The 144,179-nt window shown below is 43.9% G+C and overlaps 2 protein-coding genes and 1 pseudogene across 3 annotated transcripts; 1 reads left to right on the top strand and 2 right to left on the bottom strand.

The window, feature by feature from the left end:
* Positions 1-1,794: 1,794 nt before the first annotated feature.
* LOC126424890 (uncharacterized) lies at positions 1,795-29,490 on the bottom strand. The gene is made up of 6 exons (XM_050087722.1): positions 29,408-29,490; positions 16,241-16,364; positions 12,530-12,752; positions 10,092-10,177; positions 7,302-7,455; positions 1,795-2,027 (listed from the first exon to the last, which is right to left on the bottom strand). The coding sequence occupies exons 2-6, from the start codon at positions 16,316-16,318 to the stop codon at positions 1,933-1,935; spliced, it is 636 nt and encodes a 211-aa protein (XP_049943679.1). The 5' UTR covers positions 16,319-16,364; positions 29,408-29,490; the 3' UTR covers positions 1,795-1,932.
* A 13,652-nt stretch (positions 29,491-43,142) lies between these two features.
* LOC126424938 (uncharacterized) lies at positions 43,143-89,885 on the bottom strand. Of its 2 annotated transcripts, none has more exons than XM_050087790.1 (6): positions 89,762-89,885; positions 67,325-67,421; positions 55,952-56,078; positions 52,240-52,325; positions 49,984-50,137; positions 43,143-47,083 (listed from the first exon to the last, which is right to left on the bottom strand). In XM_050087790.1, the coding sequence occupies exons 2-6, from the start codon at positions 67,400-67,402 to the stop codon at positions 46,878-46,880; spliced, it is 651 nt and encodes a 216-aa protein (XP_049943747.1). In that variant the 5' UTR covers positions 67,403-67,421; positions 89,762-89,885; the 3' UTR covers positions 43,143-46,877. The 2 variants fall into 2 exon arrangements, with proteins under 2 accessions (XP_049943747.1, XP_049943746.1); XM_050087789.1 differs by having other exon boundaries at positions 89,758-89,871.
* A 13,776-nt stretch (positions 89,886-103,661) lies between these two features.
* Positions 103,662-103,779, top strand: LOC126425619 (5S ribosomal RNA; annotated as a pseudogene).
* The last annotated feature ends 40,400 nt before the right edge of the window (positions 103,780-144,179 follow it).

Here is a 144,179-nt window from a genome sequence, read left to right on the forward strand (position 1 = left end):
ATATTTTATGGTAACATATTTCTGTTTTTCATAAATTTTTCGTGCTGTTGGCAGTCGGTGGCTTATAGCCTCCCTACTTCTGCTATCATCAGTTATTTTTCTACTCAAACTGCTCAAATAGAAAAACTCGTCAACTACTTTTACTACCTCCTTTCCTCATCTGATGTTTTCTTCATTACCAGATTCAATTCGACTACAATCAGTTTCCCTTGTTTATCTGTACAGATGTTCACCTTGAAACTCTGTTTTGTATGGAATTAAAATAATACGTTAAAAATGAGTATAGTTGTGGAGTGCGGCCCCACGCGACCTCAAACCGATCGTAGAGAGAACCGTGTCGTCGTATGGTATCGTGTGGGACAGAAGGTGAGGTATCTATAGTTTGTGCTATGGGAAGGTGGCAGTGACAATAATCCTTCATAGTCAATACTATCTTTCCTTGCATGCAGGAATACAATTGTGCAAGAAACAACGATGATCGAGTGTACTTAATGATTTATTAATAAAGAGAGCGGAGGGGGAGAAAAGGGTGGATAGTGGGAACATAGAGAAAGAGAGAGGGGGGGTGGGACGTGCCACAGGAACCTTAGTTATCATCTCTGTTTGTAAATTATTCCTACATTTACCTGGTAGCATTTGAAACTCCATCGTAAGTTTTAACATAAAAATTAACTGCATTTTTTTGTATTTCAGGTAAGTTCGCTTCTGACTTTGGAGTTTTCGCTGTCTTTTCGTGTTGGTGAGTACCAGTGGTAGATTTCGTGTGAATTCGCAGTATATTTCACTGTCTTTAGAATTTTATGCTGAAACGGCAGATTCTTCACACGTAGACTGCTACCATGTGTTTAGTAAGAACGTAAACATTGCATGATTTGAACCTAGTGTATAACAGGGTCACGTGCCAACGATAAAAAAGTGCACTATTTGCATGTAGGAAGGGAGAAACACCGACAGAAACCTTCAAAGGCTACAGCAGTTTCCCACAACCAAATGAAAGATAATGAATTATAAATTTTTCGTCCTCAGATCTACGAAAAACTAATCTGAGTTCATGTAACAACCTCCAAACAATTTGAAAACTAATATTTTAAAAGTATTAAAACAATAAAAATACTAAAAAGCTACCATTTCTACACTGTAATTCGTATCTAAAAACTGTGTTAACCACTATAGCAGTTTTACTAACCGTTGATTGTCAGTATCATATGGCTGGTTAGACCACCATTTTTGGCGTATAAATTAAGATTTTAAAGTAGTAACACCTGACCGTTGTGCAGCCAGGCGTATAATTATAGGGTAAGCAGGGAAGGAGTTTTACTATTTTTAATGTTTCAATACTTTTTATAAAATTTTTTTTTTAATTTTAAGGGGATTTTACATAAATGCAAGGGCATTTTTGTTTCCATAAATAAGACGAGGACTACTAGTCTACCGAAACATGTTATAATGTAATTGTTGTTAATTACATTGCCATTAAAAGCATTAAAATTTGTAATAAATGACGCAAAGCATTGTGTCTCCTTGTCTGACGATGTCTGGACTTTCAAATAAAAAATTGGATACAGGAACATCCCAGCAATGATGATGGCACAGGTAAGCTGAAACTAATTTGGGAAAAGGGGTGAAATTGTGCTTTCAGCAGAAACATATAGGTTACATTCCTTTCGTTTATAGGTGACTGACTATTAATTTCCCTGCACAGACACTTTCAAAATAGTGTTTTAGATTTGCCAAGAATGAATTACAGGGGTCATCAGGCATCATTGAAATAATATCAAATGTAACACTCTCCTGTTGACTAGAATCATCTTCAGTACTTTTATTAAAAGTTTATATATACAGAGTTTGCACTTGCACAAAGATGAATGTCTTCTCATGAGACTCCTGACAACTGTGGAGCCCAGTGTGTGATGGGTCCACGGGAGCTGCTGGTCAGTCCTCCTGCTGGGAGATCCTTCTGGCTATAGCTGTGCCCACCAGCTGGCGGTGGTAGCTGAACACCACCAGCAAGCTGTAGGCGCTGCCCACTGCAACACACACAACACACACTGTGTTACTCTAGGCGGCAAATGTGTAACTGAACAGTGATAGAGTACATAGTATATGCGAAATAAGTTGGGTGATGTCCAAATGTCCATTAATTATGTGAGATTTGTTTTTTTTCTAAATTTGGGTACCCCTCTCCCCTTGGTGAGATTTGGTAAAATGTGGTGGGATCCTCTTCCACCCCTCTGTAGTCAGGTAAAAATGCCTTAAAAGAAAGCTTTTTATTGGTTTTAAATAATGATTGCCAACATAATTAAATTTTCCCCGAGACTATCAGGTGCCACACTTGCTCTGCAATCGCTGTCCCTCACTGCAAGACCATAGCTTAGTGCCTCACCTGTTATATGTATAAAGTAGTGTGTATGTGTGTATATCTGGACCTCCTCCAAAATCTGTGGATCAATTTCAATCTAATTTCAACAGAAAGTGCATCAAAAGTGTGAACACTGATAGGTTTAAAGCCTCCTAACTCCAATATGAGCAAAGACAGGGGGCAAAAATGTGGCTTTTATAGCCTCTGGCGTGTAGGCTACCCTGCATGATATGCACGTTGTGTGGGAACAGTATTGGCTTGCCAAACCGATCTGCTTTGCAGGATGGACTGCACATAAGGTTTTCCAGGCCCCAACATTCAGGCTGCTATGCAGTGACAGATGTGTTTTGCTGTAGTATCAGCCTGCTTTATCAATCTGCTTCACATGACAACCTATACAACTGGCACAAATAAATCATTTTCAAGCCCACATGTGTCACTTACCCTGCATGACAAGTATGTCGTGGGACTAGCATTGGCCTATCTTATTGAACTGTATTACAGGGTCTACACATGCCGATGAGCATGGCTGGGGTCAGGTTTAGATGGATGGAGAGGTCAAGTGGGAGGAGGGGGATGGACAGGGAGAGGAGATTAGGAGGAGATGCATGAGGCAGGTGGAAGGTGTAGAGAAGTGATTGGCAGGTGGAAAACGACGAGGGAAAGGCAGTCTAGTGAATACACGATATGAACTTAGACTACACCAAGAAACATGAAAGTAGTAATGAAGAATAGAAATGAAATCGGAAATAAACTTAGCATCAGAATTGTGAGCCCGGCAGTAGATGATGACTACTAGGATCGAACATGTGCCTGAGGTATAAACTTCTGACAATCAAATGAAACCTTACTGTTATTAGTAACCATTGATTTATTTCCACTGGGCATTTCGGAGTTTTCAGTCCTTACTATCAGGTGCATTAATATGATATGTATGTATTGTGACACGAATTGTGAGTAACCTATGGCAGAGTCTTGTAGAGAAAAAAACATTTCAGCACATGATTCATAGTTTTATGGAGAGGTCTGAGTGCAATTCTGAACGAAAATATAAATGTCAAAGTAAAATAAAAGTAAATACACTACTGGCCATTAAAATTTGCCACACCACGAAGATGACGTGCTACAGACGCGAAATTTAACCGACAGGAAAGTGATGCTGTGATATGCAAATGATTAGCTTTTCAGAGAATTCACACAATGTTGGCGCCGGTGGCGACACCTACAACGTGCTGAAATGAGGAAAGCTTCCAACCGATTTCTCATATACAAACAGCATTTGACCGGCGTTGCCTGGTGAAACGTTGTTGTGATGCCTCATGTAAGGAGGAGAAATGCGTACCATCACGTTTCCGACTTTGATAAAGGTCGGATTGTAGCCTGTCGCGATTGCGGTTTATCGTATCGCGACATTGCTGCTCGCGTTGGTCAAGATCCCATGACTGTTAGCAGAATATGGAATCGGTGGGTTCAGGAGGGTAATACTGAACGCCGTGCTGGATCCCAACGGCCTCGTATCACTAGCAGTCGAGATGACAGGCATCTTGTCCGCATAGCTGTAACGGATCGTGCAGCCACGTCTCGATCCCTGAGTCAACAGATGGGTACGTTTGCAAGACAACAACCATCTGCACGAACAGTTCGACGACGTTTTCAGCAGCATGGACTATCAGCTCGGAGACCATGGCTGCGGTTACCCTTGACGCTGCATCACAGACAGGAGCGCCTGCGATGGTGTACTCAACGACGAACCTGGGTGCACGAACGGCAAAACGTCATTTTTTCGGGTGAATCCAGGTTCTATTTACAGCATCATGATGTTACACGTCTCGGTCTCTTGTTGTTCGCATTGACGGCACTTTGAACAGTTTCTTCTTGGTGTAGCAATTTTAATGGCCACTAGTATATAAATGTACCTCGAGTGATCACAGGCTACTTTCCCTGTCGTGTTGCATCACATGCACCACCACAATTTATTAACACTGAACGAAGCAAACATGGCATCTTGAATCTATTAAGTGCAAATAATGTATAGCTCAAGAAACCACTGCTTCAGAGGAAATCTCAAAAGAGATTTTTGGTTGTGTAGATGGACAGAAACGTATGTGTAAATATCTCCTGATGACACAGATACTTTTTTCACAACTTTACATTCTTAATATGTTGTTCACATTTAAGTAATCTGGATCACATGTTAGACACAAAAAGTATAATCATTATGTTGAGAAAAGTGACAAAAATTATATACAAATAGTGCTTTACTTTCCATTCAAAGACCGTAGAGTCCAAAACTGGTACGTGAATCAGGCAAAATCGCCGTGATCATTGAGGCAGTCATCCCACCGATGCAGCAGGTTGAATATAAAGCACTCCGTCTTCAGGCCACAAGTGGCCCAGCGGGACCATCCGACCGCCGTGTCATCCTCAGTTGAGGATGCGGATAGGAGGGGCGTGTGGTCAGCACACTGCTCTCCCAGTCATTATGATGGTTTTCTTTGACCGGAGCCGCTACTATTCGCTCGAGTATCTCCTCAGTTGGCATCATGAGGCTGAGTGCACCCCGAAAAATGGCAACAGCGCATGGCGGCCCAGATGTTCACCCATCCAAGAGCCGACCACGCCCGACAGCGCTTAACTTCGGTGATCTGTCAGGAACCGGCGTATCCATTGCGGCAAGGCCATTGCTAAGTTGAATATACCCGTTTTCTTAAAACGGAGTATCCTATTGTGTGAAGTAATCTGTAAGTACCTGCTGCAAATTCTCGTCCAACAGTAATCATCGACCCTTAAAGGCCTTTTTTAAGAAACTGAAAGGGTGATAATCACATGAATACTCAGGGAACACATACGCTGAAAGCACCGATGATGGATGTTAATCAATTGAAATAGATTTGTAAAAGTAAATAAAGAAAACATGATTTTGCGACTGGTTGCTGCTTATTTGGTAATTTTATGGTTTACGGCCACTGCACAACTTGGTAACCATATGGAGCCCACCATTCAGACATGAATAGATATCAGGATCATAGGGCGGGTGCTCAGAAGAGTCTCACTTGGCTGTGCGTAACTTCTGCATTACGGCATTTGCAATATGGTGACGTGCGCTATCACGAAGCACCAGCACTCACTGTCGCACGATTCCTAAACAGTGGTTTTCGAAAGATATCCTGTCCCATCCACATTCTTCGCTCCCTGATGGACGTCTACCAGTGTTTGTCCTTCAGCAACCAAGAAAGGGAAAGCAGCACATTGGTCTTGTATGGACCCATTTGGCAAAACGTCGACATAGTTCACGTTTCTGCATTTACGACACGTGTGTCGGAAGGACACAGTTCTATGATAGTGCCTTGCCTACATGACGGTGCTTATATACCCGCATTGGAGTCGCGCTACGTTTGATATATACTGCAGCAACGCCCTCAAATATAAACATTTTGATCGCGTCTTACACTAGTATATTGCATTTGTAGCATGTGCTCGTATGAGTGTGTGTGTGTTGGGGGGGGGGGGGGGGGTAGGGATTTTAATTTAGGAATTTAGAAAGTGAGGATGAAAGGAGTGACATAAGGAGAGCATAGTATTTGGTTGTGACACAGCTGTGGGTTGTTAAGATCACTTCTGTTACATGCTATGTTCAAGTAAAGGTTAAAGTAAATGATTTATTATGATATGAAATAATTTATGTGGATAGGTACATTATTGGTAATGTAAACAGATATATATTCTTTCAAACTGACGGGGGTTAAAAGCTGTTGGTGTGTGGGTGGATCTGTTGGGTTTCGAGAGTCAGGGCAGTTGGTTGTTCATTTAGAATCCATTGCCAGTAACTGAATGCCATTCTTGGGAAGTACGAATGTGAGGATGAGAGCAATTTGTGTGTGTGTGTGTGTGTTATGAGTGTGTATTAGAGAGAGAGAGAGAGAGAGAGAGAGAGAGAGAGAGAGATCATATTGTTGTAAATGTTGTCATTTAGAATGGACTCGCTTTGTTTTCTTTGGTGTTTGTATAATTGGAGTGCCTTATTGACCCACACATACCGCTTGATGTGGAAGTTTAAACCTCTGAAACGCGTTGTGCAAATAAATAAATAACGACAGGTTACAGTAAACGTGTTGGCAGCGGCCTTGCCACAGTGGATACACCGGTTCCCGTCAAATCACCGAAGTTAAGCGCTGTCGTGCGTGGCCGGCAGCTGGATGGGTGACCATCCGAGCCACCATGCGCTGTTGCCATTTTTCGGGGTGCACTCAGCCTCGTGATGCCAATTAAGGAGCTCGTCGATCGAATAGTAGCGGCTCCGGTCACAGAAAACGATCATAACGACTTGGAGAGTGGTGTGCTGACCACACGCCCCTCCTATCCGCATCCTCATCTGAGGGTGACACTGCGGTCGGATGGTCCCGATGGGCCACTTGTGGCCTGAGACGTCGTGCCACAGTATACTTGTTGCTTCATTCGATATTATTAACAGTCACAGTAAAGTCTTAACAAAAGCGTTGAGATTTAAATTTCTGAAAATGTACACTTTGGAGACCAACATTGCATTAAAGTGAGCTATGGGCTGGAAACTATACAAGAAGGTAGAGCATTTCATTAAGACAATCGAAGTTTTTGAGGTTTGATGCTATAGATGGATGAAAAATAAGATCACTGGCAAGTAATTAGAGGTTTCCCATAACATGGGGGAGGAAAGGAATATATAGAAATGACTAAAAAGAAGTGGGGATGGGATGGTCGTGCGTTAAGATGTAAGGGACTGTGGTACTAGACGGAGCTGTAGAGGGCAAAAGCTGTAGGGGAAGACGGAGATGGCAACATGTTGAACAAATAGTTGAGGACTTCGGTGTAAGTGGTACTCTCAGATAAAGAGTTTTGGACAGGGGAGGAAGTCGTGGCGGGTGACAGAAGATCAGTCAGAAGACTGATGACCGAAAAAAAATACCTGTTAAAATTGTGACGACGCCCAAGACGAAGACGGCCAGCGATATGGGTTTGGCGTAGAAGATGACTCCGTTGAGGATGAGCAGCATCAGCGTGCGGCAGCAGCAGACTGCACAGAAACCCAGCAGCCACAGGCGAACGTGGCGGGCGGAGTTCTGTGGACAAGCCGACACACACGCACAAACTCTGAAACGACGGTAAGTACCTCTGTAGTGGGAGGGAATTAAATTGTGTGAGGGCTAAAAGAAAAGGATTCAATAATTACGTAAGCCTAGGGTCAATAAAGAAAAGACTGAGACCTCATTTAGTATAGCACAAATACTGTACTCCACGTAGCCTGCTTGTGGATTTCTTCAACGTTATGCGATGAATCTGTTGGCTGCAGTCCAGATTTCTGGGTCGGCCGAAGTGGCCGTGCGGTTAAAGGCGCTGCAGTCTGGAACCGCAAGACCGCTACGGTCGCAGGTTCGAATCCTGCTCCGGGCATGGATGTTTGTGATGTCCTTAGGTTAGTTAGGTTTAACTAGTTCTAAGTTCTAGGGGACTAATGACCTCAGCAGTTGAGTCCCATAGTGCTCAGAGCGATTTGATTTGAACCAGATTTCTGGTCCCAAAGCTCGCTCATGCAGTCAGGTTTTTCAGCTGTGTGCAATATAAACAGTGGAAATGGAAATGCCATGTGGTTAGGACATCCCGTCAGTTAGCAGTTCGTCTGGTGCAAGTCATTCGAGTTGACGCTAATTTAGCGACTTTCGTGTCGGTTAGACAGTTCGTCTGGTGCAAGTCATTCTAGTTGACGCTACTTCAGCGACTTTCGTCTCGGTTAGACAGTTCGTCTGGTGCAAGTCATTCGAGTTGACGCTACTTCAGCGACTTTCGTGTCGGTTATACAGTTCGTCTGGTGCAAGTCATTCGAGTTGACGCTACTTCAGCGACTTTCGTGTCGGTTAGACAGTTCGTCTGGTGCAAGTCATTCGAGCTGACGCCACTTCAGCGACTTTCGTGTAGGTTAGACAGTTCGTCTGGTGCAAGTCATTCTAGTTGACGCTACTTCAGCGACTTTCGTGTCAGTTAGACAGTTCGTCTGGTCCAAGTCATTCGAGTTGACGCCACTTCGGCGACTTGCGTGTCGAAATATAAACAGTGATAAATCAAAACATGTCCTCTTAGCTCAGTATGTATGTTGTCAACAACTCAACAACGTGTCGGTTAGACAGTTCGTCTGGTGCAAGTCATTCTAGTTGACGCTACTTCAGCGACTTTCGTCTCGGTTAGGCAGTTCGTCTGGTGCAAGTCATTCGAGTTGACGCTACTTCAGCGACTTTCGTGTCGGTTAGACAGTTCGTCTGGTGCAAGTCATTCTAGTTGACGCTACTTCAGCGACTTTCGTGTCGATTAGACAGTTCGTCTGGTGCAAGTCATTCGAGCTGACGCCACTTCAGCGACTTTCGTGTAGGTTACACAGTTCGTCTGGTGCAAGTCATTCTAGTTGACGCTACTTCAGCGACTTTCGTGTCGGTTAGACATTTCGTCTGGTCCAAGTCATTCGAGTTGACGCCACTTCGGCGACTTGCGTGTCGAAATATAAACAGTGATAAATCAAAACATGTCCTCTTAGCTCAGTATGTATGTTGTCAACAACTCACAGAAGTCGTTCATGACTGACATCTGATGTGTCTGTGCACTGTTTCCAACCTGCATTCGGTTGACCTTTAAAAAAAGTTGGTCGCACTGCAGGTGTATGTGACCAATGAGATGAGTTCACTCTCAAGTTACTCGTGGTGTCTGCAGAAAATGTTTTAAAATTAATCCCTCTTCCCACCAGTTGCAGGGATATAATATTGCAAACAGATGTATTAAAATGTATTTAATAATTGAAATAAGCTTCCGGAAGGCTTGTTCTGTTTTCAATTATATTAGTATTAACTTAAAAGAGGTTTTCTGATACGTGTTAAATTAGTTTAAATATACATTAATTTGGGGGCAACCATAGATGAGTTCACTGTTATAGCCTCAAAAGCCTCTCATCTTAACAATATAAAGTAAGTGAAAGTTTTACAAAATTTAAAATTACTTATAATTTGTGTTTCATCGTAAAGGAATTTTTGCGCTGATCTGAAACAGCTCCCAGAATTTGCAAGTCTGTAATATTTCTAAATTATGTATGATTTAATATTCATACTTATATTTCAGTAATATTAATAATATATTACAGTTTTTTGTGTAAATCGTGAACTTTTTCCCTCCAGCGTCTGCGGAAGAAACGTTACTTTCCAAATAGGAATTTCTTTGAATTTAAAATCACGAAACAGCTTCCTTTGTTCATATGTGACACAATTTTGGAATTATTCAAATGTGTTGATCGATATGGAACTTACTACCCTATTATGGTCTTCATTTGCTATAGACTCTCAATTCATGGTTGCAAAACATGGGATGATGAATCGAACAGGTTTCAACATTAGAAATATGGAGTTTCTACTGGAACAGCAAAACAAAATTTTCGAAGTATTGTATGGTATCAACGGAATCACCGAATAATACTGTAATGTTGTCACAAATACGTCCAAAGTGTGAGAAAAAAGTAAAATTCACATGATAGAAATTTTTTGTTAGGTTCAAGTTTGTTGCTATGTGTCACGGTCTACTTCGCTTCGATAATTGCTTACGACGTTGTATCACACTGTCCATAAAATGGAACTCCATAAGGGATAGTCAGTAACTGGCTCTCTGTGAGGCTACGCGTCGAATCGGAATGAGCTGTGCTGGCAGATACGTGCGGGCGCCCTACCTTGTCTGCGGCGAACATGAGCAGCACGCTTAGCAGGAAATCCAGCGCCTCGGCCAGCGTGATGAGCACGGTCAGGCACTTCCAGACTGGAACAAGACCAGCAGAGGTTCCGCTTACTGTGTGTGCACTGCCGCAAGCGAGCCAGCTGACGCGTGATCCCGAGGCAGCGAGGTGGGTTGTAGACGTTAAGCAGATACAGGGTGTTTCAAAAATGACCGGTATATTTGAAACGGCAATAAAAACTAAACGAGCAGCGATAGAAATACACCGTTTGTTGCAATATGCTTGGGACAACAGTACATTTTCAGACGGACAAACTTTCGAAATTACAGTAGTTACAATTTTCAACAACAGATGGCGCTGCGAGTGATGTGAACGATATAGAAGACAACGCAGTCTGTGGGTGCGCCATTCTGTACGTCGTCTTTCTGCTGTAAGCGTGTGCTGTTCACAACGTGCAAGTGTGCTGTAGACAACATGGTTTATTCCTTAGAACAGAGGATTTTTCTGGTGTTGGAATTCCACCGCCTAGAACACAGTGTTGTTGCAACAAGACGAAGTTTTCAACGGAGGTTTAATGTAACCAAAGGACCGAAAAGCGATACAATAAAGGATCTGTTTGAAAAATTTCAACGGACTGGGAACGTGACGGATGAACGTGCTGGAAAGGTAGGGCGACCGCGTACGGCAACCACAGAGGGCAACGCGCAGCTAGTGCAGCAGGTGATCCGACAGCGGCCTCGGGTTTCCGTTCGCCGTGTTGCAGCTGCGGTCCAAATGACGCCAACGTCCACGTATCGTCTCATGCGCCAGAGTTTACACCTCTATCCATACAAAATTCAAACGCGGCAACCCCTCAGCGCCGCTACCATTGCTGCACGAGAGACATTCGCTAACGATATAGTGCACAGGATTGATGACGGCGATATGCATGTGGGCAGCATTTGGTTTACTGACGAAGCTTATTTTTACCTGGATGGCTTCGTCAATAAACAGAACTGGCGCATATGGGGAACCGAAAAGCCCCATGTTGCAGTCCCATCGTCCCTGCATCCTCAAAAAGTACTGGTCTGGGCCGCCATTTCTTCCAAAGGAATCATTGGCCCATTTTTCAGATCCGAAACGATTACTGCATCACGCTATCTGGACATTCTTCGTGAATTTGTGGCGGTACAAACTGCCTTAGACGCCACTGCGAACACCTTGTGGTTTATGCAAAATGGTGCCCGGCCACATCGCATGGCCGACGTCTTTAATTTCCTGAATGAATATTTCGATGATCGTGTTATTGCTTTGGGCTATCCGAAACATACAGGAGGTGGCGTGGATTGGCCTCCCTATTCGCCAGACATGAACCCTTGTGACTTCTTTCTGTGGGGACACTTGAAAGACCAGGTGTACCGCCAGAATCCAGAAACAATTGAACAGCTGAAGCAGTACATCTCATCTGCATGTGAAGCCATTCCGCCAGACACGTTGTCAAAGGTTTCGGGTAATTTCATTCAGAGACTACGCCATATTTGTTGTGTCTAGACAAGACAGCCTAGACACAATGAGAGGAAGCCAAAAGGCACGTGCTGAGCTAAAGCAGGATGGCGTGAGGTCTGAAACAGGATGCGTAATGAATGCTATAAAGAAAAGTACGTAGCTTCTGGAATACTTAACTTTAATCCATCCTTGGTACATCGCTATTGACGATATAAGTGAGACTCCATAGATACATGCAATGTTACTAATGGCGCCTTGCTAGGTGGTAGCCATTGACTTAGCTGAAGGATATTCTAACTATCTGCTCTGCAAATGAGCGAGGCTTCGTCAGTGTGCATCGCTAGCTACGTAGTCCGTACAACTGGGGCGAGTGCTAGTTCGTATCTCGAGACCTGCCTTGTGGTGGCGCTCGGTCTGCGATCACACAGTGGCGACACGCGGGTCCGACATGTACTAATGGACCGCGGCCGATTTAAAACTACCACCTAGCAAGTGTGGTGTCTGGCGGTGACACCACAATATTATTGCTACACATGGTGGATATGTGGAAAATATCGTACTATAGAGTTTCCCAGACCGCAGCGCCATCTGTTGTTGAAAATTGTAACTACTGTAATTTCAAAAGTTTGTCTGCCTGAAAATGTACTGTTGTCCCAAGCATATTGCAACAAACGGTGTATTTCTATCGCTGCTCGTTTAGATTTTATTGCCGTTTCAAATATACCGGTCATTTTGAAACACCCTGTATCAAGGCAGTTGAACAAGACAGACTAGCGTAAAGACCCGTATCAAACCAATCGTAGCGCTGAAGACCACACCAAAAACATGACCAAAAGACAGACGAGTGTGTGTATCACACACAGTGGTATTACAAGCTGGTAGTTGCTGATATCTGAACTGTAGAGAATCCATAGTAGCACAGACATGTTAGTGCCCCAAAATGAACTTACACATCAGGACGGTGATCCTGGAGGCCAGTGACAGTTTCTGCGCCTCACTGTAGTCGTCGACGTCATCTGCAGGGAGTATAGTAGTGGTGGTGGTGGTGGTGGTGACCTGGTGCTCCAGAGCCTCCCTGTCCCTCTCGCGTTGTTCCTGCACCAGCTGGGAGTGCTGCTCTGAGCTGACCACTGCACCCAGTGAGAACATCACCACCAACAGCGCGGACACGATCTGCACCAAAAACACAAAGCAGCTCCTACAGGGGGTTCGTCCACTGGCACGAATAATATTCTACATGTGCTTGTGTTAACCTCCACTTAGTTTTTATTTTATAAAACGTGTTTTGAACCGTTTGGGTGGTATACTTTCACCTCTGGTACAGAATGTGTCTATGGACATTTTGGAAGGAAAGTGCTTAATACTGTGTTTCTATGCATGATGGTGTTGCAGAAGTAAGCTCGCCAAACATTATATTAGTCACATACACAAAAGAGCACAGTGGTCGCTTTGGAGCGATGTTGATGGTTTATAGAAGGTGCAGATGGTCATATGACCACTCACGTCTATTTAAGCTATGTCAGTGAAATTCTGTGTGTGAGTGTGTGTGTGTGTGTGTGTGTGTGTGTGTGTGTGTGTGTGTGCCAGTCGGTTGTATGGAATCAGTGCAGTAACAGAGGTCAACGTGGAGATTTTGCAGAAAGGCAGAGAGGAGCTATCGTGTTTAGAAGTGACCATGAACGCACTGCAGATGAAATTTACAGATTTGATGGTATATCAAAACGGACTGCCCAATGCATTAACAAGAAATAATGTAATATTCGCAGCCATGTAACATGGCGTAAGAACAACGGCTATAAAGAGATCCTAATTGATAACCGTTAGTGACTATTGGACTCAAACCAGACAGGAGTTTTTCATCATCTTTCGGTGATGCATGTGCGATGTGAATCGCTGTTGTCAGTCAATTGAGGTCCATTTCAACTAATTTCCGAGTGAATATTGCAAAGGGAACTGCATGCAATGGACATTTGGATTCGGATTCTTCGCAAAATCCCACTACTAATAGTGGCATACATAGAAGGCCAAAAGAAACTGAAACCGGACAATAGTGACCTGAAGGTGCGCAATAAGTCACGATTTTGTGTGTTCTAGAACGATCCAAATTGTCATGTGCACTGATACCTCAATGATGCATTTAACCATCAGTGGGTGGAGGGTGCAGTTCACACCAGGGATAGCTCTATGATCCAGGATGGTTCTGGAACCATGACACGACCCACTCAATCAAGTGACTACAAACTTGAACCTGGATGTGACTTCATAATGACTGTGCTACAGACACTTCCCTCTTCCAAGAAGGCAACAGCCATGTACACAGGGCTGCACACATAGTTCCTGCTTTGGTGAACAATCTGGCACCCTATCTCCACTCAACTGGCCCATTTAACCATTCAATCCTGTCCCCTCAGTAAATGTCTAGGACTGTTAGTTTCAGCAGGTGAAATCTATTAATAAACATGGTCGCAGATTAATAGCTCTACAGGAGCTGAATATCAATGAGAGGCTCCATCGTGGTATGACATATTTGAAGGAACTTGTGGCTGCTCCTTCACGCCAAACTGAGGCCATCACCAAAGCTGCAGATGGTGTACACAGTATTCATGCGTGTCTGCTGGGTTTGTACTTACTGTGCTGCCATAAGCTGTCACCAGCACACTGGTCAGCAAAGATGAAGGGAAGATTGATGAGTAAGCATTGGTTCAAGTGCACCTATCACGAGAGAGGTCAGAGACACACCGACAAGCAACATGCCGCCAACGTCCTCTCGACAGAAGGTATTTAGACCGCCGCCGCTGACCAGAGGGCCTCACTGACTCACTCTTCAAGTTTGGCTTCTGTCAGTCCATTCACAGAGCGGGCTCAATTCACGTCACAGGCTATGAGAAAGGTCAGAGACACACCGACAAGCAACATGCCGCCAACGCCCTCTCAGCAGGAGGTATTTAGACCGCCGCCGCTGACTAGAGGGCCACACTGACTCACTCTTCCAGTTTGGCATCAGTCAGTCCATTCACAGAGCGGGTTCAGTTCACATCACAAGCTATGACAGTTCATAGGGAACAGATTAGTGACTATAATGAGACTAAAGTTTGTCATAGCAGCATTACCGATATTGTCTGCAAGAGGACCATAACTGAGGAGCTTGTACCACAGAACATGGACTCTATTCCAGTTGAGTAATCTTTCATATAAATAAAGAACCTTATTAATGCATTCATGCATTTGTGTCGTAGAAAGAGGATTCCGGCCACCCTCAACAACATCCTCTCCCTTGCAGTAGAAGACTCTACATTTACACCATCGAGTCAGCAGAATCTGGACAGCCCTACGTAATTTGGAGGTGATGATCAGATGTTACGAGAGGCAGACCCACAATTATAAAACGAGCCAGGGGCACATTGTTGTCAGCAGAGAAGAAGTAATAGCAGAAAGTGTCGATCAGAAGAGATCATTGACTTCGAAGGTAGACTAGTCATTAGATGTCACCTGAGTAACAAATCCATCAACGACATTTCAATCCATTTAAAACTGTCCATGTCGACTGTGAGGTGGGGACGAGAAGGAGCAACCACAGCTAAACAGAAACTGAGCAGACCTCATGCATTGATAGGCAGGAAATGTCGAGCATTGTGGAGGTTTCTTGCAATAAATCGCATGAAATCAGTAGAACTAAGAGTTCGTGACTTCCAAAGTACTACCAACAGTGCATCTAGCACAATGACTGTGCATAAGGAGTGAACAAGAGTGGTGTGCAGTGATCGATCAGCTTCTCTAAGCCACACTGTTTCTTTAGTCAGTGCTAAGTGACGCTTCAGGTGGTTCCAAGAGTGACCCCACTGGACAGTGGATGACTGGAAACGAATGATTTGGAGACTGAATGATGACATCGCAATCCGATGGAGGGTTGGGGCTTTACGAATGCCTAGAGAATGTTACCTCCCATTATGCGAAGAGCCACAGTGAAACACAAAGATGGTGGTGTTACGATATATAGTTGTTTTTCGTGGTTAGAGTGTCATCACCTTATAGTGCTTAATAAAACGCTAGAACACCTGTGCAGCAATGGTTGTTATGGGTTGGTCGGCCGGTCTGCCTGAAGTCACGACCTGAGCCCAATGCGACACCTTTGGGATGAGCTAGGACTTCGACTTCGTTCCAGATTCCAGCATCCAACATGACCATCTTCTCGGCTTCGGCTCTTAAGGGAGAACGGGCAGCTAGTACTCCACAGACGTTCAGGGACACATCACTGGAAGTGCCCTGAGCCTAGTCTGAGTCTCACAAAGGTGCAGGATGAACACAGCTCATATGAATTTTCACTGATAGGTGTCTGAATACTTTTGATCGGATAGTTTATATTGGCAAGTGACCAATAAGAGCATTCATCTCCTCAGTATAGCTTTAGTTGCCTACTGTGGCGTCTCAGAGAATAGATACACACTCGTGTTCTGAAACTAACAGCAGGAATATTCTCGGCTGGACTATCAGAAGAGAGACCAATGATGAGCTGAAAGCGTTCCTAGAAATTGATACAATATAAAATACGATATGTCCCTGAGTCACATGTATCATGCTGTGAACTGCACTGCAGAGCCACAACGCTACCTCCATTTTGGTCTCTTCTTTTGTGATGAGCCACATCAGCTGCCGGTACTCACCGCGAACACCACGGCGATGATGAGGGCGCCAGTCCGAGGTGTGCAGCCGCAGCAGCATTGCTTGAGCATCACCACCATGGTGGCCACCACTGCACCACTACCAGCGCGGCACTGGCACCTGCACCTGCACAAGCATACCCTTCTGTACCAATGCACTGGCTATCACATTTACAGACAGCAAAAGGTCATTATTCACAATGTTGAGAATGACTGGGGTCTGAGTGGGGTATAGTCAAGTGGGGGGTGCCCCAGGGATCCGTGTTGGGGCCACTTCTGTTTCTTATTTATATAAATGATGTGCCCTCTAGTATTACAGATAACTCTAAAATATTTCTGTTTTGACGATGACACTAGCTTGGAAATAAAGGATGTTGTGTCCAACATTGGCTCGGTTTCAAATAGTGCAGTACATGACCTCAATTCATGGCTTGTAGAAAATGAACTAATGTTATATCAGAGTAAGACTCAGTTTTTACAGTTTCTAACACACAATTCAACAAAACCTGACGTTTTAATTTCACAGAATGGGCATATGATTAGTGAAACTGAACAGTTAAATTTCTAGGTCAGATAGATAGTAAACTGTCATGGAAAACCCACGTTCAGGATCTTCTTGAGAGACTTAATGTTGCCAATTTTACTATTTGAACGGTATCGGAAGTAAGTGATCATTCGACACGAAAATTAGTCTACTTTGCTTATTTTCATTCGCTTATGTCGTATGGTATTATATTTTGGGGTAACTCTTCCCATTCTGAAAGAAGCAGCTTTCACTCAGTTAATACTCGGCAGAAATCAAACCTGCATTTGCATCGGACTTTCTTAACTCTTTGTGCAGAAAGCTGTGCATTATACTGCTCCACTCGAATTCAAAAATCTTAGCAGTAATCCACTCGCTTTAAAATCGAAACTGAAGAGTTTCCTCTTGGGTTACTCCTTCTATTATGTCGAGGAAGTCCTTGATAAATTTAGCTGATTCTTGTTGTATTGCTGACTGCGTTTATTTAAACTTACGGACTGACGTTTTTCGGGCTCATAAACATTTATTTTTATCTGTTATTACTTTTATGTTGTAATTTCATGTACTGACACGTTCCATGACCTTGGAGATTTGCTCTTTAATTTGGTCCTATAGAACTTGATGTGTAAATAAAATAAAATAAATACACCATTTCTACACCTATAATTTGCAAACCAGTATCAATTGTAGAGCAGTGGGGAATTTTTAGTTGAAACATGCACACTACACGATGTTTTCACTCTGTTACGTTTTTTCAATCTATTAAATCGATTCAGTCCATTCAATCTCTTTAGCTATTCAATGTATCCAGTCTATTCAATCTATACAGTCTATTCAATGTATATAATCTATTCCATCTATATAATCTATTCAGTCTATTTAGTCTATTCAATCTATTTAGTCTATTCAGTTGAGTTGGTCCACTCCATCTATTTGTTCAGTCTATTAAGTCTTTTCAGTCTCTGTAGTGCATTCAAGCTGTTTAGTCTATCCACTGCATTCAGTCTGGTGTATTCAGTCTATACCAGGGAGCTCAACCTTTCTAAGCTTGAGGAACAGTCGTCATTTTAAAGATCCACTGACTTAAAACTGCATAATGGTTTGAGGATCATTTGTCACTGGCCAACCTTAGTCTGAAAGATGAGGCTCAGTTAGTTTATTTCTACAGTTATGTTTCCACTATTTTTATCGTTGGAAACAATGCCGCACATGGATAAGTAGATCCAAAAAACGATAAAACATACGATGCCACTTTTACAATGTTAGGGTAGGTTTTTACAGTCACTAATTTCTAAATGTTGATCTTCGTTGAATTGTGACTTTAAGGAGATGTCGTTTTACTCTCAAATTATTTCTTCGAGTTTAAGCCCACGATAAGGTAAGGGAGTACTAAGTGTACCTGAATTGTGTTCCATATCCACTTTTTGGAAAGGCTGAGCCATGAAAGCCAGAACAGATTACATTCCCATGAAATCTGAGAATTGACTTCCAGACTCAGACTTCAGCGCTGTGAGATTGGCTACATACTTCTTTGCAGCTTGTAGGTCCAATTATGTTTGCCGATCCGACAGGTCTGGCTGTATTTGAGGGAAGTGTTTCACACTTAATTTCTGTAACTATGCTAGCTGAAGCTCAAGTTTTTGCACGAAAGATTTTATAGATGGTCGATAGTTCGCTTTTTTCGTGAATTCTTTTGTTTACCTTATTTAGCTTGTGTCATATCAGTGGCAAATGCCAGCTGTAACAACCAGCTCAAATCATACAGTTGTGAGGAATCTTCCTCTCTTGTCCATACGAACAGCACTCTGAGTATCTAACTGATCATTACTGGCGTCATGCAGATTGTTGCTTTGTGTCGCCAGTTGGAGGCGAGGCTTGTTCACCCCGCTCATCGTAACGCCCAGTCATAACCAGTCGCCAAGTTGCAGTTGTTTGTAACACCATCATCGTGGCGGAGGAAAGACTGTTACTGGCAAGAGCGTTAAAGGCGATGAAACGCACATGGAGACAAAACAACTGGGACAGTGTTCTCAGATTTGCTGTACCAGCCACAAATACCGCACGAAGTAGTCAATGTAAAAAAAAAAAAACAAAAAACAAAAAAAACGCTATTTTCCAAAGACGTATTTCGGACACCGGTTTCGAAAGATCGATTCATAAAGTGATCTACTGATCGATCGCGATCGACGGGTTGAGCACCCCTGGCTTACACAATGTGTACAGTTACAGTTGCAGCAACCGGTAGGATAGCAAATAGAAAAAATTTGCTTATTGCGCGAAAAACTGAACACTGAAGCGCCAAAGAAACTGGTATAGCCATGCGTATTCAAATACAGATGTATGTAAACAGGTAGAATACGGAAGTGCGGTCGGCAACGCCTATACAACAAGATCCTGGTGCAATTGTTAGATCTGTTACTGCTGTTACAATGGCAGGTTATCAAGATTTGAGTGAGTGTGAATGTGGTGTTATATTCCACGCCCGAGCGATGGGACACAGCATCTCCGAGCTGACGGTGAAGAGGGGATTTTCCCATACGACCATTTCGCGACTGTACCGTGAATATCAGGTATCCGGTAAAACATCAGATCTCTGACATGCTGCAGCCGAAGAAAGATTCTTCAAGAACGAGACCTGCGACGACTGAAGTGCAACTCTACCGCAAATTGCTGCAGATTTCACTGCTGGGCCATCAACAGCATGCGAACCATTCAACGTAACACTAACGATTTGGGCTTTCGGTGCCAAAGGTCCACCAATGAACGCTTGATGACTGCACGACACAAAGCTTTACGCCTCGCCTGGATCCTTCAACACCGACATTGGTATGTCGATGACTGCAAACGTGTTGCCTGGTCGGACGAGTCTCGTTTGAAATTATATCGAGCGCATGGACGTGTACGGGTATGGAGACAACCGCATGAATCCATGGACCCTGTCATGTCATCAGGGGACTGTTCAAGCTGGTGGAGGCTCTGTAGTGGCGTAGGGCGTCTGCAGTTGTAGTGATATAGGACCTCTGACACGTCTAGATACGACTCTGACAGGTGACACGTACGTAATCATCCTGTCTGATCACGTGCATTCATTCATGTCCATCGTGCGTTCTGACGGACTTGAGCAGTTTGAGCAGGGCAGTGCGACGCCCCACACCTTCAGAATTGCTACAGAGTGGCTCCAGGAACACTGTTTTGAGTTTAAACACTTCCCCTGCCACCAGACTTACCAGACATGGACATTATTGAGCATATGGTTCAGATGGCTCTGAGCACTATGGGACTTAACTGCTGAGGTCATCAGTCCCCTAGAACTTAGAACTACTTAAACCTAACTAACCTACCCATGCCCGAGGCAGGATTCGAACCTGCGTCCATAGCGGTCGCGCGGCTCCAGACTGTAGCGCCTAGAACAGCTCGGCTACTCCGGCCTGCTATAGAGCATATGTGGCATGCCTTGCAACGTGCTATTCGGAAGAGACCTCCATCCCCATGCCCTCTTACGGATTTATGGACAGTCCCGCAGGATTCATGGTGTCAGTTCCCTCCAGTACTACTTCAGACATTAGTCGAATCCATGCCATGTCGTGTTGCGGCATTTCTGCGTGCTCGCGGCGTCCCTCCACGATATTAGGCCAGTGTACCCGTTTCTTTGGCTCTTCAGTGTAATAGGAAGAATATGTAACTAAATTTGCAGGCGATTAGTGCTTGCACAGGTACAGTATTTAGTACAAGGATATGCCACCTCTTACGGTTCCAAGCCAGCTGAGCATCGAGTCGAACTGAGTTTGGATCACAGACATGGGCACGTCATTGCATGCCACTTCCGCTCAGCATCAGAGCCCCCCCCTTTGTAATGACTGGTGAGTGAGGATGTGCCATTTTTTAGGATGTTCATTCGTTGGCTAATGATTAAGCCAACGTAGTGTCAGAGTGTCGGGGAATGAAGCTAACGATGCTGCTGCCAAGGCTGCAGACCGACTACCTACACCTTTTAGCTGTTCTCTTCCCTCAGCAGATGATCTCTGTGTTGCCGCACGCAGTAATACTGTGTTCCTCTGGCGTGAGCACTGGTCTCTTTTTCTTTGTTATCAGTCTTCAAGAGTGGTTTGATGCGGCCCGCCACGAATTCATCTCCTGTGCCAACCTCTTCATCTCAGAGTAGCACTTGCAACCTACGTCCTCAATTATTTGTTTGACGTATTCCTGTCTTCCTCTACAATTCTTTCCCTCTACAGCACCCTCTAGTACCATGTAGGTCATTCCCTCATGTCTTAACAGATGTCCTATCATCCTGTCCCTTCTCCTTGTCAGTGTTTTCCACATATTCCTTTCCTCTCCGATTCTGTGCACAACTTCCTCATTTCTTACCTTATCATCCACATGATTGTCAACATTCGTCTGTAGCACCACATCTCAAATGCTTCGATTCTCTTCTGTTCCAGTTTCCCTACAGTCCATGTTTCACTACCGTACAACTGGCTAGGTAGTAGAATTCCTTAAATTGATTTAGTTCGTGACCGTCAATCCCGATGTTAAGTTTATGATACTTCTCGTTAGTTTCGTCTTTCTTCGATTAACTGTCTGTCCATATACTGTACTCATTAGGCTGTTCATTCCATTCAGCATATCATGTAATTCTTCTTCATTTTCACTGAGGATAGCAAATGTCATCAGAGAATCTTATCATTGATAGCCCATAAGCTTGAACTTTAATTCCAATCCCGAACCTTTCTTTTATATCCGTCATTGCTTATTCGGTATACAGATTGAACAGTAGGGGCGAAAGACTACATCCCTGTGTGACACCCTTTTTCATCCGAGCACTTCGTTCTTGGTCGTGCACTTTTATTATTCCCTCTTGGCTGTTGTACATATTATACATTACACGTCTCTGCATATGGCTTACCCCACTTTTCTCAGTGTTTCGAATATCTTGCATCATTTTACACTGTCGAACGTTTTTTCGAGATCGACAAAGCCTATGAACGTGTCTTGAGTTTTCGTTAGCCTTGCTTCCATTATCAACGGCAACGTCAGAATTGCCTCTCTGGTGCCCTTACCTTTCCTAAAGCCAAACTGATCGTTATCGAACACGTCCTCAATTTTCTTTCCCATTCTTCTGTATATTATTCTTGGAAGTAACTTTCTTGCATGAGCCATTAAGCTGATTGTGCGATAATTCTCGCGCTTGTCAGCTCTTGCCATCTTCGAAATTGTGTGGATAATATTTTTTCGAAAGTGAGATTGTATGTCGCCAGACTCATGCATTCTACACACCAATTTGAATAGTAGTTTTGTTGCCATCCCCCCCGCCCCCCCCCCCCCAATGATTTTAGAAACTCTGATGGGATGTTATCTATCGCTTCTGCCTTATTTAATCTTATGTCCTAATACTGGACCTCTCTCTCTTTTCAGTTGACTCCTGTTTCTTCTTCTATCAGATCAGACAAATCCTTCCTCACATAGAGGCCTTCAGTGACCTTTTCCACCGATCGACTCTCTCTTCTACATTTAACAGTGGAATTAATGTTACCACCTTTGCTTTTAAATTCACCGAAGCTTGTTTTGACTTCCTTATGTGCTGAGTTAGTCTTTCCGACAATTTTTTTTTTTTCGATTTCTTCGCATTTTTCATGTAGCCATTTCATTCCTCAGTGACTTATGTTTCTGTACTCCTGAATTTCCCTCAATGTTTTTGTATTTTATTCTTTCATCCACCAGGTGAAATTTTTCTTCTCTTACCCATGGCCGGCCGGTGTGGCCGAGAGGTTCTAGGCGCTTCAGTTTGGAACCGCGTGACCGCTACGGTCGCAGGTTCGAATCCTGCCTGAGGCATGGATGTGTGTGACGTCCTTAGGTTCGTTAGGTTTAAGTACTTCTAAGGGACTGATGACCTCAGAAGTTAAGTCTCATAGTGCTCAGAGCCATTTGAACCATTTTTTGTTACCCATGGTTTCTTCGTAGTTACCTTCTTTGTACCTACGTTTTTCTTTCCAACTTTTCTGACTGCCCCTTTTATAGATGTCCGTTCCTCTTCAACTGTACTGCCTATTGAGCTATTCTTTACTGCTGTACCTATAACCGTAGGGAACTTTAAGCGTATCTCGTCATTCCTTGGTACTTCCGTATTCCCCTTCTTTGCCTAATCTTCATCACTACTACATTGTGATCCAAGCCTATATCTGCTCCTTGGTACGCCTTACAGTGCAGTATCTGATTTCGGAATCTCTGACTATGATGTAATCTAACTGAAATCTTCCCGTATCACCATGCCTTTTCCAAGTATACCTCCTGTTATTGTGATTCTTGAACAGAATATTCGCTATTATTAGCTGAAATTTATTACAGAACTCAATTAGTCTTTTCCCTCTCTCGTTCCTTGTCCCAAGTTCATAGCCTCCTGTCAACTTTTGTTCTACTCCTTCCCCTCCAACGGCGTTCCAGTCTCTCATGGCTATTAGCTTTTTCCATATGGGAACAAATTCTGGGAAATTAACCACCTCCCAAAGGCTCGGACGGCTTCCCCTCGTCCCTCTCGTCTCCAGGAGGTACTTTCAGCTAGACTGCGTGTTGAGCACCGTCGGTTCAGCTACCAACATTTGATAAGCGGAGACCCTTCCCCACTCTGTGCTTACTGCAACCAACCATTGACAGTGGACCATTTTCTGACCCAATGCCGATTTTATAACCGTTTAAGTTTTAATCTCTGTTTGACATTTCAATTATCACATATTTTAGCAGCTAGAGCACGAACTGTAGATCGCGTTTTACTTTCTATTCGTCGTAGTGATACAGTGAAGGAAATTTAATTTTCAACCATTTGAACAACCTCCTCAAAAGGCAAGTGAGGGATTTTAATTATCACCCTACTCCAGTCGGACAAGGTTCCTAGTATTATCAACTTCAAATTAATTCGGTAAGTGACCTTTTATGTTATGACACGGGCACGTATGGCCTCAGCTGTTTTGTGTCATAAAGTAACAACAAAGAAACAATTTGAAACTTTTTTAATCTTTTTAATGTCACCTTCATGGTGTTGCCATTTTAATGACCTGCACTATGATATGCTACAGCCATTTCAGACCAATTTCCCTCTTCTATTAAATTTGCTGCCAATCCACTAGTTGCCTTAACTTGTTACAAATATGATACAAGAACTCATCAACTCTTTCAAAGACACACAGTGATAATTTTTTTTGCTTCCATTTCCATACATTTGTTATTCTGTCTTCTTTTTCTGCTTATTAAAATTTATTTCCCATCAGATTTGTAAAGACACTCTCTAAAGTTATTGCAATAACTCCAATTCCAAAGGAAGCAGGTGCTGACACTTGTGAATATTACCGAACTATCGGTTTTATAAGTCACTGTTGTAAAATACCGCCGGCCAGTGTGGCCGAGCGGTTCTAGGCGCTTCAGTCTGGAACCGCGCGACCGCTACGGTCGCAGGTTCGAATCCTGCCCCGGGCATGGATGTGTGTAATGTCCTTAGGTTAGTTAAGTTTAAGTAGTTCTAAGTTCTAGGGGACTGATGACCTCAGATGTTAAGTCCCATAGTACTCAGAGCCATTTGAACCATTGTTTTTTTTTTTTTTTTTTTTGGTAAAATACCAACAAGAACTCTTTACAGAAGAATGGAAAAACTGGCAGAAGTCAACTTCGGGAAAGAACAGTTTTTGGGTTCCAGAGAAATATTTGAACACACGAGGCAATACTCACTCCACGATTTCTCTTAGAAGATAGGTTAAGGGAAGGCAAAACTATGTTTATAGCATTTATAGACTTAGAGAAAGCTTTTGACAATATTGACTGGAATACTCTCTTCGAAATTCTGAAGCCAGCAGGGGTACAATACAGGGAAAGAAAAGCTATTTACAACTTGTACAGAAACCAAACTGCAAATACATTAAGCGACGTGCTTGAAAGGAAAACAGTGGTTGAGAATCGAATGAGACAGGGTTTTAGTGTCTCCCCGATGTTATTCGATCCGTATGTTGAACAAGCGGTAAAAGAATCCAGGGAAAAATGTGGAGTAGCAATTAACGTTCATGGAGAATAAATAAAAACTGAGGTTTGACGATGACATCGGAATTCTGTCAGAGAGAGGAAAGGACTTGGGAGAGAAGCTGAATTGAATCGACATTGACTTGAAAGGGCGACATAAGAGGAATATAAAGAAAACAAGGATAATGGCATGTAGTCTACTTACGTCAGACGATGTTGAGGGAATTAGATCTGGGCAGCAAAATAACTGAGGATGGTCAAAGTAGAGGGAATATAAAATGTAGACTGCCAAGGGCAACGAAAGCCTATCTGAAGAACAGAAATTTGTTAATATCGAATTTAGATTTAAGTCTTAGGAAGTATTTCTCAAGATATTTATCTGGAGTGTAGCCGTTTATGGAATTGAAACCTGGAAGATAAACTGTTTAGACGAGAACAGAATAGGACCTTTTCAAATGTCGTGCTGCAGAAGAATGCTAAATGGATAGATCGCTTAACTAATGAGGAAGTACTGAATAGAAGTGGTGAGAAAAGAAATTGGGGCACAACGTGACTAGAAGAGGGGGTCAGTTGGTAGGACACATTCTGAGACATTAAGGGATTACAAATTTAGTACTGGAGGGATGGAGGGATGGAGGGAAGTAGGGGGTGGGGGTGGAAATCGTAGAGGGAGACGAAACGACGAATATGGTATGCAGATTCAGAAGGATGTAGATTGCAGCAGTTATTCTGAGATAATGCCGCTTGCACACCATAGAAACCAGTCTTCAGGCTCAAGGTTACAATAACAACAGCAAAAATGTAGGTCTACCTCCACTAGGGGCAAACATCGCAGTGACATTAGGAAGTGAAATGTGGTTCTGGCGTGTTCTGTTAACGTGTGTTCCGTCTTGGTTTTCCCAGTTCAGATGCAAGAAAACTTATGGTCCGATTTCTCTTTCAGTTCTAAAATTCTTGCTGTCTTGATGGGGTGTTAATGGAAGTACTGGCGGATGTGGTCTCAGACATTGCTTGAATTAATGCCTGCTTTTCGATGAGGTATTAATAAGAGATTCCATCGAAAGTGCTCTGTTCCCCAGAAGTTACGGAGCACGCTCACGCCTGGGAGAACGTCAAGCTACGTAGCAGTCATGTGCAACTGAGATAAGGCTAGGCCTCAGTTGTACCTGTGACGAGGCTGTGAAGTTGCTGCAACAAGCTGCCTCGGTGAGAGCAGCTACTTTCGGTGGCAGGGGGTTCTCTTCCTGCCACATTTATGCCTTTGACACGAAGAGTGTTTGGTGAATGCAATAGAAACAGTCACAAGCGTTGTCCAAATATACGAATGGCAATTTATACTTACCGTTCCGTGCTATAATTTGGCTTCATCTGGTTGTATTTTATAGAGTTCAAAGAATGTCCAGGGGAAAATCATTTGCTAGAAGTTAAATTAATACCAAATGTCATTTCGAGGTTTGGATCCTTAGAGAAAAGCTTTGAAGAGAATATTTTTCCTGTATAGATCGTACTCAAACATAATTTCCCTTCCAATTAGCCAGCTTTGATTTAATTGAGTATTATGAAGCACAGATTTGCGTTTGTTTGGCAGTATACGTGCATGATAATCATCAGTGGAAGGGCGTCCACGCGGTAGTTTTAAAGACTAGGTGGATGTGGGGGCATGGCGCATTTTTAATATTTTGGGAGTAGCCAGAAAAAAGTTACAATTCCGACTCGTTGAAAACCTGCACAGTACCAGTTTTTAAATTAATTTTTTGAAACAAGAAAACCTAACTGCAGTATACTTTTTTCTTTCCCTCAGGGATAAGAGCGTGGCGAGGGCGGCCGCCCTTGGTATGGTCGGGCTTGCATCAGTGGGTTCGAAATCAACTGTACATGTAATTACGATTAAATATTCAGGGAATATACGAGGTGTGGCTAGAAAAAAACCGGACTAGTACTGGTGAAACAATAAAACGAATGCAATAAGGCTGAAAGTCGCGTGGCCTGTCACGTGACTCTCACTCCGCCTACTGCTCGAGTTTCATCTGCCTCCTGCACTCAGTCTGCCCGTGGCGTCTGTTTTAAGTAGTTGACGTTTTGTCTGTGCGTCGGAAAAGTTGAGTGTACAGAAAGAGCAGCGTGTTAACATCAAATTTTGTTTCAAACTAGGAAAATCTGCAAGTGAAACGTTTGTAATGTTACAACAAGTGTACGGCGATGATTGTTTATCGCGAACACAAGTGTTTGAGTGGTTTAAACGATTTAAAGATGGCCGCGAAGACACCAGTGATGACACTCGCACTGGCAGACCATTGTCAGCAAAAACTGATGCAAACATTGAAAAAATCGGTAAACTTGTTCGACAAGATCGCCGTTTAACAGTCAGAGCAGTGTCTGAGTTAACAGGAGTTGACAAGGAAAGTGTTAGGCAGATTCTTCATGAAAGTTTCAACATGAACAAAGTGTGTTCAAAAATGGTTCCAAAGTGTCTCACAATTGAACAGAAGGAACGCCGAAGAATGATTTGTTCTGATATCCTGGAAAACATTGAAAGTGATCCCACCTTCTTACAAAATGTTATTACTTGCGATGAATCGTGGTTTTTTACTTACGATCCCGAAACTAAACGCCAATCGATGCATTGGAAAACTCCTGGTTCTCCACGACAAAAAAAGCACGAATGTCAAAATCGAAATTCGAGGCACTGATGATTGTTTTTTCTTTTTTTTTTTTTTGACATCAAAGAGATTGTGCACATTGATTGGGTACCAGAGGGACAAACAGTGAATCAGCATTACTACATTAGCGTCCTGGCTACCCTACGTGAGCGAGTACGGAGAAAACGGAACGATTTGTGGAGAAAAAAGTCATGGATCCTTCACCAAGACAATGCCCCAGCTCACAATGCGTTGTCAGTGAAGACGTTTTTGGCAAAACACAACATTCCCATCTTAGATCATCCACCCTACTCACCTGATTTGGCCCCCTGTGACTTTTTTCTTTTCCCTAAAGTCAAGTCAGCTTTGAAAGGAACTAGATTTGAGACTGTTGAAGCAGTAAAAGAAAAAGCGACGGAAGTAATGTATGGACTTACCGAAAATGATCTGCAGCATTGCTATGAACAGTGGAAAATTCGTATGGAGCGGTGTAGAGACCGAGGAGGAGAGTACATTGTAGGAGATAATATGAAATTGTAAATAATTGTAAATAAATGTTTTTTCCATCATCAGTCCGGTTTTTTTCTAGCCGCACCTCGTATTACGAGCTGCCTCCACCTCAAGCACTTGCACAGTGGTGCGAGATCAGTCAACAATCGCGGTATTCCGGTTACGTAGGTGAAATAGGAACTGGGGAGGTTCCTGAAAGAATCGACGAACAAGACAAGAAATGGAAACCACTGGCAAGAAGAAGGGACATCCCTGTTGATCCATTGTGGATGTAGGCACCGGGACAGCAGCCAGTCAAATCTTTACCAAGGAAATTACCAAACGGCCGTATGTTTTGAGGAATTGTTTCATTTAGACAACCAGTTTCGGCATCTCATTACTGACATCTTCAAATACCTAGGGACTCCATGTACAGATGATCAGATATGTCTGTAGTCGCATAACTGGAGCCATCAATATCAGGATTCCGTGAATTCGTTCTTGGGGTGTTTACCTGGAACACTTGACAAGAACTCGCAAAAAATGCTGTCCAATCTTCGGACCAAATACTCACCACTCCGTCTACAGGCCATAAGTGGCCCATCGGGATCATCCGACCGCCGTGTCATCCTCAGTGGACGATGCGGATTGGAGGGGCGTGTGGTCAGCACACTGCTCTCCCGGTCGTTATGATGGTTTTCTTGACCCAAGCCGCTACTATTCGGTCGAGTAGCTTCTCAATGGCATCACGAGGCTGAGTGCACCCCGATAAATGGCAGCAGCGCATGACGGCATGGTCACCCATCCAAGTGCCGACCACGCCCAACAGCGCTTAACTTCGGTGATCTCACGGCAACCGGTGTAGCCACTGCGGCAAGGTCGAACTAAATACTCCAAACACGAATTCACGGAATCCACTTACTGATGCCACCAGTTATGTATCGATATATCTGATTGTCTATATACGGAGTGCATTGGGGCCTGAAGATGGCATTAATGAGGTGCCGGAACTGGTTGTCTAAACTAAATAACTTTTCAAAACATACGGCTGTTCGGCGATTTTGCTTGGTAAATAAGAAGCGAGAGGATGATGGGCCGTGTGTTAAGACATCAGGCATTAACTTCCATTCTATTGAAGCTAGAAGCTGTAGGAGAAGGTAGAGAGCGCACTACATCCAACAAATAACTGAAGTCGTTGGCTGCAAGTGTTTTTCTGATATGAAGAGGTAAGCACAGGAGAGGAATTGGTTCAAAAATGGTTCAAATGGCTCTGAGCACTATGGGACTTAACATCTGAGGTCATCAGTCCCCTAGAAATTAGAACTGCTTAAACCTAAATAACTTGCCTGAGGCAGGATTCGAAACTGCGACCGTAGCGGTCTCGCGGTTCCAGACTGAAGGGCCTAGAACCGCTCGGCCACTCCGGCGGGCGAGGAATAGGTGGACGACAGTATAGCACCAGTTGAAAGACTGATGATCTAGAAAGAGAAGTAGAAAATGTAGACTGGCACTTACCAGGTGAGGGGAGGAGATAGTGTTCTATGTGGTGCTTGTTGAGGCCCTAGCGCTGCCCCAGAGGTCAGAAGGCGACTGTCTGGTCCCGCTCCTAGCACTGTCTCCTGCACCGTGAGGTGGGGGGCGCTGGTTAGGGGGAGGGGAGAGCTAAATTGAGGGGGTGGAGGGGGAAGAGATGATAACCCGCACGTGGCGGACGAGCCGTGTGATCAGCTGACAGAGCACGTCAGACCGCCTGTCTCTCTGCTACTGTGCCTGTACCGCCGCAGCTACTACCCTCGCTCTCTTTCTACATCTACATTTATACTCCGCAAGCCACCCAACAGTGTGTGGCGGAGGGCACTTTACGTGCCACTGTCATTACCTCCCTTTTCTGTTCCAGTCGCGTATGGTTCGCGGGAAGAACGACTGCTGGAAAGCCTCAGTGCGCGCTCTAATCTCTCTAATTTTACATTCGTGATCTCCTCGGGAGGTATAAGTAGGGGGAAGCAATATATTCGATACCTCATCCAGGAACGCACCCTCTCGAAACCTGGACAGCAAGCTACACCGCGATGCAGAGCGCCTCTCTTGCAGAGACTGCCACTTGAGTTTGCTAAACATCTCCGTAACGCTATCACGCTTACCAAATAACCTTGTGACGAAACGCGCCGCTCTTCTTTGGATCTTCTCTATCTCTCCTGACAACCCGACCTGGTACGGATCCCACACTGATGAGCAATAAGTATAGGTCGAACGAGTGTTTTGAAAGCCACCTCCTTTGTCGATGGACTACATTTTCTAAGGGCTCTCCCAATGAATCTGAACCTGTCATCCGCCTTACCAACAATTAATTTTATATGAGCATTCCACTTCAAATCGTTCGGCATGCATGCTCCGAGATATTTTACAGAAGTAATTGCTACCAGTGTTTGTTCCGCTATCATATAATCATGCAATAAAGGATCCTTCTTCCTATGTACTCGCAATACATTACATTTGTCTATGTTAAGGGTCAGTTGCCTCTCCCTGCACCAAGTGCCTATACGCTGCAAATCTTCCTGCATTTCGCTGCAATTTTCTAATGCTGCAACTTCTCTGTATACTACAGCATCATCCACAAAAAGCCGCATGGAACTTCCGACACTATCTACTAGGTCATTTATACATATTGTGAAAAGCTATGGTCCCGTAACACTCCCCTGTGGCACGCCAGAGGTTACTTTAACGTCTGTAGACGCCTCTCCATTGACAACAACATGCTGTGTTCTGTTTGCTAAAAACTCTTCAATCCAGCCACACAGCTGGTCTGATATTCCGTTGGCTCTTACTTTGTTTATCAGATGACAGTGCGGGACTGTATCGAACGCCTTCCGGAAGTCAAAGAAAATAGCATCTACCTGGGAGCCTATAATATTTTCTGGGTCTCATGAACAAATAAAGCGAGTTGGGTCTCACACGACCGCTGTTTCCGGAATCCATGTCGATTCCTACATAGTAGATTCTGGGTTTCCAGAAACGATATGATACTCGAGCAAAAAACATGTTCTAAAATTCTACAACAGATCGACGTCAGAGATACAGGTGTATAGTTTTGCGCATCTACTCGACGACCCTTCTTGAAGACTGGGACTACCTGTGCTCTTTTCCAATCATTTGGAACCTTCCGTTCCTAGAGACTTGCGGTACACGGCTGTTAGAAGGGGGCCAAGTTCTTTCGCGTACTCTGTGTAGAATCGAATTGGTATCCCGTCAGGTTCAGTGGACCTCGCCAGCGAGGCGCAGTCGTAAAGTTTGAATTCTCACCCAGAAAAAAAAATAGATTTTTTTTACAAGCTGAGATGAAGAGTTTGCCAGTACTGGTACAAGTCCCGCCTCAAAACACCGTGAAGCGGGGGGGGGGGGGGGGGCGTGAGGAAAGTCAGCTGATAAAGTGAAATATCATTTGATGTTTTGCTTTATGTATTCAATGGTAAACAACGCGTTGGTGGACACCGTAGCATTCCATTACATATGGTTAGATAGTGCAGACGCCTATTTTTGGTCAAACAATTTTGAAAGAGCAGGAACGAAGTGGTGGACCCTCTCTCCCTGTGAAGAACTGGGACTCGAAAGTGGAGGATCAGGTGCCCGAAGACTGGCGAAACACTAGACGATAGTGGGGAATTTATGAATCACTCGTGGATCGGCTTTCGACCTCTTGGACGACATTTTGAAAGAAAGGTCGCCGCCCCGTGGACAATGCGATGCTCACAGCTACTTAAAAAGCCTGCCGAACACGAGACATCAGTGGAGGTGCGGCATCTACGTCTACATCCATACTCCGCAAGCCACCTGACGGTGTGTGGCGGAGGGTACTTTGAGTACCTCTATCGGTTCTCCCTTCTATTCCAGTCTCGTGTTGTTCGTGGAAAGAAAGATTGTCGGTATGCCTCTGTGTGGCCTCTAATCTCTCTGATTTTACCCTCCATAGTCTCTTCGCGAGATATGCGTAGGAGGAAGCAATACACTGCTTGACTCCTCGGTGAAGATATGTTCTCGAAACTTCAACAAAAGCCTGTATCGAGCTACTGAGCGTCTCTCCTGCAGAGTCTTCCACTGGAGTTTATCTATCAGCTCCGTAACGCTTTCGCGATTACTAAATGATCCTGTAACGAAGCGCGCTGCTCTCCGTTGGATCTTCTCTATCTCTTCTATCAACCCTATCTGGTACGGATCCCACACCGGTGAGCAGTATTCAAGCAGTGGGCGAACAAATGTACTGTAACCTACTTCCTTTGTTTCGGATTGCATTTCCTTAGGATTCTTCCAATGAATCTCAGTCTGTGCTTTACCGACGATCAACTTTATATGATCATTCCATTTTAAATCACTCCTAATGCCTACTCCCAGATAATTTATGCAATTAACCGCTTCCGGTTGCTGACCTGCTATATTGTAGCTAAATGATAAGGGATCTTTCTTTCTATGTATTCGCAGCACATTACACTTGTCTACATTGAGATACAATTGCCATTCCGTGCACCATGCGTCAATTCGTTGCAGATCCTCCTGCATTTCAGCACAATTTTCCATTGTTACAACCTCTCGATATACTACAGCATCATCCGCAAAAAGCCTCAGTGAACTCCCGATGTTATCCACAAGGTCATTTATGTATATTGTGAATAGCAACGGTCCTACGACACTCCCCTGTGGCACACCTGAAATCACTCTTACTTCGGAAGACTTCTCTCCATTGAGAATGACATGCTGCGTCCTGTCATCTAGGAACTCTTCAATCCAATCACAAACTTGGTCTGATAGTCGATATGCTCTTACTTTGTTCATTAAACGACTGTGGGGAACTGTATCAAACGCCTTGCCGAAGTCAAGAAACACGGCATCTACCTGCGATCTATGGCCCTCTGAGTCTCGTGGACGAACAGCGCGATCTGCGTTTCACACGATCGTCTTTCTCGAAACCCATGCTGATTCCTACAGAGTAGGAGTTGGGTGTATGCAGATGACTTCTTCGGTCGCTTACTCACCATTAAAGGGCTTTGGCTGCATTACTTTGATCCCCAGAAAACAGAGCAGAGCGTCGCTGGACATACGTTGTCCAGTCACATTAATGCGATCAACTGTCGAGAGCCTGAATAAGAAACTTTTGAAGTGCGAGGCGTGCAGGAAGAGTGTCATTGAGGTCCTCGAAGCTACCGACAGAGATGTGGAACCGTGCCGACTCCAGTGCCTTGGGTCAGCTACGCTAGGTTTCTCGGTTGAGGATCCACCGCGCGAACAGCCCGACCGAGTGTGGTCACACATACTAAGTATTAATTCGCTATTCTGCCGTCTACAGGACGACAAAGTTAACTCAGCTACATTCCTGACGATCCAACAGACCTCTCCATTCATACAGATCCTACCATTAACGGGAAACGTGAATCAGACCCACCAAAGACCAAACATAGGCAGAATCATCCTAGAAAACTATTCACATCTATGTTTTATAATTGTAATTACAGTGAGTCGAGGGACATGAAAGGGAAGCAGTGGTTGGGAAGGGAGTGAGACAGGGTTGTAGCCTCCCCCCATGTTGTTCATCTGTATACTGAGCAAGCAGGAAAGGAAACAAAAGAAAAATTCGGAGTAGGTATTAAAATCCATGGAGAAGAAATAAAAACTTTAAGGTTCGCTGATGACATTGTAATTCTGTCAGAGACAGCAAAGGACTTGGAAGCGCAGTTGAACGGAATGGACAGTGTCTTGAAAGGACATCATCAAAAACATCAACAAAAGCAAAACGAGGATAATGGAATTACGTCGGGTGATGCTGAGGGAATTAGATTAGGAATTGAGATACAGTAGTAAAGGAGTTTTGCTATTTCGGGAGCAAAATAACTGATGATGGTCGAAGTAGAGAGGATATAAAATGTAGACTGGCAATGGCAAGGAAAGCGTTTCTGAAGAAGAGAAATTTGTTAATATCGAGTGGCAGGAAGTCCTTTCTGAAAGTATTTGTATGGAGCGTAGCCATCCATGTATGGAAGTGAAACATGGACGATAAATAGTTTAGACAAGAAGAGAATAGAAGCTTTCGAAATGTGGTGCTACAGAAGAATGCTGAAGATTGGATGGGTAGATCACATAACTAATGAGGAGGTATTAAATAGAATTGGGGAGAATGTGGCACAACTTGACTAGAAGAAGGGATCGGTTGGTAGGGCATATTCTGAGGCATCAAGGGCTCACCAATTTAGTATTGGAGGGCAACGTGGAGGGTAAAAATCGTAGAGGGAGTCGAAGAGGTGAATACACTATGCAGATTCAGAAGGATGTAGGCTGCAGTAGGTACTGGGAGATGAAGAAGCTTGTACAGGATAGAGTAGCATGGAGAGCTGCATCAAACCAGTCTAAGAACTGAAGACTTCAACAACAACAACAACAACAACAATTACAATTAAATGTCACGATCGCAGTCTCAATTGAACGACATTCGACAATGAGCGAAGTATCGGAAATACGCCCTGCTGACAGATATGTCTCTGGAAATAGAAATATATGTATCATTCTTATAACTTGACATACTCCTCCCTCTGCTCTCACAATATTTCACAGTCGTCTCTTTGCACATGTCGGAACAAAAATAAGCCTGTTGCTCAAGGTGAACCTATCACGCATACCCTACCACTACTACGTATAATACCTGACCAATAAATGATTCCACACGATACAAAATAATACTGAGAGAAAATCAGCGATGGGTGGACACGTCTTATAAGTTTTTCTTGCGTGTGTTACCACTGTGTCTTAGAAAGAGAGGCGTAATCGGCGAAATGTTAAAAAACCCGTTCGCAACAACTACTGTATGTTACTGTCACAAGCGGTCTTGTTTCTACAGGTGTACAGAAGTATTCATGTTGAAAGCTATACTGGCTTTATAAATCGAGATATGGCATTACCTATGAATCACGTGGTTTTTCCGGAAAATAGCGAGATGGTGATCGTAGGAGCGTATGTTATCAGACCAGTAGTCAGGTTACACGTAACCCATGATGCAAAGTCGTCATGAAATCGCTCGATTTTGAAAGTGTTTCAGCTAAGAAACGTGGTATGAAACCACTATATGCAACTCCCTCACGCCACTAGATATTTTTCCTGTGTGTGTAACGTATTCCGTTTCGATACCATGTCAGAGGTTCTGCGCTATATCCACTGAGTTATAGGCGATGATTGGTTGAGAAGTATCACAAACAGTCGTAGATGGGGATCGTAAGAAATGTACACTAACTTTTCAGGTCTCTACTGTTACACTGTCTGCTAGAAATGATGTCTATGATTTGGAATAAAGTCTCTCCATTCAACCACATACCTGTGTTTTATCCTATGGAGAAGTCCTCTAATGATTACAGTCACTAGTGAATCTAATTTCTGGCACTCTCATATCTTGAAGCGAGACACCTTTCTCAAACCTGTCTGCTACAGCAAAATTGTCTGTCGCTACGCATCCTGCAACTGCCCCCATTTCTGCAACTTTGCGCGTGTGATCGTTCCAATTTAAGTCGGAACTGAGCAGAGGTCAGAGAAAGCCATATCCAGCACCTTCTGCAGAAGCAGAACGACCTGAGTTAGTGCAACAGGACTGTGTTTTGACCATTCGGTGAAAATACACGCATTGTGGTGCTTCTCCAAACTACATACATGTACTGCAATCCGAAGCAGATCCACGCCCATTCACATCTATCTCCCCAGCATGCTATCATCGTTATTCTGCACCATCCAACAGAGAAAAATTACGAACTGTGAAAGCTCCACTAACTTCATCCGATATACACTCCTGGAAATGGAAAAAAGAACACATTGACACCGGTGTGTCAGACCCACCATACTTGCTCCGGACACTGCGAGAGGGCTGTAAAAGCAATGATCACACGCACGGCACAGCATACACACCAGGAACCGCGGTGTTGGCCGTCGAATGGCGCTAGCTGCGCAGCATTTGTGCACCGCCGCCGTCAGTGTCAGCCAGTTTGCCGTGGCATACGGAGCTCCATCACAGTCTTTAACACTGGTAGCGTGCCGCGACAGCGTGGACGTGAACCGTATATGCAGTTGACGGACTTTGAGCGAGGGCGTATAGTGGGCATGCGGGAGGCCGGGTGGATGTACCGCCGAATTGCTCAACACGTGGGGCGTGAGGTCTCCACAGTACATCGATGTTGTCGCCAGTGGTCGGCGGAAGGTGCACGTGCCCGTCGACCCGGGACCGGACCGCAGCGACGCACGGATGCACGCCAAGACCGTAGGATCCTACGTAGTGCCGTAGGGGACCGCACCGCCACTTCCCAGCAAATTAGGGACACTGTTGCTCCTGGGGTATCGGCGAGGACCATTCGCAACCGTCTCCATGAAGCTGGGCTACGGTCCCGCACACCGTTAGGCCGTCTTCCGCTCACGCCCCAACATCGTGCAGCCCGCCTCCAGTGGTGTCGCGACAGGCGTGAATGGAGGGACGACTGGAGACGTGGTGCCAATGATGGTCGTATGCGTGTTTCGCGCCGTGCAGGTGAGCGCCACAATCAGGACTGCATACGACCGAGGCACACAGGGCCAACACCCGGCATCATGGTGTGGGGAGCGATCTCCTACACTGGCCGTACACCACTGGTGATCGTCGAGGGGACACTGAATAGTGCACGGTACATCCAAACCGTCATCGAACCCATCGTTCTACCATTCCTAGACCGGCAAGGGAACTTGCTGTTCCAACAGGACAATGCACGTCCGCATGTATCCCGTGCCACCCAACGTGCTCTAGAAGGTGTAAGTCAACTACCCTGGCCAGCAAGATCTCCGGATCTGTCCCCCATTGAGCATGTTTGGGACTGGATGAAGCGTCGTCTCACGCGGTCTGCACGTCCAGCACGAACGCTGGTCCAACTGAGGCGCCAGGTGGAAATGGCATGGCAAGCCGTTCCACAGGACTACATCCAGCATCTCTACGATCGTCTCCATGGGAGAATAGCAGCCTGCATTGCTGCGAAGGGTGGATATACACTGTACTTGTGCCGACATTGTGCATGCTCTGTTGCCTGTGTCTATGTGCCTGTGGTTCTGTCAGTGTGATCATGTGATGTATCTGACCCCAGGAATGTGTCAATAAAGTTTCCCCTTCCTGGGACAATGAATTCACGGTGTTCTTATTTCAATTTCCAGGAGTGCAGGTGCCGTTGCTGGCGCATTGCATAGCTATGATGTGGGTCTGGCACGGAGAGAGAGTTGTTGCGAAGGGTCCCAGAATAGCATTCATAATGGGACACACCATCTGTCATCGAATTTACCTGTCAAACTGCTACCGCTGCCGATGCGGAACAGTCCTATTAAACATACAGCTTTTGATCTATTGCAGAGGGTAGTTTAAGGTTTCATCACCCGTACTGTAGGAGGATGACCATATCCCACAGACTATACTGCAAGTCGCTAGAGATGCTCCCTCTGACCCTGTGTCGTTATTTGAAGCATTGTTTTCTAACATGCTTTGTACACAGCCATACATTTTGTTTTCCTGCCATGACTTTGAGGTATGTGTCAGGTCCTAAACTGACATTAAGATGCTCTGATCCACGGCCTCTCGCAGAAAAGTAGACATCGCACAATGTAAATCATATTGTTACTGTGGCCACCATGACATCCCACAAACACTGGATGAATTTAAATAAAAGAGAGCTGCGGGCCTATGGGGTATCGTCTCAGTTGTGCGACTGGATTCGTGATTTCCTGTCAGGAAGGTCGAAGTTCGTAGTAATAGGCGGCAAATCATCGAGTAAAACTGAAGCGATATCAGGTGTTCCCCAGGGAAGCGTCCTGGGACCTCTGCTGTTCCTGATCTATATAAATGACCTGGGTGACAATCTGAGCAGTTCTCTTAGGTTGTTCGCAGATGATGCTGTAATTTACCGTCTACTAAGGTCATCCGAAGAGCAGTATCAGTTGCAAAGCGATTTAGAAAAGATTACTGTATGGTGTGGCAGGTGGCAGTTGACGCTAAATAACGAAAAGTGTGAGGTGATCCACATGAGTTCCAAAAGAAATCCGTTGGAATTCGATTACTCGATAAATAGTACAATTCTCAAGGCTGTCAATTCAACTAAGTACCTGGGTCTTAAAATTACGAACAACTTCAGTGGGAAAGACCACATAGATAATATTGTGGGGAAGGCGAGCCAAAGGTTGCATTTCATTGGCAGGACACTTAGAAGATGCAACAAGTCCACTAAAGAGACAGCTTACACTACACTCGTTCGTCCTCTGTTAGAATATTGCTGCGCGGTGTGGGATCCTTACCAGGTGGGATTGACGGAGGATATTGAAAGGGTGCAAAAAGGGGCAGCTCGTTTTGTGTTATCACGTAATAGGGGAGAGAGTGTGGCAGATACGATACGCGAGTTGGGATGGAAGTCATTAAAGCAAAGACGTTTTTCGTCGCGGCGAGATCTATTTACGAAATTTCAGTCACCAACTTTCTCTTCCGAATGCGAAAATATTTTGTTGAGCCCAACCTACATAGGTAGGAATGATCATCAAAATAAAATAAGAGAAATCAGAGCTCGAGCAGAAAGGTTTAGGTGTTCGTTTTTCCCGCGCGCTGTTCGGGAGTGGAATGGTAGAGAGATAGTATGATTGTGGTTCGATGAACCCTCTGCCAAGCACTTCAATGTGAATTGCAGAGTAATCATGTAGATGTAGATGTAAAACATAAGCAAACTGGGAGCGTTTTGCGGAGTTGTGGATGATTTCCAAACTACAGTCCAAAAGTGATTCATGAGCTCTACATTTAAACTCATCTGTCATAGTCATGAAACTGCTGCTGACTCTACGTTTCATTTTGACTGATTCATCATATTGCAGCCATGTACGCGATCACTGTTTCGGTGCTATCCACCCCAGAAGGTGTTGCCCCTCCACCAAAACTCTTTCTCCAACTCAAACAAGCGATGTCAGTCAATCATTATGTGGTAACCAACAGCGAACAGAGTGCCAGCGGACAGATGGGGTGGAAAAGACACCATCGATATACTCTAATAATAAGCATCACAGTTGATAGTGTGTACAATTTTAGCAATTTTAGAGTAATTTCAACACTGACCAATGATGCGACAGCATGTTCCCCAATTTCAGTATCATAGGTAAACTACCCTTCACCTCTTTGTATCATTGCGAATGTGGATAGAAGACTGTGCAGTACATTCATTGTTAATTCTCAAACACATCCATCATCAAAGTATATCAGACAGCGCTCTACATATTTGTAACACCTCGAGCATAGTGCTTAGTTTACGATCTATCTCTCTGCATATGGGAGTCACAGAGTATCCTCGCTGTCTTACGGTAAAATTAGAGAGTGAAAGACCCTCCTGACATTGTTATTGACCAACCCGCCCTCCAGCACCGCTACCGACTTAATCTGCAACCGACCACAAGTAGGCCGCTACACTCCAAGTCTCGTGAATGAATGGAGCTTGCCGCGTCCTTACCCATCCAAGTGCACAAGATTTCTCGAGATGTGCCCACGTCCAGGAGGTTAGCACTCCTTATCGATGTATAGTAACAGATGTCAAGCACAAGTCAAGACCTCTCCACGCCATTTCCTAGGACAAGGTAGTGGTCGGGTAGCCCAAGTGCCCTTTCTTTCCCACCATTTTCTTAGGTTAGTAGAGACACACAAATTGACCTATCTTCTGGCCAAAATTCTAACTACCCGCCAGTTCATAGGAGGAGGTGGCGAAATGGTTCAAATGGCTCTGAGCACTGTGGGACTTAACATCTGACTTCATCACTCCCCTAGAACTTAGAACTACTTAAACCTAACTAACCTAAGGACATCACAAACATCCATGCCCGAGGCAGGATTCGAACCTTCGACCGTAGCGGTCGCGCGCTTCCAGACTGAAGCGCCTAGAACCGCTCGGCCACACCGGCTGGCGAGGAGGTGGCAGCCGGGTGACTTAGGTTAGTGGAGGTAGTCCAAGTGACCTACCTTCCCGCCATTTTCTTCGGTTAGTTGAGGTAACCATGGTGTGATGCAGTATTCTGATGGAATTTGAGTTTTCTGCTATTTTCTGAGGGAGTGGAGGCGAGGGGGTGGGGGGGGGGTTAGGTTAGTGGAGGTAGCCCAATTGACCTAGCTTCCCACCAAAATTCAAACATTCCGCCAAAATCCACCATATAGGATGACCTCATCAGATGATCAAGGCCGCCATCTTGGATGACTCCATCACCGCCATCTTGGATTACGTCATCGCCGCCGTCTTGGATAACGGTACTTCGGTGTGGGACCGCCCTAGCCCCAATACTTCCAAACATACCTGAGACTGTATTGAAGAATTCCTGGCGAACAGAACTTGGTACCGAAACTTCCTTGCTGATGGAAACTGTGTATCGGAGCAGGATTCGAAGCTGGCGTCTTTCCATTCAGGGGCAGTGCTTTCATACAGTTGACCTACTCATGCACGATGACTACCCACCTGGCCCAGCACACAGTCTTACATTAATGAGTAGAAACATGACGACCACTATCCGATGGGGATGACGGTTATCACTGAAAACCGGATTTCTAGTTATATAGTTTTATTTATTTATTTATTTATTTCTCAATACCAGTTCACCTGGAGCGCCAAAGAAGCTGATAGGACATGCGCATTCAATTACTGAGATATGTCAACAGAGAGAACAAAGCGGTGCAGTCGGCAAAGCCTATATAAGACAAGTGTCTGGCGGAGTTGTTAGATCAGTTACTGCTGCTACAATGGCAGGTGATCAAGATTTAGGTAAGTTTGTAGTGGCGTTATAGTCGGCGCACGAGCGACGGTACACAGCATCTCCGAGGTAGCGATGAAGTGGGGATTTTCCGCGAACGACCATTTCATGAGAGTACTGTGAATATCAGGAATCAGGTAAAACATCAGATCTGTTAGCACTGTAGCCGGAAAAAGATCCTGCAGGAAAGGGACCAACGACGATTGAAGAGAATCGTTCAACGTGATAGAAGTGCAACTCTTAGGCAGATTGCTGCATATTTCAATGCTGGGCCATCAACAAGTATCAGCGTGTGAACCATTCAACAAAGCATCATTGATATGGGCTTTCGGAGCCGAGGGCCCACTCGTGTATCCTTGATGACTGCACGACACAAAGCTATACACCTAACCTGGGCTCGTCAACACCAATGACTGGAAACATGTGTCTGGTTTGAACGAATCTCATTTCAAATTGTATCGAACGGATGGACGTGTACGGGTATGGAGACAACCTCATGAATCCATGGATCCTCCAATCGGAAGGGGACTGTTCTAGCTGTTGGAGGCTCTGTAATGGCATACGGCATACGATTTGGGACTCCTGTTACGACTAGATACCACTCTGACAGGTGACACGTACGGATGCGTCCTGTAGGATCACCTGCATCCATTCATGTCCATTGTTCTTTTCGACGGAATTGGGTAATTCCAGCAGGACAATGCGACACCCCACACGTCCAGAATTGCTACAGAGTGCCTCCAGGAATACTCCTCTCAACTTAAACGCTTCCACTGGCAATCAAACTCTCCAGATAAGGACATTATTGAGTATATCTGGGATGCTTTGCAACATGCTGTTCATAAGAGATCTCCACCCCCTTCGTATTCTTACGAATTTATGGACAGCGCTGCAGGGTTCATGGTGTCAATACCCTCCAGCACTCCAGCACTACTTCAGACATTTGTCGAGTCCATGCAACGTCGTGTTGCGGCACTTCTGCGTGATCGGAGAGACCCTATACGATATTAGGCAGGTGTATCAGTTTCTTTGCCTCTCCATTGTAAAGCCTTCCAGAATAACTGCCTTGTGAAATAACCGGTTTTCGGTTTTTCTTTCCTGTTATTTACTGTAATAAAGATAGAAATCGAACAAAGAATGAAAACATGTGACTCTCTCAGTTTCAAGGTACACAAATAAAAATAGTAAATTAAATAGGCAAACAAAAGAAAACTTAGTGCATTCACCGTACGCTGGTTCTGTCGAAAAATGGTAAGTTGTTGAATACCACAAAAGTTTGCCGATATTCTACACAGTTTCTAAGTTTTTGAAACTCTGCTCAAAAATCGTGTTGTAATAGAGGATGATCCAACTGTTTTGGTACTGGGAACGTTCAGTCCTAAAGGGTGGAAACTGAGGTTGAAGAACTTTGTTTTTTATGTAAATTTGTCCGTTTTCAGGGGCTACATTCAGATGGGGGCATATTGTTCAACATGAAAGCAGAAGTATTCAGAATGTACGTAAACCGTATTGATAAAAAGGCTAGTTAGATATTTCATTTTTGTAATGCTTTCAAGATTTGTTAACAGAACTATATGTAATTTGATGATTTGCATTTATGTTGGATTAATAAAGGTAGATAATGCTTGCTGTTTAAATCTTATTGCTTGTGAATCAATTGTGACTGATGTAACTTAAATTGTCAGACGTTTTTGAAAAGCCAAACTTAACTTGCAATATAATATTTCTAAAAAAACTCAGTATTAGTGATTCACCATAAACTGTACCGCCTCCCTGTCCAGGTCATATATTTTTTAAAGATATTGGATTTTCTTAAATGTTCTCAGTTATCAGCCAAAAGAATTTCATGTGCATTTCAAAGTATTATGGGAAGCATTTCACACTGCTGAGCCTGGCTAGCATATTTATATTTTTGTGAGAGATCAGAATATATTGCGTTCCATCGTTGCTGCATTAGAGGTAAGACAGTGTAATTTACTTATAATGTGCACAGGGACCAAAGTTATCAGTTTTGAACAGGGCCAGATGATTCAGTGCCTAAGGGGCTGAATGTATTTTGCAGTAGCTGTATTTATTTATTGGTATTGGGAGTTGCATTGCCTAATCAATTCGTGCAAGATTTTGACATACACTCAACGTAATCGTAAAGAAATAATCTTTTTATTGGAAAGATACAAGTGGTACTCACTCAGCTTATAATTGTGAAATTGCCAATGAAATGAAGGGAACTTACGTCTATGTGAACTCGAAAGCTGTGACATCTCTTTTGCGTCTGGAATAGAGTGTAAAACCCTATGTCACAGCGTCTCCGGAGAGCCCTTTGTTGGTGTTCTCCGTGGTTGAACCATACAGTTCGTTACCTGTACTAATTACTAAATCTAAAACCATATGTTGTTTGGAATGTGGGTTAGTGGGATGACGTAGTTGCAATAAGCTCAGTTGTACTACAATACTTGGATGACATTTTCACATTATTTTTCAGTTTATTTCATATAAAATTCACTAGCTTCAAAATCTATAAACTACAATCATAGTTTCTTATCTATGAAGTAGTGAAAAATTTTGTACAGATATTCCACTACAACGAGACATTATATGTTGTTCTGACGTATCTTTAAAATTAAATAGTCTTAGCAATGCAGTACGTTAGACAACATAGGAAGGGAAAAGGACTCCACATCTGCCTTCCAGGTTGTAACATCTGTTCCCAAGTTGTCTTCATGGTGGAATGTCAGAAATAAGGATAATATCTGAGGGAGTACGGGTTGGTAGGGATTCACGTGAATCATAGGATAACATTAGGAATCTTCTGCAGACTTTCTGAAATGTGTATCGATTTGGATTTCAGTTCAGGTCGGCGTTCCCCCGCCCTAAATAATAATCGCCGAATTGATGCTGTCCTATTTCAAGATGGCATTTTTACAGTCTCTTCAGACGTCCTATTGTAGGTCCTTGTCGATGAATATCGCACCTGAATATTCTGTCATGCATTTCTTTGCGAATTCCGTAGCCCTGATGCCCCGCTTTTCAGTCAAGATACTAACGAAAATCTGTCCAAAGCGAGCAGAGGATGGGTGCCATTTATTACATTACGACTTACTGTTGTGATAGTTTAAATTTGGGAGCTATCTTGAGAGACTGTTTGATGCAACAGACAACACGAATATAGATTTTAGGCTTTTTCACATTTTTCTCGACATATGTTAGCCTCTATCTACATCATAACCCTGCATAACCTCATAACTGCAACACAGAAACAGTTAACATTCGAAAACAGAGAAAATGGCATTCTATGAATTTTTACCTCTTATCGTATAATAAATGTTGGCGTGGCAGCAGGAAAGGCATTTCACTACAAAAATATTTTTTCCGGCTACAGGTTAGCTTTATTGCTCCCGTTTATATTTCAAGACCTGCTGATGTTGGAAAGAGTTGATACATTCGGGGGTTGGAACTTCTAACTGCGGCAATACCGTCGTAAAGACGCAACGCAAGTGGATTAAATAACATCGCTTACACCACACGCTCTTTACAAACACCTACCTTATCCCAACGCAAATGGACTCCTCCTCTCCACATTACTCGCTTGCACAACAGAGCCATGTGTATCGGACGGTCGAAAGTGTGTCAGAAGGCCATCAGTGTGGAAGTGCAGAACTCATCGATGACTCTGTGTGACAATGCTCGCGCGCATATAGTGTCAGCTGTGGCCGATTTGTTCGATCGTTTGAGCTGGACACTGCTGCACCATCCGCTATACTACCTGAACGAATGTGTCCTACGACTTTCTCATCTCTAAAAAGTAGTCTCTTATACACAACGCTGGTGGCGTTTTTGGAGGACAGTGGAACTTTGAAACATATACATGACGATTCAGCCGCCGCTACTGATCCGTTTTATTCAATCTGGACTACGTCTGTATCACGAACGATATCCAGAAAGGCGACAACCACGTAATCGAAGTAGCTTAAGTTCCCTCTCAGAGCTTTGGACAACTCGAAGCAAACGCAGTCGTACTGTAAAATATATGAATGAGGACTGGCCATTTAGCTCCGCGGTATTTTTGGACCGAAAATATCTTACTTCTGCCATACTTACCCAAGTGTCTCCGATTTTTCTTTGTGTAATTATCTGTGCAATGGTACAAGCTTTGGATGCTTCTGTAAGTTTATTCCGTTTATAGTAGTTAATATTTCGCAAATCGATCAGAAAAGTTGTTTAGCAAGGTGTGTTTTGTCATCGGAAACAAATAACAGGAAATATCAAAATGAGAAGTGTGGAACTACTTTCCGGTGTGTAATCCAATGAAAAGATTAATAAATGACAAGCGATGTTAATATGCGATATGTCTAACGTACAATAGGTCAGAGATGCCTTCGTGCACTTTACCAGTTATTCTGCGACATTTTGACAGTGTGCTTCACGATTCCAAAGCGAACCGGCCAACAGCACCGTTCTGTCATGATGTGGGGCGCATAAAACGACATCGGTAGTAGTAGCTGAATCGCCCTTGTATATTTTACATCACTTGTAAATAAATAGTTAAAGTTCCCAGCTCGTATATGGGTGTGTGAGAGAAGTTAGTTTCTTCAAAAACTGCCGGTCTAGACGCTGTAAATTGCCTCATTAAGAGACAATGCAAAGTGGAAGATGTTTTAGTTCAGAACTTTGACTGATTTGTTTCTACTTTCTTATAACTCCTTATAGTGTTCCTTGAGTATGACCAAAAATTTGTGCAGCACAATTAAACGAACTGTGCAGTAGGCTGCACGTCTTGCGAGCATAGTCTCATCATCAGGCCAAATATAGTTAGAAGCGAAATTCAAAAACGCATAAACAGAGTTGTTGAGAACTGCCTCGTATCATTTGGTGTGATGGTGGAACGACGGTTCTGGAAACATGAAGCTTATAAGTTGCTTTAACCGTGACATCTGCATTTTGTTCACATTAAAAGTTAGCCTTTCACGTACAGTCCTCTTTTGCCGACGCTATACACAGAGGGAAAGATTAGATTACGTATTCGTTCCTAATCTGTACACAAATGATCTCATCTATTTACTGTAACATTCCCACACAATGATTTCTTCAACATGCATTCAGATTTGATCTCTGGAAAGCAGAACATTTTCGTTTGATGAGTCGCCGATGTTGAAGAAGCGTATCGTTACCATGAACGGAATATTTCGACAGGACACGATGCACTGACATTTCGGGCAATTTCAAAACGTGTCATAATTTGTTGCAGTGACAGTTTCGGTACTGTGGCCGAGCTCGTTACCTTATGGGATCTGTGAGAGTGTTATGGGAGAGAGGTTTCAAAGTTTCCTGGGAAATCTTGGCTTTGCTTCGATTAAAGCAGCTTTGTGACTGACGTTTCTCGGGGTGGAATAGTAGTGGTCAGCTGCCAGCCAATTGCATCTGTTTCTCTGGCGGCACATGCTCGCTGTAATGCTTTATGTCTACGGCAGTTGAGCAAGCCCCCAAATCACTCTTTAATTCGTAGAACTTGGGAAATAATTTGTTGGTATCCTTCCAAATGATGTCAGCACTTCAACTCGCAGACAAAGCTATCACTGGCCAGCTGTGTTTACATCAGCAGCATACTTCGCTGTTGGGGTGTATGGATTCCTTGAACAACAACATCGAGGTGGCTTATTTAGCGTGCCCCAGCAACATCTGCCGTACGGGGATGGCAACCACGAAGCTCAAACTTTACCGGGCCAGACATCTCTTTATGGGGAGTAGGTGGGTCCCACGGGGCTCAACATCTGCGCAAGACTAATGAAAACTCTCCAAAACTGTCGAGAAATCCTTTCGAAGCATAACCGGTGAGATGCTCAATGAGGTTTTGAGAAGGACAGGGAGACGCCTAGATCTCTGTGGAAGGCATGATGTAGACATATGGGGACTTCTCAGATGTACTGTTGGCAGATGCATTCACTACAGCTGCCGATCCAGCTGTCACCACCACTATTCCCATCTCCTCCTCAATCCGCATGTCCAGAGTTTTATTTCATCTTCATTGCTCACGCGAGTATTGAATGCTAGAGCACATGGCGTTTATCGGCTTACCATCTGTCAGCCACAAACTTGATTTATTCCAGCTGTGCTGCGTAAGTCCTATGTGAAATGGTGATCGACTAAAAGTAGCAGAAAGTCTGAAACCTGGGACCGTGGCAGAGGTGGATCCGGTCTAGGGATTGCTGGTATAGGGTGGGGGCGAATAAAGTGTTCCCGGTAACGGTCTGTCGGTATCAGACAAAGTACTCGGGCGCGTTGGTGCCGGCTCGTAACTCTTGGTGATGGGTGGACGGCAACTGCCAGATACTGTTCTCAAGTTGGTCCGTTGCAGCTTGAGGTCGAAGCTACGCGCCACTATCCAGAAGTACACCGTCACCACTGCAACAGAAGACAACAGCGTCAGTAGATCGAAAAAGCGCTCTGTTACTTGCGTCGCTCTGACTGTTAACTGTGTTACACAAAACAGCTTCTAATTTTGCCGATTGTTTTATTAAATGATACTGTATCCACACTGTCCAAGTGGAACTGCGAAGCTGAGAAAAAATAGTGTAACACTGCAGTGCACAGTCACACATTCTAGATAACACAGTGTAGAAGAAGTGGTACTGTCTCCCCATTCAGCTGTTGAGATGGGCACTGAGCAGAATAGCAAATGATGGTGGACATTGATCTGACGTCTCAGTTAACATTTAAATGGGCGCTGAATGATTCTGAACAACTCAGCAGATGTGTATGCAGTCTCTCAAGCATCAGTTAGGGTGAACAGTGATTTGTCACACTCACAAAGTGGTTTCAGTCATATCTTACTAATAGAAAACAAAGGATGTCATTACGTAACGCTTCAGCAGTAGGCAATCAGATATCATCTGACGGGGAAGAAATTACATGTGGTGTTCCCCAAGGTTCCATACGAGGTCCACTATTGTTTCTTGTTTATAGTAACGACCTGCCATCCGTTACATAACTGATGCCAAGTTTGTCTTATTTGCAGATGATACAAACATTGCAATAAATACTAAATCAAATATAAATTTAGAAAGGGCAGCTAATTAAATTTTTACTTACTTTAATAAGTGTTTCATAGCCAACTCACTGTCATTAAACTTTAAAAAGACCCACTATATGCAGTTCAGAACTTCCAAGAGATTTCCTTCTGGTGTGTGTATAAAATATGATGACATGGAAATAGGAGAAGTTGAGAGTGTAAAATTCTTAGGATTACAACTTGATAATAAATTGAATTGGGAGCAACATACTAACGAACTGCTAAAGCGCCTAAGCAAGTCTGTGTTTGCAATGTGAATGATGTCAGACATACGAGATATAAATATAAAAAAACTAGCATACTTTGCTTATTTTCACTCCATTATGTCATATGGCATCATATTTTCAGGTAATTCCACAAACAGAGAAAAAAATTTAGAGTACAGAAGCGTATAATAAGAGTAATGAGTAGTGTAAATCCAAGAACATCATGTCGAAACCTTTTGAAAGAATTGGGCATATTAACGGCATCTTCTGAGTATATTTATTCCTTAGTGAAGGTTGTTGTAAATAATACATCTCTTTTTCCAACTATCTGCTTAGTACACAGTATCAATACTAGGAATAGGAACAATATACATAAAGATTTAAAATCACTAACTCTTGCCCAGAAAGGAGTCCAGTATTCAGCAACGCATATTTTCAATAAGTTACCAGTTTCAGACAAGGCACCATTTAAACATAATTTAAAAGAATTTTTGGTGGCCAACTCCTTTTATTCCATCCATGAGTTTCTCAACAAGCGCAGTAGACCATTTTAATGAAAATTTATTATACTTTAATTTTTGACAGTACTTGATTGTAACAGGCAAGTAACAACCTACTGTGTGAATGACGGATGTATGGAAAGCAGATGTAAGTCTTAAGTCTGTAAATAGTGGAAGTTTAATTTTAAATCTTGTACATAATCTGACTGCTCTTAACTGAGGATCACTGAAATGAATAATTTACTTTAATTTTTGACAATACTTGGTTTTAATAGCCAAGAAAAAGTGATTAAACCTGTAAATATTAGAAGTTTAATTTCAATTCATGTACATAATTTTACTGTTTATTGACTGAGGAGCATTAAATATAATGAAACTCAAGTTTTTCTAATTACATTTTTGTAATGTGTTTATCTGACATGTTCCACACCCATGAGGATTCCCTCTTTTATGGGTCTATGGAATGAATAATTAATCTAATTTAATCTAAGCACACAAAATAGCTGAAGCAGGCCTGGTGGCCCAGCCAGCAGTTAGATGTACACAGGTAATGACAATGGAACTGATGCCCCAGCCACCAGTTAAGATGGACACGGAGGGACTCACAGTCACCAATCACACAGACTGAATAACGTGATTCAGCTGACCTGGGTGTGTGTCCTTGGAGCAGTTGAGATGAATCATGCAGCGCAATAGCCACTGAACTGATGTTACAGCTAGCAGTTGATAAGGAGCCTGATGGGTCTTGTTCAGCGTCTTAACAATAAAGTTCAACAGGATTAAGTCTCCCAGGAAGCAGCTGGGATCCACTCTGATAGCTCTTGTTCCTGTAGTATGTATAGCTTCATCTGGTGGCCCAACCACTAGCTGGGCACTGGAGGCTCATGATCACACAGACTGAATAACGTGATGCACTTGTTGATTGGCAACTCCAAGGAGTGCTGTGTGCACAACGACCATATATGTTAAATTAAAAGGAAGGTCAGTGTTGGCCGTAATATTGATGGTTTGTTGATAGCTAAATCGATTTTCAATCACATAGTGATGATCTTCAGTGCAGTGGTGTACAAATTAAACTCATAGGCACTGGTGTCCAGTTATTATCAGTAACCAAAACTGAGAAACGATCACCTCGAACCGATGCTCCAGGCATTAGGTGAGATTAAGCCCTCAGAGTATTGTTCAGAACTGCAACGTACCAATTATAGCCAGCACCTAAAAGACTTATCTTCCAACTTTTCCCACACCTCAGCTGTCATTTGGGAATCACACTCCCTTGATTGGTAGGGCTGTATGTTGGCAGTCTTACTTATCGGCCTTGGAATTGCCACAGGTTCTGAAAGAATTGTGTGCATGACTGCTCGTGATGACACAGTTGCTGACTGTGTGTGGGTTGTGCATTGACCAGGACACTGCGAAGTGTTACTGGCATTACAAATTGAGTCGCATCACAGATGCAGAAGTGGATCGCTTTCCTGATAATTCGTCAGTGGTATAATAAACTCAGACCTATTAGAGATCTCTTACCTGCGGCGATGATGGTTGAGGCCAAAAACATGAAGCCAGATAGGATGAAGCCAGCGGCGAAGTTGTTCACGAGCACAAACCAGAAGTAGACCAGGTAAGCTCCAGACACTACCTCGTGTCCGTGTGTCCAACACTGCACCAGGTCCCGTCGGCGCTGCGTAGATACGAACGATTTATAGATATATGGTAAATATAGTCATACAGTACAGACAGTTTAATTTGTACATACATTGTTATTACAGAGCCAATATATATCGGAAATATCGACAAATTTCCGCTACATACTTCAACTTTCTAAGCAAACATTCACACATTCTTCATCCTACATCTACTACACTGAGATAAGTCATGAGATAATCATACACACACATGTAGATGGCGATAGTATCTCGTACACAAGATATAAAGGGGTAGTGCGTTGGCGGAGCTTTCATTTGCACTCAGGTGAGCCATGTGAAAAGCTATCCAACTGATTAAGGCCACACGACTGGAATCAAAAAACTCTGAACGCGGAATAGTAGTTGGAGCTATGCATAGGACATTCCATTTCGGCAGTCGTTATGGAATTCGATATTCCGAGATCCACAGTCTGAAGATTGTGCCGAGAATACCAGATTTCAGGTGTTACTTATCACCCTGGACAACGCAGTAGCCGACGGCTTTCACTTAACGACCGAGAGCAGCGGCACTTGTCAGTGCTAACAGACAAGCAACACTGCATGAAATAACCGCAGAAGTCAATGTGTGATGTATCCGTTAGGATAGTGAGACGAAATCTGGACTATGGCAGCAGACGACCGACGCTATTTCCTTTGCTAACCGCGCGACATCAACTGCAGCGCCTCTGTTGGGCTCTTGACCATATCAGGTAGACCACTGGAAAACCGTGGCCTGGTCGGATGAGTCACGGTTTCAGTTGGTAGGAACTGCTGGTAGGTTCGAGTGTGGTGCAGACCCCACGAAGCCATAGACACAAGTTGTGAACAAGGCACAATGCGAGCTGGTGGTGGTTTCATAACGGTGTGGGCTGAATTCGCGTGTAATAAGACTGGGCATTCTGCTACAACTGAACTGATCTTGACTCGAAATGGCTATTTTCGGCCACTTGGAGACCATTTGCAGCCACTCATGGGCTTCATGTTCCCAAACAACGATAGAATTTTTATGGGTGACAATGAGCAAACTGTAGGGTAACTGTTTGCCGATGGTTTGAAACATACTGGACAATTCGAGCTACTGATGTAGCCACTCAGATCAGGCAGTATGAGACATAGTCGAGAGGTCAGTTCGTGCACAAAATACTGCACACTTTCGTAACTATGGACGGGTGTAGAGGCAGCATGGCTCAATATTTCTGCAGGGTTCTTCCATGCCACGTCGAGCTACTGAACTAGTCCCGGCAAAAGGAGGTCCGACACGGTATTACGAGGTATCGCATGACTTTTTTCACATCAGAGTACGTACGAGTACTCTGCAACTACTGAAAAGTGAAAGGCAGAGGGTACTTAGCATGATACCACAGCTCTGAGTTTCTTGCCCATTCCTTACGCGGAATGTTGGAAGATTCACTAAGCAAATGCCTCTGTACATACTGCAGTTAGTCTAATCTTGTTACACGGTCCCCAAGGGACGTAATAATGAATCTCGAACTTCGTAAGTGGGCTTTCGTGGTATATTGAGGGATACCGTCTACCAATTCAGGTTTTTCAGCTAGTACCTGGTGCTGTCCCTTAACTTAGACAAGCACGTGATCATTCGTTCTACCTTCTATGCATAAGTTCAGTGCCCCCTGTTTATCATATCCGATATGGGTCACACACACACACACACACACACACACACACACACACACACACACACACAGTATTCTGCCGTAGTATGATACATGCGTTAAATAAGAAGGTGTGTGTGTGTGTGTGTGTGTGTGTGTGTGTGTGTGTGTGTGTGTGTGTGTGTGTGTGTGTGTGTGCACTGGACTCGCTGCGAATAATTACGATGAATTGACAGAGAACGCTGCTAGGAAGTGACATGTTGAGAATTGTTGCGTGTCCGGATGGACAGTCACCACTACTGAGTGATCTACCACCAGAAGGAGGTTCTTACTCATTGGTCTGAAGATGACCACAGTTGTGGTCGAAACCGGTCACTGGAATAAATAACTTGTGATCTAGACTGTTTATGATAGTAAATATTAGTAATAACACTGATCACTGGTTGCTCCCACAATGTATTCAAATGTAATTGACTTTTACTTACTCTAAAAGCTCCAAAGAACAGCACGACGTCTAGGAGAATGGCAGCGATGGACAGCACCAAGATCACCGATGTAATCGCCATACCGACTGCAACAACATAACATACTCTGCACCGACTGGGTCTGCCTTTAATAACAGCGTCTACAGTAGCAAATGCATTTACGAAACAAAGCCTACTGTTGGATCCGATTGCCACCTTAACAAATAAAAGGGCCAAAAAAAACCCTTAAGAAAAAAAAATATGTCGATGTACAGAAAAACAACTGATTAGAATTTCAGAAAAATTGACTGATTTATTTAAGAGCAAGAACTTCACAAATTGAGCAAGGCAATAACGCGATGGTCCACCTCTGGCCCTTATGTAAGCAGTTATTCGGCTTCGCACTGATTGATAGTGTTGTTGGATGTCTCCTGCAGGATATCGTGCCCAATTCTGTACAATTGGCGCCTCCTCAGATCGTCAGAATCCTGAGCTAGCTAGATGGTGCTGCCCACAATGCTCCAAACGTTGTCAACTGGGATGAGCTCCAGAAACTCTGTTGGCCACTGCATGATTTGGCAAGCACGAAGACCTGCAGTAGAAACTCCCGCTGCTTGCGGGCGGTCATTATCTTGCTGAAAAATAAGCCCACGAATGGCAACAAAACGGGGCGTACAATGTCGCCGACGTACCGCTGTGCTGTAAGAGATGCCGCAGTTGACAATCAGAGGGATCCTGCTATGAAAGGAATCCCAGAGCGTGGGTGTGACCAGTCGCGGAAGCCGACGGGTAGATCAGAATATCGTGCAAGTTGCTGAAGACTGATCCGTGACTCATTTTCACTCGTTCTACTCTCGCCTCGATTGTCATGCGCGGGTCTTCGAGCGATTCACAGTTCTTCACAAAGAGCTGGCTTTCCACTTCGTTCGTCATAGTTCAAACTTTTTTGACGACACTGGATTATTGTGATCAGATGGAACTACTTAAATCCGCTTCTTTGATTGCTCGGCGAGGTGGCACATAGGAACTGTAACTCATTAAATATTAGTTCACTTTATTACATTAATGAATGGAAATGGAAATGAAGTCCCATGCTTGTTGACAGAGCGAAGGGGATCGATGCGGGAGACCCGCACCACCGTACTAGGCAAGTTCCTAATGGAGGTGGTTTTCTGTTGCCTTCCTCCATTCTTAATGGGGATGAATGATGATACAACAGAACCCAGTCATTTCGTGGCAGGTAAAAATCCCTGAACCAGCCGGGAATCGAACCCAGAACCCCATGCTCAGAAAGCGATACCTCTGCAGCGAGACCACGAGCTGCGGACAACATTAATGAATAAAAGATTTATTTAACTTTGAATACTTCTTTGCCACAGGGGTACTGCACAATTTACCACAATCAATGGCTAACAGATCATCACTTGATGCAGTAATTAACAAGTTGCTTGAGGTACGATGTTCGACATTTACAGCAGTACATCAGCTATGATGTTGACTCCTCCAGATGAGGTCACCAACTGGACAGAGTGATTCAGTGCTGAGCTCTATATTGACCGCCGGTGTGAGGGCGCTGCTATACTGAGATGTGGTCTTCAGGGGTGCCTCCAACACGTCAATGCCGCTTGCAGTGGGACCGTGCTAACGTCTGTGTTACCGACTTTGGTGTGGCACCGTAGTCTCTCGACAATATCACGCTGGAAGTATCTGTGCCACCTAACTGTTGTGCTATACACTGAAGCACCACAGAAACTGGTATAGTCATGCGTATTCAAACACAGGTTCAAATGGTTCAAATGGCTCTGAGCACTATGGGACTTAACTTCTGTGGTCATCAGTCCCCTAGAACTTAGAACTACTTAAACCTAAGGACATCACACACATCCATGCCCGACGCAGGATTCGAACCTGCGACCGTAGCAGTCGCGCGGTTCCGGACCGCTAGACCACGGCGGCCGGCTTTCAAATACAGGGATATGTAAACAGGCAGAACACGGCGCTGCGGCCGGCAACGCGTATATAAGACAACAAGTGTCTGGCACAGTTGTTAGACAGATTACTGCTGCTACAATGGCAGTTAGAGCGTGCTGCTATAGTCGGCGCACGAGCGATGGGACACAGAAATTCCGAGGTAGCGATGAAGTGGGGATTTTCCCGTATGACCATTTCACGAGTGTACCGAGAATGTCAGGCATCCGGTAAAACATCAAATAGTCGACATCGACGCGGCCGGAAGAGGATATTGCAAGAACGGGACCAACGACGACTGAAGAGAATCGTTCAGTGTGTCAGAAATGCAACCCTTCCGCAAACTGCTGCAGATTTCAATGCTGGGCCAGCAGCAAGAGTCAGCGTGCGAACCATTGAAGAAAAAATCATCGAAATGGGCTTTCGGAGCCGAAGGCTCTCGCGTGTACCCTTGATGGCTGCACGAGACAAAGCTTTACGGCTCACCTGGACGCGTCAACACCAACATTGGGCTGTTGATGACTGGAAACGTGTTTCCTTGTCGAATGAGCGTCGTTTCAAATTGTACCGAGTGGATGGACGTTTAGGGTTATGGAGAAAATGTCATGAATCCATGGACCCTGCATGATAGCACTGGTCGGTTCAAGCTGGTTGAGGTTCTGTAATGGTGTGGGGCGTGTGCAATTGAAGTGATATGCGACCCCTGATAAGTCTATAAACGAATCTGACAGATGACAGGCACGTAAGCATCCTATCTGATCACCTGCATCCATTCACGCCCGCTGTGCATTCCGACGGACTTGGGCAATTCCGGCAGGACAATGCGACACCCCACACGTCCAGAATTGCTACAGAATGGCTCCAGAAACACTCGTCTGAGTTCAAACACATCCACTGGCGACCAAACTCCCAGACATTGACATTATTTAGCATTTCTGGGTTGTCTTGCAATGCGCTGTTCGGAAGAGATCTGCACCCCCTCTTACTTTACAGATTCATGGACAGCCCTTCAGGATTCATGGTGTCAGTTCCCTCCAACATAACTTCATGTACTGTCTGCCATCGGGTTCCCCTAAATGTCAGGCAGCACCGCATAACAACCACGCTATGAGGGAAACAAACCAACAGCCAAACAGGCGAAGACATCAGGTAAACACGCCGAAGATTCCAATCGATTAATAGGAACCTTTCCTTGCAGGGGTCGCCACGACATATCCGGCCACGGATTCCTACCCCGGGTTTCTATTGGCTCCCGCTCACTGTATAGCCCCGGCCGGTCAAAGGCAGACCGTCCGCTGCTAATGGCAACCGCTATAGCAGAGTCTCCCAGAAGATATCACCGAAGCCGCTGTACTGCACCGCCGATCGAAGTACCAGCCGACCGAGAGCCACCACATCTACAGCTAGATCGACGGATGTCTATATCTATTGTACAGCCAGCTATTGTATTGTAGAAGAAGTTACGTTCAATAAACTGTTGGATTGTACAACAGATATTAGTCGAGTCCATGCCACGTCGTGTTGCGGCACTGCACTATATTAGGCAGGTGTACCAATTTCTTTGGCCTTTCTAAGTATGATGGTGTATTTTTTGCACAGAACTGAATAGATTGTGTTCTTCTAAAATTTATGAAGATTTTCAGAGAACCACTTAATAATTGTTTCAAAACATTACTAACCACATCTTCTGTTCCTTTCTTTCTGATGGGATTTATTACAACAATAGTATCGTCTGCAAAAAGCAAAGTAACAATCATGTTCGTACCTCTGAAGCTTCTCACTAGCATCAAGTCCCTCTCCCCCGATCCGCCGTCTTTGAGCAGCTGCTGCAAGACCAGCCCGCTCTTCTTGATGTCCCACGACGTGTAGGAAAGTACCCCAACGTTGCCCATCTGAAACATAAGACTGCAACTCAGCTGATGTTTCTTGTCAGCATTTACGTCATGTGCATACTCCACATACAGTGTGGGGCAACGACACGTAGTGTCATAATATTTTCCAGGAACATGTTCTGCATTCACCATACAGCGTGGCCAGAAAGTCGCTTTACACCTGGTCTAAATGCATGCAATATTATGAGGTTGTAAGGTATGAGCCTCGCATCCCGGTCGCCGAAACGGTGAGTTACAACGTCGCTATCACATGAGCTTGAAAAGCAGCAAACACTCGGCTCATCTCTCTTCATTTATTTGTGATTAGTAATGTATCTGTAGGGGAGTTGAGTAAACCAGGCACTAACATTATAAAGTTCACACGAACTAATGAGATTTCATTCACCGTATGTGCTGATTTCGTTTCCTCCTTTTATAATTCTATAGTCTCTAATATTACCGAACTATCAGTTTAATAAGTCACGGCTGCAAAATACTAACGCGAATTCTTTACAGACGAATGGAAAAACTAGTAGAAGCCGACCTCGGGAAGGATCAGTTTGGATTCCGTAGAAATATCGGAACACGTGACGCAATACTGACCCTACGATTTATCTTAGGAGCTAGATTAAGGAAAGGCAAACTTACGTTTGTAGCATTTGTAGACTTAGAGAAAGCTTTTGACAATGTTGACTGGAGTACTCTCTTTAAAATTCTGAAGGTGACAGGGGTCAAATACAGGGAGCGAAAAGCTATTTACAATTTGTACAGAAACCAGATGGCAGTATCAGAGTCGAGGGGCATGAAAGTGAAACAGCGGTTGGGAAGGGAGTGAGACAGGGTTGTAGCCTCTCCCCGATGTTATTCAATCTGTATATTGAGCAAGCAGTAAAGGAAACAAAAGAAAAATTCGGAGTAGAAATTAAAATCCATGGAGAAGAAATAAAAACTTTGAGGTTGACCGATGACATTGTAATTCTGTCAGAGACAGCAATGGACTTGGAAGGGCAGTTGAACGGAATGGACAGTGTCTTGAAAAGAGGATATAAGATGAACATCAACAAAAGCAAAACGAGCATAATGGAATGTAGTCGAATTACGTCGGGTGATGCTGAGGGAATTAGATTAGAAAATGAGACACTTAAAGTAGTAAAGGAGTTTTGCCATTTGGGGAGCAAAATAACTGATGATTGGTGAGGTAGAGAGGATATAAAATGTAGACTGGCAATGGCAAGGAAAGCGTTTCTGAAGAAGAGAAATTTGGTAACATCGAGTATAGATTTAAGTGTCAGGAAGTCGTTTCTGAAAGTATTTGTATGGAGCGTAGCCATGTATGGAAGTGAAACATGGACGATAAATAGTTTGGACAAGAAGAGAATAGAAGCTTTCGAAATGTGGTGCTACAGAAGAATGCTGAAGATTGGATGGGTAGATCACATAACTAATGATGAGGTATTGAATAGGATTGGGAAGAAGAGAAGTTTGTATCACAACTTGACTAGAAGAAGGGATCGGTTGGTAGGACATGTTCTGAGGCATCAATGGATCACAAATTTAGTATTGGAGGACAGCGTGGAGGGTAAAAATCGTAGCGGGAGACCAAGAGATGAATACACTAAGCAGATTCAGAAGGATGTAGGTTGCAGTAGGTACTGGGAGATGAAGAAGCTTGCACAGGATAGAGTAGCATGGAGAGCTGCATCAAACCAGTCTCAGGACTGAAGACCACAACAACAACAGTCTAATGTCGTGCTGGCTATACTACTTGCTTTTCTGGGTGAGCTTCAAGGGCCCCATAGCGTGGGCGACCGATAGGTTCGTAGACGGCACGTGTGTGGGAAAATTGCGGTGATCGGTCGCTAATCGCTGGTCGCATGAAAATCCCGTGTAGTCTGGTGGATCACATGCCGTTCGTGCACGCAATATGGCTCCCTGGCTTGTTAGCAGCGGCATGTGGCAATATGACAGTGACTCGTCTCTCCATTTATTAAACGTGGTTGTGCAGTTTTGTTTCGTCCCGCTTGCCCGTGTGACTAAGAAATTTACATTCGAATTTATGGTTATCCAGGGACCACGAAATACTCTGAGGAGTTCAATTGGAGCCAGTGTTATCATTTACACGGAGGTGACAAAGAAACAGTGATCACTTATGTGTAACACACAAGAGTACTTTTTGAGCGGTGTGCTACTCAATAAGCAACAAAAGCGACAATGGGAGAAGTAAACGGAATACGAAACGCAGGCCGGCAATAAGGAGAAAAATTTTTCTGAAAAAGAGAACTATGTAGACATCTGATGTAAGGCTAAGTGTTGAAAAGTACTTTATGAAAGTATCTGTCCGGAGTGAAACATGGACAATGACCAGAAGAAAAGTGTCTGAGAAGTGTGCTGTTACAGAAAATTCAGGTGACTAACGAAAAGAGAGAGTATATGCGAGTTAGTCCCAAGCAGAGATAGCAAAACTATTCGGGGTGTTAGATTATCTCTGTCTCATTGTATGTAACGAGCAGAATTTCTTGTGATTTTGCTTTTCTTCTGGACTATGCTACGGCTTTCTGGAGTGTTCAGTTACATAGTATTCATTTAACTAGCAAGCGGTTTTCTGTAAATGCCAGGTGCAGAAGTATGAAACCGGAATTTCCGTATAGATGGTGCTAGCGGTCGGGGTAGGGCCCGTGAGACAGTGTCTGCATTGCCATCTGCTTCCTGTAACGGCTGACGAATGTCAACAAGCAGTAAGCCAAGGTGTTACAAAAAGGTACGGCCAAACTTTCAGGAAACATTCCTCACACACAAGGAAAAGATGTTATGTGGACATGTGTCCGGAAACGCTTAATTTCCATGTTAGAGCTCATTTTAGTTTCGTCAGTATGTACTGTACTTCCTCGATTCACCGCCAGTTGGCCCAATTGAAGGAAGGTAATGTTGACTTCGGTGCTTGTGTTGACATGCGACTCATTGCTCTAGAGTACTAGCATCAAGCACATCAGTACGTAGCATCAACAGGTTAGTGTTCATCAGGAACGTGGTTTTGCAGTCAGTGCAATGTTTACAAATGCGGAGTTGGCAGATGCCCATTTGATGTATGGATTAGCAGGGGCAATAGCCGTGGGGCGGTACGTTGGTATCGAGACAGATTTCCAGAACGAAGGTGTCCAGACAGGAAGACGTTCGAAGCAATTGATCGGCGTCTTAGGGAGCACGGAACATTCCAGCCCATAACTCGCGACTGGGGAAGACCTAGAACGACGAGGAGACCTGCAATGGACGAGGCAATTCTCCGTGCAGTTGACGATAACCTGAATGTCAGCGTCAGAGAAGTTGCTGCTGTACAAGGTAACGTTGACCACGTCACTGTATGGAGAGTTCTACGGGAGAACCAGTTGTTTCCGTACCATGTACAGCGTGTGCAGGCACTATCAGCAGCTGATTGGCCTCCACGGGTACACTTCTGCAAATGGTTCATCCAACAATGTGTCAATCCTTATTTCAGTGCAAATGTTCTGTTGCTGTGTGTTTCCATTCCATGATTAATGTGATTTGAAGAGAAGTAATAAAATGAGCTCTAACATGGAAAGTAAGCGTTTCCGGACACATGTCCACATAACATATTTTCTTTGTTTGAGTGTGAGGAATGCTTCTTGAAAGTTTGGCCGTACCTTTTTGTAACACCATGCATCTGTTTCAAACGCGTAAATATGTCGAGTTTTCTGCCAACGAACTACGATTTGCGGACAGCCTTGGTTTTCTGATATCATTTCAAGAAAACTGGTGCAGAATGGCATCGAATGCTTGTCGAAGCTCAAAATGGCTCTGAGCACTATGGGACTTAATATCTGTGATCATCAGTCCCCTAGAACTTAGAACTACTTAAACCTACCTAACCTAAGGGCATCACACACATCCATGCCCGAGTCTGGATTCGAACCTGCGGCCGTAGCGGTCGCGCGGTTCCAGACTGAAGCGCCTAGAACCGCTCGGCCACTCTGGCCGGCTTACGTCCGGAAATGCTTGGTTTCCATGCTAGAGACCATTGCTATATCTACATATACATGGATACTCTGCAAATCACATTTAAGTGCCTGGCAGAGGGTTCATCTAACCACCTTCACAACTCTATTATTCCACCTCGTATAGCGCGCGGAAAGAATGAACACTTATATCTTTCCGTACGAGCTCTGATTTCCCTTATTTTATCGTGGTGACCGTTCCTCCCTATGTAGGTTGGTGTCAACAAAATATTTTCGCATTCGGAGGAGAAAGCTGGTGATTGGAATTTCGTGAGAAGATTCCATCGCAACGAAAAACGCCTTTCTTTAACGATTTCCAGGCCAAATCCTGTATCACTTCTGTGACACTCTCTCCCATATTTCGCGATGATACAAAACGTGCTGCCTTTCTTTGAACTTTTTCGATGTATTCCGTCAGTCCAACCTGGCAAGGATCCCACACCGCGCAGCAGTAATCTAAAAGAGGGCGGACAAGCGTAGTGTAGGCAGTCTCCTTACTAGATTTGTTACATTTTCTAAGTGTCCTGTCAATAAAACGCAGTCTTTGGTTAGCCTTCCCCACTACATTTTCCGTGTGTTCCTTCCAATTTAAGTTGAACCTAATTGTAATTCCTAGGTATTCAGTTAAATTTACGGCTTTTAGGTTAGACCGATTTATCGTGTAACTGAAGATTAACGAGTTCCTTTTAGCACTCATGTGGATGACCTCACACTTTTCGTTATTTAGGATCAACTGCCACTTTTCGCACCATTCAGATATTTTTTCTAAATCGTTTTGCAGTTTGTTTCGATCTTTTGATTACTTTATTCGTCGATAAACGACAGTGTCATCTGCAAACAACCGAAAACGGCTGCTCAGATTGCCTCCCAAATCGTTTACATAGATGAGGAACAATAGAGGGCCTATAACACTATCTTGGGGAACGCCAGAAATCACTTCCGTTTCACTCGATGACTTCCCGTCAGTTATTACGAACTGTGTCCTGCCCGCATCTCGTGGTCGTGCGGTAGCGTTCTCGCTTCCCACGCCCGGGTTCCCGGGTTCGATTCCCGGCGGTGTCAGGGATTTTCTCTGCCTCGTGATGAGTGGATGTTGTGTGATGTCCTTAGGTTAGTTAGGTTTAAGTAGTTCTAAGTTCTAGGGGACTGATGACCATAGATGTTAGGTCCCATAGTGCTCAGAGCCATTTGAACTGTGACCTCTCTGACAGGTAATCACAAATCCAGTCACATAGCTCAGTCATACATTCTTACAGAAACTGCGGCAAAACGCGCGCTCCGCCTTGCAGCCACAGTTACAGTACGTGCTGAAAATGATTTCCATGTGCCTCATCGCATGCGTGTACGCGCCGTAGCATGTTCTCTCCCACACGTTCGCACCCGAACAGTGCCAAAGGCAGCATGAATCTGCTGCTCCAGTGTCTCCACATCTTGAATAGGCTCTGCATACACGATACTTTTGGGATGGCCCCGTAACCAGAAATTGCACGGGGTGAGATCCGGTAAACGAGCAGGCCATGCAACTGGGTACCCCAGTCCGATCCATCGATCAGGGAACACACGATTGAGATGCGTCCGAACGTTAACGGCGAAGCGGGCTGGAGCACCATCATGTAGCAGCCACATAACCGTCGAATCATCAATGGCACTTCTTCCAGCAAGGGAAGCAAAGTCACCCGCAATAAACGCCAATAGTTCCGGACTGTTAGGTGACGTGAAAGGGACTGGTCCCAAAATACGGTGCCGGCCGGTGTGGCCGTGCGGTTCTAGGCGCTTCAGTTTGGAACCGCGTGACCGCTACGGTCTCAGGTTCGAATCCTGCCTCGGGCATGGATGTGTGTGATGTCCTTAGGTTAGTTAGGTTTAAGTGGTTCTGAGTTGTAGGGGACTAATGACCACAGATGTTAAGTCCCATAGTGCTCAGAGCCATTTGAACCATTTGAACCCAAAATACGGTCTCCAATTATCCTGGCCCACACATGCCAGCTGCACCAGTGCTGATGATTCGCTATCACTATACTATGTGCATCTGCATACCGTCCCACAGATGACAACTACATCTACATCAACATCTACTTGATTACTCTGCTATTCACAATAAACTGCCCGGCAGAGGGTTCAGTGAACCACCTTCATGCTGTCTCTCTACCGTTCCACTCTCGAACGGTACGCGGGAAAAACGAGCACTTAAATTTTTCCGTGCGAGCCCTAATTTCTCTTATTTTATCGTGATGATCATTTCTCCCTATGGAGGTGGGTGCCAACAGAATTTTTTCGCAATCGGAGGAGAAAACTGGTGATTGAAATTTCATAAGAAGATCCCGTCGCAACGAAAAACGCCTTTGTTTTAATGATTGCCGCTCAAATTCACGTATCATATCTGTGACACTATCTCCCCTATTTCGCGATAATACAAAACGAGCTGCCCTTTTTGCACTTTTTCGATGTCATCCGTCAGTCCCACTTGATGCGGATCCCACACCGCTCAGCAGTACTCCAGAATAGGGCGGACAAACGTGGTGTAAGCAGTCTCTTTAGTAGACCTGTTGCACCTTCTAAGTGTTCTGCCAATGAATCGCAGTCCTTGGTTTACTCTATCCACAGTATTATCTATGTGATCGTTCCAATTTAGGTTATTTGTAATTGTAATCCCTAAGTATTTACTTGAATTTACAGCCTTAAGAATTGTGTGACTTATTGCGTAATCGAAATTTAGCTGATTTCTTTTAGTACTCATGTGCCACTCGTGTGCCACTTTTCGCACCATACAAATATCTCATCTAAATCATTTTGCAAGTCGTTTTGATCATCTGATTACTTTACAACACGGTAAACGACAGCATCATCTGCAAACAATCTAAGAGTGCTACTCCGATTGTCTCCTATATCGTTACTATTGATCAGGAACAATAGAGGACCTATAACACTTCCTTTGTGCAAAATGGTTCAAATCGCTCTGAGCACTATGGGACTTAACATCTTAGGTCATCAGTCCCCTAAAACTTAGAATTACTTAAACCTAACTAACCTTAGGACATCACACACATCCATGCCCGAGGCAGGATTCGAACCTGAGACCGTAGCAGTCCCGCGGTTCCGGACTGCAGCGACTAGAACCGCACGGCCACCGCGGCCGGCGACTTCCTTGTGGAACGCCGGATATTGCTTCTGTTTTACTCGATGACTTTCCGTTTATTACTACGATCTGTGACCTTTCTGACAGGAAATCACGAATCCAGTCGCACAACTGAGGCGATACTCCGTAGGCACGCAGTTTGATTAGAAGACGGTTGTGAGGAACGGTGTCGAAAGCCTTCTGGAAATCTAAAAATATGGAATCAATTTGACATCCCCTGTCGATGGCACTTTTTACCTCATGAGTATAAAGAACTAGTTGTGTTACACAAGAACGATATTTTCTGAATCCGTGCTGACTACATGTCAATAAATCGTTTTCTTCGAGGTACTTCATAATGTTCGAATGCAGTGTACATTCTAAAATCCTAATGCAAATCGACATTAGTGAAATAGGCCTCTAATTCAGCGGATTACTCCTGTTACGTAAGTTGAAGACACCACTCCACGTAAAGGTGGCCTCATCTGTGAATAGGATGGATGACACAGATCCCGGAATCGTGGTGCCTGGTGAAGAAACGAGTGACAAAACTGCTCTCGATGTGGAAAGTCTGCCGCTAGTAAGGCCTGCACACGCTGTAAGTGATAAGGGTAGTAACAACTGTCGTGAATGTTCCACACGGTCTTCTGGCTTACCCTGTACTGCCTGGTACTGACACGGCGGTCACCTTCCACAGTGTCAATCACATTTTCCACCAAGTTTGGAGTCTGAACTTTTAGGGTACGTCCATCATGATTTCCTGCTTCCTGAAACGACCCTGTCTCAGACAAAACTGCGAATCACTGTAGCAAACATTGAATGTTGTGGTTGTTGTCGGCTGGGCTAGGTCTCATTATACACTACAGGCCATTAAAATTGCTACACCACGAAGATGACGTTCTACAGACGCGAAATTTAACCGACAGAAAGAAGATGCTGCGATATGCAAGTGATTAGCTTTTCAGAGCATTCACACAACGTTGGCGCCGGTGGCGACACCTACAACGTGCTGACATGAGGAAAATTTCCAACCGATTTCTCATACACGAACAGCAGTTCGCCGGCGTTGCCTGGTGAAACGTTGTTGTGATGCCTCGTGTAAGGAGGAGAAATGCGTACCATCACGTTTCCGACTTTGATAAAGGTCGGATTGTAGCCTATCGAGATTGCGGTTTATCGTATCGCGACATCCAATTACTGTTAGCAGAATATGGAATCGGTGGGTTCAGGAGTGTAATACGGAACGCCCTGTTGGATCCCAACGGCCTCGTATCACTAGCAGTCGAGATGACAGGCATCTTGTCCGCATGGCAGTAACGGATTGTGCAGCCACGTCTCGATCACTGAGTCAACAGATGGGGACGTTTGCAAGACAACAACCATCTGCACGAACAGTTCGACGACGTTTGCAGTAGCATGGACTATCAGCTCGGAGACCATAGCTGCGGTTACCCATGACGCTGCATCACAGACAGGAGCGCCTGCGGTAGTGTACTCGACGACGAACACGGGTGCACGAATGTCAAAACGTAATTTTTTGGGATGAATCCAGGTGGATGATACCTTTGTAATATGGAATCATGAGGAAGAAGACTTGAATGATTTTCTGGTACACTTAAATAGCATCAACCCAAAGATTAAATTTACTATGGAGAAGGAGAAGAATGGACAACTTAACTTCTTGGATGTATCAGTTATCAAACGGGCGGATGGGACCTTAGGCCATAAGGTCTACAGGAAAGGTACACATACCGATCGCTACCTCCATAAGAACTCAAACCACCACCGTAGGCAAAAGAGGGGGGTCATAAAAACACTAGTGGATAGGGCCAATAATATTTGTGAACCAGGCTACTTACAAGAAGAACTAAATCATTTACGAATGGCCTTTGCGAAAAATGGTTATACAAAAAACGAGATTAATCGAGCACTTCACCCAAATAGAAAAATGCCTAAAAATAGGAGACAGCAACAACCATCAGCTGGAAAAGTATTTCTTCCGTTCATCCATAATATCACGGATCGCATTGAAAAAGTACTAGCCAAGTTTCAGGTAGAGACCATTTTTAGACCTACTAAGAAAATTAGTGAATGCCTAAGATCAACAAAAGATGCTCGTCACCCCCTAGCCACCCCAGGGGTATATAAAATTCCGTGTAGTTGCGGCAAGGTTTACATAGGAACTACAAAAAGAAGCATCAATACACGGTTGACGGAGCACAAAAGAAACTGTCGCTTGGGACATATCGACAAATCGGCAGTAGCGGAACATGTTTTTAAGGATGGAGATCACGACATAAAATTTGGTGAAACAAGCGTGCTAGCGAGGACGTCGCACTATTATACACGTATGTATAGAGAGGCAATTGAAATCCACAAACATCAATACAATTTTAATCGTAAAGAAGAAGGATTAAAATTGGATAAGATATGGCGGTCGACGTTGCATCAATCACGTGACAATCGATTGCCTGCAATCGAGAGAACAGACGATAGCCAGAGATAGCTGCACATCGACGCCATGTGACGTGTGGTGGCGCCCCCTACGATCTCTATATAAGCGGCGGCCCCAGCTCCTAGCAGCCAGTCGTCGACTCACCTCGGAAGATGTTCTCCGTAGTTGAGAACGAAACGTCAGGGAGAAGAAGTTCTACAGATCGACCACGGCAACTTAGCCCGGAAGAGTTTACTGATAAATCCAGGTTCTGTTTACAGCATCATGATGGTCGCATGCGTGTTTGGCGACATCACGGTGAACGCACATTGGAAGCGTGTATTCGACATCGCCATACTGGCGTATCACGAGGCGCGTGTTATGGGGTGCCATTGGTTAAACGTGTCGGTCACCTCTTGTTCGCATTGACGGCACTTTCAACAGTGGACGTTACATTTCAGATGTGTTACGACCCGTGGCTCTACCCTTCATTCGATCCCTGCGAAATCCTACATTTCAGCAGGATAATGCACGATCGCATGTTGAAGGTCCTGTACGGGCCTTTCTGGATACAGAAAATGTTCGACTGCTGCCCTGGCCAGCACATTCTCGAGATCTCTCATCAATTGAAAACGTCTGGTCAATGATGGCCAAGCAATTGGCTCGTCACAATACGCCAGTCACTACTTTTGATGAACTGTGGTATCGTGTTGAAGCTGTATGGGCAGCTGTAGCTTTACACGCCATCCAAGCTCTGTTTGACTCAATGCCCAGGCGTATCAAGGTCGTTATTACGGCCAGAGGTTGTTGTTCTGGGTACTGATCTCTGAGGATCTATACACCCAAATTGCGTGAAAATGTAATCACTTGTCACTTCTAGTATAATATATTTGTCCAATGAATACCTGTTTATCATCTGCATTTCTTCTTGGTGTAGCAGTTTTAATGGCCAGTAGTGTAGAACCTTGCTGCCCGCCGTCTGTTGCCATTTGCGTTTCCATAATTAAACACCACGTCGGCAAGCCCTCGATTCGAATACAGAACCATTGTGAACACCGCTTCATCCCATCTACTACAATGTGAGTCAGCAAGAGAAGTGAATCGGACACAACATTACCAGTTACAATGGTAGGTGAAGACGCTAGTGCGTGACGTATGAGGAACAGTACCACCCTCAAGGAGGAAAGCATTTATACTGTTTCTGGCTGCATGGTTCCGCGCGAATTTTAACAACGTATGATTGCGTAAATGGACTCTAGCATGGAAACCATGCATTTCCGGACATAAGTTTTGTTTCGTGTCCTCTCATCGATCAGTGCTACTTTGTACAAGGTGAAAAAAAATGATCCGGTATACCCGCATCGCAGTCGCCCTACCTTGCATGTATGCTGCAGAAACGCCCTTAGACGAAAACCTTTTGATCGCCCCTTTGTCCGCCCCCGCCCCTGGTAGCTGAATGGTCGGCGTGACGCATTGTCAAGCCTCTGGGCCCGGGTTCGATTACAGGCTGAGTCGAGGAATTTTGTCCGCCCGGGGACTGGGTGTTGTGCTGTCCTTATCATCATCCTTTCGTCCTCATCGACTGCAGGTCGCCGAAGTGGCGTCAAATTGAAAGACCTGCACCCGTCCAACAGTCTGCCCAACGGGGGGCCCCAGCCATACGTAAAATAAATGTAAAAAAAATACGAGTCTTTGCTTTGAAACTCACCAAACTGAGGACAGCAATGACGAGCGTGGCGAGCCGCAGATTCGTGATGCAGCAGCAAGTGGATACCCTGCAGCACATCCTGGCTGATGAGTTGTGTCTGTTAATCACCAAGAGCTGAATTAGTACATCATCGAGGAAAAAGAAAAATAATCTGCAAGGCTATAAAATAATAATGTTCTGAAAATGTTCAAAAACTAAAATAAACACAAAACAGTTTCTTAAAAACACCCAACTCTTGTCAAAGTGCCTTAAGGGGACCACACCCTGCCTATCTAACCCATGTTAATTTAGGCAAGTATTTGACCCTTTTCTGAAAAAAGCTATTTGATGCAGGACCTTAATATTTGTACTGTATGTTACATGATGCTAATAGAGTCAACTGTACTAAATAATACTTAATCTATTTTATAGTTTTTAAGAAATACTTCTTTAAATACGAGACCTGTTCAGAAAGTAAGCTCCGATTGACTGCCAAATTGAAACCACAGAGAACATCAGAAATGTTTTACTTGTAACAATTAGCTACAACTTTCAGCTACTTCTCTACGTAGTCGCCGTTCTGACTTAGACTTTTGTCATAGCGTTGTACCAACTTTTCAATAGCCTCATCGTAGAAGGCAGCCGCCAGTGCTTTCCGCCAATTCTCCACGCTGGCCTACACCTCGTTGTCTGTGTCAAAATGTTGTCTTCAAAGACAGCGGTTCATATGACCAGAGATGAAACTCAGGGGGAGACAATTGCGGACTGTATTGTGGGTGATCTAACATTTCCATTTGAAAACGATGCAGGAGCATCTTCATTGCCCCTGCAGAATGCGGCTGAGAATTGTCGTGAAGACGAAACAGCACGACAGTTATGTAATGTTGGCTGCATAGCTTCAGGCGAAATTTCTCACCAGGCCCTCGTACTTGGCGGCAGACACTATTTTCTAGACATCTTTACGCACTCACTGCGAGCTCAGAAATGAGAAGAGCGACGTGATGCTAACTGGGGTTATACTAGAGACACTACCCAACACATCTGTGCAAAGCTTTATCGGATTTTCATAGTCGTTTCCATTTCGCGACCGATCGGAGCTTACTTTCTGAACGCCCCTCGTATATTAACAAAAACTATTAAGTCTTTTCTGCAGAAAATATTTTTTTGGGAACTTCTTAATGGGGCAATATTAATGAATGTAGTACCAGAGGTGGCTTTTTATGTTATGCAGAGTCTCTGAAAATTTCATTCAATTATCTGTGATAGTTTCTGATGAAATGGGACATATGTCCTGAAAATTTTAGTTTAAAGAAAAAACTTTTGAAATTTGTTAAGTTAATTAAAACTGTCCTGCTGCATATGATGGCCCTTCTTTGGCCTCTAACAGGTCTTCCAGCTTCTTTTTCACCTCCCTGGATGTTTGTCTTGCTTTCTTGGCTATATTAGATGCAAACCTGTCTGCATCGCCTATCCTTATTTTATCGCAGTGTTGCAGTCCAGTGATCATGTTTTCACCAGGACTAATTTCCAGCTTTTTCAGTACCCAACACATTCCAGTATTACCACAACTGAATGTAATAACAGCATCATGAACTCATAGCTACATTGTATGCATGCCTACAAATACAGTTTTAGGAAGGCGGTTCCAAATTATGCTGTTGAAACATTCATTTGGGTTCTGTGTCTGCCCATGCAGACATTTCCTTAGAAGGTCAGGATGAGCCAAGTCTCTGAAAATTGATTTAATTGCTGTAATAACAGCAGCTGGAAGAGAACGCTGGTGACAGTAAGATTCTCCAGTTGCCTGGGCCCTATTGTATTTGCACCACGAATTTTCTCCTGAGGGACACAATCCATGACATGGCTTATCAGTAGAGGACTTATGGGAGAATATGGCCCAAACATCTCTCTTCATTGCCTCCAGATTATTTTTTATTTCTCCTAACTGCCGGCCCATAGTGTACCTGCTAGTTTTCTATAACAACTACTCGCTATCACACTTGAACAAAACTAACCGTGTGTTTGAAATCGTGTTGTTTACAAACAGCAGAAACAAAAGAATACCGACCGTTGCATTTCAAGGATAGCCAACATCCCTAACGTGCAATGTAGGGGATATAAAGATCTAAAATATATGCAGAAAAGTGGGTGACAGAAAAGCAGCCGTGGCACATAAACACACGTGGTAGGAAAATGTTCTTCAAATGATCGAAAAAAATTTTTTTCAACGAAATCCTTTTCAGAGTACTTAAATAAAATCTTAATCTATCGAAATATGATGAAAACTGAAAATCGATTTTTTTCGATCTAAATAACGGTGTGGTCCCCTTAAAACAACGCTCACTGCAACTACACTGAACACAATAAAACGGACAACAGCGTAATTTGACCCTCAAAGGAGTGAAGATTTCAATATACGTGTAGATGTATGACCAGAAAACAGGGACGCTTCATTAAACTGAATTTTGATATTTTGTTTAACGAATACGTTATTAACTGGTTTCAGGGACGCAGCTTCGCTCGCATGCTCATATCTCACATACGAGGGTTGAATGAAAAGAAATGCCTCCACCTATGTTAAATGAGTTTGGATGGGAATATTTTAATAAATCAAACGCAGAAATAATATTTAGTATGTGATCTTTAATTACCAGTACTCACTTTTCCGCATAATCATCGGCCAGTTGGATACATTTCTGCCAACGATGAACAAGTTTTCTGAAGCCGTCACGGAAGAACTCGACACAGTGTTTCCGCAACCACAGTCTCACAGTTCTCTCATTGTCTTCATCAGAAGCATGATGATGTCCCCGCAGATCGTCTTTCATTATCGGGAACAGATGGAAGTCAGACGGTGCTAAACCTGGACTGTATGAAGGATGCCGTACGGTGGTGAGATTCAGTCTCTGAAGTTCTGCTATGGTTCCACGTGAAGAGTGTGGTTTGGCACTGTCATGCTGCAGGAAAACATTTCCATTTTCCTTTCGGACCTTTTTTAACCGTCGTTTCAGAGTTCGCAGCGTTGTGATGTAACGCTCTGAATTTATTGATGTTCCACGATCAAGGAAATCAACATGGCCGCTATCGACAGGGGATCTCAAGTTGATTCCGTATTTTACATTTCCGGAAAGCTTTTGACACCGTTCCTCACAAGCGACTTCTAATCAAGGCGGGCCTATGGGGTATCGTCTCAGTTGCGCGACTGGATTCGTGATTTCCTGTCAGGAAGGTCGCAGTTCGTAGTAATAGGCGGCAAATCATCGAGTAAAACTAAAGTGATATCAGGTGTTCCCCAGGGAAGCGTCCTGGGACCTCTGCTGTTCCTGATCTATGTAAATGACCTGGGTGACAATCTGAGCAGTTCTCTTGGGTTGTTCGCAGATGATGCTGTAATTTATCGTCTAGTAAGGTCATCCGAAGACCAGTATCAGTTGCAAAGCGATTTAGAAAAGATTGCTGTATGGTGTGGCAGTTGGCAGTTGACGCTAAATAACGAAAAGTGTGAGGTGATCCACATGAGTTCCAAAAGAAATACGTTGGAATTCGATTACTCGATCAATTCTCAAGGCTGCCAATTCAACTAAGTACCTGGGTGTTAAAATTACGAACAACTTAAGTTGGAAGGACCACATAGACAATATTGTGGGGAAGGCGAGCCAAAGGTTGCGTTTAATTGGCAGGACACTTAGAAGATGCAACAGGTCCACTAAAGAGACAGCTTACACTACACTCGTTCGTCCTCTGTTAGAATATTGCTGCGCGGTGTGGGATTCTTACCAGGTGGGATTGACGGAGGACATCGAAAGGGTGCAAGAAAGGGCAGCTCGTTTTGTATTATCACGTAATAGGGGAGAGAGTGTGGCAGATATGATACGCGAGGTGGGATGGAAGTCATTAAAGCAAAGACGTTTGTCGTCGCGGCGAGATCTATTTACGAAATTTCAGTCACCAACTTTTTCTTCCGAATGCGAAAATATTTTGTTGAGCCCAACCTGCATAGGTAGGAATGATCATCAAAATAAAATAAGAGAAATCAGAGCTCGAACAGAAAGGTTTAGGTGTTCGTTTTTCCCGCGCGCTGTTCGGGAGTGGAATGGTAGAGAGATAGTATGATTATGGTTCGATGAACCCTCTGCCAAGCACTTAAATGTGAATTGCAGAGTAACCATGTAGATGTAGATGTAGATAGATAACACCGTCTGCGTCCAAGAACACTGTGGCCATGAGTTTTGCGGCTGAGAGCTGCGTCTTGAGTCTCTTTTCTAGGGCGAGTCTTTGTGCCGATATTCTATAGACTGACGTTTCGTCTCTGGGTCGTAACGGTGTACCGACGTTTCGTCTCCTGTCACAATTGAATCGAGAAAGGCGTCACCTTCATTCTCGTAACGCGAGAGGAGTTCCTGGCAAATTTCAAGTCTGTTGGCTTTCGTTCTAGGAGTCAGCATGCGGGGTACCCATCGTGCTTCCGATAGCCAAGCAAAGCAATAATGTGACCCACACGTTCTTGTGAAATGCCGATTGTGCTTGCAATTTCTCTCTGAGTGTTACGGCGATCGTCCTGTAGCAATCTGTCAACATTTTGCTTGTGAAATTCGGTGGTTGCTGTCACAGGACGTCCAACTCTTTGTTTGTCACGCTGGTCAGATGTTCCCGCCTCAACATCTTTAGACGTACTCTCCCAACGACGCACACTACTCACATCAACACAGTCACCATAAACTGCTTTCATTCTCTGATGAATCTCCTTTGGGGAGACACTTTCCGTTGTCAAGAATTCAATGACTACACGTTGCTTAAATTGCATTGACCGACCGTATACACAGGGTTCCATACTATACACTGTAACAACACAACCGTTCAATGCCAAGGCTTCCCGCCAACTGGAGCGGTAGAGAAGGGGCTACGGATCAAGCCAGTACCTGCCGCATACCAATGCTGCCAATTGTTGAAGAGTTACGAAAGTGGAGGCATTACTTTTCAGTCAACCCTCGTATATATCCCATTTTCCACACATATTTCTGCACGTATTTTTTGTATTTGTGGCGCATAACGGCCTGCAGTATCTTCTGATTTCAGTGGAATGTGTTCGATGCTCCACTGTTCTACACCATCCGACACCAGAGAGGAGGTTAAATATGTCTCTGGTATCCAGCATAGAGTAAATATCTCTGGAGTGAGGATTCACATGCGCAGAACAGATTATGTGTTGTCAACATACATTGCCGGCCTGGTCACGTGTTCTCGGGACGTCGTGTGTTTGTCCGTATAGCGCCCTGTATATTTCGAATGTCACTACATCCCTAGTACAGACGGATTCTTTTCGTACGTGTCGTGGATTATTTATATATGTTGCCCAGACATTTTAACAGTATGCATTTGATACCGGGAATAAACCAGCTACGTTACTTCCAAGGGCAAGTGATACTGCATTCTGCTTCTTTGCGATAGGTGTCTCAGTTCAGATGCACTCGGTTTTTGGTAGTTTTCGGTATGATACGGCACATTATAGCATTACAGAGCCTGACGTACATTTTTGAAGTGATAGTCTTGCAAAACGACTTGACAGAACGCTAGTACTTTTGCAAGTGTCCTTAAAACACCGAATTTGCCACACATTAGCGATTATATCCCTGCTAATTCGTCCTTTTTTCTGCTATTTCAGCGTATTTATTTTCTCGTTTTTGCGACCTAAAGCACAATTTTTCTTACTGGTGATACTTTGAAGTGTTTATTTAACGCATTTTACGTACTTGCTACCAGTGTATTAAATAAATAGTAGACTGAGTAAGAAGGGGGAAAAAAGGCGGACGGAGAATAAATGTACTATAAAGCAAATATAGTTGGTCATGTAATAGTCAACCCATATAACACCATTTAGGGAAGTGGAAAGTGACACAAATGAAAGAGTTTGGGGACATGTTTACTAATATCTTACGCTTCTTAATAAAATGGTGAAAAAAATAAATTGAAGGCAAAATACACCAAAGAAGATGAATGTGTACTTTGATTAGCTACACTATTGTGTTTTTTACTTGATTTGTGCAGACAATGTATTTAAGCTGAATGCAGAAATTGGTAGTAGGTGCTATGGAAAATTAAAAATAGTTGGTATAGCATCTACCTTCAGCCACACACGTCCAAATTTTTCTCTGTCTAAACATTCCTCTTCAGAGTGTTTTGAACATACTTCGGAATATTTTGGGGGGACAAAATTACTACTCCTTATTTTCTGGAGCCACATCTTTACTCGTTGTCCATCCTTCGGTAAACTAAAATATGAATCACATATAATCATTCTCCATGTCCTAGACACATTTAACATGGTCTCCTACTGTAACTTTGTAGTAAACAAAAAGGTTTTGACACAAATATTATATGAAGACAATTACAGACGCCCCCTCTATTGAATTTATCTGTCTCCCGTCTTCCAAATCTATATTCATAATCGACAAGTCACCGATAAATGCATGGATGATAGTATTTGCTGAAACAACTAACCATTCCCTTTCCTGTTGCACTGCCAAATTTACGAGAGGAAGCGATTGTTTGTAAGCTTTTGTACGAGCCGTAATATCTATTATATAGTCATAAAATCGTAGAAAAATAGGTCTACAGAATCAAGCCTTAATTATAATGCGTCTCGAAATTTTTAAACATAGTACCCATGAAAAGTTAGTATCCCTCCTTTCACATATTTTTCTTTGCATCCGTAGCAACAACAGTAATTCACCATCGCTATTACACTATCAACAAACTGTGAAAACACCAAAAAAATTCTTGATATTATAAACTTCAAACTCTGCGGAAAGCACACACGCACATCGAAGCCCCTAAAACACGTGACAATCCTGGTTTATTGTTGACAACATGCGCAGAACGCAATGCTCACTCCAGAGATATTTACTCTATGGTATCTAGCCATGTGTTATCATCTTTGACCCTGAACCATGCTGATAAAATTGCTGACTCTCTACATTGCTCATTATCGCGACTTGTTGACGAAAAAAACAGCGCGAGTTAGAAATACATTGCGAGTCGTACTTTTAAAGTCTTCAGAGTTAACAAATTACGAGAAGAATATACCAACAGGTCGTTTTCGATAATTTTCATGTTCATCACATCTGACCTCAACCCCAGCGATGGTATTGGTATCTTTCTCCCATATTATTGTTGTCCAAATAATTAATCATGTATACCAGCCTTGCTTCAAATTGCTCCAGGATTCCATGAGTTACGCTTGTATGTCACCACTTAACATCCCCTGCCCCATCCATAGGGTAGCACTAGGTGTGTTACATTCATAGTTCCTCCCGCTAGCAAGTGATATGTGCGACCAGTTTGGTAGAAATTACAACAGACGTTACAGGAATATGCTGTTACTGTGCTGTCTTTGCATCCCCCATCCCGTCCACCCCTGGGGATAAGACGTCGTCAGCACATCAGCACTGAGCCTATAGACCGTAAAAACTATAAATTCGATGTTAATTCGATGCTAATATCAGTCGTTTTCGAATGTTTCACACGTCGCGGCTTCCCAACCTTAATCCTATCCCTAGGGGTAACAGGTGAGTATTACTCCCACACTATTTCTGTATAAATAATAAAAGTACACTAATGGGCATTAAAATTGCTACACCAAGAAGAAATGCAGAAGATAAACGGGTATTCATTGGACAAATATATTATACTAGATCCGACATGTGATTACATTTTCACGCAATTTGGGTGCATAGGTCCCGAGAAATCGGTACCCCAAACAACCACCTCTGGCCGTAATAAAGGCCTTGATATGCCTGCGCATTGAGTCAAACAGAGCTTGGATGGCGTGTACAGCTACAACTGCCCATGCAGCTTCAACACGATACCACAGTTCATCAAGAGTACTGACTGGCGTATTGTGACGAGCCAGTTGCTCGGCCACCATTGACCAGACGTTTCCAATTGGTGAGACATCTGGAGAATGTGCTGGCCAAGGCAGCAGTCGAACATTTTCTGTATCCAGAAAGGCCCGTACAGGACCTGCAACATGCGGTAGTATATTATCCTGCTGAAATGTAGGGTTTCGCAGGGATCGAATGAAGGGTAGAGCCACGGGTCGTAACACATCTGAAATGTAGCGTCCACTGTTCAAAGTGCCGTCAATGCGAACAACGAGGTGGCCGTGTAACCAATGGCACCCCATACCATTACGCCGGGTGGTCCGCCAGTATGGCGATGACGCATACACGCTTCCAATGTGCGTTCACCGCGATGTCGCCAAACACGGATGCGACCATCATGATGCTGTAAACAGGACCCACATTCATCCGAAAAAATTACGTTTTGCCATTCGTGCACCCAGGTTCGCCGTTGAGTACACCATCGCAGGCGCTCCTGTCTGTGATGCAGCGTCAAGGGTAACCGCAGATACGGTCTCCGAACTGATAGTCCATGCTGCTGCAAACGTCGTCGAACTGTTCGTGCAAATGGTTGTTATCTTGCAAACGTCCCCATCTGTTAACTCAGGAATCGAGACGTGGCTGCACGATCCGTTACAGCCATGCTTATAAGATGCCTGTCATCTCGACTGCTAGTGACACGAGGCCGTTGGGATCTCTGACGGCGTTCCGTATTACCCTCCTGAACCCACCGATTACATATTCTGCTAACAGTCATTGGATCTCGACCAACGCGAGCAGCAATGTCGCGATACGATAAACCGCAATCGCGATAAGTTACAATCCGATCCTTATCAAAGTCGGGAACGTGATGGTACGCATTTATCCTCCTTACACGAGGCATCACAACGACGTTCCACGAGGCAACGCCGGTGAACTGCTGTTTGTGTATGAGAAATTGGTTGGAAACTTTCCTCATGTCAGCACGTTGTAGGTGTCGCCACCGGCGCCAACCTTGTGTGAATGCTCTGAAAAGCTAATCATTTGCATATCACAGTTTCTTCAACTTTTGTGGTCCTGTCCTCCTCAGTTGCGCGTAATACCACGGTATGTTGATAAGTTTCACTTATGGACCGTCTGACAGCAACTGAATAAAACACAATTTTAGTGCCATACGCGTTTCGCCTTTATTTTCTGCAAGGCATCATCAGTCGCCTGGAATATGTACATATGTTAGCTATTTTATTTACATTTTTGTCACTGTGCCTATAGGTTATAAACAGTTGTGGTGGTTGGTATTTCCTATTAAGTAGTAATGTTTTGAACTGTACTTACAGGTTGCGTAGACAGTTTCTTACATATTACGCTCCTGTTGCATTTTTGGTGTTGTTCTTCTTCCTATGAGCGCCAATTTGCTGCTTTTCCGCATTCCACAGCAGTATGCACTGAACGCTTGTTTTAATGCAATGTTTTGGTTTCTGTTGCCGACTGTCAAATGTTTCTGCCAAAGATCGAATATTACTGCCAAACTTATGAGTGTAACTATTGTAGTATCTGTGGTCTGTTCGTGTATGCATTTGTGTGTGCGTTTGTGTGTGTGTGTGTGTGTGTGTGTGTGTGTGTGTGTGTGTGTGTTTTGGTGTCGTATTAATTTAATTTTATTGTATTTATTTATTTATTTTTGTTTTTGTCATGTGTGTGTGCGTGTGTGTTTTGGTGTGATATATATTTTTTTGTGCTGTGTGTGTGTGTCTGTCTGTATTTTGGTGTTATGTAATTTTTTTTGTTTTTTTTTTTTGGGAGGGGGGCTGTGTATGTGTGTGTGTGTGTGTGTGTGTGTGTGTGTGTGTGTGTGTGTGTCTGTATTTTGGTGTTATATATATATATTTTTTTACGTTATCATTTCCTTTATTAAGTGTAGTAGGGAGCCTGTGCTGATGTGTGTTTGTTCATTTATCACATGTTTGTTTTCTGCTATGGCTTTCTGGATGTGGAAGTTTTCTTGCATTTGTATAAGATGTTTGTCATTGTTGCTTATTCTCATTATTTTCATTTCTTGTTCCATGTTTGTAGGATGATGGTTGTAGTGTTTTAAATGCTCTGCAAATGTGGAATGGTTTGTTTCATACTTCCAACATCTGATATGTTCTTTGTATCTTGTTTCAAAATTCCTGCATGTCATGCCTATGTATACTGCATCACAACTTTGACATTCAAGTTTATATATTCCTGATTGTTGGAATTTGTCCCTCTTGGTAACTGGCTGGCTTAGGTGTGATTGAAGGGTTTGCCCAGGCTTATATGCTATTTTGTAGCCCTGTCTCTTTAGGATGTTTGCAACTCTGTGTGTTAGTTTATGTGTGTAGGTCATGGTGTACCATCTGGTTCTTTTCTGTGTGGTGTTGTCATTGTGTGTGTTTGTTGAGTGTGTTTGTAAGTTTTCAGCTTGTGAGTTCTTTTGTATTGTGGAAATGTTGTGTTTGTTTTTTATTTGTGTTTTTATTTTTTGATTGAGCCTGTGTACCACATGTGTGTCATACCCATTGTTCCTAGCTATTTGTAAGATCGTGTTCATTTCTTGTTCACTAAAATTGTGTTTTATTCAGTTGCTGTCAGACGGTCCATAAGTGAAAATTATCAATATCACAGTTTCTTCTTCGTGACGGTTAAATTTCGCGTCTGTAGCACTTCAGCTTCGTGGTGTAGCAATTTTAATGGCCAGTAGTGTAATAATATAAATGATGAATCATTAGATACGAAATATGTTTGAAATTGCTCCAGAGTCATGAGTTATCCTACTGTGTCGCCACCTTTTCACTCTCACCCCTATGGGAGATGAAGTGGTTCTTAGCTTACAGTGAGATTCTTTCGAGGTAGAGAGCGAAATCGAACTAGCGGCTTTTGGAGGAGATGTGGAACGCACGTCTGTACATGCAGCAGATACACACATATATACAAAGATATACAGGATGTCCCAGAAGCAATAGTCAAAATTCATGGATATGACAGAAACGACCATTCGAGGCAGAGAATTCCAGTGAATATGGGCTCTAAAACGCATACCTTAACAGCTATGATCATTTCATGATCTTCGATACTGTGACAGAAATCTCTTCTACTACAAGCTCTTTGATTTCCATATTTTGTGAGGAAGTAGCGTGGTCCAAATAAGAAAGAATTATCCACCAAATATGGGCTCTAAAACGCATACCTCAAGATCTATGAGCACTTGTTCCATAGAAGGGATTTGTTTCTACTGCCACATCTTAAGATATGGTAAGCAAAGAGCTTGCATTGGAAGAGATGTGTTTCGCAGTACCAAAGCTCTGAAGATATGCATATTTATAGCCCATGTTTCCTAGGCTTTTTGCTTTGAATGATGACCCCTCTCGTATCGAGCAGTCTTCCAGGTACACCCTATGTATGGAACGTGATAGTAATGTATATTTATGAAGGGTGACTAAATCTTAAGACGAATCAATACATGAAAGAAGTTCAATAGCAACAAGATACCAGAAACCTGGCAAGAATTTCTCAAAACACAGGAACAGACAAGTAAAATTATCCGTAAAGAGAAACTAGACTACGACGAATAGAAAGTAAAAAGAGATAGACACAGACTTCACAAGGAACAACACGGGGACTTTCTACAGGACGTTCAGAGAAAACATGATGAAATACCAAGCACCGTACCTCTGCTTTAGGAGACTGGACGGCACACTAGAGACCAATACCAAGAACAACTGTAACCTCCTAGCGAAATATTTCGAGAAACTCGTAAACGCAGATCACCAACAGATAAACTGGACACAGAGGAACCTCCACCAGACCCAGATAGCGAACCGCCATTGATAGAAGAATTACAAGAAATCATCAAGAACCTCAAGAACAATAGAGAACCAGGAGAGGATGGAGTCATTGCGGAATGCTGGAAGCTACAAGACCTGAATCTCACAAAACACATACACAAAATCATGAAACAGATATGGGAAACAGAAGAGATACCGAAAGAATGGCGAACAGCACAGATACACCCTCCTACACGAGAAGGGGGATCAGTCGAACCCAAACAACTATAGAGGCATCTCACTGTTACCTGTCACATTTAAGATGCTTTGGAAAGCACTGCTGAATAGATTAGCGAAGCAAACAGACCACCTGATTGGCGAATACCAGGCTGGGTTTCGTAAACATACACTCCTGGAAATGGAAAAAGAACACATTGACACCGGTGTGTCAGAGCCACCATACTTGCTCCGGACTCTGAGAGAGGGCTGTACAAGCAATGATCACACGCACGGCACAGCGGACACACCAGGAACCGCGGTGTTGGCCGTCGAATGGCGCTAGCTGCGCAGCATTTGTGCACCGCCGCCGTCAGTGTCAGCCAGTTTGCCGTGGCATACGGAGCTCCATCGCAGTCTTTAACACTGGTAGCATGCCGCGGCAGCGTGGACGTGAACCGTATGTGCAGTTGACTGACTTTGAGCGAGGGCGTATAGTGGGCATGCGGGAGGCCGGGTGGACGTACCGCCGAATTGCTCAACACGTGGGGCGTGAGGTCTCCACAGTACATCGATGTTGTCGCCAGTGGTCGGCGGAAGGTGCACGTGCCCGTCGACCTGGGACCAGACCGCAGCGACGCACGGATGCACGCCAAGACCGTAGGATCCTACGCAGTGCCGTAGGGGACCGCACCGCCACTTCCCAGCAAATTAGGGACACTGTTGCTCCTGGGGTATCGGCGAGGACCATTCGCAACCGTCTCCATGAAGCTGGGCTACGGTCCCGCACACCGTTAGGCCGTCCTCCGCTCACGCCCCAACATCGTGCAGCCCGCCTCCAGTGGTGTCGCGACAGGCGTGAATGGAGGGACCAATGGAGACGTGTCGTCTTCAGCGATGAGAGTCGCTTCTGCCTTGGTGCCAATGATGGTCGTATGCGTGTTTGGCGCCGTGCAGGTGAGCGCCACAATCAGGACTGCATACGACCGAGGCACACAGGGCCAACACCCGGCATCATGGTGTGGGGAGCGATCTCCTACACTGGCCGTACACCACTGGTGATCGTCGAGGGGACACTGAATAGTGCACGGTACATCCAAACCGTCATCGAACCCATCGTTCTACCATTCCTAGACCGGCAAGGGAACTTGCTGTTCCAACAGGACAATGCACGTCCGCATGTATCCCGTGCCACCCAACGTGCTCTAGAAGGTGTAAGTCAACTACCCTGGCCAGCAAGATCTCCGGATCTGTCCCCCATTGAGCATGTTTGGGACTGGATGAAGCGTCGTCTCACGCGGTCTGCACGTCCAGCACGAACGCTGGTCCAACTGAGGCGCCAGGTGGAAATGGCATGGCAAGCCGTTCCACAGGACTACATCCAGCATCTCTACGATCGTCTCCATGGGAGAACAGCAGCCTGCATTGCTGCGAAAGGTGGATATTGTACTAGTGCCGACATTGTGCATGCTCTGTTGTCTGTGTCTATGTGCCTGTGGTTCTGTCAGTGTGATCATGTGATGTATCTGACCCCAGGAATGTGTCAATAAAGTTTCCCCTTCCTGGGACAATGAATTCACGGTGTTCTTATTTCAATTTCCAGGAGTGTATGTCGTGCGTTGAACAGATATGGAACCTTAAGATGATACTGCAACACAAACAGAATATAACCATCACCTTCGTCGACTTCAAGAAGGTGTAAGACTGAATAGACAGAGAAACCCTCTTTAAAATCCTGAAAGAATACAGAGCAAATTGGAAGGAGCTAACCATAATTGAGCAAACACTAACAAACACGACATCTAAAGTGAAGTTCTGTAGAGAGCTCTCAGAACAATTCGAAATCAGAATAGGAGTCAGGCAGGACGACGGCTTCTCGCCTTTGCTGTTCAACGTAGCACTGGACAAAATAGTGAAGGAATGGGAAAAAGACACAGAAAGGAGTCCTTAGGAAAAGTAAGAGTCAAGTGCCTAGCGTTCGCAGACGATTTAGTCATCGTAACGGTGCGAGAAACAGAAACAGTAAGAGCCGTAGAGGAACTACACGAGATCGCAGCCAAGATCGGACTACAGATATCAAACGTGAAAACACAATTCATGAGCACCCAAAAACACCCATCACTACACACAAAATATGGGACAATATACAGAAAATTTGAAGTACCTAGAAGAAACAATAAAGATTACAAGAAGAAATAAGGTACCTAATGAAGAGAGAAGAGCGAAACTAGAGAATGCCTACAAACTGACTTGGAATCACTACAATAAGGAAGCTATCTCACGAAAGGGCAAGCTACGACATTACGAGACAGTGGTGCTACCAGAGGCACTATACGCAGCCGAGACCACAGTAGTACAAGGACAGACACGAATCAAACAGATAGAGAAGACGGAACGAAAAATACTCAGGAAAATATTCGGGGCGACGCAAAAAATTCGGGGTATCGATAAAGAGGCCAGCTGAAGAACTATACGAACACACAGAGAAAATAACAGACCAAATCAGGAGACGAAGACTACAGTTTTACGGACACCTCAGCAGAACGGCACCACATAGGATAACGAGATAGATCTTGCACTGGGTTAGCTCAAGGAAAAACAACAAATGGATGAATGAAGTAAGAAATGACACAAAACAACTCAACATCGCACAGGAAACAATACAAAACAAAACACTCCTTAGGATCCTGATCGCAAGAAACAAACTACAAGAGACACCACACAACAAACGAACACAATGGACCGAACAGAGATGATAAGAACACAGCCAGAGGATAAAGGAACACTGGGCGAACAGGAAAAAAGAGGAGCCGAAGAGAAAACAGGACCTAAAGTGGACCGAAGAACGGAAGCAGAAACACAGCACACGAATCAGGGAAGTTTGGGTAGAACGTAAAGAGAAAACAACAGGGAAATGAGGAAATGGACATAAAGTTTAGTCTAAACGTTTAGACTAGAATTCATGTCCATTTCCCTATTTCCTATTCCCTATACATATATAGAGTTGGTTTCATTTTAAAATTACTAAGTATTGTGTCTACTAGGATACTGCAAAGTAATGTTAGATCATTATTGAAACTGTCTATATTGTGATTTCTTAGTATAATATTTTTGTATTGAGGATTTTGCTATGAGGATTTTCAAGAAGTTTAGAAGTTTTGACCGTAAACTTAAAGGAAGTTCTGAATATGATAAATATGCTCGACTTTTGTACTATCTATATTACCTTATTCTTTGTAAGCCTGTACTTGAGACCACAGACATTGGTCAGAGAGGTTATTTCTTTTAAAGAGACTAACAGTAGTGTGTGCTGGACAGTCTGGCAAAGTACTTGTTTTGAAAAGGATGGAAACTAGCCTGCCATATAGTGGGGCAGCATTATTTACAAAGGATTTGGTAATAATATCTTTTGAGAAAAATTTTGTGTAAATGAGAGGATATGAATGCAAGAATGAGAAAAGCCAATTTTAAGAAAATCCAGTCCGTTTAATATTTTTAACTGTGTAGTTTCTCATTCTTAGAACATTGTGTGTGGTTGAAGTTTGCTGTAGAAATCTTGTAATGCATGATATTGTTTAGTCTTATAGTTGAAGCAAGTTTCATGGAAAGTAATTGTACACAGGATAGTTATTAAGAAATATTTTGCTTGTTCGTCTAAGTATGAAACTTTATGAAGAGGTGTATTATCATGGCCTAATGAGCCATAAATAAACTTGGTATCTTGGTTCTCTTTGATCAGCCATTAAGATTAGTTCCCTTTTTCATTTACTTTCATGACCGTGTTTTTGCATACTCGCGTTGCACACCGTTAGTTGTTTACTGAGAAGCGTTTTTGTAAAAAATTTTGAGGTAACGTCTTTCATTGCACATTGTAAGTACGGCAAACTAAATTTGGTTTTGGACAGTTATTTCAATATTCCTACTAGTTACAGGTTGCAGAGTATACGAGCGTTCCGTGCACAAGATATGCCAATAAATTTAATTACCATCATAGTTCATGTCCATTCTAAGGCACAGTGATTGTCAGAGTGTTATTTGTGAATATATTAGTATCAGTTCTGGCGCTTAATACCAGTAGAAGATTTCACTGAAGTGTTATGTTGTGAATTTACAGTTTTCTCATAAAATCAGATGCGTTAAATTTATCTTCATTTGCTCTTTAATTACAGTAACACCTCTGGTACAGTGATTGTTTGCAAGGCTAAAGATAAAGGTTAGCAATATTCAGGGCCAAGATTTCAATCAGAGTCATTTGTTTTCGTGTCAGGTAGCACATATAATGGATTGCTTTCTCGTCGGCTAGTCTGAATTTCGCGTCGTGTAGCACACAATTCCATTCAAAATTAAATTTTTTACACAGTTCTGTTGCCTTACATTGAAGTTCACACTTTTCAACATCGCAATAAGTTTTATACATTTCTCAGATACCAACCAGACACTAACAAACACGAGTTTAAATGAATATGAACACGTTTTAGCATTTGTTCGAAACTGTTGGCAGCATAAGCTCAAGCCAAATAGTAATAAAAGACACTACTTCCCTGTTGTACGTTATTAGTTGTCAGCATATGCTTCTTTTGTAAATTCTGAGTATTATGTGACCCGTTCTCGTGTGCCCCTCTCCACCAATAGCCAGCCAGACTGCATATGGAAGTATTCACAATAAAAAGATAAATGATATGAAATAGAAATATTACTTAGAAGCGTACATGGTCTCTGTATATGTAATATTACCCAATTCTAGAGGTTGTAGGCGGTACTTAGTTCCGGGACTTTTTTCTGACGATTTTGTTATAAAGTTGAAAGGTATACAGGGTGAAGCGAAATTGGAGCACTCAGTCTTCGCAGCGCGACTCTTCACATGCCAGCGATAAAAAAAAGGTCTGTCATAAAATTTCGTCCAGCGAGTGCATCCGGAAGAGAAAGGAGTTAAAGCGGGGCAATCTCGCAACAGTGTAACCACATGTATGGTAACTACCTTTGTCAGCACATGTTAATTGTGCTGCACAGTTGGTGCATAGGGTAGAGTTTTGGGTTAGGCCATTAAAATAGCTACACCAAGAAGAAATGCAGATGATAAACAGGTATTCATTGGACAAATATATTATACTAGAACTGATATGTGATTACATTTTCACGCAATTTGGGTGCATAGACCCTGAGAAATCAGTAATCAGAACAACCACCTCTGGCCGTAATAACGGCCTTGATACGCCTAGGCATTCAGTCAAACATAGCTTGGATGGTGTGTACAGGTACAGCTGCACATGCAGCTTCAACACGATACCACAGTTCACCAAGAGTAGTGACTGGCGTATTGTGACGAGCCAGTTGCTCGGCCACCATTGACCAGGCATTTTCAATTGGTGAGAGATCTGGAGAATGTGCTGGTCAGAGCAGCATTCGAACATTTTATGTATCCGGAAAGGCCCGTACAGGACCTGCAACATGCGGTCGTGCATTATCCTGCTGAAATGTAGGGTTTCGCAGGGATCGAATGAAGGGTAGAGCCACGGGTCGTAACACATCTGAAATGTAACGTCCACTGTTCAAAGTGCCGTCAATGCGAACAAGAGGTGACCGAGACGTGTAACCACTGGCACCCCACACCATCACGCCGGGTGATACGCCAGTATGGCGATGACAAATACACGCTTCCAATGTGCGTTCAATGTCGCCAATCACGGATGCGACCATCATGGTGCCGAAAAAAATGACGTTTTGCCATTCGTGCACCCAGGTTCGTCGTTGAGTACACCATCGCAGGCGCTCCTGTCTGTGATGCAGCGTCAAGGGTAACAGCAGCCATGGTGTCCCAGCTGATGGTCCATGCTGCTGCAAACGTCGTCGAACTGTTCGTGCAGATGGTTGTTGTCTTGCAAACCTCCCCATCTCTTGACTCAGGGATCGGGACGTGGCAGCACGATCCGTTACAGCTATGCGGATAAGATGCCTGTCATCTGGACTGCTAGTGATACGAGGCCATTGGGATCCAGCACGGCGTTCCGTATTACCCTCCTGAACTCACCGATTCAATATTCTGCTAACAGTCATTGGATCTCGACCGACGCGAGCAGCAATGTCGCGATACGATAAACCACAATCGCGATAAGCTACAAATCCGACTTTTATCAAAGTCGGAAACGTGATGGTACGCATTTCTCCTCCTTACACGAGGCATCACAACAACGTTTCACCAGGCAACGCCGGTCAACTGCTGTTTGTGTATGAGAAATCGTTTGGAAACTTTCCTCATGTCAGCACGTTGTAGGTGTCGCCACCGGCGCCAACCTTGTTTGAATGCTCTGAAAAGCTAATCATTTGCATTTCACAGCATCTTCTTCCTGTCAGTTAAATTTGCAGCACGTCACCTTCGTGGTGTAGCAGTTTTAATGGCCAGTAGTGTAAATGACAGCTCCGCCAATACACTGTTCTTTTATTTGTTGAGTAAGCTATACTACCGCCATCTGTACATGTCGATGTCGCTATCCCGTGACTTTTGTTACCTCAGTCTGTAGCAGGTTACTTAGACGCGGAACAGCCTCCGATTTGGTTTGAGATCGAATTCAACATATATACCTCCCAGTTTGTAAAGAATTTTGTCACACATGCACTCTGACCAGGTAAACACGTGAATTGTCATGCGTCTCGTTTTTGAATGTTTTTTCTCTTTTCTGCTAAACCAAACTGGTAAGGAGCCCATCCATACCAGTTTGTTTTAGTAGAAGAGAGAGAGAAAAGATGAACAGTATTTTGGAACTGTTCGAAAGAGAATTTTGTGATCAACATTCTTCGTACGTAAATTACACTTCTCGAGCTAATATCGGTGCTTCCCCGTGGTTTACCTGTACGATAAAATATCTCCGTTTAACGTTTGCTAGTGTTCGTCTTGTACCCTCTTTTCAAGAAGCTAGTATTCCGTTCAACTGCACTTCGAAGTCATTTGTCGTTTCTGACAGGATTACAATGTGTGGGCAAACCTAACAATTTTAGTATATCCATTATAGATGAGAACTGCGACTGTGATTTAAATTGGCAGTTTATGTCTGCAGTGGCTCGAAAATATGTTCATGTTTTGAATAAATCGTAAAAAAGCGATTGGTTGCATATTTATTAGCAGATAAATCGCCGAACACTTTTAATCTCTTCTTATTGAACTTCCCTTTCCAAATTTGTGCTTGTTCCTTCTTCTTCTGTATGTGTCACTGATCGAGGTGTGAAGGAAACCAACGATGATTTTGGATGGGGAATGAAAGTACACAGATAATAAATGAAAAATTTGAGATTTCCCTGTGTTATGGCGTCAGACACAGTCACAAACTTGGAAGAGCATTTAAACGGCATGGACAGTGCAGTAAAAAGGGGTTATAAGATGAACATGAACCAAACGAAAACAAGGCTAATGGAATGACTTCAGGTAAGACAAAGTAGTCGAATTAAATCAGGTGATGCTGAGAGATTAGGGAATGAGAAACGAAAAGCAGAAGACAAGATTTGCTATGTGCCGCGCAAAATAACTGACTGTAGCGGGAATATAGATGACATAAAATGGAGCCTTTCCGAAAAAGAGATATTTGTTAACATCGAATATAAGTGTTAGTAAGTCTTTTCAGGAAGTGTTTGTCTGGAGTGCAGCCTTGTACAAAAGAGAAACGTGGTCTGTAAGAAGTTTAGACAAAAAGAGAAAAAAACTTTTTAAATGTAGTGATGTAGAAGAATGCTAAAGATTATGTGGAATAGAAATAGGGAGAAAAGATGTACAGGGTGCCCCTAACCATGGATTTTATGCAACCCACATTGTCGTCAAGTACCACATTCAGCATATTCATATTCTCTCGCTCACTACATCAGACTATTAGTCCTACAGAAAAAGTTTTCGCTAGAGATCGTAGTTTTCGAATTAGTCAAGAAAAACGTACAAAACTTACCTTCCAACGAAAACTGTGCCCTCCAGCAATAATTTATGGCAGTATAAAATCCAACTACATTGAATTTCCTACAGAAAGGCCTGTTCCTTCTCTTCTATAGAACTAATAGTTTGCATAGTTTGCACACAATAAATGAGAGAATGTGAAAATCTCACACACGGCTTTTGAAGGCTTTGCGGGTTGCATTAAACGTACCAGTAGGGGTAGCTGTATCACTCTCTGTATGGCGGAACTTGGCTAAAAGAAGGGATCGCTTGGTAGGACACATTCTGAGGCATGAACAAATCGTCAGTATGGTAATGCAACGAACCGTTAGTGGTAAAAAGTGTAGAAGGAGACCATGACATGAATAAAGCATGTAGGTTCAAATCGATGCTCGTTGCGACACTTCCACAGAGATGAGCAGGTCTGCAAAAGGCCGACTAGCGCGGAAATCTGCATCAAAACTTTCTTCGGACAACAGAAACTCTAATATATCCGAATTTAATTGGATGAGTGCAAATTCCTTCACACCATCTGTATCCGATATAGAAGGATGAAAATTTGTGTGTGGCTAGAATATTCATACCTCACTATTGAGTAGTAAATCTATATTGAATACATGTGGTGTCAAGGAATTTGCAATCAGCGAATCAATTTCCAAGTATTTCATACAGCTTTGGGTAGACAGCAGTGCACGTTCTTTCAGATATGCATGTAAATCTAATATATCCTTTATTTTTCATTTCCAGTTGCACAATTTTTGAATTTATCACTGGTTTCTATCTTCGTTGACCACCTTTCTATCTATGTATTTGCGTCAGCAACCCGTCGTCTCTGTGTCAGAACGCGCAACAGACAACTTCACAGATCTGAAAATCGTTCAGGGAGATCGAAACTTATCATGTATTTTTCATAAATGTGAATCTGACACTGAAAAATAAACGATATATTAAAAATGTTTTAAATATCAATATAGTTGTCGTTCTTCCGCAACGAATATGTCGGCTACAGTGAAAAACAACAACAACAGTAGGATATACGGAAGGGTTCCTTGTGATATACCGGTAAGTTGTGTTCTCTTGTGTTTCCCATTATTTAGGTGCTACGCAGACCTATAGAAAATATGAACGTCATAAGAACCAGTAAAGACACACGTCTCCTCCCTATCCAAGAAAATTTCCACATACACATACCATTAACACTAAATTAACAGTGGCTCAATGCTCCAAACTAGTGTGATGGAGAGTGAATTGGAGGAAAAGGCGAGAAGCAAGGAGTGAATTGGGGGAAAACGTGAGGAGCAAGGAGTGAAAAAATCACATGGAAAAGAAAAGAGCCTTCACCATCCTTCACCCTCTTACATCTAAGCACCCTTCCCCCCCCCCCCCCCCCCCTCCGGCCACTTCTTGCTCCTCCCGTCTTCCCCCATCTCACTCACTGTTTCTCACATTTTCCTCATTCTCCATCACACTACTAAGGACATACGTCCACTCATCTATACTTCTCCCTCCTCCACCTATTTAAAAAAAGTGTCAACTCCATAACTATTTATCCATTACAATAAAGTAAAAGAAACTATAGGTGAAAGACAAGCTAGAGACAGTGTTATGTTGGCAACACTACAAAACACAATACACACTTACAAGTACAAAAATAAACAGTAAAAGTTTACGAAAAACTCTGCTCTGTAAAACGTAAGAAATTCATAGTTATACAGTGCAACGGAAAATGAGACTAAACATTTCAGTGTCTAACGAAGAAATGCACCAAAGACGTGCTAGCAAGCGGAATTTCGTGATGCAGGTGAGAAACCAAGCAGAAATGACTATAAGAAGAAAGCAACAAATTATTAATGAACTGTTTTCCGATCTTTTTCCCCCAACTCTTAAACATAAATAAAGCTGTAAATATCTTTAAGTACAGACCACTGATGACGTTTTACCTCAATAAAGCGAAAGGCGTCTGGTGAAAAAAACACACCTTTTCTTGTAGTTGTAAAGACGGAACAAAAATACCCTGAGGAACTGACTACAACTACATCGTTATTCTGCAATTCACACTTAAGTGGCAGAGGGTTCATCGAACCATTTTCGTACTGCTTCTCTACCATTCCACTCTAATGGTATGTGGGAAAAAGGAACACCTAAATCTTTCCGTTCGAGCTCTGATTTATCTTATTTTATTATGATGATCAATTCTCTCTACGTAGGTGGGAGTCAACAAAATATTTTCGCATTCAGAAGAGAATGTTGGCGATTGAAATTTCATAAATAGATCTCGCCGCAAAGAAAACCGCCTTTGTTTCAGTGACTGCCACCCCAACTCGCGTATCATATCAGTGACACTCTCAACCCTATTGCGTGATAATACGAAATGAGATGCCCTTCTTTGCACCGTAAAGCGACTACGGACAAAGTGGTCACACAAATGAATAATTTACAGAAAATGAGCTACAACATGAAAACAAAGCGGTTTCCGACCCGAGTCTGTTTTACGTGGAAGTTAGCCTGAAACTGTGGTTGTACTTTTTTGTGTCCTGTTTATTGCAAGAATCATTTCCCGTTCAGACGATGGTAGAAACGCAAGAACTGTTGTTTCTAAATGAGAGCGTACACCCTTTGTAGACAGAATAAGCAGCACGCCAGAAAACACAGATCACGTACTCACGGTATCAGATGGGGCAGTCTGGCCGGGTCCTCATGTGAGTCGCGTTGCTGCCACGGAGTCCACCGTCACACAGGCGGTCCCTTGTCCTGCTATCGCTTTTTGCAAACCCCCACCTCTCCAGCTGTGTCCACCAACCGCATTGCAGCCGAGCCTACCGTAAGCAGCTGTGATTTCGCAACGTCCTCCAGCAGAAACAGATAACCGGCGCTCCCGGAAGTTCCTGAAGCTGCTGTGTGGGACTGTGCATTGGCTTTATATGCCCGTATGTCTCTGGAGCAAGTGTGACATGCTCGAACATGAGACAAAATGTGTGAATTCCTAAGGGGCCAAGCTGCTCAGGTCATTGGTTCCTAGACTTACACGCTACTTAAACTAACTTACACTAACCTATGCTGAGGACAACACACACACCCATACCCAAGGGAAGGACTGGAACCTTCGGCGGGAGGGGCCGCGCGATCCGTGACATGGCGCCCCTAACCGGTCGGCGAGCCTGAGTCGCGGATACCTTGAAGAAATAGTCGTGCACAGGTTGTGTGGGGATTAGAATAACCAGCAAACAACCCGACTCGTAAAGAAACAAACTTCCATGTATGCATCAGCTTCAGACGTCTGATAACATTATAAATGACATAATGCTTTAAATATTTGACGCTAAGTAAGAAAGCGGTAAAAATTTAGAACACGTTACAAATTATGTTTCAAGATTGTTGACCCTAAATAATGAAAAGTGTGAGATCATCCATATGGGCGCTAAAATCTGTTAAACATCGGTTACACGAAAAATCAATCAAATCTAAAAGCCGTTGTTGTTGTTGTTGTTGTTGTTGTGGGCTTCAGTCCAGAGACTGGTCTGATGCAGCTCTCCATGCTACTGTATCCTGTGCTTCTTCATCTCCCCTACTGCAACCTACATCCTTCTGAATCTGTTTAGTGTATTCATCTCTTGGTCTCCCTCTACAATTTTTACCCTCCACGCTGGTCTCCAATACTAAATTGGTGAGCCGGCCGGTGTGGCCGTGCGGTTCTAGGCGCTTCAGTCTGGAACCGCTCCGGTCGCAGGTTCGAATCCTGCCTCGGGCATGGATGTGTGTGATGTCCTCAGATTACTTAGGTTTAAGTAGTTGTAAGTTCTAGGGGACTGATGACCACAGATGTTAAGTCCCATAGTGCTCAGAGACATTTGATTTGAACTAAATTGGTGATCCTTTGATGCCTCAGAATATGCCCTACCAACCGATCCCTTCTTCTAGTGAAGTTGTGCCACAAATTTCGCTTCTCTCCAATTCTGTTCAATACCTCCTCATTAGTTTTGTGATCTACTCATCTAATCTTCAACATTCTTCTGTAGCACCACATTTCGAAAGCTTCTATTGTCTTCTTGTCTTAACTAGTATCCGTCCACGTTTCACTTCCATACATGGCTACACTCCATACAAATACTTTCAGAAACGACTTCCTGACACTTAAATCTGTACTCAATGTGATGACTAAAAGCCGTATATTCAACTAAATACTAGGAATTACAATTACGAACGACATGAATTGCAAAGAACACACAGAAAATGTTGTGTGGGAAAGCAAGCCAAAGAATGCGATCTGTTGGTAGAACGGTTAGAAGATACAACAGATCTGCTAAGGAGACCGCCTCCACTACGATTGGCCGTCCTCGTTTTGAGTACTGCTGCACATTCTAGGATCCTTAACCGGTAGGATTAACGGAGTACAGCGTGAAAATTCAACGAAGAGCGACACGTTCGGTATTATCGGAAAACAGGGGAGGGAGTGTCACGGATATGACACAGGACATGGAGTGGACAGCAGCAAAAGAAATGCGTTTTTTGTTGCGGCTGATCTTCTCACGAAATTTCAATCATCAACTTTCTTCTCCGAATTCGAAAATATTTTGTTTGCGCCCACCTTCATAGGAAGACAAGATCATCATAATAAAATAAGGGAAATCAGAACTCGCACGTACATTTACAGGTGTTTGTTTTTCCGTGCACTGTTCGAGAGTGGAAAAATAGAGAATTATTGTGAAGGTGGTTCGATGAACCCTCTGCCAGGCACTTTTGATTTGCAGAGTATGCACGTAACTGCAGATGTAGATGAATTCGCTAAGTGGTCTCATTATGGAACACTGTGTGAATACAGGCTGGGTAATTTGCGCATCATTTTAAGCGGACACTAGTTTCTCACGCCTCTGAATGTGTTGTTGTTGTTGTTGTTGTGGTCTTCAGTCCTGAGACTGGTTTGATGCAGCTCTCCGTGCTACTCTATCCTGTGCAAGCTTCTTCATCTCCCAGTACCTACTGCAACCTACATCCTTCTGAATCTGCTTAGCGCAATCATCTCTTGGTCTCCCTCTACAATTTTTACCCTCCACGCTGCCCTTCAATACTAAATTGGTGATCCCTTGATGCCTCAGAGCATGTCCTACCAACCAATCCCTTCTTCTACTCAAGGTGTGCCACAAATTTCTCTTCTCCCTAATTCTGTTCAATACCTCCTCATTAGTTATGTGATCTACCCATCTGAACTTCAGCATTCTTCTGTAGCACCACATTTCGAAAGCTTCTATTCTCTTCTTGTCTAAACTATTTATCGTCCACGTTTCACTTCCATACATGGCTACACTCCATACAAATACTTTCAGAAATGACTTCCTGACACTCAAATGTATACTCGATGTTAACAAATTTCTCTTCTTCAGAAATGCTTTCCTTGCCATTGCCAGTCTACACTTTATATCCTCTCAACTTCGACCATCATCAGTTGTTTTGCTCCCCAAATAGCAAAACTCATTTACTACTTTAAGCGTCTCATTTCCTAATCTAATTCCCGCAGCAATACCCGATTTAATTCGACTACATTCCATTATCCTCGTTTTGCTGTTGCTGATGTCCATCGTATACCCTCCTTTCAAGACACTGCCCATTCCGTTCAACTGCTCTTCCAAGTCCTTTGCTGTCTCTGACAGTATTACAATGTCATCGGCGAACCTCAAAATTTTTATTTCTTCTCCATGGATATTAATTCCTACTTCGAATTTTTCTTTTGTTTCCTTTACTGCTTGCTCAGTATACAGATTGAATAACATCGGGGATAGGCTACAACCATGTCTCACTCCCTTCCCAACCACTGCTTCCCTTTCATGCCCCTCGACTCTTATAACTGCCATATGGTTTCTGTGCAAGTTGTAAATAGCCTTTCGCTCCCTGTATTTTACCCCTGCCACCTTCAGAATTTGAAACAGACTATTCCAATCAACATTGTCAAAAGTTTTCTCTAAGTTTACAAATGCTAGAAACATAAATTTGCCTTTCCTTAATCTATTCTCTAAGATAAGTCGCAGAGTCAGTATTGCCTCAAGTGTTCCAACATTTCTACGGAATCCAAACTGATCTTCCCCAAGGTCGACTTCTACCAGTTTTTCCATTCGTCTGTAAAGCATTCGTGTTAGTATTTTGCAGCCATGGCTTATTAAACTGATTGTTCGGTAATTTTCACGTGTCAGCACCTGCTTTCTTTGGGATTGGAATTATTATATTCTTCTTGAAGGCTGAGTATATTTCGCCTGTGTATTACATCTTGCTCACTAGATGGTAGAGTTTTGTCAGGGCTAGCTCTCCCAAGGCTATCAGTAGTTATAATGGAATGTTGTCTACTCCCGGGGCATTGTTTCGACATAGGTCTTTCAGTGCTCTGTCAAACTCTTCACGCAGTATCATATCTCCCATTTCATCTTCTTCTACCTCCTCTTCCATTTCCATAATATTGTCCTCAAGAACATCCCCTTGTATAGACCCTTCTACATACTCCTTCCACCTTTCTGCCTTTCCTTCTTTGCTTAGAACTGGGTTTCCACCTGAGCTCTCGATATTCATGCAAGTGGTTCTTTTTATATCCAAAGGTCTGTTTAATTTTCCTGTGGGTAGGATCTATCCTACCCCTGGCGATACATGCTTCTACATCCTTACATTTGTCCGCTAGCCAACCCTGCTTATCCATTTTGCACTTCCTGTCGATCTCATTTTTGAGACGTTTGTATTCCTTTTTGCCAGCGTCATTTACTGCATTTTAGTATTTTCTCCTTTCATCAATTAAATTCAATATCTCTTCTGTAACCCAAGGATTTCTATTAGCCCTCGTCTTTTTACCTACTTGATCCTCTGATGCTTCCACTATTCCATCTCTTAAAGCTACCCATTCTTCTTCTACTGTATTTCTTTCCCCCATTCTTGTCAATCGATCCCTAATGCTCTCCCTGAAACTCTCTACAACCTCTGGTTCTTTCAATTTATCCGGGTCTCATCTCCTTAAATTCCCACCTTTGAGCAGTTTCTTCAGTTTTTATCTACAGTTCATAAACAATAGATTGTGGTCAGACTCCACATCTGCCCCTGGAAATGACTTACAATATAAAACCTATTTCCTAAATCTCTGCTTTACCATTATATAATCTGTCTGACACCTTCCAGTATCTCCAGGCTTTAAGTGTATATCCGTATATAATTAAGATAGCCGCCACGCCATATTAAGCTGCCCCTAACTGTCAATAATATTGCAGTATAATATTAATTTTTTTTTAATTCTTTCCTGTTGCCGCTGCCTGTATTTTCGGAGTAATAAATCATACGATTCACTCACTTCTGGCCGGCCGGTGTGGCCGTGCGGTTAAAGGCGCTTCAGTCTGGAACCGCGTGACCGCTACGGTCGCAGGTTCGAATCCTGCCTCGGGCATGGGTGTGTGTGGTGTCCTTAGGTTAGTTAGGTTTAATTAGTTCTAAGTGCTAGGCGACTGATGACCTCAGAAGTTAAGTCGCATAGTGCTCAGAGCCATTTGAACCAACTCACTTCTGTTTTCGTACTCATCTGGCCTAACATCCCACAATGTGGTCAATGATTTATATATTTTGATGCACTTCAGTAATAATGTCGTTCCGTCCTGTTTTGAACTAAGTTTCCCCACAACGGCAACAACAAACTCAACCTAACCTAACTTCCTTGGCCTGCGTAGCACGCGAGAGACGCTGAAGAATATTGTCCGTAGTGTAGACAGACGACATTTCCGGGCAGCGGAATATGCACTGGTGGAAAAAGAATCGCAACACCAACTAAAATGGAGATGTGTGACGCAAACGGGCCGACCGGTGTGTTCGAGCGTGAGGCAATACTGACCCTACGACTTACATTAGAAAATATATTGAACAGGCAGTAAAGCAAACAAAGGAAAAATTCGGAGTAGGAATTAAAATCTATGGAGAAGAATTAAAAAATTTGAGGTTCGCCCATGACATTGTAATTCTGTTAGAGACAGCAAAGGACCTGGAAGAGCAGCTGAACGGAATGGACAGTGTCTTGAAAGGAGGATATAAGGTGAACATCAACAACAGCAAAACGAGGATAATGGATAGGCAAAGGCAAAGGCAAAGGCAAAGGTCCCGAGTTCGAGTCTCGGTCGGGCACACAGTTTTAATCTGCCAGGAAGTTTCATATCAGCGCACACTCCGCTGCAGAGTGAAAATCTCATTCTGATAATGGAATGTAGTCGAATTAAATCGGGTGATGCTGAAAGTATTAAAGTAGGAAATGAGACAAAGTTGTAAATGAGTTTTGCTATTTGGGGAGCAAAATAACTGATGATGGTCGAAGTAGAGAGGATATAAAATGTAGACTGGCAATGGCAAGGAAAGCGTTTCTGAAGAAGTGAAATTTGTTAACATCGAGTATAGGTTTAAGTGTAAGGAAGTCATTTCTGAATGTATTTGTATGGAGTGTAGCCATGTATGGAAGTGAAACGTGGACGATAAATAGTTTAGACAAGAAGAGAATAGAAGCTTTCAAAATGTGGTGCAACAGAAGAATGCTGAAGTTCAGATGGGTAGATCACATAACTAACGAGGAGGTATTGAACAGAATTAGGGAGAAGAGAAATTTGTGGCACACCTTGAGTAGAAGAAGGGATTGGTTGGTAGGACATGCTCTGAGACATCAAGGGATCACCAGTTTAGTATTGGAGGGCAGCGTGGAGGGTAAAAATCGTAGAGGGAGACCAAGAGATGAATGCACTAAACAGATTCAGAAGGATGTAGATTTCAGTAGGTACTGGGAGATGAAGAAGCTTGCACAGGATAGAGTAGCATGGAGAGCTGCATCAAACCAGCCTCAGGACTCAAGACCACATCAATAACAACAACAATAACATCATATACTTAAATAATTGACGGCTCTGTGCAACAAATTAGCTTCAATCAAACCGCTTTCCTGAAAGATACTGAGGAATATATATACACTATTGGCCATTAAAATTGCTACACCACGAAGATGACGTGCTACAGACGCGAAATTTAACCGACAGGAAGCAGATGCTATGATATGCAAATGATTAGATTTTCTGAGCAATCACACAAGGTTGGTGCCGGTGGCGACACCTACAACGTGCTGACATGAGGAAAGTTTCGAAGCGATTTCTCACACACAAACAGCAGTTGAACGGCGTTTCCTGGTGAAACGTTGTTGTGATGCCTCGTGTAAGCAGGAGGAATGCGTACCATCACGTTTCCGACTTTGATGAAGGTCTGATTGTAGCCTATCGCGATTGCGGTTTATCGTATCGCGACATTGCTGCTCGCGTTGGTCGATATCCAATGACTGTTAGCAGAATATTGAATCGGTGGTTTCAGGAGAGTAATGTGGAACGCCGTGCTGGATACCAACGGCCTCGTATCACTAGCAGTCGAGATGACAGGCATCTTATCCGCATGGCTGTAACGGATCGTGCAGCCACGTCTCGATCCCTGAGTCAACAGATGCGGACGTTTACAAGACAACAACCATCTGCACGAACAGTTCGACGACGTTTGCAGCAGCATGGACTATCAGCTCGGAGACCATGGCTGCGGTTAGCCTTGACGCTGCATCACAGACATGAGCTCCTGCGATGGTGCACTCAACGACAAACCTGGGTGCACGAATGGCAAAACGTCATTTTTTCGGATGAATCCAGGTTCTGTTTACAGCATCATGATGGTCGTACCCGTGTTTGGCGACATCGAGGTGAACGCACATTGGAAGCGTGTATTCGTCATCGCCACACTGGCGTATCACCCCGCGTGATGGTCAGGGGTGCCATTGATTACACGTCTCGGTCACCTCTTGTTCGCACTGACGGGACTTTGAACAGTGGACGTTACATTTCAGATGTGTTACGACCCGTGGCTCTACCCTTCATTCGATTCCTGCGAAACCCTACATTTTAGCAGGATAATGCACGACTGCATGTTGCAGGTCCTGCACGGGCCTTTCTGGATACAGAAAATGTCCGACTGCCGCCCTAGCCAGCACATTCTCCAGATCTCTCACCAACTGGAAACGTCTGTTCAATGGTGGCCGATTAACTGGCTCGTCACAATACGCCAGTCACTACTCTTGATGAAATGTGGTATCGTGTTGAGGCTGCATGGGCAGCTATACCTGTACACACCATCCAAGCTCTGTTTGACTCAATGCCCAGGCGTATCAAGGCCGTTATTACGGCCGGAGGTGGTTGTTGTGGGTACTGATTCCTCAGGTTCTATGCACCCAAATTGCGTGAAAATGTAATCACATGTCAGTTCTAGTACAGTAGTGTGCGTATATATATATATATATATATATATATATATATATATATATATATGTATGTATGTATATATATATATATATATATATATATATATATATGAGGGTAATACCAAAAGTAAAGTCTCCTATTCTTTTAAAAGTACATAGTCCTGTTTATTTCTACAATGGTTTGCATCAGTTTGCAGCTTGAACTTTTAGCTATTTTTCCACATCATCACCCCTTCTGTCGATGCATTTTTATAGATGCTGTGACAGTTTTTGAATGCTCATGTCATACCAGCTCGTCGCCATGCTAGTCAGAAAGTTACGAACTTCTTCTTTCACCTCGTCGGCGAAGCTAAATCGTTGGGACCACAATTGACGCTGACAGGTACTCTGAGACTCTGAAAAAACTCAAACGGGCAATTCAGGACCGGAGAAGAGGGATGTTGAGCAAGGGCGTACACATTCTCGATGACATCGCTCGCTCACACATCACTCGGCAAACCGTTGAACTCCTGCAAAAATTTCAGTGGAACATAATCACCCACCCACCCTACAGTCCTCACTTGGCGCCCAGTGACTATCACCTGTTCCCTAGGTTAAGAGAACATTTGGCCGGAAAGCGATTCAGCTCCGACGGCGAGGTGAAAGAAGAGATTCATAACTTTCTGAACAGCATGGCGGCGAGCTGGTAGGACATGGGCATACAGAAATTGCCACAGCGTCTACAAAAATGCATCGACAGAAATGGTGATTATGTCAAAAAATAGCCAAATGTTCAAGCTGTAAACTGATGTAAACCATTGTAGAAATAAACAGGTCTATGTACTTATAAAAAAATGGGAGACCTTACTTTTTGGGTTACCCTCGTATTTATATATATCTCCAGATGAAAGAAATATTTTCAATTTATTGCCTATTATCGCACACAGCCGCGTATCGCTACACTGTTAATAACACTGCAGCAACGCAATCGTTTATTAAAAAGGAAAGACACACAAAATAAATAGATGTGCTGTGCTAAGTATTGTTTATTAACAAATCATTCCTCTCTGTAATGCAGTAAAAAAAATCCGCACTATTCCGTCATTTATAGTTCAAACATCACCTTCTCTCCGTTCATAAATTGTTTGCAGAGCCTCAGCAACCATAATCATTCGGTACAACACGTTCTTTGCTCCATCTTTGTACACCTTTTTTCTGACTATTAGCTCTCGAATCGTCCATATCCTCAGTTTCATACATCCGATGTGCAGATGAACTGACGCCATTTACCGCTCAACTCACTGTCCCCTGATTTTACACAGAAATTAATCTCTCTAAGCATAGCAGCCCGTACAACAGAGAATAAACACGTACGACACTCACATATACATATATTTAAATATTTTAGGCAGCATAGATAATATTAACACTTCGGGACATGAATTTTTTCTGTAGGAAAAGAAAACTTTTATTAATGTACTAATGCTCTTAGACGATTTCTTAGTTATTTTAGATGCATAATTTATACAAAATTATGCAACCATTTTCAAAACGTGCTTTGTTCACTTGGCTTTATTTTATGGACTAAAAGAACTAATTACGAAATGTTATCTATTGTAATAAACAGCAAAATGATCGTTCAGTAATTACCATGCAAAATAGCAATAACAGTATTCAGCTATACAGTGGAATATATAGCGAACCAACCACATCGAGGTATTCTGATGGTCACAAGCTGCTGCCCACGTACACATTGACTTGCTGATGTTTTGTTACTTATACCCGACAGTACATGCGCATGATGAAAATATTCAACATGTTTACCTCAGGTTTCCATTGGGAAAAAATATTTCTGTTGCAGCTAAGACACAGTAAAAGTTAATGTCCATAATTGAAGCCAGAGAGTCTGAAAGGGTGGATTAAACTAAAAGAAAGATAAAAGGCCAGGAAAAATCTTTCAGAAAGTCTGGGACAGCGCTTTCCGATGAGGCATTAATTAACAAGTGAAGAGTAGTGGCCTTAACAAACATCCCTGGGACTAACAGATATCATTTGTGCAGAGCATGATGTGCTGTGGTCCTCAGTGTATAGCTGACCTGACTAGATATACCACATTACCCCATACTTTTGAGGAAATATCGGTGTCGCACTGAATCAAAGCTTTTCGGAAATTTAAAAGCTCCGAGCGGTCGCTTGCCCCTCTAGAAAATTCTTAGTTATGTGCTGCACCGACAGAGGCAGACGAACAGTCCCACGTTATAACTAATACCTTTGCGAATATTTTCGTCGACTTTTGACTGCATTGTAGTCACATACTTTTGCAAGCCAGACCACGTATTACCTATGATCGATGTTAACTGGTGCTTTCTGTTTTGTGTTTCAGGTAAGTCCCGCCCTGTAGTCGAGAGACGAACAGTGTACTGATATTATCGGTGAGTAACTCAGCACCGTGTTTCTACTGCACGGTACAGCCCAAAACGTGTAGAGCAGAGGTTCCCAACAAAATTTTCTCGAGGACCCCCTCATCGAGCATGATTGGTACCTTGTCATATCACAGTATCAAGTACCTAAAAAAAGCCAAATTAAGAGTCTTGTTATACGTTTTCTATTTTTGGTACTTAGAAAAAACATTGACATATTCATTATTGAAAAAATATTGATCTTAAAACTTTTCCAATTTAGTCATCATTGCTTTTGTTAAATTTCTGATTATTGCTCAAAATCTTTGTCTTCAAATCTGGGTGTTCAGTATAACAAACTCCTTAAAAAAATAAAAATTGAGTATGAACTGAAAAGTCAGCTAAAAATTAAAACTAAGTGTATTGGTCTTTCAAGTGTGCTACACTTGCATTGAGTAGACATGTGTGAAAAATAAGAAAACACTAATTTCATACAAAGTATTATTTATTTGAAAAAATACAGTTACAACAGAGTACTCCATCAGAATACAGTTAGTTTTTATTTTCAGTTCTTAATGAGATGAGTTCAATCTTACCTTTGAGTCCATTATTTCTGAAATATTAGGTTCCAAACTTGAAACTTTCACTCTGAAATCCGACCGCATGTCGAGCCGATTCCTATATTTGTTTTTCATGAAACACATGGAAGAAAATGTTTGCTCACACCGATATGTGGCTACACATGGAAGGATATTTTTTATTGTCTTATCTCCAAGTTTCTTGTAGTCCTTGCGTGCCGATGAAAATGTTTATCGTCGTACCACAGATGGACAGATCCACAAGTTGATCTTGCTCATCTTCAGTGAGGTCTTGGATTTTGTCTATTTCTTCACAGCTGAAGGGATTTCGAATCCATCTGTCGTCAGGGTCAGGTTCAGGGAAATACTCTCCAAATGTGCTGGCTAGGCTGCGTAGATGCTCGGCTACATTGATCTTGATCTGGTCAGGCAAACTCTCCTCTGATGACTCCAAGAATTATCTTAAAGTAGAAAAGTTAGTTAGGGACTCATTTTCTATCCTTGACGCCCAGATCTGACACTTTTTGACCATAGCAATAATCTTATCCTCAAATTTGTAAACTCAAGTTTAACACATTCAAGTGTTCAAACACATCAGCTAAGAACGCAACCGAGCAAAGCTAAGAGAAGTTAGTGAGAAAATCCGCGTACTTTGTGTCAAGAAGGAAGACACGAACCTCGTCTCTAAGTTCAAAAAATCTTGGCAAGGCCCTACCTCGAGAAAGCCATCTTACTTCCGTATGAATAAGAAGTTGCTCATGCTCACTGCCGAGCTCTTTACACTCTAGGAAGAAGCTAGACGCAGAAGTTAGCGTTCGCTAAAGCTCTGCTCATGCAGGAAGCGGCCAAAACGAAAAATCTGTTATCATACGAAAAATATTTAACATATTTTTTATTCTAATAGCATCTTGCGGACCCCTCTGGCATAGCTCGCTGACCCGTGGGGGTGCGCGGACCACCTGTTGGGGAACCACTGAGGTAGAGGCATCAGATAAACCTGCATTATTCGGGAATCGGATCCTGATCGCCGTTTCCTCCTGCGACGCATTACCGAACAACTATGACTGTTGACTAATGAAGTCTTAACGTCCCGGCTGGACAGCGTGAATACTTATGTTCCAACTTCTCACACTCATCTTCCACCTCCTCACGAGCCTCGGCTCCTTATACTTCCGCCCTATATCCTTTTACTCTCATTCCACATCTTGCTACTAAAATTTGAACATTACTCGTTAAAATACGTCTCTTGCCTCGCCTTCCATCCACCCCCAGTAACTGATTGGTCTGCGCAACAGAATGTCAATCCTAAGGGCCTGGGTTCGATTTCCGGCTTGTTCGGAGATTTTCTCAGCTCGGAGACTTGGTGTTGTCCTAATCATCATCACATAATCCCCATCGACGCGCAAGTCGCCAAGTGGCGTCAAATCGAAAGACTTGCACCCGGCGAACGGTTTACCCGAAGGGAGGCCCTAGCCACACGGCATTTATTTACCTCGCCTTCTTTTCCACGCATTACACCTTTTCTGTTGCACATTATACCTTCACTTCCTACCTCTTTGCATTTTACTCTCCCACGTTTTCATGCTTACATTTTAAAACTCCATTTCTCTACTTCTCCTATTCTTCCAGTTCCTGACTAAATACACTCCTGGAAATGGAAAAAAGAACACATTGACACCGGTGTCTCAGACCCACCATACTTGCTCCGGACACTGCGAGAGGGCTGTACAAGCAATGATCACACGCACGGCACAGCGGACACACCAGGAACCGCGATGTTGGCCGTCGAATGGCGCTAGCTGCGCAGCATTTGTGCACCGCCGCCGTCAGTGTCAGCCAGTTTGCCGTGGCATACGGGGCTCCATCGCAGTCTTTAACTCTGGTAGTATGCCGCGACAGCGTGGACGTGAACCGTATGTGCAGTTGACGGACTTTGAGCGAGGGCGTATAGTGGGCATGCGGGAGGCCGGGTGGACGTACCGCCGAATTGCTCAACACGTGGGGCGTGAGGTCTCCACAGTACATCGATGTTGTCGCCAGTGGTCGGTGGAAGTTGCACGTGCCCGTCGACCTGGGACCGGACCGCAGCGACGCACGGATGCACGCCAAGACCGTAGGATCCTACGCAGTGCCGTAGGGGACCGCACCGCCACTTCCCAGCAAATTAGAGACACTGTTGCTCCTGGGGTATCGGCGAGGACCATTCGCAACCGTCTCCATGAAGCTGGGCTACGTTCCCGCACACCGTTAGGCCGTCTTCCGCTCACGCCCCAACATCGTGCAGCCCGCCTCCAGTGGTGTCGCGACAGGCGTAAATGGAGGGACGAATGGAGACGTGTCGTCTTCAGCGATGAGAGTCGCTTGTGCCTTGGTGCCAATGATGGTCGTATGCGTGTTTGGCGCCGTGCAGGTGAGCGCCACAATCAGGACTGCATACGACCGAGGCACACAGGGCCAACACCCGGCATCATGGTGTGGGGAGCGATCTCCTACACTGGCCGTACACCACTGGTGATCGTCGAGGGGACACTGAATAGTGCACGGTACATCCAAACCGTCATCGAACCCATCGTTCTACCATTCCTAGACCGGCAAGGGAACTTGCTGTTCCAACAGGACAATGCACGTCCGCATGTATCCCATGCCACCCAACGTGCTCTAGAAGGTGTAAGTCAACTACCCTGGCCAGCAAGATCTCCGGATCTGTCCCCCATTGAGCATGTTTGGGACTGGATGAAGCGTCGTCTCACGCGGTCTGCACGTCCAGCACGAACGCTGGTCCAACTGAGGCGCCAGGTGGAAATGGCATGGCAAGCCGTTCCACAGGACTACATCCAGCATCTCTACGATCGTCTCCATGGGAGAATAGCAGCCTGCATTGCTGCGAAAGGTGGATATACACTGTACTAGTGCCGACATTGTGCATGCTCTGTTGCCTGTGTCTATGTGCCCGTGGTTCTGTCAGTGTGATCATGTGATGTATCTGACCCCAGGAATGTGTCAATAAAGTTTCCCCTTCCTGGGACAATGAATTCACGGTGTTCTTATTTCAATTTCCAGGAGTGTAGATTACGAAATGAACAGAATGAAAGAAGCGATATTTCGATTTTTCGCACTATATTTTTTTGAAGTATCGAAAATGTATTCGGAAAGCTTCTACTAATAGAAGCGTGTTAACGAATAATGCAGTTTTTAGGAAATCGACAGAAAAATTCCGGAGAATTATTGCAAAATGATAATGTGAGAGGGGATATGTATAATTTGTGCATAGAGACTGTTGAAAATACTTGGCTTTACTGTTTCAAAATTGCGCCAAGCATTGTCTTTTTAAGCAACGGCCTTGCCGCAGTGGATACACCGGTTCCCGTCAGAACACCGAAGTTAAGCGCTGTCGGGCGTGGCCGGCACTTGGATGGGTGACCAGCCGGGCCGCCATGCGCTGTTGCCATTTTTCGAGGCGCACTCAGCCTCGTGATGCCAATTGAGAGCTGCTCGACCGAATAGTAGCGGCTCCGGTCAAAGAAAACCATTATAACGACCGGGAGAGCAGTGTGCTGACCACATGCCCCTCCTATTCGCATCCTCAGCTGAAGATGACACGGCGGTCGGATGGTCCCGATGGGCCACTTGTGGCCTGAAGCCGGAGTGCACATAGTCTTTTAAAAAAATAAGTAAGTATTAAAGTTGAAAAATGTTGTAAACAGCATTATTCCAGATCACTCTGTACTCCGCTATAGTGATAAGGTTGCCTAGAATCCAAAAGTTGTAAGTAAGAAAATTATAACGAGATACAAATTAATATTGATTGCAAAGTGATTACTTTGGTCTTAAACAGGTAATAGAACATGAGTTTCCTGTAAAGTTGAGACACAAATCTGGTACATTAAACTCAGTTGTCACACTGCAGGTTTTCGTAAAAAGATTGTATTTTGCCTCCATATATTTATTCATGTTCAATAGATCGCTTTTCTTCTCTTTATGAAGTTTGAGTGTCCCATTGTAGAGCAACCGAAAACCAGAAGGCAAAACAATTTTTTTTTATTTCGTGTTCACAACCATATTTCACAATATAATGTCGTTCCCATGGATGAAGCACGCTGTAATTACGACACACGGTTTGGCCTCGAGGATCGTCCCTATATAGCTTCAACCAGAGAACACCAGTAATTTTCATAGCAGGTGGCGGTGTGAAAACCAACTCAACGTATCCTATGTCCATGAAGCCTTCCATCTCCTGAATGGTCAGTTTCGAAGGCTCGACAAAGGCCTGAGCAATGACATTTTTCCACTGCAAAGGAACCATAACTTTTTACATTTTCTTTCTTTTCTCGATCATTGCGAAGCTCCTGTCACAAGGTAGGAAACTATGCCTCGAATATAAAAGCTTTTGATGGGATTTCTGTAAAGTACTTTCACCTGACGAGACAGAAATAAAGCGCTAAAACTCTCCAGTTTTGTTCTGCCTGACGGTATCAGACAATACAGTCAGTTTGCATTCCATAACTTCTTCGAGCGTCACAGATTTCAGAAGACAGCAAACTTTTTTGGCTGAACCTTTCTTTGCGATGGATTCATCCCAGAAATTTACTGTGTTGTTTTCAGTACCAACGTCAAGAACCGTGAAATTATACGACGACAACTGTCTCTGGTACAATACCGTGGAATGCATCAATGTAGGACAAAGTAAAACCCGTTGCAGATCAACACATATAACAAGTAATTTGTTGTCCGTTTTAGCCATTTCTATACCCTTTTTAGCACTTTGTGCGCTTGCTCTGCTTCTGCATTTTCTGTGTCGTACATTTCTATTTCGTCTGAAGCTGCGATCATAAACACTCGATACACTCTGCAGAGGTTGAGGTCGGGTTACAGACGTTCTTTGGAAGATTTATTCCTGCTGTAATGGCTCATCTGCTTCGGTAAACTCGAAATGTGTTCCAGAGTCAGAGCCCTGTCGTCATTTGATATGTCATGTGGCCTACTGAAATGTTTTCCTCGGCCGCCTCTAGGAGTGGTCATCCCACTTTCGAATTTACGTTGACGAGTCTGTATTCGATGCTGGGCGATGCAGAATTTGTCAAGCAATGTTTTTCGATGCACTTCTTTTTACTGGACTCCGAATTTGAAAGTAGTTCGTTTCCGTGAAGTATCCTCTGTCCTAATTTCCTTTGTCCTGGCTAGCACGCCAATTTCCATGGAGTTTATCAAGTAAACAGACTGCCCATTGTGCGTCAAGGCATGATATTCCTCGTACAGCTTTAACTCAATTTCCAGGTTTACGTCCTTTCATCCTTTTTTAAACACACTTCTGCATTGCGTACATGATCCTGAATCGTGCAGTCCGTATTACTACCTAATATTCAACTGAATTGTCATACTTCAGGTTCTCTTTTAATAATATAGCAGCGCTCAGAGTACGTATTATATTTTTTCGTCGATGATCAACGACAGAACTGTAGTTAATTTTATTCATGTTACATATTTTTACTGTAATGTTTCCAGAAGATGCACATAACATACGTCGTTAGAGCCATGTACTCTCCAGGTCACATACGCCGCTGTTCGAGACACATATGCTACTCAATAGACGTACACCTTTGTACAAAACCGATACAGCGTTAGTCCACTCACCTGCATTGGAGGCTGTTTCGCAAGAACTACCTTTCCTTTTCCAATCCAGCACCACAGAGTTCAAAAATGGCTCTGAGCATTATGGAACTTAACAGCTATGGTCATCAGTTCCCTAGAACTTAGAACTACTGAAACCTAACTAACCTAAGGACATCACACAACACCCAGTCATCACGAGGCAGAGAAAATCCTTGACCCCGCCGGGAATCGAACCCGGGAACCCAGGCGCGGGAAGCGAGACCACGGAGTCCTTACCTCTTAATATCCTGCCAAATACCGAAGTTAATTTTCCTTTTCCGCGCATTATTTGCACGTTTCAAACCACTTGTGGTAAGCGTCATCTTGCTACAGATCGGCATTTGGGGATAATATACAGTACAGTCCGCGCATAGGCGCGCAATCTGCGTCTCCCATCTTTCTGTCTAGTGCTGCCCTCGGACGGTACATAGGTCGACTATTACAGCAAGCGATGCCGACTGGCAATTACAACATTACTCCACGCGATTCTACAAACTGTCAAAATGTGCCATAGAGCTATAATCATGCGCAAGAGTTTCTTTTCTATTGTGCTCTGATAAGTTGATGAACACCCACTGATTTTCAGTCTTGTATATTATAGCGTGGGTGTACCTCAACTGATCATAGCGCGGGAGAAAAGAAACTTTTTTATAGGGCTTGTTCCCGACAATACTTATTTTACTATTGCTGATGCTGTGGATTTCTTCATGTCATACATGTGTAAAGAACAGAGGAAGCCAACACGATAAAGACAGAAAAATACTGTGGAGTGCGTACTATAAGACCTTCGGTACACACACCATCAGATTATTTGACTTGTCGCTCTAACGATGTAGGCGAATGTCAGCAATATCTCTCGTGGTCTTATTGTGGCGTGTTTATCTTCTGCCGTTAGGTCAGACGATAGAAATGCCACTTGCACGCTTAGAGTAGCAGATTGACGGTGACCAACTTTAAACAGAACTTGATTAATTTTCACACACATTTATTAAAATAATAAAAAGCATAGACATTACGTAACTTGATTCTGGATGCTGTTTATAATTGACAATCTGAAGTTCCTTTGGTCTTGGTATGTTAATCTTATTCTCACATATCTCTGATACTTGACAAAGTGTCTATTCATTTATCTTCATGGCTATGTACAGGAATATGGTAATCTTATTAGGCGCAGACTGAAACTTGCCTATAGACTGGCACAGCCAAATGTAGACGGGTACAGACTGGTGCAGACAAATGCAGACTGACTAATCGGAGGTCTGTACACTCGTTATAATACCTCGCGCGTTCAGGTATCACTGTGCGAGTGTGATCCGCGAGGAGAAAAGGTTCTACGTTAGCAGCAATCTCATTGGCTGCGTTACATATTAATACGCGGATCGGCGGAAGCAGAATTTTGTCCGTCTCTAAGGCAGCGCCATCTCGTAGTGCGGAGACGGACGAGCGCTGCGAATGCGCTGTTGTGCTTAGCAGGGCGCGCTGTAGTGGGAAAAATGTGTACGCGCTGACTACGCGGAACTATGTACACAACAAATACGGAAGTGACAGTTGCGGAATACACTGACAGAAAAAAATCGCAACACCAAGGAGTTGTGCGACATAAACGAAAATTGGTGGGCGTGTTTACACGTAAGACGTCTATTTGCTTCAAATACGTGCTGTAACGGTCGTGGGCGTTAGTTACCTTTGAGACTGGACGCGAGGAATTGATCTTGCTCAAGAATGCCGTTACGGCGACAAAGACGACATTATCAACACCTCACTGAGTCTGGACGAGGGTGTGTAAGAGGGCTACGAGAAGCCGAATGTTACTTCTTTGATATCGCAGAAAGCCTTGGCAGGAACTTAGCCACTATACACGAATGCTGGCAATGATGATCTCGAGAATATACGGTCACAAGAAGGCCCCCAGTCACGTGGCACTATGGAGAGGGACGACCATTGTGTTACACGTGGTACTCTGGCCTATTATACGCAGGGTGTTAGAAAAAGGTACGGCCAAAGTTTCAGAAAACATTCCTCACACACAAAGAAAGAAAATACGTTATGTTGACATGCGTCCGGAAACGCTTACTTTCCATGTTAGAGCTCATTTTATTACTTCTCTTCAAATCGCATTAATCATGGAATGCAAACACACAGTAACAGAACGTACCAGCGTGACCTCAAACACTTTGTTACAGGAAATGTTCAAAATGTCCTCCGTTAGTGTGGATACATGCATCCACCCTCCGTCGCATGGAATCCCTGATGCGCTGATGGAGCCCTGGAGAATGGCGTATTGCATCACAGCCGTCCACAATACGAGCACGAAGAGTCTCTACATTAGGTACCGGGGTTGCATAGACAAGAGCTTTCAAATTCCCCCATAAATGAAAGTCAAGAGGGTTGAGGTCAGGAGAGCATGGAGGCCGTGGAATTGGTCCGCCTCTACCAATCCATCGGTCACCGAATCTGTTGTTGAGAAGCGTACGAACACTTCGACTGAAATGTGCAGGAGCTCCATCGTGCATGAACCACATGTTGTGTCGTACTTGTAAAGGAACATGTTCTATCAGCACAGGTAGAGTATCCCGTATGAAATCATGATAACGTGCTCCATTGAGCGTTGATGGAAGAACATGGGGCCCAATCAAGACATCACCAACAATGCCTGCCCAAACGTTCACAGAAAATCTGTGTTGATGACGTGATTGCGCAATTGCGTGAGGATTCTCGTCAGCCCACACATGTTGATTGTGAAAATTTACAATTTGATCACGTCGGAATGAAGCCTCATCCGTAAAGAGAACATTTGCACTGAAATGAGGATTGACACATTGTTGGATGAACCATTTGCAGAAGTGTACCCGTGGAGGCCAATCAGCTGCTGATAGTGCCTGCACACGCTGTACATGGTACGGAAACAACTGGTTCTCCCGTAGAACTCTCCATACAGTGACGTGGTCAACGTTACCTTGTACAGCAGCAACTTCTCTGACGCTGACATTCGGGTTATCGTCAACTGCACGAAGAATTGCCTCGTCCATTGCAGGTCTCCTCGTCGTTCTAGGTCTTCCCCAGGCGCTAGTCATAGGCTGTAATGTTCCGTGCTCCCTAAGACGCCGATCAATTGCTTCGAACGTCTTCCTGTCTGGACACCTTCGTTCTGGAAATCTGTCTCGATACAAACGTACCGCGCCACGGCTATTGCCCCGTGCTAATCCATACATCAAATGGGCATCTGCCAACTCCGCATTTGTAAACATTGCACTGGCTGCAAAACCACGTTCGTGATGAACACTAACCTGTTGATGCTACGTACTGATGTGCTTGATGCTAGTTCTGTAGAGCAATGGGTCGCATGTCAACACAAGCACCGAAGTGAACATTACCTTCCTTCAATTGGGCCAACTGGCGGTGAATCGAGGAAGTACAGTCAGTACATACTGACGAAACTAAAATGAGCTCTAAAATGGAAATTAAGCGTTTCCGGGCGCATGTCCACATAACATCTTTATTTGTGTGTGAGGAATGTTTCCTGAAAGTTTGGCCGTACCTGTTTGTAACACCCTGTATTTTATGACACAACGAACTGCCTCAAGTCGGTTACTTCAAGAACAGCTCCGAGCCCGATGCCCTGTAACATGCATTCCACTGACCCTAAACCGCCACCATTTGCGACTTCAATGGTGCTGTGCGAGAAATCATTGGACAGCAGGGTGGAGGTCTGCTGTGTTTTCTGCTGAAAGCTGGTTCTTGCCACTGACAAGTGATGACCTTGTTTTGTTTATGATGAGCCAGTCTAAGGCCTGCAAGCAACCTGGCTGCGTGCGAGAGACACTGGACCTAGACCAGGAATTATGGCCTCAGAAGGGATTTTATATGACACCAGAAGGGTTATACCATTGGCCCTGACTGCAGATTTGTACTTCGATCTGGTAATCCGATTTGTTGTGTTTTGCTGTTCTTGAACAGCATTCCAAGGTGGTGTCTTCCAACAGAATAACGCTTGTCCACAGACCGCTTTTGTATCTAATATGCTCTAGAAAGTATCGACATATTGCCTTGGCATGCTCGATCACCACTCTCCAATTGAGCATGTCAACAGACGACTGCTTCAGAGCCGGCCGCTGCGGCCGAGCGGCCCTGGGCCCTTCAGTCCGGGACCGCGTTGCTGCTACGGTCGCAGGTTCGAATCCTGTGTCCGGCATGGATGTGTGTGATGTCCTTAGTTTAGATCGGTTTAATTCGTTCTAAGTTCTAGGCGACAGACGATAGTGCTCACAGGGGAACCTCCCCATCGCACCCCCATCAGATTTAGTTATAAGTTGGCACAGTGGATAGGATCGTCTGAGCTCAGGAGCGCCGTGGTCCCGTGGTTAGAGTGAGCAGCTGCGGAGCGAGAGGTCCTTGGTTCAAGTCTTCCCTCGAATGAAAAGTTTCATTTTTTATTTCCAGTTTATGTGACAAACTCTTATGTTTTCATCACTTTTTTTGGGAGTGATTATCACATCCACAAGAAAACCTAAATCGGGCAAGGTAGAAGAATCTTTTTACCCTTTCGCCAAGTGTACAAGTTAGGTGGGTCGACAACATATTCCTCTCATGTGACGCACATGCCGTCACCAGTGTCGTAAAGAATATATCAGACGTGTTTTCCTGTGGAGGAATCGGTTGACCTATGACCTTGCGATCAAATGTTTTCGGTTCCTATTGGAGAGGCACGTCCTTTCGTCTACTAATCGCATGGTTTTGCAGTGCGGTCGCAAAACAGACACTAAACCTATTACAGTGAACAGAGACGTCAATGAACGAACGGACAGATCATAACTTTGCGAAAATAAAAAAGTAAACTTTTCACTCGAGCGAAGACTTGAACCAAGGACCTCCCATTCCGCAGCTGCTCACGGTAACCACGGGACCACGGCGCTGCTGAGCTCAAACTATCCTTGATGTTGTCTATCTTGCGCATGGACTACTCAGTGTGTATATTTTGCTTATTTTTTTCATAGTTCCACACAACTTCTTCCTGTTTTCTCGATTGATCTGTGTTCAGTTTTTCAAGGCCTATCCACTGTGCCAACTTATAACTAAATCTGAGGGGGATGCGATTGGAAGGTTCCCTTGTCAGAGCCGTTTGAACCGGTTTTTTTTTTGTCGTAATGTGAAAGTAAAGGTGCACTGTAATAATAATTCATCGTCGTAACAAAGAGGTAAGTCTTTTATACTGTAAAAGTTAACATCTGGCTGTAAGAATTTTGAACAGTACAAACTGCCTGAATAATGAACTTTGACAAAAGACCTACTGTAATTGGTTTTGCGAAACTGATCACTGTCTCTGAATGACATAAGTTGGCCCTGATTGAATAAATAAAAAAAATAAAAATATTTGGTCCTTACCTCTAATCTGCGCAAATCTGGATAACATGTTGCAGTATTGCCCTGTCTTGGGCGCCGCTATGCAAACGCTGCAAATTACTGTATCTGCACAGAGACACTCGAGAGGTGCAATGAGTTCTCTGTTAATTGTAAATCGAACTGTCTTTCGAACACTCTTGGTTCCATGATCCATTAAAAATTGTAAGAGAACAGTGATAATTCTTGTGCCGCTGGAATCCGCTGGAAACCCTAAGCCACTGCGTCTCCGAGACTGTTGGCGTTTTGAATGGTGTGAGCTGTACTGTTGGTTGGCAGTATTAATTACAATAATAGTTTGTTTTGTTACTTGGTTTTTGGGTTACTGGAGCAACGTAGTCGCAACACGGCCACTTGCGGAACAAAACTTGCATAAGTTTTCAGTATTACTTGACAGATTTATTTAGTATTCAATTTAGTAGCTAAAAAACCTGTTACATGTAATCATAGTCGCTTACCATGAAGCAGGGAAAGATTCTGGAGAGAGATTGAACTCTAGATTTGTTCCAGTAACATATGTTTGAAATTTAATGTTCACAGTAATGATGTACCACAGTATTTAGGACGCACTATCTTAGACCACCAAAGTAAGCAAAAGCACTGCACATCGTGTCTTCCAGGTTGAAACATCTTTTCCAAAGCTGTCATCAGAGTCGAATGTCAGTAATGAGGACAGCTTTTGAGGAGGTGAGGATTGATAAGGATTCACCTGAATCACAGAGTAGCATTAGGAATCTTCTGCAGACTTCCTGAAATATTTATAAATTTGAATTCTACTACAGTGTTCCCCCCGTCCTGTCTAATAATCTCCCAGTCGATGTCACCGTTTTTCAAGACGACATTTTTATAGCCTCTCCAGACGCCTCATTGTGGGGCTATGATAACTATCGCATCAGAATATTCTCTCTACACAGTACTTTGCAAATACATGAAACCCAATGATTTCGCTTCAGTCAAGATACTAACGAGAACCTGTAAAATGCCATGAGCGGCATTGCAGATTGTGACTTTCTATTGCGATATTTTATGCATAGCGCTATCATGAAAGGGACATACACTGGCCAATACTAATGTAGTTTTTAGGTAGTTTTCGACACTGTTCTTGGAGAACGCTAGGCTCTGGAATCTGTGACTATGTTTCGAATAAAATAACTTTGTGTTTGACATTTCTGTAAGTAACTGAGCGTGGGCCAGCTCTCACCAAATCGCAGTACGTGCTCCGGCGCGATGAACTCACTGTGTTGTCTGATTTCTACTCGTGTTAAAGAACCCCCGCCCCCCTCCCAGTATCTCTCTTTAATTTGCACAGCTGGATAAATAAATAGCTGTTTTAATTTTTTCTTTGCGAAGGTTGGTGAGTACCTTAGTTCGAAGACAGGGTAGTCAAGTATTAAGAGTGGTTTACAGCTAGACAGAGCATCAGCAAACTTTGCGATTCTGGTGCGTAAGTCCCTTGATGAACAGCTTCGAGGCGTGGTACACCAGCATCTGCAGCCACATGGAGACGACCACCACGAATTCCGGTCCTTGCCACGCCAGACGACTCATTCTGCATACTGATCAAGTCAGTGTCCGTACAAGAGTAACTGAGAATTGGGACAAATTGTCGAGGAGCCTTTCAAAGCATAACTCCTGACATGCTCCACAAGGTGTGAAGGAGGACATGGAGACACACATGTTTTCACGACGGTGCACATACGTATTAGTTGGGTAAATAGTTTTCATATGTAAGTGTCCAGCTCCATGACTGAGTAGCCAGCATGACAGGGTGCCATACAAGTGGCTCATATTCGATTCCCGGCTGAGTAGGAGATTTTTGCCCACCTGGGGAATGGGTGTTGTCTTCATCATCATATCATCCTCATTGACACGCAAGTTGGCAAAGTGGTGACAACTAAGCTAAAAAGACTCGCAACAGGCGACTGGAGGCCGTAGCCACACGAGATTTCATTATACACTACTGGCCATTAAAATTGCTACACCACGAAGATGACGTGCTACAGACGCTAAAATTTAACCGACAGGAAGAAGATGCTGTGATATGCAGATGATTAGCTTTTCAGAGCATTCACTCAAGGTTGGCGCCGGTGGCGACACCTACAACGTGCTGACATGAGGAAAGTTACCAACAGATTTCTCACACACAAACAGCAGTTGACCGGCGTTACCTGGTGAAACGTTGTTGTAATGCCTCGAGTAAGGAGGAGAAATGCGTACCATCACGTTTCCGACGTTGATAAAGGTTGGATTGTAGCCTATCGCGATTGCTGTTTGTTGTATCGCGACATAGCTGCTCGCGTTGGTCGAGATCCAATGACTGCTAGCAGAATATGGAATCGGTGGGTTCAGGAGGGTAATACGGAACGCCGTACTGGATCCAAACGGCCTCGTATCACTAGCAGTCGAGATGACAGGCATCTTATCCGTTGGCTGTAACGGACCGTGCAGCCACGTCTCGATCCCTGTGTCAACAATGGGGACGTTTGCAAGACAACAACCATCTGCACGAACAGTTCGACGACGTTTGCAACAGCATGGACTATCAGCTCGGAGACCATGCCTGCGGTTACCCTTGATGCTGCATCACAGACAGGAGCGCCTGCGATGGTGTAGACAACGACGAACCTGTGTGCACGAATGTCAAAACGCCATTTTTTCGGATGAATCCATGTTCTGTTTACAGCATTTTTATGGTCGCATCCGTGTTTCGCGATATCGCGGTGAACGCACATTGGAAGCGTGTATTCGTCATCGCCACACTGGCGTATCACCCAGCGTGATGGTATGGGGTGCCATTGGTTACACGTCTCGGTCACCTCTAGTTCGCATTGACGGCACTTTGAACAGTCGACGTTACATTTCGGATGTGTTACGACCCGTGGCTCTACCCTTCATTCAATCCCTGCGAAGCCCTACATTTCAGCAGGATAATGCACGACCGCATGTTGCAGGTTTCTGGATACAGAAAATGTTCGACTGCTGCCTGGCCAGCACATTCTCCAGATCTCTCACCAATTGGAAACGTCTGGTCAATGGTGGCCGAGCAACTGGCTCGTCACAATACGCCAGTCACTATTCTTGATGAACTGAGGTATGGTGTTGAAGCTGCACGGGCAGCTGTTCCTGTACACGCCATCCAAGCTCTGTCTGACTCAATGCCCAGGCGTATCAAGGCCCCTATTACGGCCAGAGGTGGTTGTTCTGGGTACTGATTTCTCAGGATCTATGCATCCAAATGGCGTGAAAATGTAATCACATGTCAGTTTTAGTATAATATATTTGTCCAATGAATACCCGTTTATCATCTGCATTTCTTCTTGGTGTAGCAATTTTAATGGCCGGTAGTGTATGTAAGTACAATATATTGTTTTGACCTAGTGGGAACTTCACAGACAGATTGTAGGTATGGGCATTCACTACAGGTGCCGTTCCAACTGCTATCAACACTGCTGACTTCTCCACTATAATGTGCAAGTCCACGGTTTGTTTCGTTTCCGGAGCTCACACCAGCTATCAGCGGCATGAGCACGAGACGGATACATGCTTGACGTCTGCCATCCGCAACGTTAATTTCTTCTAGCTATACTGTGTATGTCTGATGTGAAACTGCGATAGACTGGAAGTAGCAAAACTTCCGAAACCTGAAACTGTGGTTGGGGGTGGTCTGGTCTAGGGATCACTAGCATAGGGTGGAAGCGAATGAAGTGTTTCTGGTAAGGGATTTTTGGTGTCGCACAAAGCAGCTGCTGGATGGACCAGAACTTCCAGACTCGTAGCTGCGTACCACTATCCAGAAGTACACCTTCACAGCTGCAACAGAAGACAACAGCATCAAGATCTCGACACTTGACAAAGGCTCCGGCGCTTGTGTGGTTCTGATTCATGAGTTACACACAGCTACTATCAATTTGGCATTTTTTTAAATTTAATGTAGGTTACAACACCAACATTGGTATTACCTAAACTTAGCTTCTACAACATCTTTGTTTGCTTTTACTTAACGCGACTTTTGCATCACCAAGCTCTTTGATGTAACATCTGTATAAATATTTTATTCGTTATTTATGTCACAATAATGAATATGGATGTAAATTTAAGAGTAGTGCTCTCTAAAAGCATAGAAATGCTAAAAAATTACTCGCAGTACTGGTTCTTGCGTAGGGAACTTAGGATTCTAATCATGTAAAACATAGAGGGAAGTCCCTCTGTAAGGACAACCGCATGTCGGGAATAGAAAAGATGGATTTGCAAGTCGAATTGCAAGGTTCCCCTGTGCCAAGAGTTAGTTTGTGGCTTGCAGGCAAAGTGTTCGCATCTTGTATGCTGAAAGAGGCAAGTAGGGAAGCAAGATTATTTAATATAGCCTCGGATGTGGAAGAAATTTGCGTCATTACTCTTGGGATACATAGGTTACCTGTCTACTATGAAAAGCACGCTAAGAACAGAATTTTCAGAGCCTGTTATACAACAACATCTGCTGTCTTTTTTGAGCAGGAAATCGCCACGGCCATCAACTTCGTCTCAAAGATTCAGTTGAGTACTGTGTAACTGAATGGATCATTGTGTGGTTGATTATGCAATAATTAGTTTTGTGTTCGATAAATTTTGTGTAAACTAAACTCCTCCCGAACAGGCCATGAAGGCCCAACGGCACCGACCGGCCGCCGTGTCATCCTCAGCCCACAGGCGTCACTGGATGCGGATATGGAGGGGCATGTGGTCAGCACACCGCTCTCCCGGCCGTATGTCAGTTTCCGAGATCGGAGCCGCTACTTCTCCATCAAGTAATTCTTCAGTTTGCCTCACAAGGGCTGAGTGCACCCCACCTGCCAACAGCGCTCGGCAGACCAGATGGTCACCCACCCAAGTGCTAGCCCAGCACGACAGCGCTTAACTTCGGTGATCTGGCGGAACCCGTTGTACCACTGCGGGAAGGCCGATGGCAAATTTTGTCTTGTGCGCCCACATTTTATCCTTAGTAACTTACCTAGACTGCTCCTGTTCCAAGTGCTGCGATATTTCCCGGTTTCCTATTTTATTGAACTGGAAAGTAGCTGATTTCTTTGAACGTTAAATAACTTTTGTGGAGCAGTAGTTTTTTTTTAGCATTTAGTGAGTTTTGTTTCTTAACTACTCCATGTATTTTTCACAGAAGGATTGTTAAAGCTTCACTAAAGTGTAATTGCCAAGAAAAGATCTAAAGTGCTTTAGGTTTATTTATGAATAACTCATCTGCTACCAGTCACGATTTTCTTTATTTTATTTTTCGCACGTCGCGTTTCGGGAAATGATTCCCTTTTTCAAGTGCGTTTTTTGTGTTTGTTATGTCATTCCTATATGATGTTGTCGATGTGTGAGATCCTGATTCTTTTTGTTGACTTTGCTGCAATATAAAAGAAAACACGCGGTTTTTAGTTGGTTGTCGATCTTTTTGTGAAGTTAGTGGCGAAAATTAGAAGACTTTGTACTTACAGTTTCCTTATGGTCCATTTGTGCAGAGTCTTATATATTGCAGTAAAGTCAACAAAATGAAGCAGGATCTCACACAACGACAACATCACATAGGAATGACATAAAAAACACAAAAAACGCACTTGAAAAGGGGAATCATCTCCCGAAACGCGTCGTGCGAAAAATAAAATAAAGAAAATCGTGACTGGTAGCAGATGAGTTATTTATAAACAAACCTATTGTTTTCAGAGTTGCAGGCTTTCAGTACCATTTATAATGGATCAAATCATATAAAGTGCTTTACTTAAATGTCTTTCTTATTCAAATATCAGAACACTATCAAAGTTACCTGCATTAAAGTGTAATCAGTCATAGCAGTTACTTCTAATGAGCTTAAGGAATAATTAATATGCAAATTTGTAATAATACGTTTTTTCATGTATTTGCAGCAAACATCGTTTTAATACTGTGTTGTAACAATACTAGTCAGCCTTGATCTTAGTCACTAATACACTCCTGGAAATGGAAAAAAGAACACATTGACACCGGTGTGTCAGACCCACCATACTTGCTCCGGACACTGCGAGAGGGCTGTACAAGCAATGATCACACGCACGGCACAGCGGACACACCAGGAACCGCGGTGTTGGCCGTCGAATGGCGCTAGCTGCGCAGCATTTGTGCACCGCCGCCGTCAGTGTCAGCCAGTTTGCCGTGGCATACGGAGCTCCATCGCAGTCTTTAACACTGGTAGCATGCCGCGACAGCGTGGACGTGAACCGTATGTGCAGTTGACGGACTTTGAGCGAGAGCGTATAGTGGGCATGCGGGAGGCCGGGTGGACGTACCGCCGAATTGCTCAACACGTGGGGCGTGAGGTCTCCACAGTACATCGATGTTGTCGCCAGTGGTCGGCGGAAGGTGCACGTGCCCGTCGACCTGGGACCGGACAGCAGCGACGCGCGGATGCACGCCAAGACCGTAGGATCCTACGCAGTGCCGTAGGGGACCGCACCGCCACTTCCCAGCAAATTAGGGACACTGTTGCTCCTGGGGTATCGGCGAGGACCATTCGCAACCGTCTCCATGAAGCTGGGCTACGGTCCCGCACACCGTTAGGCCGTCTTCCGCTCACGCCCCAACATCGTGCAGCCCGCCTCCAGTGGTGTCGCGACAGGCGTGAATGGAGGGACGAATGGAGACGTGTCGTCTTCAGCGATGAGAGTCGCTTCTGCCTTGGTGCCAATGATGGTCGTATGCGCGTTTGGCGCCGTGCAGGTGAGCGCCACAATCAGGACTGCATACGACCGAGGCACACAGGGCCAACACCCGGCATCATGGTGTGGGGAGCGATCTCCTACACTGGCCGTACACCACTGGTGATCGTCGAGGGGACACTGAATAGTGCACGGTACATCCAAACCGTCATCGAACCCATCGTTCTACCATTCCTAGACCGGCAAGGGAACTTGCTGTTCCAACAGGACAATGCACGTCCGCATGTATCCCGTGCCACCCAACGTGCTCTAGAAGGTGTAAGTCAACTACCCTGGCCAGCAAGATCTCCGGATCTGTCCCCCATTGAGCATGTTTGGGACTGGATGAAGCGTCGTCTCACGCGGTCTGCACGTCCAGCACGAACGCTGGTCCAACTGAGGCGCCAGGTGGAAATGGGATACCACAGTTCATCAAGAGTAGTGACTGGCGTATTGTGACGAGCCAGTTGCTCGGCCACCAAGACCAGGCGTTTTCAGTTTGTGAGAGATCTGGAGAATGTGTTGGCCAGGGCAGCAGTCGCACATTTTCTGTATGCAGAAAGGCCCGTACAGGACCTGCAACATGCGGTCGTGCATTATCCAGCTAAAATGTAGGGTTTCGCAGGGATCGATTGAAGAGTAGAGCCACGGGTCATAACACATATGAAATGTAACGTCCACTGTTCAAAGTGCCGTCAATGCGAACAAGAGGTGACCGAGACGTGTAACCAATGGTACCCCATACCATCACGCCGGGTGATGCGCCAGTATGGCGATGACGAATACACGCTTCCAATGTGCGTTCACCGCGGTGTCGCCAAACACGAATGCGAGCATCATGATGCTGTAAACAGAACCTAGTGATACGAGGCCGTTCGGATCCAGCACGGCGTTCCGTATTACCCTCCTGAACCCACCGGTTCCATATTCTGCTAACAATCATTGGATCTCGACCAACGCGAGCAGCTATGTCGCGATACGATAAACCGCAATAGCGATAGGCTACAATCCGACCTTTGTCAAAGCCGGAAACGTGATGGTACGCATTTCTCCTCCTTACACGAGGCATCACAACAACGTTTCACCAGGCAACGCCAGTCAACTGCTGTTTGTGTGTGAGGAATCGGTTGGAAATTTTCCTTATGTCAGCACGTTGTAGATGTCGCCACCGGCGCCAACCTTGTGTGAATGCTCTGAAAAGCTAATCATTTGCATGTCATAGCATCTTTTTCCTGTCGGTTAAATTTCGCGTCTGTAGCACATCATCTTCGTGGTGTAGCAGTTTTAATGGCCAGTAGTGTAACTTAAACTAACTTACGCTAAGGACAACACACACACACACACACACACACACACACACACACACACACACACACACACACACACACAAATGCCCGAGCGAGGACTCGAACCTCGACGGGGAGAGCCATGCAGACCATGGCAAGGCACCTGAGACCGCGCGGCTACACCGCGCTTGATAACTGATTGCTTAAATACCTCTCTGTAACCTGTAACTGGTCTAATTTTGCCCTGGGGTTCTTTATTAAATGAAGGATAGCTCTAGACTGTGACTGAACACTGTTTCTCGAAATACTGTAAGAAGACTTTTGCACGATCATTGGTGTCTTATCTTCCAATGTCTGCTATTTAAGCTCTTTCGACTTTCCTATAATCCTGTTCCTTGGGTCAGACACATCTGCGACCATTCATTCCATTCTTCTGGCATGATAATGTAATCAGGTTGATGTCTTGGCAGCAAATTCGCCTGATGTGAACGTGACGACACACTTCTGGGACGCTGTCGGGCCCCACAAACAGCTGGGCGTAATACGAGGACAGGTGCTGAAAAGTAATGCAGCGGAATTTTTTATTCTGTTCTCAATATCAGTTGAGGCATTACATATCATGCATATTATTCGGTCGATTTTTCCCGATTCGCTGATGCAAGTTGCAACCCTTTGCCTCTAGACGGCTCGGAATTGTAGCGAGTAAGATGGTAGTGTCTAATGTAATTTTACTGTTGGTACTACACACGCTGGCAGATGACATTCACCGGGCTTTCACCATACTCACACTTCGCCATCAACTAGCCACATTGTGTGCCGTGGTTCGTCACTCCACACACCTTTTTTCCACTTTTCGATCGTTCAATGTTTACGCTCCTTACACCAACAAAGGCGTCGTTTGGCTTTTACCGGCGTGATGTGTGGCTTATGAGCAGCCGCTCTATCATGAAATCCAAGTTTTCTCACCTCCCGCCTAGCTGTCACAGTACTTGCAGTGGATCCTGATGCATTCTGGAATTCGTGTGATGGTCTGGATAGATGTCTGCCTCTTACACATTACGACCCTCTTCAACTGTCTGCGGTCTCTATCGGTCAACAGACGAGGTCAGCCTGTACGCGTTTGTGCTGTACGTGTCCCTTCACGTTTCAACTTCACTATCACATCGGAAACAGTGCAACTAGAGATATTTAGGATTGTGGAAATCTCGCGTACAGACGTATGACACAAGTGACACCCAATCACCTGACCACGTTCGAAGTCTGAGTTTTCCAGAGCGCCCTATTCTGCTCTCTCACAATGTCTAATGATTAATGAGGTCGCTGATATGGAGTACCTGGCAGCAGGTGGCAGCACAATGCACCTAATATGAAAAACTTATATTTTTTCGGGTGTCCGGATACTTTTGATCACATAGTGTATCAAGCCCACTGACGCCATTTCAGAGAGTGAATAATGCTTTACTGAAAATTAATAACAGATTCTCTGCAGACGTAATTTCACAGTACATGCAAATTAGTACTTCTCAGGGTCACATCGCACCATTAGAAATAAAGCGCGAGGATAAATCAATAAACCAAACAGAATATTCTAAATTATTATGTGTTTATATTGGTAAGAACATGAACTGGAAGTTACACGTTGTAGATCTTCTTAAATTTCTAAACTGTGCAGCTTTCACTTTGTGACTAATATCAGATTTTGGAGATGAAGATATTTTTAGTGCCGGCCGGAGTGGCCGAGCGGTTAAAGGCGCTGCAGTCTGGAACCGCACGACCGCTACGGTCGCAGGTTCGAATCCTGCCTCGGGCATGGATGTGTGTGATGTCCTTAGGTTAGTTAGGTTTAAGTAGTTCTAAGTTCTAGGGGACTTATGACCACAGCAGTTGAGTCCCATAGTGCTCAGAGCCATTTGAACCATATTTTTAGTCGCGGCATCATATTCTGGGGTAACTCGTCTTTGAGACAAAGTGTGTGTCGCACAGAAGTGTGATTAAGAACGACGTGAGGTGTCCGCTCTAGAATCCATTATTTCAGACACTTCAGTATACTGACAACGCCCCCACAATATATTTATTACCCTACGAAGGTCGTTGTCAGCAATGATTCACAGTTTGTAAACAACAGTAACAGTTATGAATATAACACTATAAGGAGAGATTCTTTACACAGTCAGTGACTCAGATGTAGTTTAGTGAAGTATCTAGCCATAAAAACCTTTTACCACCTACCTAGTTACTCACAAAATTTAATGGATGGTAAAACTAACAAGTACAAGCTCAAAACATATCTGCTTGACAAATGTTTCTACTTCGTAGAAGAATTTCTCCATATGTAGCAATGTATGTATGTTGTGTATGTGTGTATTTAAGAGAGGAAATGAGAGAGAGGTGTTGAAAATAGTTAAGTGTTGGTCACTATATGAAAGACAAAAAAGTTGAGAAATCATGCAAATGTTCATAGTGCTGCCTTTCACATTTTCAGCTGAGAGGATGCACTCGCACTATAATTATAGAAATGACTCGTTTCTTATCAAAAGGAGATCTGGCAATTATGATCAACGAAACGTTCAAATAACTAACTACAATCACTACCTATTTAGAATCTCTCATCTGCCCTGGCATCGTACACAAAGTTAATAATATAATTTAAACACTTACGTATTCAAATTCAAACATTATTTCTGGATTGAAAGGTTTCTGTGCCTTAAAAGCCTAATTATTTACTATATTCGGTTGCCGCCAGAGAGGGTGACTTAACAGTCTGTACCCGAGTGCAGATATATGACGTTTACTTACCCTTAAAGCACCAAAGAACAGCACGAGATCCAGGATAATGGCCGCAACGGGCAGCAGCAAGATTACCACCACAATTGCCAGTCTGACTGCAACAATACAACTTACTGTAACCGACAGGTTCTTCCTCTAGTAACGTTATACGAGGGGCGTTCAGAAAGTAAGCTCCGATCGGTCGCGAAATGGAAACGACTATGAAAATCCGATAAAGCTTTGCACAGATGTGTTGGGTAGTGTCTCTAGTATAACCCCAGTTAGCATCACGTCGCTCTTCTCATTTCTGAGCTCGCAGTGAGTGCGTAAAGATGTCTAGAAAATAGTGTCTGCCGCCAAGTACGAGGGCCTGGTGAGAAATTTCGCCTGAAGCTATGCAGCTAACATTACATAACTGTCGTGCTGTTTCGTCTTCACGACAATTCTCAGCCGCATTCTGCAGGGGCAATGAAGATGCTCCTGCATCGTTTTCAAATGGAAATGTTAGATTACCCACAATACAGTCCGCAATTGTCTCCCCCTGAGTTTCATCTCTGGTCACATGAACCGCTGTCTTTGAAGACAACATTTTGACACAGACAACGAGGTGTAGGCCAGCGTGGAGAATTGGCGGAAAGCACTGGCGGCTGCCTTCTATGATGAGGCTATTGAAAAGTTGGTACAACGCTATGACAAAAGTCTAAGTCAGAACGGCGACTACGTAGAGAAGTGGCTGAAAGGTGTAGCTAATTGTTACAAGTAAAACATTTCTGATGTTCACTGTGGTTTCAATTTGGCCATCAATCGGAGCTTACTTTCTGAACAGGCCTCGTATATAATAGCAAAACTAATTTCGAACAATAGCCCAGTGTTAGAGCAGATTGCCATCTTGGCTACTGAACGAACCCAGAATGATTTTTACTCACAAGGGAACCTTCCCACCATCGCAACCCCCCCCCCCCCCCTCAGATTTAGTTATAAGTTGGCACAGTGGATAGGCCTTGAAAAACTGAACACAGATCAATCAAGAAAACAGAAAGAAGTTGTTTGGAACTATGAAAAAATAAGCACAATATACAAACTGAGTAGTCCATGTGTAAGATATGCAACATGAAGGATAATGTGAGCTCAGGAGCGCCGTGGTCCCGTCGTTAGCGTGAGCAGCTGCAGAACGAGAGGTCCTTGGTTCAAGTCTTCCCTCGAGTGAAAAGTTTACTTTCTTTATTTTCGCAAAGTTGTGATCTGTCCGCTCGTTCATTGACGTCTCCGTTCACTGTAATAAATTTAGTGTCTGTCTTTTGCGACCGCACCGCAGAACTGTGCGATTATTGGACGAAAGGACGTGCCTCTCCAATGGGAACCGAAAACATTTGATCGTAAGGTCATAGGTCAACCGATTCCTCCACAGGAAAACACGTCTGATATATTCTATACGACACTGGTGACGGCATGTGCGTCACATGACAGAAATATGTTGTCGACCCACCTGACTCGTACACTTGGCGAATGGGTAAAAAGATTCTTCTACCTTTCCGGATGTGATAATCACTCCCAAAAAAAGTGATGAAAACATAAGAGTTTGTCACATAAATTGCGTGAAATGAATGCAACAGTTTCACAGTCGCACAGTATTTCCTGTGCTCTGTCAAAACATATGTTTTTAACGTTTTCAAATTTTTGCATGTGTAGTCCGTAGTGTGTTTCGATGTTTGTTTAGGTGTAGCGTCCCCATACTACGGCGCAGTTACCTCGCATAGGACGGACGGACAGATAATAATTGTCTGAAAATAAAAAAAATTAAAATTATAACCCGAAGGAACCAAGGACCTCTCGTTCCGCAGCTGCTCACGCTAACCACGGGACCACGGCGCTCATGAGCGCATGTTATCCTTCATGTTGCCTATCTTGCGCATAGACTACTCTGTTTATACATTTTGCTTATTTTTTTCTTAGTTCCACACAACTTCTTCCTGTTTTCTCGATTGATCTGTGTTCAGTTTTTCAAGGCCTATCCACTGTGCCAACTTATAACTAAATCTGAGGGGGGTGCGATGGGAGGTTCGCTTGTGAGTAGTGTGCTGGAAAGGATGCACCCCCGTGTTTGTTTTAAAGTAGTTTTTAATTATATTTTAAATGAGAACCGTAACTATATAGATGCATTTATAGACGGGTATAAGCAGGATGACCCTCTTGGTTGAGTGTATCTTCATGTTTCGTTTACCTAAACCATTTACTGTGTATGATGCACAGCTGCATACAGTCTTAAGGACACTGTAGCAGATGGGACATATACATGTTGAGAAATTTATTTTCATCTCTAAACTCCGTAAGTCTACATCTATATCTACATGCATAGTCTGCAAATCACATTTAAGTGCCTGGCAGAGGGTTCATCGAACCACCTTCGCAATTCTCTATTATTCCAATCTCGTATATCGCTCGGGGAGAATGAACACCTATATCTTTCCGTACGAGCTGTGATTTCCCTTATTTTATCGTGGTGATCGTTCCTCCCTACGTAGGTCGGTGTCAACAAAATATTTTCGCTTTCGGAGGAGAAAGTTGGTGATTGGAATTTCGCGAGAAGATTCCGTCGCAACGAAAAACGCCTTTCTTTTAATGATGTCCATCCCAAATCCTGTATCATTTCAGTGACACTCTCTCCCATATTTCGCGATAATACAAAACGTGCTGCCTTTCTTTGAACTTTTTCGATGTACTCCGTCAGTCCTATCTGGTAAGGATCCCACACCGCGCAGCAGTATCCTAAAAGGGGACGGACAAGCGTAGTGTAGGCAGTCTCCTTAGCAGGTCTGTTACATTTTCTAAGTGTCCTACCAATAAAACGCAGCCTTTGGTTAGCCTTCTCCACAACATTTTCTATGTGTTCCTTCCAATTTAAGTTGTTCGTGATTGTAATACCTAGGTATTTAGTTGAATTTACGGCTTTTAGATTAGACTGATTTATCGTGTAACCGAAGTTTAACGAGTTCCTTTTAGCACCAATGTGGATGACCTCACACTTTTCGTTATTTAGGGTCAGCTGCCACTTTTCGCACCATTCAGATATTTTTTCTAAATCGTTTCGCAGTTTGTCTTGATCTTTTGATGATAAACGACAGCGTCATCTGCAAACAATCGAAGACGGCTGCTCAGATAGTCTCGTCAGGAGATTTCAGTAGTGTTCTCCCATTACGAGCAAAATCTGTTGTCACCACAATGAGGGAGTCCTAAAAAGCAATACCACCCTGCCTCATGAAGGCTCGATCTTCGGTTTTTTTGGGAGAGGAGGATTAACAGTTTTCCATTGCTTGGTTTGCTCTTCTGCCTAGGGATCACCGTGATACATCTAGCACTTGTTGGTGGTGATTTGATAGCTAAATACATCATCTGGATAGCCCTGATACAGGTGGGACATTTCCGCTGGTACCTCCTTTCTGTGCAGGTGTGAGCAGTCGTGGATCACAATGGGCGGCATACTTTGTAATAAGTGTAGTAGAAGTTGTTGAAAATTGATGTCTCAAAGATTTTCAGTTTTTGCCCTGTCGCCTCTAGCGTGTCTTCAAGAACAAATGCCGGCCGCTGTGGCCGAGCGGTTCTAGGCGCTTCAGTCTGGAACCGCGCTGCTGCTACGGTCGTAGGTTCGAATGCTGCCTCGGGCATGGATGAGTGTGATGTCCTTAGGTTAGTTAGGTTTAAGTAGTTCTAAGTTCTAGGGGACTGATGACCATAGATGTTAAGTCCCGTAGTGCTCAGAGCCATCTGAACCATTTTTGAAGAACAAGCCCCTCATCATCCCTTGCGAGTCCCAGTTCTCATTCAGTCTTGTTTGACCTTGCTGAAGCGTCTGTGCCATCTGACCTCTGTGTCATGTGATGGTTCATTGGAGTTGCACACTTCCACCATCTCAGTATGGATTGCTGCAACGTGGTTCCCTTAAAAAGGCACAGGAAAACAATCATATAATACTCCATTTTATCACTGCGTTACGCCCTTGCGGAACTTGGTTACAACTGTCTTGGCAGTGTGCTGCGGTACTTTGGTGCTGTGAACTGAATTTTTAGTAGAGGTGGCGGTTATCGCTGAAACACCAGGTTTTCGATTATACCGGTTTTTTCATTTACATCTTAACCTAACTGTTAAACCGCTCAAAACAACCGGTTTCTCAAATAACTGATTTTCGGCTTTCTGTTGCTATTATTTCAAAAGGAAACGTAGACATCAAACAAAGACTGAGACGTTCTGAGATTCGCTCAGACTTTTTCATTATACGTTGCAAGATACATATAATCAAAATACCAAATAAACAGGTAAATGGAAGAAAAACCAGTCCATGCCCCGTTCACTCCTTTTCCCGGAAAGCAGTGACGGGTTTACTACAAACAAACTCTCCAGTATTCTGCTAGTGATGGCTGGCTCTGAGCACTATGGGACTTAACATCTGAGGTCATCAGTCCCCTAGAACTTAGAACTACTTAAACCTAACTAACCTAAGGACATCACACACATCCATGCCCGAGGCAGGATTCGAACCTGCGACCGTAGCAGTCGCGCGGTTCCGGACTGCGCGCCTAGAACCGCTAGACCACCGCGGCCGGCCTCTGCTAGTGATTCTAATTTTTTTAAATCTCTCCTCAAAAAGCGTATTCTAATAGAGGCTCACTCCACTGTTTGGTATACGAATAGTAAGTGCTAAAGAGTGAAAACTGAGGTTGGAGAACTTTAAGTTTGCCGTATCCAAGTGTTACAATCAGATAAAGGCATATTATGTAGACAAAGCAGCAACTTCTTATTTTTATTGTTAACTGTGAATTAATTGTTAAGTACACTGCTGGCCACCGTAAAAGCAACACCCTGAAGGAAGCATCCGAATCAAGTGAAATTTACACCATGAGTTTGCAGCGATGAGATATGCAACTGATTAGAATTTCAGCGCAGACGCACATCACGCGCGCCTGTGGCGCCACCTCATAGCGCCATTTAAGGCTTGGCGATTTCGACGAGTGTACGTTCGGCACGTGTGTTTACCTTGTGGTTGTTTCACAAGACGATCAGTTATGCCTCGTAGACAACAGCGAACATCTTTTGATCAAGTATCCGAGTTCGACAGAGGAAGGATAGTGGCTTACCGAGATTGTGGATTATCATACAGAGAAATCGCTAGTCGTGTTGGACGAAACCAAACAACTGTAATGCGGATATGTGACCGTTGGATGCAGGAGGGTACGACGGACCGACGTGGTCGATCGCATTCACCTCGGTGCACCACTGCACGTGCTGATAGGCAAATTGTGCGCATGGCAGTGACGGATCGCTCAGTGACATCCCGAACCATAGCACAGCACATTGCGTCTGTAACGCATCATCCAGTGTCTGCGCGTACCATTCGACGCCGTTTACAGCAGAGTGGTCTGTCCGCAAGACATCCATTGCTTCGTCTACCATTGACGCAGAACCACAGACGTCTCCGTCGCCAATGGTGTGATGACAGACTGATGTGGACGGCAGAATGGAATGACGTTGTCTTTACTGACGAGGCATGCTTCTGTCTGCAGCACCACGATGGTCGGATTCGAGTGTGGAGACACCGTGGAGAGAGGATGCTGGGCAGCTGCATTATGCACCGCCACACTGGTCTGCACCAGGTATTATGGTATGGGGCGGTATTGGATATTACTCTCGCACGCCTCTAGTACGCATTGCCGGTACTTTAGATAGCTGGCGCTACATATCCGAGGTGCTGGAGCCAGTTGTCCTTCCTTACCTTCAGGGCTCGGCCACAGCCATATTTCAACAGGATAATGCGCGACCACACGTGGCACGCATTGTCCAAAGGTTCTTCGTCAATAACCAGATTGAATTGCTTCCCTGGCCGGCTCGCTCTCCGGATCTTTCGCCGATAGAAAACATGTGGTCCAGGGTTGCTCAACGAGTGACCCAGATTACATCCCCAGCTGCCACACCAGATGATCTTTGGCAACGTGTGGAAGCTGCTTGGGCTGCTGTACCCCAGGAACACATGCAACGTCTCTTTGACTCAATGCCGAGACGTGTGGCAGCGGTGATCTCCAACAATGGCGGCTACTCTGGCTACTGATTCTGGCAGGAACCACATGTCATAGACGTCTGTAAACGTAATCATTTGATAATGGTCAACATGTTATCTACAAAATAAATTTTGTTGTGCTACCTCTTGTCTTTCTTGGTGTTGCATTTACGGTGGCCAGCAGTGTATTTAATTTATTATTGTTGCCATAAGTATCTTTCTCTTCATTGTTTCATGGAGAGATAGACAAATAATAAGCTGTAAAATTCGTAGCCTTCCATTTCTTTAATTTTTTCGAATGAAACACTGGTTTTAAATGTATATCTTCACTTTTAATGACAATTTGAATGTAATTGATTTTTTACTGTCAAAACCAAAATTACTCTTTCAAAAAATCTACATCTATAGTTGATAAAATATAGTGTTTACCAGGAACAATTACGTGGCAATAGCTAAAATTTCAGTATTAACTTAATCCACTGGCCAGTATATATGATCTAATCTGTTCATACAAACTCATTCTATAATTATTGATCTATGTGTTGACAGCTTTCATCAGTATCATTTAAAGGCGGTACTAGTCTTTTGGAAGCAAGAGAACTTCATACCAGAACTATTTCTTTCTGATTTTTATTTAAAAATCAAAAACTGAAACATCACTGCTATCGAAAACGGGTATATTGGTTTTATAACCGGTTGTAAGTAAAAAAAACTGTTATAACCGAGACCAAGCAAAAACAGAAAAATATCGGTTATTCATGACTAAAATAACGTTATCGGTTTTAACTGGTGGGCTTTTCCCATCCTTAACGTGCAGTAGGGCCTTCAAACAAACCGAATTTAATTACATAGCTCTCCTTTTTCAAAGTGATAGTTAAAGTTTTGTGCCCACGTATCATAAACTTCCATTGCTGTCCTGGGCAACGGTTGACTGGTATGGATGTAGACAGTGTAGTAAGTATATCATATGTACCTCCGAGACTGTGCTCTGATCCAACGCCGGTGATGAGGGACATCCACTGCCACCAGCTCAGATCAGCGTTCCACGAAATGGACCACGACACGAATCCAATGACGCCGACGTTCCCCAGCTGAAACATAAGACTGCATCTCATCTGAGGTTTCCTGTCTGCATTTACATCACATCCATACTCCGTAGACAGTCACACACCGTGTAGCAGGGCTTACAACATATCCCGGATACAAGCTCTACATCTATATCGACATGACTACTCTGTGATTCACATTTAAGTATCTAGCAGATGGTACCTAGAACAACACTGACTCTTTCTCTGCGCCGGCCGGGGTGGCCGGGCGGTTCTAGGCGCTACAGTCTGGAACTTGCGCCCGTAGCAGCAGCGCGGTCCCGGACTGAAGCGCCTAACACCGCTCGGCCACAACGGCCGGCTGATTGTCTGTCATACCACACCTCACATCTAGAGAGAAAACTTGCTGAAAATATCTCCAGAAAGGCATGTGATGTTTTGTATCAAGAGCAATCTGACTTACGAGTGTTGCTGATACCATCACAGGTTGGTTCAAATGGCTCTGAGCACTATGGGACTTAACATCTGAGGTAATCAGTCCCCTAGAACTTAGAACTACTTAAACCTAACTAACCTAAGGACATCACACACATCCATGCCCGAGGCAGGATTCGAACCTGCGACCGTAGCGGCCACGCGGTTCCAGACTGAAGCGCCTAGAACCGCACGGCCACACCGGCCGGCCCATCACAGGTGAAAGTGGCTTAACCAGTAAATAGTATTAATGGGATTCCTCAGCAGTTTGTATTTATCCAACCATAAAATTAGAATAGCCTATCTTGATCCCTTTTGAAATGTGTTGAACCCAATGTAAAGGACATGGCTAGAGGCTGTGAATACGTAGTCTCCGTAATATTCTTGTCTGCGGAACATCTGAGGATAGCCACGCGATCTGAGCGCCTTGCCCCATGGTTCGCACCCCCCACCCCCGCACCCTCCCCCCCGGCGGAGGCTCGAGTCCTCCCTTGGGCATGGGTTTAGCGTGTTACATTAAGTAGCATGTAAGCCTAGGGACCGATGACCTCAGCAGTTTGGTCCCATAGGAACTCACCACCACCAGAATGTGGAACACATATACATGTACAAATTGTGCATCTATTTATTGAAGAACTACTACATTCTAAAAACTGAATAACCTGTCGTACTTCACCAACGCACTGTTGACTTGAATGTTCAGATTAGATATGACTACACCACTTGCTGTTTTTACTATGTTGTATTGTGTACTGTGTATTGACGTGTAATCTAAGTTTAAGTATTGGGTAGCCTCTTATTGAAGTATTTGTCAATGCGTAGTTATGTATGGAAACGAAACATGAACGAGAAACATGACACTGTGTGTGTGTGTGTGTGTGTGTGTGTGTGTGTGTGTGTGTGTAGGGGAGGGTAAAACATGTAGGGGGAGACCAACGGCAGAATACAAAAATCAGATTCAGCTGACCATAGGTTGCCATATAGACTCTAAGACAAACAAAAAAACTATTATGAAGGAATTATCCGAATGGCACGGAAATCGGTAGATGTGATGTGTATGTACAGACAAACAAATGATTACAGTTTCAGAAAAAATTGAATTATTAATTCAAGAGAAAGATGGCGGCCAACAGCTTGGTGTCCGACCCCTGTGCGTGGCTCGCCATCGGGACCTGGAATCTCATTGACTGGAGTAGAATTCTATACAGTGATGAGTCCCACTTCGAAACGAACGCCGATGATCAGCAGAGACACGTCTGGAGGCACCCCGCTGTACGTCCCGTCATCCAGGAGCTGTGGTCTGTGCTGCCATTTCTTTTCATTAAAGGACCCCTTTGATTTTTATCCCCAGCACCCTCATAGCGTAGTCGATGTTATTCTATGCCCCGTTTTGTTGCCCTTCATGGCAAACCATCCTGGGCTTACATTTCAGCAAGATAATGTCCTGCCCGCACACGGCGATAGTTTGTGTTTCTACTGCTTGTCTACGTGTCTGCCAAACCCTACCTTGGCCAACACGGTCGCCAAATCTCTCCTCAACGGAGAACGTTTGGAGTAGTATTGGTAGGGTCCTCCAAACATCTCGGGATTTTGATGATATAAAGCACCAGTTGGACAGAATTTGGCGCGATATCTCTCAGGAGGAGTCCAGAAACTTTGTCAATCAGTGCCAAGTCGGATAACTGCACAAGGGCCGGAGGTGAGCGGACGCGTTATTGACTTACTGAATTTGTGAAGCTGTTCCCCTTCACTAAATCATCCATTTTTTCCAGAAATTGTAATCATTTGTTTGTCTGTACATGTACATCACATCTACCGATTTCCATCCCATTCGGATAATTCCTTCATGATGCATCGCTTTTTTCTCTTCTCCTGACAGTGTATATGAGATTGAAAAAGAAACAAACTGCCTGTAGAAACAGATGTTAATTCGTGCCACTCTAGTATCCATTGTGGCCGCTAGTCCTGACGATGGTCTACAAAGCCGCAAACCGGTTCGAAATCAACAAATATTTGTTGTAAATAAGATACGCGAAACTGAAACCAGTCACTTTCTTGAATAATTATGTTTTATTCCATGAACCGGTATTCGAACCTTTGCAGGGTCATCTTAAGATGGTTTCAGGAAGTTACATCATTATTGCTAGCATAATGCTGGGTGCTGGTTCTATGACAAGAAGATGGAACACACTTTAATGTATGGTGCTGGTTCTATGACAAGAAGATGGAACACACTTTAATGTATCGCCATGACTATAGCTTATCTGCTGATATGGATGTAAATTTAGTTTCTTACGTACTACAACAGTATATGCGGCTTTTTTCGGTTAGTGTCCATCTGTCTGACTTCATTTTGATGTCCAGTTGTTATACCACTCACACACTTCCACACAAACTATATTATTTTTCACTCTCGAGACTTTTCCAGCATCCAGCAAGCGCTTTACAACTGTTGCATATAACAAAGATCTTGACAGAAAGATATGGCATAGGCCTACATTGCACAGCGATGTAATTCGTTCATCTTTTATTACATCTCTGTGCAAAGTAGGCCTATGCCATATCGTTCTGTCAAGATCTTTGTTATGAGCAACAGTTGTAAAGCGCTTGCTGGATGCTGGAAAAGTCTCGAGAGTGTAAATTAATATAGCTTGTGTGGAAGTGTGTGTAGTGACATAACAACTGCACATCAAAATGGAGTCAGACAGATGGACACTAACCGAAAAAAGCCGCATATACTGTTGTAGTACGTAAGAAACTAAATTTTAAATCCATATCGGCAGATAAGCTATAGTCATGGCGATACAGTAAAGTGTGTTCCATCTTTTTGTCATAGAACCAGCACCCAGCATTATGCTACCAATAATGACTTCCTGATATCATCTGAAGATGAACCTGAAAAGGTTCGAAAACCGGTTCATGGAATAAAACATACTTATTCAAAAAAGTGACTGGTTGCAGTTTAGTATATCTTATTTACATTCAATATACAGTCACGGTTCTAAAATAACCGTAATGGATAAGCATAATCAACAAATATAAGACGAAGAAAAACAAAGTTTGTTTGCTTTTCAACGGCAGGCCGCTGTGGCCGAGCATTTCTAGGCGCTTCACTCCGGAGCCGCGCTGCTGCTGCGGTCGCAGGTTCGAATCCTGCCTCAGGCATGGATGTGTGTGATGTCCTTAGGTTAGTTAAGTTTAAGTAGTTCTAAGTCTAGGGGACTGATGAAAAACGGTTCAAATGGCTCTGAGCACTATGGGACTTAACATCTGAGGTCATCAGTCCCCTAGAACTTAGAACTACTTAAACCTAACTAACCTAAGGACATCACACACATCCATGCCAGAGGCAGGATTCGAACCTGCGACCGTAGCGGTCGCGCGGTTCCAGACTGAGGCGCCTAGAACCGCTCGGCCACACCGGCCGGTGGGACTGGTGACCTCAGATGTTAAGTCCCACAATGCTTTGAGCTTTTCAGCCTTAAATATGAAACTGTTCTTCCAAGAACAGGCAGAAGAACCCCTCTTACGTTGTATGTCTTTACTTTGAAACTCACCAAACTGATGGCGGCTATGAGGAGCGTGCCCAACCGCAGGTTGGTGATAATGCAGCAACAAGTGGCTGATCTGCAGCACATCCTGGCCGATGAGTGGTTTCTGTTGGTCAACGATGCCAAAGATGTATTAGTACATGATCACAGGAAAAGAAAATTAATCATAGGCGACTATAAAATAAAAATGTAGCGTAAATCTTTAACAATGCAAATACTCATAAAACAGTTTCTGAACTATTTGTTGTCGTTGTTGTTGTGGTGGTGGTGGTGTTATGATGATGATGATGGGCTTCAGTCTGGAGACTGCTTTCATACATCCTCCATGCTATTCTATCCTGTGCAAGCTTTTTCATCTCCCAGTACCTACTGCAACCTACATCCTTCTGAATCTGCTGATGTGATAACGAATACCACTCAATCCATGATAAGAAGATTGCAGCACTGCATCGATACCAATGGTCATCACTTCGAACACCAGCTGAAAATGGACGTTCATGCCACTTTTTTGACCTTCGTTGACCTTCAAAGACCTTACTGTTACCTATCATTCGATTCGTCTCGATAACCGCTATTAGAAAATAAGTACCAAACTACAGCATCTCGTTTAAAAAGACAAAATTAGCCTTCATATCCTTGACGGGACCCCACCTAGCAACAAAAAACCAGCGTCATGTTATGGCCCCCGTTGTCCCATGCAACATTTGTCCCACAAACTTTTCAGCTACTATCACACTTTCGTAGTTATTCTTGGTGGCAATAGTTAGTGATTCACCTTGTATATTCATACAAATAATGAGTCACGGATTTACAAATTTTTGTTGAAATTGCTCCAGGCATTCTTCAGTTATGCTCTTGTCACAAACTTTTATCTCCCATCCCCCGTCATAGGGCCGCTGGGAGCATCTTATAGCCATAGTATTTTTTTCCATGCAACACGTGATACGTATGCCCAGTTCGGTATAAGTTGCTTCAGGCGTTACAGAAATAGGCTGTTATGTAACTGTCTTTCCACCCATGTCCCTTTGACTGAAATATCATCTGAATCATCACCAATGAGTTTAGCAAACCAGAAAACTATGGATTCGATACTAATATCGGTGGTTTACAGATATTTATTTTATTTCGTGCCTTCTCAAGCCAACCCCTTAGGAGTCGTCGTGGTGTATTTTTGTACAGATAATTTAAATAATTACTCATACACATAAAAATATGATTGAAACTGCTCCATACATTCTTGAATTGTGTTTTTATGTCACCGCATTATCACCTGCACCGCCACCCTTATGGCGGTGGGAGCATTCTAGCCCAACGGTGCTTCTTTCCATATAGTAAGCGATATGTGTACTACATGTGATTGACATTGATGCAGTGGCTTAGGAGGTGTGGAATATATGTACGTATTTATTTGGGCAGCAAAATAACTGATGATGGCCGAAGTATAGAGGATATAAAACATATAGTGGCCTCGGAAAGAAAAGTCTTTCTGAAAATATCGAATACGAGTTTATTAGGAACTCTTTGCAGAAGCTGTTTGTGTAGAGTGTAGCTTTGTGTGGAACATAGACGACAAGCAGTTTAGACAACGAAAGAATAAAAGGTTTTTAATTACGGTGTTACAGTAGAATGCTGGAGATTGGATGGGTTGACTGCGTCTGTTGATGAACAGATTCTGAGACATCAAGCAATCGCCAATTCGGTATTGAAGTGTAGGAGGTAAGAAATGTAGAGGGAGACAAAGAGAGGAATACAGTAAGCAGGTTCAAATAGATGCAGGTTGCTGTAGTTATTCGTAGATGGAGATACTTTCACAGAATAGATTACATGGAGATCTGCATCAAACTCGTTTCCGGGATAATGACCACAGTAAGAACAAGATATACGGAAGGGTTTCATGTAGTATAGTAGTATGTTTTGCTCCCATCACCTGTGGCTCTACCCTTCATTCGATCCCTACGAAACCCTACATTTCAACAGGATAGCGCACGACCGCATGTTGCAGGTCCTGTACGGGTCTTTATGGATACAGAAAATGTTCGAATGCTGCCCTGTCCAGCACATTCTCCAGATCTATCACCAATTGAAAACGTCTGGTCAATGGTGGCCGAGCAACTGGCTCGTCACAATACACCAGTCACTACTCTTGATGAACTGTGGTATCGTGTTGAAGCTGCATGGGCAGCCATCCAAGCTTTGTTTGACTCAATGCCCAGGCGTATCGAGGCCGTTATTACGGCCAGAAGTGGTTGTTTTGGGTACTGATTTTTCAGGATCTATGCACCTAAATTGCGTGAAAATGTAATCACATGTCAGTTCTAGTATAATATATTTGTCCAATGAATACCCGTTTATCATCTGCATTTCTTATTGGTGTAGCAATTTTAATGGCCAGTAGTGTATATGGGGAGGTATAATCTTGCATCGACGTACTGACCTCCAAATCTTTCAACACGATACTGCCACAGCTCAACTTTACTGTGACACTGCAATACTTCCCTATATGCGTATTTTGGGGGGGAGGGGGTGGGGTGGGGGGCATCCAGTCTTGACTTCGTGTTTACGGATGACAATGAGCAACAAACCGCGCATGCGTACCAGCTGTTGGAGAGAGAGGATATTCAGCGAATAGATTCACCTACCCGTTCCCTCGATTTAAAACCCACGGAGCACATGAGGGATGCATTGGAGAGGCGTACCGACGACCATGCAGCAAATCAAATGGTTCAAATGGCTCTGAGCACTATGGGACTCAACTGCTGTGGTCATAAGTCCCCTAGAACTTAGAACTACTTAAACCTAACTAACCTAAGGACATCACACACATCCATGCCCGAGGCAGGATTCGAACCTGCGACCGTAGGCCCTTTTGTGTTCCCCATGATTGATGTACACTGCGTGACAATTGCTAAGGAGCAGCTGAAAGTTGCTAAGGAACCGACAATTGCTACGGCATACTCAACCAGTGATAGTAAAAGGAAAGGACAGCGAAGAAGGAAGATTAAGGTTTAACGTCCCGTCGACGTCGAGGTCACCAGAAGCGGAGCAAAAGCTGAGATTGATTCAAGGATAGAGAAGGAAATCGGCCGTCCCCCTTCAAAGGAAACATCCCAGTAGTTGCTTGGAACGATTTAGGGAAATCACGGAAAACCTAAATCGGGATGGATGTACGCACGGTAGCGCGTCGTCTTCCCGAGTGCGAGTTGAGTGTGCCAACCATTGCGCCCCCTTCGCCCGGTATATACGAGGCCTGTTCAGAAAGTAAGCTCCGATTGATTGCCAAATTGAAACCACAGTGAACATCAGAAATGTTTTACTTGTAACAATTAGCTACACCTTTCAGCTACTTCTCTACGTAGTCGCCGTTCTGACTTAGACTTTTGTCATAGCGTTGTACCAACTTTTCAATAGCCTCATCATAGAAGGCAGCCGCCAGTGCTTTCCGCCAATTCTCCACGCTGACCTACTCCTCGTTGTCTGTGTCAAAATGTTGTCTTCAAAGACAGCGGTTCATGTGACCAGAGATGAAACTCAGGGGGAGACAATTGCGGACTGTATTGTGGGTAATCTCACATTTCCATTTGAAAACGATGCAGGAGCATCTTCATTGCCCCTGCAGAATGCGGCTGAGAATTGTCGTGAAGACGAAACAGCACGACAGTTATGTAATGTTAGCTGCATAGCTTCAGGCGAAATTTCTCACCAGGCCCTCGTACTTGGCGGCAGACACTATTTTCTAGACATCTTTACGCACTCGCTGCGAGTTCAGAAATGAGAAGAGCGACGTGATGCTAACTGGGGTTATACTAGAGACACTACCCAACACATCTGTGCAAAGCTTTATCGGATTTTCATAGTCGTTTCCATTTCGCGACCGATCGGAGCTTACTTTCTGAACGCCCCTCGTATAAGCTAGTAAAAGGAAACATAAAGGGCGAGACGTGTTAACTGCTGCGATACCTTGGCACAAACACTGTATGCTTTCGGCAGTTCATTCAGTACGGTATGTGACGAAGCTGGTTGTGGAACCGATTAGTGCGTTATTCCTTCTGGTGCGGAAAAATGTCTGCAAGATATTATTTGAATGCTTAGGATCGTGGTCGACCAGCTGGACGGCATGAAGCCGGCCAAAGTTGTCACTACTGTGTCCACAGGGACGGTTGTGTCCAAAAGCGTCATCTCGCGATTAAAAAAGGCAGCTGAAGGCGGAAATGGCATACGAAAGCGTGCCGTTCGTTGTAGACGGACCGCCACACCGCAAAAGTATCGATACGAGCCACTAATGGCAGACCTTGCATTCGCTACCGGTACACGCGTCTCTGCGCGAACCATTTCGCGGCGATTCAGTCAAGCCTGTCAAATGCGTACCACTTCAACCACGCATCAGCGCGGTTAGACGTGGCAGAAGCAGCAAGCACCGGCACGTGAATGTGATCCTGAGTCGGAAGCTGATGTTAACCACATCTTGTTTGTGTGTCCCAAATTTTACTGCGAACAGTTGGACTTTCTGTAGAGTATGGGATACCACCTTCGTCAATCAGCTACTTCTCTTTTATTTTATTTTATTTTTTTATTTTTTATTTTTTATTTATTTTTAACTGTACTGGGCACAATCTTTACGTTTTAATGGCGCACACATTCCCTTTTTCTGCCTTCGTTTTGAAGATATTTCAGGAATGTTGCGAACTGTAACTCAACGCAGTTTTAAATACCTTTTAATCTTATGGTTGCAAAAATATAATGGAAACGGTGTGACGGTTTGAACTTCCTCTGCTCGTAAATATGCATCTATTTATCCTTTTTTCAATTCTATGTACATTGTCCGCAGCTCGTGGTCGTGCGGTAGCGTTCTCGCTTCCCGCGCCCGGGTTCCCGGGTTCGATTCCCGGCGGGGTCAGGTATTTTCTCTGCCTCGGGATGATTGGGTGTTGTGTGATGTCCTTAGGTTAGTTAGGTTTAAGTAGCTCTAAGTTCTAGGGGACTGATGACCATAGATGTTAAGTCCCATAGTGCTCAGAGCCATTTTTATGTACATTGATGGCTATATCCCTTTGCTACTCGGAAGGTCAAATAAGTGAACAAATAACAATCAGCAAGCAGTTCTCACAGCAGGCCCTCGACACCGCCTTGTTTTAGTGCAGAATGGCAGGATCTGTACCTTTTTACTGAATACGATGGTCGTGTAAAATGTTTATTAAACCGTATATATAAATGCAATTTGAGACGTCATTGTGCAGTAAATCACGCGGCAGCCTGCGACAAATATATCGACGATCAACGAGAGGCAATAATCCTTCAACTGAAAGCCAGCTTTTCAAGCGAAGTAAGTTACCACTTAATAATAAGATTTGCTTGTAAAATGGTGGGCAGTGGAAGGAGTAATACAAAATTCCTTCTTTTCAACAAATACCATGTCTCTTTTGTGAGCTCGTGCTACTAATATTATTTGATAAAAATATTCAATACTTTTTCAGGACGTTGGTCACCCAGGGAGAACCTCTTCTGTGAGAATTAGCTACAGAATTTTTCATCAGATAGCTGTGCACTTGAAACCATTGGCTGAACGTGAACGAGTGACCTTCTCGAGCAACGATAACGTGCTGAATTGAAGAATTAACGGAAGATTTGGATGCTCAGTTGACAATGAATGTTAAAGACTGTGTTCTAATTTCTTCTTCTATGGATGGCTTTCTTGACTTGTCAGACACGTCACAGCTGGTAATTTTCATTAGGACAGCGAACAAAATGCTTGAAGTCCGCAGGGAGGTGTAGGATCTCATCCCATCGAAGGACGCAAGAACAGGTCAAGACATGCTCTATGCACTTGGATGGCTCTCAGCACTATGGGACTTAACATCTTAGGTCATCAGTCCCCTAGAACTGAGAACTACTTAAACCTAACCTAAGGACATCACACACATCCACGCCCGAGGCAGGACTGGAACCTGCGACCGTAGCAGTCCCGCGGCTCCGGACTGAAGCGCCTAGAAACGCACGGCCACCGCGGCCGGCTATGCACTTGGAGAAGTTTGGTCTGCCGTGGGAATTATTGACTTCCCTAGTGACGGACGGTGCTCCACCTATGACTGGCGAAAACACTGTCTTAGTAGGGCGTATCCAGCGAAAAACGAAGAATAGATTTCGTGATGACTGGGTGTTGTGTGCTGTCCTTAGGTTGGTTAGGTTTGGGTGGTTCTAAGTTCTAGGGGACTGATGACCATAGATGTTGAGTCCCATAGTGCTAAGAGCCATTTGAACCATTTTGAAGAATAGTCTTCTACTGGTTATCCCTGAACATTATCTGATTCAACAACATCATTTGTGGCCCAAAAGCGTAAAACTGAATAATGTATTGACCTTACTTGTGAAAATCACTATTTCTATTTGAGCAAAAATATTCCATCTGCGATGGTTCAAAGCGTTTCTGGGCGATTACGGAGATTTCCCTCATCGCTGTGAGGTTCGCTAGCTCAGCCGTGCTGAAGTTCGGGCAGCGCTTCGTGGAACTGCGCCAGGAAATATCATTATTCATGGAAATGAAGGAGGAAAGTGTTCCTGAACTGTCGGATGATAGACGGGTCTGTGATTTAGCCTTTTTAACTGATGCAGCAGGCCATCTTGTGTGTATCACTTCCCGGGAAGGGTAACCTCATCATCCATTTCTGTGACGAAATACAGGAATTCAAGATGAATCTGTCGCTCTGGGAAAGGCAGCCGGTGGCTACAAACGTCTCTTACTTTCCCAAGCTGTCAGCATTAGCAAACGTTGCCAATGCTGCAGATTTTGGAGCGTATAAAGATCTTCTAAGAAAATTGCATACTGAATTTTTAAAACCAGATTCAATGATATTTCGCGCTTGGAAACAGGTTTAGCGAGGTTTGCTACTCCAGAATGTGTGAGTGTTTTTCTTGAGACCCTTTGGTGCGCGGTGTTCAAGATGCTGCTTCTGGTCTCGCCGAGTGTGGTCGTTCAGCGACGTTTGTGTGGACTCCGGCCAACATCGCCATTCCAGGAAACGAACGTGTCGATCGGTTGGCCAAGCAGGCCACCACTTCGCCACCTCTGGAGCTCGGTCTCGTGGAAAGAGACCTTCGGTCAGCCCTACATCGCAAGGTCCGCGATGTCTGGAGCTCTGAATGGTCTGTCTTGAACACGCCAAATAAGCTCCGCATGGTCAAGTCGTCCACGGCAGTATGGAACTCATCCTCGAGGGGCACGCGTAGGTACTCAGTTGTTCTCTGCCGTCTCCGCCGTGAGAACCCGCCCAAGTGTCGCTGTGATGCAGGGCTGACAGTGGTCCATCTTCTGACGGACCGCCCCCTTTTAGCCCTCTTGCCGCAGTCCTTTAATTTACCAGCTGCACTTCCTTTAACTCTCGGTGACGATGCCTCTATAGCAGACTCAGTTTTACGTTTTATCCCTGCAGCTGGGTTTTATCACTCGCTCTAGTGTGGACGCTCTCGCATGATTTCTCAGGCTACACCCACTCCAGCGACATTTAATTGTGACGTGGATACCGCAATAGTGTCTTTTATGGTAACGAATTGTGTTGGTACCTCTATCAACGCTTTCCAGCTGGAGGTTCTTCGTTTGTCGTTGATTCGTTGACCTTTCCCTGATCCATCAACCACTGTAGTCTGTTTTACTCTAATCAACTATTTGCTCTGCTCCTTTTAAGTGTCCTCTATTTTGTGTTATTGCGGTGTTCATTTTAGCTCTGTATCCCTCGGTGTTCCGTCCCTCCGGGTGCAGAGGTTACGTTTTTACCGTATAGGCCTTTTACAAGTATGTCTGTTTGGACCTGGGGACTGATGACCTCGATGTTTAGCCCCCATCAAACCCCGAAACCAACCAACCAACCAGAACCTGTGGACGTCGATTCTGTAAGCCTACCTCTCCAAATGAAAAGCATAGCTCTTCCGTGTGATTCAAAACTGAAAGATAGGTATCAGAGCAGAAAGAGTGTAAGTGACTTATACAAACATTTGTTATAGAAGCGTTACCCAAACCTTTATCGTCATGCATCCTGGATGCTTAGTCTGCTCGAGTCAGCGTCCTATTCTGAGCAATTTTTTTCCCTAATGAAACTGCGTAAAACACGACTGAGATGCTCCATATAAAATTAGCATCTGAAATGTGTTTTGAGACTGTGCTGTGCTGAATCAATCATTCCAAACATCGAAGCTCGTACGCAGAGAAAAGTAAATAAATGTATAAAGCCGCAATAGAAAAATGCGTTGGATTAATTTCGTATATTTTCTCTGTTATTCAGTTTTCTGGTTTTGCCCTCGAGTTTGTCGTTATCCATTAACTTTCATGTTTAGTACGTATTTACATTCTTTTTCTCCTTTTTTATTTACTGGAAATGTTTTCTAAAATTTTCTAAAATTTAATCGGCATTAAGACTATTGTAATAAGGGTCTTAATTAATTATTCAACATGTTTGATTAGAATTGTGGGTCCTTTTCACTGTTCCCTCAGTATGCGTATCCCCAGTTGCTCACCAGAGTATTGGCTTATTTGTGACTAAACAATTTCAAATGCTGCCTTCCACTGAAGGAGAATAAGCCAGATTTGCTTGGCGCCGCTTGGGTGCCACTGTCAAGCGAACAGTCCGTACGTTCATAAGTGACACATCTTCCGGAAGACGAAAATGGAATTTCAGAAACCGTTTTCCGCTGTCGTGTTTACCTGTTAAGGACTGAATTGGATTTGCTAGTCCAGATGAATATGGCGTCTGGACTGATACATTATATGATTTACTCAGTACAGTAGCTATTACTCTGCAATTAGACGAGATATAATAGCTTCAATCTGATATTCCTACTTATCCTTCACTGCACAATAAGCCACTCTGTCCGTATTAACCGAAATTTTTTAAAAACAAGACAAAAATTGATAGCCCACGCACGTTTCAAAACCGGATGCGTTTACGTGGGAGCGAAAATCGATCGCGGAATTGGAAAACCGGTAACCAGAAGTAGATTTCCAGAATCGATTTTGCAGTGTTTACATGGCCACTCCCAAGCGGAATTGGGAAACCGGTTGACGAAGTACGGTTTTTAGAGCCCCATGTAAACGGGGCTCCGCGTTCCTGCTCGCCTACGGAGCCGGAGCAAGGAGAGGAATCACACTGCACCATACAACGGTAGCCGGCCGGTGTGGCCGAGCGGTTCTAGGCGCTTCAGTCTGGAACCGCGCGACCGCGACGATCGCGGGTTCGAATCCTGCCTCGGGCATGGATGTGTGTGATGTCCTTAGGTTAGTTGGGTTTAAGTAGTTCTAAGTTCTAGGGGACTGATGACCTCAGATGTTAGGTCCCCTTTCCGGACCGTGCAAGTGCTGAAAACCGCCGTGAGGGAGGGTGAAACAATATCCCGAACAGTTCGGTAGCAATCATGAGTCACAGTTGCAAATGTGAAATAGTGGTTCAGGACGGCATATTCCATACTGACAAGGGAAACTGTCAATCGCACATCTCTCAAATTTAGTGGTAAAATGGCCCAGTGGATATACCGTCAAAAATTGAACGCATATGAAGCAAGAAAACAAGAAGGCGTACTGAACTGTAAAAAAGGAAAATAGAAACAGTGAACGGTCCAAGTTCAACATATGCAACATCGAGAAACGCTGAATAAACGTGGCGTCGTGGTTGTGTGGTAATGGTGTGGGGCTGCAAAGCGGGAGATCCATGTTCAAATCTTTTTCGTGTTTTTTTTTTTTTTTGTTCCACAAAATTATGAACTTTCCGTCCCATCGCTGATGTGTCTGTTCCCCTTCTGGAGTCTTGGCAATTGTTGTACTATACACTGGTTAAAAAAAATAAGAGCAGGAATGTATTACGGTCGCGATGAATAGTGAGAGCAGGCGAGGTGTCGCATAGACCTCTCACAGAAACAAAAACAATAATTAAATTGAAATTTCCTGGCAGATTAAAACTCTGTCCCGGACCGAGACTCGAACTCGGGATCTTTGCCTTTCGCGGTTAAGTGCTTTCCGCAGGTTCGCAGGAGAGCTTTTGTAAAGTTTGGAAGGTAGGAGACGAGGTACTGGCAGAAGTAAAGCTGTGAGTACCGGGCGTGAGTCGTGTTTGGGTAGCTCAGTTGGTAGAGCACTTGCCCGCGAAAGGCAAAGGTCCCGAGTTCTAGTCTCGGTCCGGTACACAGTTTTAATCTGCCAGGAAGTTTCATAGCAGCGCACACTTCGCTGCAGAGTGAAAATCTCATTCTGGGAACAAATAAATTTCTGCAAACTATACAAGGTGCGACAAAGTAATGAGACTGATTTTCTTTGCAAGATGTGGCAACCCTGCAGGCTTGCATAGGCGCAATATCTTTGATCTTGGTCCATAAGCTGCGTCTAGTCCAAGCAGCACATCGATGCTACTGCTCAGTCGTGAGTTGTGCTGTAATAAGTTAACACCTGTTTGTGTCCCTCGTCACGGAAACGGGACCGCATAATATTGCGCAACGGTATACCATTTCTTTTTGCGTTAAATTGGGTGAAAACTCGACGACAACTTACGGTAAGCTTCAGAAGGCTTTTGGAGAGGAGGTTATCTCAAGAGCTCAAGTTTTTCGTTGGCATAAAATGTTTAGTGAAGGCAGAACGAATGTTGAAGATGAAGACCGGAGTGGACGACCATCAAGCTCACGGACGAATGTCAACTTGGCCAGGGTGTGTCGACCCGTACGATCAGATCGAAGATTATCCATGAAAATGATTGCAAAAGAAGTGAACATCAGTCGAGAAACGGTTTGTCTAATAATAGCATTGTTGATAATTGGATTCTGCATCACGATAATGCGCCATCCCATACTGCTATGTTAGTACACAATTTTTAACCTCCAAACAAATTCCAGTACTACCACAGCCACCTTGTTCACCATATACCACTATGTGCGACTTTTTTTCTATTTGCAAGAGTC

This window comes from Schistocerca serialis, chromosome 10 (genome assembly GCF_023864345.2).
Source record: "Schistocerca serialis cubense isolate TAMUIC-IGC-003099 chromosome 10, iqSchSeri2.2, whole genome shotgun sequence".
In the NCBI taxonomy this organism is placed as follows: domain Eukaryota; kingdom Metazoa; phylum Arthropoda; class Insecta; order Orthoptera; family Acrididae; genus Schistocerca; species Schistocerca serialis.

Bases quoted from the DNA above. Each gene is read 5' to 3' on its own strand.
- LOC126424890 (XM_050087722.1), bottom strand. From the start codon at position 16,318: ATGGTGGTGATGCTCAAGCAATGCTGCTGCGGCTGCACACCTCGGACT. The intron at 10,178-12,529 runs GTAAGTTCATTT...GTCTTGTTCCAG, and splicing joins CAGGATCACCGTCCTGATGT to TCTGGAAGTGCCTGACCGTG. The intron at 2,028-7,301 runs GTATTTTTTTTC...TGTGTGTTGCAG, and splicing joins CGTCGTCACAATTTTAACAG to TGGGCAGCGCCTACAGCTTG.
- LOC126424938 (XM_050087790.1), bottom strand. From the start codon at position 67,402: ATGTGCTGCAGGGTATCCACTTGCTGCTGCATCACGAATCTGCGGCTC. The intron at 56,079-67,324 runs GTGAGTTTCAAA...CTTATGTTTCAG, and splicing joins TCATTGCTGTCCTCAGTTTG to ATGGGCAACGTTGGGGTACT. The intron at 47,084-49,983 runs GTAAGAGATCTC...CTTCTGTTGCAG, and splicing joins CTCAACCATCATCGCCGCAG to TGGTGACGGTGTACTTCTGG.